The following is a 139210-nucleotide window of genomic DNA, read 5'->3' on the forward strand; positions in this document are numbered from 1 at the left end:
AGGTGGCTGCAGGTCCGGTTACCATAACCATTAACATCTCAGAGGAAAAACAAAAACAAACCCTCTTTGAAAGGTTTTTTTTCGTGTAAAATCAAAAGACATTTGCGCTCAGTTTGATGGTCTGAAAGGTGAAAGTTCCCCCACAGCTTGTTTAAAGTCAGAATAATAATAAAAAGATTACTCACATATGAAACTCCTGCGTTGATCACATAAAGTGTCGCTGTGCGTCACAACATCACTGCGCACCGCTGCCACATCCAACCGGAGAGGAGGCGCCAAACGGCCGATCCATGAGCGGAAAAACTCCGCAAAGGGGAGCCACAGCCCCTCAGAGGAGGAGGAGGAGGAGGAGGGGGAGGCTTTCTTTTAGTCCAGAGACTGGAGCGATGATGATGATGGAGATAAAGGAAGAAACGAGCAGGAGTCCGGAGGTGTCCTCCAGGAGCGGACCGTGGCGCGTCTGTCCTGCCGGGGAAGGGAGGGGCGCACCGGGCAGCCTCACTCCGTCTGCTCCGCTTCCTCCTCCGACATCTCCCAAAACTTCCTCCTGCGCCGTGCGCGTTAATCCCGAGAAGTGCGCTCCTCCTCCCGCGCCTTCAGCCTCTCCTCATCCTCCTCAGGTGCGACAATGACACCCTCCAAACAAGAATTAATAAAGATTAAAATTATCAAAATGAAAACAATAAAAAGTCCTCTTCGGGAGTGTGTGTGTGTGTGTGTGTGTGTGTGTGTGTGTGTGTGTGTGTGTGTGTGTGTGTGTGTGTGTGTGTGTGTGTGTGTGTGTGTGCGCACGCGCCGGAGAGAGAAAGTTGGACACTGGGGAAAAGCACGCGCTTGTGCCAAATTTTAGCTACATTTTAGACATGCGTTTGCTGAATTTCAGACGAATTCTCAATTTTTCTGTCATTTTAGGTAAATTTTACATTATTTTTACACAAATTTCAACAACGTTTTTGATGGTTTCATTCAAAATTTCAGTCAAATTTTAAAAATGAAACCAGTAACATTCAGGGGCGGGGCTTCAGGGGGGTTGGGAGGGCAGCAGAGGCAGACTTAAAGGAGCCCTGTCATGAAAAATGGACTTCAATCATGCATATTTGAGTATATATATGAATATTCAGTCAAAACTCGAGCTCCCCTCAATCTACTGGCTGGTAGATCTACATAGGTCAGTGGCACCAATCATGAAGCGCCAAATCCATGTGCCCAGCATCATAGTTTACTTTAGGATGAAGGAGAACCTCTTGCCTCCACAGACATTCATGCACTGTTGCTTCTCAAGGAACCTCCAGAAGATCGCGGTATGGGAGGGCAGGGAGTTTATGTATAATATGTCTCTGGTCATCATGGACATGCTGTTTTTCCAGTTCATCACATGACAACTTGAGAGTTACCAATATGTGGAGAGGCGTGGTTAAGAGAAGTCCAGTTGTTTGGACTTCAGTGTTGAAAACACGGCAGTTGGGATTACTAATGTTTTCTAATATAAACAAACTCCAAACTGCCACAGGTGTTAAAATACGCTATAATTGCCTGTAACTGTCTTTGGCAGGCTCAGAAAAGTATGATACGGCTCCTTGAAGGTAGCCGGGCGTCCACCATGGCTCAGGGGAGCTGGAGACGGCGGGGCCTCACATGATGTGAGAATGACAGAGCAAAGAAAATGGACATATGGGCAACGTCGAGTTGACGGAGCGCAAGGCTCGTCGTATGACCTTGAAATAGTGGTGAGCAGGACGATAGTTCTTCATATTGAAGCTGTTTGTAACCATGTGGGCCGCTGTGGCAGTTTCACTAAACTCCAGTTACGGATACAGGCTCTCAGTCGAAATAGTTAAAGTGGGAGTCAGAATGATTTGGTCGCTGTCCGTGGTGCTGAACTGTTTTGAATTTTTGTTGTTTCATTATTAGTGACCATGTGGCCTCATGTTTTTGTTGTCTTGGTTTTTTATACTTCATGTCCATTTGATGGACTTCAAAATGACATGGTCGCTCTCCATGGTGCTAAAGTTCGTAAGCCCTGCTGTTGCGGTCATGTGTATGCTGTAAAATGCTCGTTATCAAGAGCTTTATTGTTTGTGTTAAAGGACTCAGCCACTCGCCCTGCCCCCAGCACGGCTCTGATTTGTTCTGCTCGAGGTTCTATTGACTCTGAATGTTTCAAATCAGAACTTCATTCCAATTTAAAATCACAGAGATTCTTCCTCCTACTCCACCCCTCCTTCAGAGAGTGTTGCTCTGGTTGCCAGTGTAGAAGAGAACAGAGAACGTAGCTCCAGCTAAACTCATCTCACTTCACTCAATCGAGTGAAGATGTTTTGCACAACCAGTTGTTATTCAAATACCTTTTTTGTTTCGCCATTGATTGTTGCCATTGAAGGAGTATCTGGAATTTGCTCAGGAGCTGAACTTGTCGGTGACATAAAATACTAAACGCTGCTTCTTGTTGGCCGACCATGGGAACTCACATCTGATTGGCTCAGGAACCAGGAAGTAGTGATGACTGAGCCCACCCACGAGACTTGTTCTGTTCCTTTACTCTATTTGAAAGGAGAAAAACTACCTAAAGAAAAAAAAACTGACATTTATTTAGTGACTTTAACTTAATTTTCACAAATTCTAAGTTATTTTTATGACTTTTAAATTACTTACAAATACATTTTTTTTGCTTTATTTTCCCCAAATTTCAGATGAATGCTCAGGCTAATATCTTGATTTTTGTCACATTTAATCTTCTTATAGGTTTAATATGAAGAGCTTCTCAGCAAATATTTGATAACTTCACAACAAATATTTACTTATATTTGAGATCATATTAATGGTTAAATTAAAATCAATTTTAATAAATATTAAACCAATTCCAAGCTCATAATCAGAAGAATTTAGCTGAAAAAGAGAGGGAAAGGGACAGACAGACAGACAGACAGACAGACAGACAGACAGACAGACAGACAGACAGACAGACAGATAGATAGATAGATAGATAGATAGATAGATAGATAGATAGATGAACATTTTCGCTGTCCATTTAATTGAAAATAGTTACATTAATACATAAACGTAGAATTGGGACCAACAATTCTCCTTCAGTGGATTAATGTGAGAACTTTTCAGTTCCTCCCACAGCTGAGGCTACAGTCACTCATCATATCTACATTTATCCAGCTGTTGATGAGACTGAGATGAAAAAGGTGAATTTGGACTCAAGTCCAACGACTGCTGCATGACTTGACTTTTGCTGGATTACAACTAAATTCAGAGTTTCTCTGAAGTCAAGTATTAAAGTACTTCAATCAAAGTATCAGTTACTTTTTGGGGTTTTACTACGATGTAAGTTTCAGCATTTCAGTAGAAACTAGAAAAATACAACAATATCAATTGTCAGCTGTGAATTCTGAAAACAACATCAAACAGCTGGGATCCATTTTTCATGAACCACTGCACCACAGAGCTTCTACTTCACTGTATCTCTGTCTTCACAGTCAACATTCATAGAAATTGTTTTGTTTTCTCACTGATTTGTTTGAAGGATTTATCTAAATATTTTCAAAGGTCGATTATTTATCCATCCATCCTCTGTGGTTTCCCATCATGCTGCTGGTTGCAGTATACTGAGGGCGCCCCCTGTGGGTCACTGTCAGACTCCATGTTTAAAACAATAACTCACACAGTTCAGTAGCTCTCAGTCAGTGTGGAGTGCTGCTGCCCTCTGCAGGACATCTCTGGTTCTGCAGCCTCCTGAAAAAGTTTCATGTCGATGAAGCCTTGGAGGAGCTGAAGGTTCCTCAGTGTTCCTCAATGTTCCTGTCATGAGAGTTTCTCAATGTTCCATTATCCAGTTGTTGCCATGACTACACATGTGGAGCAGCAGTGAACCAGTGCAGACCTAAAACCAGAACTTCCAGTCAGTCTACTTGCAGTTTAGTTGATGGTTTATTTGATGAAAGCAGATGATGATCATACCGGGATTTTCCTGGAGACAGTTGGAAATCTTTGTCCTGGTCGTCTGAAATTCACTTTTTGCATGTTTTAACCTTGTTATATAGTTTTGTACTCACCAAAAACACCCCCAAAGCGTTATTTTTTTCATGCCTGCGTGTTTGAGCTTTCCTCGTGTTTCTGCTGCTCAGAGATGCACCCCCTCCCATACCCCTCCCACAGACCCTCGGCAATCAGCATTGCCACTTTTTGTAACTCCGATTATGGAGATAAACTTTAACCAAATTTTACTTGAGCGCTACAGAAAGAACAAGGAAGGAGTTGCCCTCTTCCATGCACGCAAGCCACTGGCACGAGTTTTTCACTAAGCTGCATTACGCCCAAGGCCTGCAGAGGGCGCTGTTTTGCATAAAACGTGCAAACTCCTTAATGCACCTTTAACTTAGCACCAAAAATAAACTATTACCATGTTAATGCCATTTCTAGGGTTTGTACTAGCTAAAAAAGCATGATACAGCCCCTTGAAAAGCTCCTATAAACAGATATGATGAAAGATATGGAGTCATGTTTTCTTTCTTTTTACAACATAAAACCAACCGACTCCTGACAAAATAATTCACACAGCAGACATCAGTTTCTCTCAGTTCTGACCAGAGATGAAACTAAGGCTCACAGCAGCAGCTTAGCTGTGTTTGCATGTGGAGCAAAGTGAAGTTGGACTATTGTTGGAAGGTTTGGGGTCATGGAGTGTTTCAGACATTTTCGAAACCAAACATTCTGATATCTGATGCAGCCGTTTTGGTCCATGTTGGATCTGATACTGAGCCACAATTTCAGATCAGACCATCTCTACTAGAAATATGACGAGAGCAAAAATAGTTGTGTGTGAAATTTTTCTTTTGAGATGTTTCTGGAAGCGACACCAGGAAGAGGAAAATCAGGATCAACAGTAACATGAGAAAATGTTTTGTTGTATTTGTTCACAGGCTGTTTATGTAGATCCCCGAAGCAAAGGGAGACATTTAAAAATGAAAAATGCTTTTTTATTTTAAATTCAATGTTATCAAAATTTTTCTCCATTGTTATCGTCTTTAATCATTAAACTATTGACACATTCATCTGACATCATTCTCGCATAAATAATATGACAATTCAGGTAGTCCTGAAAAAAAAAAAGATGTTTGGCTTAATTTGACTTTCAAAGATTTGAGATTCTACAAACATTAGTTCACAGAGACCAGAAGGCTGGAAATTGGTTTTAAAGGCTGAGTTGTCAAACTTTTCACAGTGTGGACCACCTCAGAACATGTTGAGCAGCAGCAGGAGCAACCTGATCCTCCCTGATCAGCTGTGGACGGTTCTCAGAGGAGACATGTTGAGTCCTGATGGGACCAGTCGGCCACAGCCACACTGTACAAAGCAGCTGCAGCAGCCTGCTGACCGGTGTGTGACGGTGCAGATCACTCAGTGTGACCGACACACAGCGGAGGATTCAGGTTCAGTCCACACAGTGATGGTTCTGTGTCACACCCATAGGAACCCTGGTTCGATGCTGGACTCTCACAGCTCTTCACACTGCTCCACTGACACTCAGCAGATCTTCTGGTGGTTCCTCTGTCACTCAGTCTGGATGAAGCTCTACTCTCCTCAGTAGATCTTCAGGACTCACAGCTTCCTCTCTGCTCTCAGTTCCACCAGCTGCAGAGAGATGAGAGATGATGATCAGAGTCTCTGTGAAGCAGCGAGGACTTCAGTCCTGTTCAGAGCAGCAGTCAGCAGCTCAGAGCTCATGAAGGACCACCACTGTCAGACCAACACAACAAGCCTGTGGCTCCTCTGATTGGCTGACTGTGTGTCCTCTGCTGTCCAATCCTGAAGCTGCTCAGCGTTCTCCTCTCACAGCCTCACTGAGAGTCAAACACTGGATCTTTGTTCTCACACTGACTGTGTTTAGTACAAACCTGCTGAAAGCAGCATGGACTCACTCCAACCATCTACTGACCTCAGAGTCTGCAGGCTGCAGTCTGGACTCTTCTGAAGATCAACAAGCTGCTTCACATCTGGATCCTGTAGGTCGTTCATATTCAGCTCGAGCTTCTTCAGGTGGGAGGGGTTGGACTTCAGAGCTGAGGCCAGAGAAGAACAGCTGATCTTTGACAAATGGCAGAGCTCCAACCTGATTAAAGAGAGAAAGCAGCAGAATAAGTGAGGAACCAACCAGATGTGTTGATGGAGAAATGAGCATCTCCAGTGGGAATTCATTTTATTTTGAATATTCCGATTCTAATGCTTTCTTTCTTACATGTGATATTCAAGGGTAAAAGTGCTATAACATGAATGCATATAACCTTGCTTGAACAAATGCTTGTGCAGCTTTTGACAAACTGTAAACATAACTCTGAGAAGAGCACACAAAGTCCCAGTAAGTGTTCTTGTCTGAGCTCTTGCAGATAACACCTGAGGGAACGAAGGAAAGAAAGCCAGAGTCTGCCGGGGATAAGCAGAGATGAGAACCTCGGACTGACTGACCTACGAGTCTGGGAGTGAAGATGGCATGACTGTTCAAACCATGGAAAACTACTGCAAGCCACAGCTTAAGATCCCCGTCTGCGAGCGAGGGATGATTAATAACACAGATATACACACATATATAGTTGCTGACTCCACAATTACGAGGGCCTACGAACAAGCTCCGTCTGGACCGGGAGGACACTCCTGTCGGTCCTGCCCGCGGACTGGCTTCGGTCCTACTTCTGGGATCCGTGGTTCTTGTGCTGGACCGTCCAACGGACTGTACTCAACATTGTCCTAGGCTTTACTTCTTATTGTCTCATGCTAGCTGTTGCCAAAGCTGTCTGTCCCTGGGAGAGGGATCCCTCCATATTGTGGTTCTCCCCAAGATTTCTTCTTTTCCCACTGGGTTTTTGGAGTTTTTTCTTGCCGGATGTGAGGGTCGAAGGCGGTGGTTGCTTCGTTTTGTCTCGTTACTGTGAATTTGACATATTATCATTATGCTTATTCACTGTTTTTATTTTTAACCAACCAATGTAACATCTTGAAGCCCTCTGAGGCAACTGTTGTTGTGATACTGGGCTATACAAAAATAAATGGATTGATTGACATATACACACAGACATAGCCTTTTGCCAACTGGACATTAAACTCCTGTAGACCAGGAACTCAAGGACCAGAATTCTGTCAGGGAAACAACATGTTGCTGTAATAAATGCACACATTAAAAGCCAGAATTCATAAGGTCCTTGTACACCTTGGTTTTGGGATCCAACAAGGCTCTGTGGGATCGAGGCATAATTGGAGGGGAAGCCTGGGGTAGAGCGGCACCATGGAGATGGACTGAAGATCTTTACCTCCACACTCCACATTACTGTGTCCTGATCAATGAGCTGTTCTGTTGTTGTGGATCTTCATCACTCACATCATCCTCATGCAAAACTCAGCCACACCTGCTGATGAGGACCAGAGGGCGGGTCCACATGACACCAGCTTTAAAGTCGTTGCATTGGCTCCCTGTCTGCTTCAGGGTGGATTTTAAGCTTCTCATACTAGTTTTTAATTGTACTAACAGCCTTGCTCCATCTTATTGATCTGATCAGCTTTGACCACCCTCGTGCATCCTGAGCTCCTCCAGCAGCTCCACTTGTCTTCATCAGAATAAGAACAAAAACTCACAGTGAGGCAGCTTTTAGCCACGATGGCCTCCATCTGTGGAACAGCCTGCTGGAGAAGCTCAAGACTGCAGAGTCTGCTGAGATTTTTAAAAGAAGGTTTAAGACTCACCTTTTAAACAGGCCTTTAATTGTCCTTTTAAATTCTCCCTATTTTACATTATTTCTGTTTATTTCGCTGTGTTTTTGATGTCAATTTAAGGTCATTTCATTATTTCAGGTTTTGCATTAGGTTATTTTATTCATGGATTTGTACTCTTTTAAAGGCTAGCTTTATTTTATTTATCCTAATTTAGACCTTTCATCCTGTTCTTTTCTTTTTTCGGGTCCTCCACACTGGTGGCTGTATCAGCTCAGCTGCTGGGGGTTCTGTCCATGGGGCCCTTTGGCCCGGCTGGTTGGGGAGCTCCCCACCTCGGGTGCAGACGCCCCCGGCAGTCATGGCCTGTGACCCCTCCCAGTGTGGACGACCCCAAACCGTGGCGTTTTCCACTATCCTCAGTGCCATGCCATATCTCCCTACTGTGTTACTGGGTTTGTGTGTGTGTGTGTGTATGTGTGTGTTTTGTTTATTTTTTTATCCTTGTCATGATTTTAACTTGTTTTCAGCACTTAGTACTGCTTAAAGTATGAAAAGTGTTTTATAAATAAAGCTTGATTGATCGACAGTAACACAACATTTACACACCTCCCCATGTCCACACACACATCAGTAACCTGCTGCTGAGCTCAGTCCACTCTCTCACTACAGGATCAGAGTCTCAGATCACAGCTGCTGACAAACATTTCTCCTTCTACAACAGTAACAGACAGTCAACTGACTCCAGAATCTCCAGACTGCAGAGTGGACTCTCCAGAAAACCACACAGCTGCTCAACTCCTGAATCCTGCAGCTGGTTCCAACTCAGGTCCAGATGTTTCAGGAGGGAGGGGTTGGACTTCAGAGCTGAGGCCAGAGAAGAACAGCTGATCTCTGACAACCCGCAGCTGCACAACCTGAATAAAGAGAGAAAGAAGTGAGATAAGAGGACAAACTTTGATGTTGAAGTCATTGGCCCAGTTTACGTGTGTATTTTTTCAAGCCAATTGAAAACAATCATATTAAACGTGCGTGTATACATGAACAGCATACAAAGCGATCCATGATGAATCCTCGTTTACAAGGACCCCGGGTGAAGCGGATTACACGTGTCCTTTGACATGCGCACAAAGTCTCTTGTGGAACTTTAAGGTCTTTAGCTCTGCAGCAGCAGTCCTCAACACTGAGCAGAGTATTTTTATCTGCTGGATATCTGCTCAAAAACTGTTCCAACATCTCCATGATACGCTGCTCAAGGAGCGGGCGCTCCCCGGGCCGGAGTCCCGGCCCGCCCAGCGGGACATCTCGGTGTAACAGGGCTCTGCTCCGCAAGCCGATGTTTCAAATTACCTGGTTCCCATGTTAACTTTTGACCAACACATGTTGAAATGACGACTGAAACTTGTAGTCACTCTAACGAATGTCAGTTATCTACAGTTACAGTAAATTTATAAGTTTACAGTCTTTTGTGAGTCTTACTTTAACATCTGCTGTTACCAGCATGTGTCTACACAGCTGCCGTCACTCGTTAACATGGGAACCAGTTAATCCATAACATCGGCCGTTTGGTCGCTCATCGTCTGCTAAGGGGATCTTTGAACGGCTCGCTGTTGCGCAATTTGCTGTCATCTCGCCTCTCCAGTGTTTGTTCTCTCAGGATTTTTATTTAAAAAGTGTTTTTCAACCACCGTCGAGTTCTGCTTGTTTTTACTGTCCTGCTTCCCGTTTACTGCACACGTCATCATGTCACTACGCACGAGGTAACGCATGTGCGAAACAAATAATGCCCCGTTTAATCCACTCTTCTGTCAGGCAGCGTTTATAGAGTATTTGTAGCTGATGTCACACATCTGGCCTCGCAATGCATGCCGGGCAGTCGACGCCATTTTGGAGTGAAAACAAACCCGGACCAGCACAGTGTGTCTGGCGCATCAAAGTAGTGAAAACATGGTTCTCAGCTGTGTAGCAGCTGGGTGTAGCAACTACAGAGGGAAAAAGGCAGGACTGTCATTTCACAGGTTTCCGGCTGATGTAGAACGGAGAGAGGAGTGGATCGCTGCACTTCAGCGTATTGATGTGGAACACAAAAAGAAGGAGAAGCGACCAGCAAGAACCAGTCGAACGTTGGAGGTGTGTGTGCTTTTATATACTTGCCCTCTTCCTCTGTTTAACTGATGATTGATACAATTAGGTGTCTCTTCCTCTAGTACTGTTTTGTAAACCTCGCACAGGCGGTAGAACCACTTACGGCTGCACTCTGAGACCAAAAATAGATCCGCAAACAATATGCAGTCTTGAAAACTACTTTGTCCATCTAAAAATTCCTTTTAACGCATTCCAAATTGTTTCCGAATTGTCTGTCCTGTGTTTTAGTCGATGCTGATCAGAGCCTTAACCTGTCACTTCACTCTCTTCATCAAGGCTCTTGCTCGCTTCTCTCCCCCTCCCCTCAGGTCTCCTCTGCACCCAGACAAAATGAATACCGCACGTTTAATGTCCTCATGTTAATCACAAAATGTCCCAGTTAAAAGCAGTTGTGTTTCGTGTTATTTCGTTCAATTTGAACTGAATGTAGAGTTCACTCAGCAGAACATGAGTCCGCGTGCGCGTCTACTTCCAAAACACAGCAGTTGCTATGGAGATGGGTGCGTTTTACAGACTGGTTCGTGATCCATCCAATCATCCATTTTCTACCGCTTATCCGGGGCAGGGTCGCGGGGGCAGCAGTGTCAGCAGAGATGCCCAGCCTTCCTTGTCTCCAGACACTTCCTCCAGCTCTTCTGGGAGGATCCCAAGGTGTTTCCAGGCCAGCCTCAGGACATAGTCTCTCCAGCACCGGAACACCTCCCCAGGGCGGCGTCCAGGAGGCATCCTAAACAGATGCCCCAGCCTCCTCAGCTGGTTCCTCTTGATGTGGACGAGTAGCGGCTCTACTCCGAGCTCCTCCCTGGTGACTGAGCTCCTCAACCTATCTAAGGAAGCCCCCAGCCACCCTACGGAGGAAGCTCATTTCAGTCGCTTGTATCCGGGATCTTGTCCTTTCGGTCATGACCCAAAGCTCATGACCATAGGTGAGGGCGGGAACCTAGATTGACCGGTAAATCGAGAGCTTCACGTATCGGCTCAGCTTCTTCTTCACATACAATGCACCAATACAAAGACCGCATCACTGCAGACGCTGCATTGATCCGACTGTCAATTTCATGCTCCATCCGTCCCCCACTCGTGAACAAGACCCCAAGATACTTAAACTCCTCCACCTGGGCCAGAGTCTCTCCACCAACAAGCAAAGACGATATCCTGTGGCTACCAAACCGGACCCCCTCCAGCCCCTGGCTGCGCCGAGAAATTCTTTCCATAAAAATGATGAACAGAACCGGTGACAAAGGGCAGCCCTGCCAGAGTTCAACATGCATCAGGAACAAGTCCAGCTTACTGCCAGCAATGCGGATCCAGCTCCTGTTTTGGTCATACAGAGACCGGACAGGGGCCCTGGACTCAGCAAGCACACCCCAACCCCTCCCCTCCCAAGCGCCTGCGATTCAAGTGCCCAAACAAAAATTGGCCCGTCGCCAGTGGTGGATGAAGTACTCATTTATTTTACTTAAGTAAAAGTACAGATAGTGGGGCAGAAAAATTCTTAAATAAAGGTTAAAGAATCTGAGGAAATATTTACTTCAGTAAAATTACAAAAGTACTTGCTTTAAAATTTACTTTGAAAGTAAAAAGTAAAACTATTTATTTCCGATGAAAAAATGCAAACACTTAAAATATTGAACATGAATTGTGAATGTAGTAAATATTGAAAATAAGAACCAGACAAAACACTGCCTGCTCAAATTTATTTAGAACAGAGCATTGTAAACAAAAGCTTAACAAGCTCAAAAATTGTGAATTATTTACAATTCTGGCATAATATCTAACAAGAAAGACATTTCACTTGCCAAGTATTTTACAGGTGTTTGTGGTTCAACTTCAAAAGAAGCTGATTGTCAAAGTCTTTCGAATGGAGACGTGCTCTTTTAGGGGAGAAGATCAATCCAGCTGTACTGAACAGTCTCTCGCATGCTTCAGATGCAGGTAAAGGTGTGTTTAACTCGAGAGACAGAATGCACACAATGGGAAACGACTTCAAAATGTTGAATGCTGTGTGTTTTGTGCTGGTTCGGAAGGCATCTCGCTGCTTTGTACTTTCCTGGACGTTGGCCTTCATGGAGCCAGAGAAGTCCTCATCATCTGATAATGAGGCCAACCCCAGCTTTAATGAGGACATGTGCCGAGCACATCCCTCTGATCTGCCATTTTAACTGTAGTCTTTGGTTGCCCGCCATTTTGATCTGTAGTTCCATCCCCCAGTCCTCCATTCCATCTCACCGCATAAACCATCTCTCTCCCTCACACACACACACGCACGTACAAACACGACTTGTATAGACACCTAGATAGAATTGTGTATTTGGTTTTGCTTTCTTGTTAATAAACATAATTTTTGGAAACATTTGTGTCGTTAATGTTTCGCAGTTATGAATGGAATGTCGATCTCTTCTGTCCAAGAACTCCAGAATCCTTCAGGTTTTACTGTTAAAATTTGGTAATCGTTAATAATCTAATTATGAATCTAAATTCCAAATTAATAGTCTAACCAAGTTTATGAAACTGATTACAACAAATTGGCTATCTTCTCCTACTAAACGCAGGTGGTGCCCCGAGGTTATCTGATGAAAAGCAGATCTAAAATTATCTTATTGTTATATTTGATAATCAATTATTACTGATAGCTGTTATGACCCGAGGAGTCAAACATATTCTTCAGGGACACAGGACAAAACAAAGATCAGGGTTCAATTATTTATTGAATATCCTCCACAGAGTCGGCGTCTTCGTGTGGTGAATTGACGAAGCTCTGGGGGAAAAGGAACCCTCATCACCCGTGCCCCAAAAGTTACATCACAATGAAAAAGTATCAAACAAAAGGAGGCCCAGATGCACCAGCCAACTTAAGGAATAGACGAGGTCACAGCACAGCCCAACTAAACCCGATCAAAAGAAAGGCGAAAACGGGACGGCTGGTCACACCTGGACGGAAAAAGACAGCGATCCAAAAGAAGGGAAAAAACGCAAAAGGAACACAAAGCCGGCTAGTGGGCTAGCGTGCCCTGGCCAGCAACATGCCTGCCCGTCGGAGCCGGAGTCCAAGGCGCGCCGGCGAGCGCACCTGGCGACAGGTGTAACGAGGTGGGTGGGCGAGCGAGAGAGAGACCGGACGACGACCGACCGAGAGCGCTGCCTCCACGCTGCTATTTATAGCGCGGCGGCGCGACTCGCTCCAATCAAAACCGAACAAAAAAGGAAGAAGATAATTACTTCAAAAAAGTAACAAACACAAAACAGGATAAATATTCCCTAAATATCTGAAGGGGGAAAAAACGTGAAACTGTCCGTAAAAAAAAACCACGATGTGCCCGCAGCACATCACACCCCCACCCAGAGACACTGAATAGGATCGAGCAAGGCAAAAAAAACCCCCATAATGATCGACCTATTCAGTGCAAAACAAACATCTACAGGCGCGACAGAGCATCAGCCACCACATTATCCTTCCCGCGAATATGCTTGATAACGATGTGAAATGACTGCAGCCGCAAAGACCAGTTCATGAGGCGCCGATTTTTGTTCCTCATGCGGTCCAGAAACACCAGCGGGTTGTGGTCCGTGAAGACGACTGTGGGAGCACTGGAACTACCGACATAAACTTCTGTCAATAACTTCAACTGTTATTGTCTTTACTCATTAAACTATTTACACATTCATCTGACATCATTCTCGCATAAATAATATGACAATTCAGGTAGTCCTGAAAAAAAAAAAAAAAGATGTTTGGCTTAATTTGACTTTCAAAGATTTGAAATTCTACAAACATTAGTTCACAGAGACCAGAAGGACAGAAACTGGTTTTAAAGGCTGAGTTGTCAAACTTTTCACAGTGTGGACCACCTCAGAACATGTTGAGCAGCAGCAGGAGCAACCTGATCCTCCCCGATCAGCTGTGGACGGTTCTCAGAGGAGACATGTTGAGTCCTGATGGGACCAGTCGGCCACAGACACACTGTACAAAGCAGCTGCAGCAGCCTGCTGACCGGTGTGTGACGGTGCAGATCACTCAGTGTGACCGACACACAGCGGAGGATTCAGGTTCAGTCCACACAGTGATGGTTCTGAGTCACATCCAGAGGAACCCTGGTTCGATGCTGGACTCTCACAGCTCTTCACACTGCTCCACTGACACTCAGCAGATCTTCTGGTGGTTCCTCTGTCACTCAGTCTGGATGAAGCTCTGCTCTCCTCAGTAGATCTTCAGGACACTCAGCTTCCTCTCTGCTCTCAGTCCTTCCAGCTGCAGAGAGATGAGAGATGATGATCAGAGTCTCTGTGAAGCAGCGAGGACTTCAGTCCTGTTCAGAGCAGCAGTCAGCAGCTCAGAGCTCATGAAGGACCACCACTGTCAGACCAGCACAACAAGCCTGTGGCTCCTCTGATTGGCTGACTGTGTGTCCTCTGCTGTCCAATCCTGAAGCTGCTCAGCGTTCTCCTCTCACAGCCTCACTGAGAGTCAAACACTGGATCTTTGTTCTCACACTGACTGTGTTTAGTACAAACCTGCTGAAAGCAGCATGGACTCACTCCAACCATCTACTGACCTCAGATCCTGCAGGCTGCAGTCTGGACTCTTCTGAAGATCAACAAGCTGCTTCACATCTGGATCCTGTAGGTCGTTCATAGTCAGCTCGAGCCTCTTCAGGTGGGAGGGGTTGGACTTCAGAGCTGAGGCCAGAGAAGAACAGCTGATCTTTGACAAACGGCAGAGCTCCAACCTGATTAAAGAGAGAAAGCAGCAGAATAAGTGAAGAACCAACCAGATGTGTTGATGGAGAAATGAGCATCTCCAGTGGGAATTCATTTTATTTTGAATATTCCGATTCTAATGCTTTCTTTCTTACATGTGATATTCAAGGGTAAAAGTGCTATAACATGAATGCATATAACCTTGCTTGAACAAATGCTTGTGCAGCTTTTGACAAACTGTAAACATAACTCTGAGAAGAGCACACAAAGTCCCAGTAAGTGTTCTTGTCTGAGCTCTTGCAGATAACACCTGAGGGAACGAAGGAAAGAAAGCCAGAGTCTGCCGGGGATAAGCAGAGATGAGAACCTCGGACTGACTGACCTACGAGTCTGGGAGTGAAGATGGCATGACTGTTCGAACCATGGAAAACTACTGCAAGCCACAGCTTAAGATCCCCGTCTGCGAGCGAGGGATGATTAATAACACAGATATACACACATATATAGTTGCTGACTCCACTATTACGAGGGCCTACGAACAAGCTCCGTCTGGACCGGGAGGACACTCCTGTCGGTCCTGCCCGCGGACTGGCTTCGGTTCTACTGCTGGGATCTGTGGTTCTTGTGCTGGACCGTCCAACGGACTGTACTCAACATTGTCCTAGGCTTTACTTCTTATTGTCTCATGCTAGCTGTTGCCAAAGCTGTCTGTCCCTGGGAGAGGGATTCCTCCATATTGTGGTTCTCCCCAAGATTTCTTCTTTTCCCACTGGGTTTTTGGAGTTTTTTTCTTGCCGGATGTGAGGGTCGAAGGCGGTGGTTGCTTCGTTTTGTCTCGTTACTGTGAATTTGACATATTATCATTATGCTTATTCACTGTTTTTATTTTTAACCAACCAATGTAACATCTTGAAGCCCTCTGAGGCAACTGTTGTTGTGATACTGGGCTATACAAAAATAAATGGATTGATTGACATATACACACAGACATAGCCTTTTGCCTACTGGACATTAAACTCCTGTAGACCAGGAACTCAAGGACCAGAATTCTGTCAGGGAAACAACATGTTGCTGTAATAAATGCACACATTAAAAGCCAGAATTCATAAGGTCCTTGTACACCTTGGTTTTGGGATCCAACAAGGCTCTGTGGGATCGAGGCATAATTGGAGGGGAAGCCTGGGGTAGAGCGGCACCATGGAGATGGACTGAAGATCTTTACCTCCACACTCCACATTACTGTGTCCTGATCAATGAGCTGTTCTGTTGTTGTGGATCTTCATCACTCACATCATCCTCATGCAAAACTCAGCCACACCTGCTGATGAGGACCAGAGGGCGGGTCCACATGACACCAGCTTTAAAGTCGTTGCATTGGCTCCCTGTCTGCTTCAGGGTGGATTTTAAGCTTCTCATACTAGTTTTTAATTGTACTAACAGCCTTGCTCCATCTTATTGATCTGATCAGCTTTGACCACCCTCGTGCATCCTGAGCTCCTCCAGCAGCTCCACTTGTCTTCATCAGAATAAGAACAAAAACTCACAGTGAGGCAGCTTTTAGCCACGATGGCCTCCATCTGTGGAACAGCCTGCTGGAGAAGCTCAAGACTGCAGAGTCTGCTGAGATTTTTAAAAGAAGGTTTAAGACTCACCTTTTAAACAGGCCTTTAATTGTCCTTTTAAATTCTCCCTATTTTACATTATTTCTGTTTATTTCGCTGTGTTTTTGATGTCAATTTAAGGTCATTTCATTATTTCAGGTTTTGCATTAGGTTATTTTATTCATGGATTTGTACTCTTTTAAAGGCTAGCTTTATTTTATTTATCCTAATTTAGACCTTTCATCCTGTTCTTTTCTTTTTTCGGGTCCTCCACACTGGTGGCTGTATCAGCTCAGCTGCTGGGGGTTCTGTCCATGGGGCCCTTTGGCCCGGCTGGTTGGGGGGCTCCCCACCTCGGGTGCAGACGCCCCCGGCAGTCATGGCCTGTGACCCCTCCCAGTGTGGACGACCCCAAACCGTGGCGTTTTCCACTATCCTCAGTGCCATGCCATATCTCCCTACTGTGTTACTGGGTTTGTGTGTGTGTGTGTGTATGTGTGTGTTTTGTTTATTTTTTTATCCTTGTCATGATTTTAACTTGTTTTCAGCACTTAGTACTGCTTAAAGTATGAAAAGTGTTTTATAAATAAAGCTTGATTGATCGACAGTAACACAACATTTACACACCTCCCCATGTCCACACACACATCAGTAACCTGCTGCTGAGCTCAGTCCACTCTCTCACTACAGGATCAGAGTCTCAGATCACAGCTGCTGACAAACATTTCTCCTTCTACAACAGTAACAGACAGTCAACTGACTCCAGAATCTCCAGACTGCAGAGTGGACTCTCCAGAAAACCACACAGCTGCTCAACTCCTGAATCCTGCAGCTGGTTCCAACTCAGGTCCAGATGTTTCAGGAGGGAGGGGTTGGACTTCAGAGCTGAGGCCAGAGAAGAACAGCTGATCTCTGACAACCCGCAGCTGCACAACCTGAATAAAGAGAGAAAGAAGTGAGATAAGAGGACAAACTTTGATGTTGAAGTCATTGGCCCAGTTTACGTGTGTATTTTTTCAAGCCAATTGAAAACAATCATATTAAACGTGCGTGTATACATGAACAGCATACAAAGCGATCCATGATGAATCCTCGTTTACAAGGACCCCGGGTGAAGCGGATTACACGTGTCCTTTGACATGCGCACAAAGTCTCTTGTGGAACTTTAAGGTCTTTAGCTCTGCAGCAGCAGTCCTCAGCACTGAGCAGAGTATTTTTATCTGCTGGATATCTGCTCAAAAACTGTTCCAACATCTCCATGATACGCTGCTCAAGGAGCGGGCGCTCCCCTGGCCGGAGTCCCGGCCCGCCCAGCGGGACATCTCGGTGTAACGGGGCTCTGCTCCGCAAGCCGATGTTTTGAATTACCTGGTTCCCATGTTAACTTTTGACCAACACATGATGAAATGACGACTGAAACTTGTAGTCACTCTGGCGAATGTCAGTTATCTACAGTTACAGCAAATTTATAAGTTTACAGTCTTTTGTGAGTCTTACTTTAACATCTGCAGTTACCAGCATGTGTCGACACAGCTGCCGTCACTCGTTAACATGGGAACCAGTTAATCCATAACATCGGCCGTTCGGTCGCTCGTAGTCTGCTACGGGGATCTTTGAACGGCTCGCTGTTGCGCAATTTGCTGTCATCTCGCCTCTCCAGTGTTTGTTCTCTCAGGATTTTTATTTAAAAAGTGTTTTTCAACCACCGTCGAGTTCTGCTTGTTTTTACTGTCCTGCTTCCCGTTTACTGCACACGTCATCATGTCACTACGCACGAGGTAACGCATGTGCGAAACAAATAATGCCCCGTTTAATCCACTCTTCTGTCAGGCGGCGTTTATAGAGTATTTGTAACTGATGTCACACATCTGGCCTCGCAATGCATGCCGGGCAGTCGACGCCATTTTGGAGTGAAAACAAACCCGGACCAGCACAGTGTGTCTGGCGCATCAAAGTAGTGAAAACATGGTTCTCAGCTGTGTAGCAGCTGGGTGTAGCAACTACAGAGGGAAAAAGGCAGGACTGTCATTTCACAGGTTTCCGGCTGATGTAGAACGGAGAGAGGAGTGGATCGCTGCACTTCAGCGTATTGATGTGGAACACAAAAAGAAGGAGAAGCGACCAGCAAGAACCAGTCGAACGTTGGAGGTGTGTGTGCTTTTATATACTTGCCCTCTTCCTCTGTTTAACTGATGATTGATACAATTAGGTGTCTCTTCCTCTAGTACTGTTTTGTAAACCTCGCACAGGCGGTAGAACCACTTACGGCCGCACTCTGAGACCAAAAATAGATCCGCAAACAATATGCAGTCTTGAAAACTACTTTGTCCATCTAAAAATTCCTTTTAACGCATTCCAAATTGTTTCTGAATTGTCTGTCCTGTGTTTTAGTCGATGCTGATCAGAGCCTTAACCTGTCACTTCACTCTCTTCATCAAGGCTCTTGCTCGCTTCTCTCCCCCTCCCCTCAGGTCTCCTCTGCACCCAGACAAAATGAATACCGCACGTTTAATGTCCTCATGTTAATCACAAAATGTCCCAGTTAAAAGCAGTTGTGTTTCGTGTTATTTCGTTCAATTTGAACTGAATGTAGAGTTCACTCAGCAGAACATGAGTCCGCGTGCGCGTCTACTTCCAAAACACAGCAGTTGCTATGGAGATGGGTGCGTTTTGCAGACTGGTTCGTGATCCATCCATCCATCCATTTTCTACCGCTTATCCGGGGCAGGGTCGCGGGGGCAGCAGTGTCAGCAGAGATGCCCAGACTTCCTTGTCTCCAGACACTTCCTCCAGCTCTTCTGGGAGGATCCCAAGGTGTTTCCAGGCCAGCCTCAAGACATAGTCTCTCCAGCACCGGAACACCTCCCCAGGGCGGCGTCCAGGAGGCATCCTAAACAGATGCCCCAGCCTCCTCAGCTGGTTCCTCTTGATGTGGACGAGTAGCGGCTCTACTCCGAGCTCCTCCCTGGTGACTGAGCTCCTCAACCTATCTAAGGAAGCCCCCAGCCACCCTACGGAGGAAGCTCATTTCAGTCGCTTGTATCCGGGATCTTGTCCTTTCGGTCATGACCCAAAGCTCATCACCATAGGTGAGGGTGGGAACCTAGATTGACCGGTAAATCGAGAGCTTCACGTATTGGCTCAGCTTCTTCTTCACATACAATGCACCAATACAAAGACCGCATCACTGCAGACGCTGCATTGATCCGACTGTCAATTTCATGCTCCATCCGTCCCCCACTCGTGAACAAGACCCCAAGATACCTAAACTCCTCCACCTGGGCCAGAGTCTCTCCACCAACAAGCAAAGACGATATCCTGTGGCTACCAAACCGGACCCCCTCCGGCCCCTGGCTGCGCCGAGAAATTCTTTCCATAAAAATGATGAACAGAACTGGTGACAAAGGGCAGCCCTGCCAGAGTTCAACATGCATCAGGAACAAGTCCAGCTTACTGCCAGCAATGCGGATCCAGCTCCTGTTTTGGTCATACAGAGACCGGACAGGGGCCCCGGACTCTGTATTCCGCACACGCACAAGCAAGCACACCCCACCCCCTCCCCTCCCAAGCGCCTGCGATTCAAGTGCCCAAACAAAAATTGGCCCGTCGCCAGTGGTGGATGAAGTACTCATTTATTTTACTTAAGTAAAAGTCCAGATAGTGGGGCAGAAAAATTCTTAAATAAAGGTTAAAGAATCTGAGGAAATATTTACTTCAGTAAAATTACAAAAGTACTTGCTTTAAAATTTACTTTGAAAGTAAAAAGTAAAACTATTTATTTCCGATGAAAAAATGCAAACACTTAAAATATTGAACATGAATTGTGAATGTAGTAAATATTGAAAATAAGAACCAGACAAAACACTGCCTGCTCAAATTTATTTAGAACAGAGCATTGTAAACAAAAGCTTAATAAGCTCAAAAATTGTGAATTATTTACAATTTTGGCATAATATCTAACAAAACAGACATTTCACTTGCCAAGTATTTTACAGGTGTTTGTGGTTCAACTTCAAAAGAAGCTGTTTGTCAAAGTCTTTCGAATGGAGACGTGCTCTTTTAGGAGAGAAGATCAATCCAGCTGTACTGAACAGTCTCTCGCATGCTGCAGATGCAGGTAAAGGTGTGTTTAACTCGAGAGACAGAATACACACAATGGGAAACGACTTCAAAATGTTGAATGCTGTGTGTTTTGTGCTGGTTCGGTAGGCATCTCGCTGCTTTGTACTTTCCTGGACGTTGGCCTTCATGGAGCCAGAGAAGTCCTCATCATCTGATAATGAGGCCAACCCCAGCTTTAATGAGGACATGTGCCGAGCACATCCCTCTGATCTGCCATTTTAACTGTAGTCTTTGGTTGCCCGCCATTTTGATCTGTAGTTCCATCCCCCAGTCCTCCATTCCATCTCACCGCATAAACCATCTCTCTCCCTCACACACGTACGTTCAAACAAACACGACTTGTATAGACACCTAGATAGAATTGTGTATTTGGTTTTGCTTTCTTGTTAATAAACGTAATTTTTGGAAACATTTGTGTCGTTAATGTTTCGCAGTTATGAATGGAATGTCGATCTCTTCTGTCCAAGAACTCCAGAATCCTTCAGGTTTTACTGTTAAAATTTGGTAATCGTTAATAATGTAATTATGAATCTAAATTCCAAATTAATAGTCTAACCAAGTTTATGAAACTGATTACAACAAATTGGCTATCTTCTCCTACTAAACGCAGGTGGTGCCCCGAGGTTATCTGATGAAAAGCAGATCTAAAATTATCTTATTGTTATATTTGATAATCATTAATTATTACTGATAGCGAAATTCATTAAGTTGAAATCACAACATTATTGGTGCAGCCCATGTGAACCAGAAGAATATTAATGCTGTTAATCCCAACACATTGATACAATTGACGGTTGTATTTAGATGTCATTATTCCAAAACTGGCTTTGCTCAGATGTCTCCTAAAAAAGTCGACATCTGTGACAGATGTTCTGGTTCACCCTGTAACCTCACTCATGTTTTTCTCCTTCCAGACTCTTGTGAATTTTTGGCCGTCTTACTTTGACATTAGGTCTCAGATACTTTCAGAACTGACATTTCTTCTCATACAGCTGTCTTTGGGTTTCCTGAAAAACATTCTCACTTCTCATCTGTGCATTTAGAGGTTTTAGCAATCACTTCTCTGATAGTGAGACACCGTCTCTTCTTTCACGCAAAATCCCAAAATCCTCCTTCCAATAAACTTTGGACTAAAGAGGTTACGTTTTTTAAAAAGTAGAAAAAAATGAGATTCTCCAGGCAGGGCGAGCTGAACAAATTTATCAAAAAATGGCATTCAATGAACTTTTTCTTATATTTAGGCTTAATTCCCCTACTCTCGTGCAATTGTTTATTCTTGTATGTTACATATTTTACAGATTTTTTTGCGATGGTCATGTACACGTTGACATTTTTTATTGCACATTTTATTGTGTTTGTTTTATTTTGAGTTTATTCAAGCTTAATTTGCTCGATACATAAAACTTGAAAAAAGGAAAGGTCCAGATGTGATTTCATGTCAGTGCCATAATGCACTGCACCGGATGATGGAAGAGCTGATCAGCTCCTTCAGTGGCCGACTGAGACACCCTCAGTGCAGGAAAGAGCAGGTCCTTCATCCCCACCACTGTCAGACTGTACAACTCCACTCTGTAGAATATGTGCAACAATCCTGTACATTATAATATCTTTATAACCCCCACAATAAACCATTGACACTTTATTATACCACTCATTCTGCTGCAATAAAAACATACTTGTAGGTATTGTATATTTTATAGTTCCTATTATAGTTTACAATTTTTGTTGTACATAAAGTTAGAGCTTTTCTTTTTTTAAAATGTGCTATTATTCTGACTATATTTGCACAAATAGTTATTCTTTATTTGTACGCTTCATCACTTGTTGCCTACGAGCCTCTGCACCTAAACATTTTTCTGCTTTGTGCTAAATAAATACTATTCTATTCTATTTTTTTGTGTGCTTACCAATAAAAAATACATTAAATAAATAGATTCTGACTGATTTGATCTCTGTTCTTTTGGAGAGCTGAACTGATGTGAACACCAAACAGAAGCAGAGTCTAGTGGAGGACATGTCAACAGCCAAGGTGACAAAAGTCCAGAGTTTGCAGAGTTTGTGACAGTTTGGATCTCCACCTGGGAGATCAGTGACAGCTTGATCCAGGAGAGATCAGCCTGCTTTGAAAGCTGAAGGTCAACATGGAGCGTGTCAGAGGTTCAGTCAGTGATCCACTGCAGCACCTTTCCTCTTCTACCAAGCTTTGAAATGTGGAGCTGCACACAGCTCTGCCACAGTCACAGGACTGAAGCACTGAGAAGAAGTCTCAATTTCTCATGGAGACCCTAAGAGTGGATCACTCTCACATCAGCCTGATGTCTGACCTTCAGTGTCAACACAACTTTCACACAACACAAACTCAAACATGGAGTCTGACCTCAGATCCTCCAGACTGCAGAGTGGACTCCCCAGAAAACCACACAGCTGCTCAACTCCTGAATCCTGCAGCTGGTTCCCACTCAGGTCCAGATGTTTCAGATGTTTCAGGAGGGAGGGGTTGGACTTCAGAGCTGAGACCAGAGAAGAACAGCTGATCTTTGACAAACTGCAGCTCCACAACCTGAATAAAGAGAGAAAGAAGTGAGATCAGAGGACAAAGTTTGATGTTGAAGTCATTGAGAGCTGAAGAAGGTTCAGACTGGAAGAGTTTAGAAATGTAAAGTCCAAACAGCTGAAGCCACCAGGAGGAGAAGAGCTCTCATCAACATGCTGATCACTAACATGCTGCAGAGCTCAGTCCACTCTCTGTCCCTCCAACATCTGGAATCCTCCTAAACTCCTCTCAGTCATTTGACTTCAACAGATTCTAACTTCAGACAGTGAACTGACATCAGAGTCTCCAGGTTACAGTTTGGACTCTCCAGTCCAGAACACAGAATCTTCACTGATGAATCCTGCAGCTTGTTGCGACTCAGGTCCAGATGTTTCAGATGGGAAGGGTCAGACTTCAGAGCTGAGGAGATCACTTCACAGTGAGAATCAGAGAGGCCATAGAGAGAAAGTCTGAAATGAGACACAGAGAGAACAGGACGTTATGAGAGAGGACACTTTGTTGGACTGTTTGACATCAGAGCTTCAGATCTTCTTCTCTGGTTTGACTTTGGCTTCATGAAGGAGAGAACATGGAGTTCTGGAGTCATGGAGCAGTGAAGACTGACGGGCCGCAGGTGGAGCAGAGGTTAGTGCCTCAGAGCAGGACGGTTGCGAGTTTGAATCCAATACTCTGTGTGTGTGTGTGTGTGTGTGTGTGTGTGTGTGTGTGTGTGTGTGTGTGTGTGTGTGTGTGTGTGTGTGTGTGTGTGTAATCGTCTAACTGAATTGACCTTTGCTCACACTGTTCTGAGTTTATTCCTCTGGTTTAAAAATGTTCAGATCAAAGTCTTCAATCAAAAAGATCATCTGAGGTCATTTTCTGGATTCTTCTAATAATCAGACCTCATGAAGAGATAAAAACCGTCACTGAGCTCTGATCTTCATCACAAGTATGATCAGTGCATCCAGAGCCTGACACACAGTGCTGAGCCACATGTTTCTTCATGACAGATCATTGACAGGACTTTACATAATCATTTTCAACTTTTTGTCCTTCAGACAAGTGGCTGCTGACTTGAACTTGGCAGAAGAATAAATTTACTCACCCAAAATTTGCATTCTTTGTTACTTTAGCTGTTGACCTGTATTTTGTCTTGTTGAAATTTGAATCTTTGTCTGTTTGTCGGCTCTGCTGGTGGATGTTTGCTCTCTTGTAGACCTATTAGTCAAGATGTATCTTATCGTCCAATTAAACTATGAATTTAGTATAAAAAATTTAGTATAAAAAATCACTCTTTTGTTGTTTTACTTTCATCGACAATTCTGACAGTTTATTGCTCCCCAGGTGGCACTGGTGGGGCAGAAGTCATTTTCATACTTTAATTTCTCATCATGTGAGGTCAGTTTTCTTGAAATGTCATTAGATTTAACAAGGTAAAGGTGTACAACATATTCATATGTCTTAATTTTCACAGAAACAGGAACGGAAGTCCAATAGAGCTTTGCTGTTAATGGAAATGCCTTTTAATGGGAGATAATGAAGGAAAACTCCACTGACAATCATTTAGTGAAGACTTTCAGAACTCCTGAATGTTCACCTGGTTCAAGATGTTTCCAGTGCAATGTGGTGTTCTGATCAGCTGAGAATGCAGTAGAGCTGGATGTGTACCTGTCCGTGAGCCACACATGGACCTCACTGATTTGTTTTATTCATTGAGAACAGTTGTTTTAATCAACTCAACACATGAAGAACAGCAGCTCTTTGCAGTTGGTTTGTGGACAGTCATCACTCAGACCAAGGAGCTCACTGAAGCCAGTTTAAATGTAAGTGAAAGCTGAGAATTTTTTTCTTTTTCCACATTGGTGCTTCTTGTACATCATTTTAATAACTTTTGGAAGATACCTGTGTCATTTCTGGTAAGGAAAAAAATCACTTGCTGGTTGAAAAAATGTAACTTGAAGCCAAAATGTACTTGGAGAACAAATAATGTCAGGATTACGCGTATCGGCATCCTCAGGATATCATGAAAGCTGAAAACAATGTAGTACACGCACCAGGCCTTTAGGTGATGCTGTAACTCTGCCACAGAAATACACTAAGAAGACATGGCAGCACGTTCAGCTTTTCTTCTGGTCTTATAAAACCAAACAGCATCAGGAGCTTCTGTAGCATGATCAACATCTATGGTTGAACAAGCTGATCGACATATTGTCATGTCCGGGACGATTGGACAGGCGTTAATATGTCTGCCCTGATTGAGGAACATCTCCACAGAGGAACTACAGAAACTACTTTCTACAAACATCACTGACACATTGATCATGATGACGTGGACTCACACAGCCTTCCTGCAGTTCCTCACAGCTGGCATCAGTCTCCGCCGTCCCTCATCTGATGTGTTGTAGTGATTCAGGTGAAACTCCTCCAGGACTTCATCTGACATCTGCAGCATGTAGGCCAGAGCTGAGCAGTGGATCTCAGAGAGTTTGTCGAATCTTTTCTTTGAATTCAGGAAGTCCTGGATGTCCTGATATACTGAGAGGTCCTTCATCTCCATCAGACAGTGGAAGATGTTGATGCTTCTGTCAGGAGACATTTTATCACTGTTGATCTCCTTCAGGTTCTGGATGACTCTCTGGATGGTTTCTGGACTGATCTCTGTCCGACCCAGCAGACCTTCTAAGAGTCTCTGGTTGGATTCCAGAGAGAGGCCATGAAGGAAGCGGACAAACAGGTCCAGGTGGCCGTTCTGACTTCTGAGGGATTTCTGCAGGACTTTCTTCAGGAACTTATTCAGAGATGGGAAAGAATAATTAAATTCAAATAACTTTAACACTTTATCATGTAAACTCTTTTTTTTTCTCAGAAAGGTCTTCAGTTGGTCTGTCTTCCTGTTGGTGAAACAGTGGAACATGAAGACTGCAGCCAGAAACTCCTGAACACTCAGATGGACGAAGCTGTAGACGGCTTTCTGGAAGATCACAGACTCTCTCTTGAAGACCTGATTACAAACTCCAGAGAACAGCGAGGCCTCAGTCACATCCAGACCACACTGCTCCAGGTCTTCTTGGTAGAACAGGATGTTTCCTTTCTCCAGATGTTCCAAGGCCATCCTGCCCAGCTTCAGAAGAAGCTCCCTGTCAGCCTCCGTCAGCTCCTGTGGACCCGTCTCAGGTCCTTCATGGTACTTGAGCTTCTTCCTGTGTGTCTGAACCAGCACAAAGTGGGAGTACATGTCAGTCAGGGTCTGGGGCAGCTCTCCTCTCTGCTCGCTGCTCAACATGTGCTCCAGAACTGTAGCAGTGATCCAGCAGAAGACTGGGATTCCACACATGATGTGGAGGCTCCTGGAGGTCTGGATGTGGGAGATGATTCTGCTGCTCAGCTCCTCGTCACTCAGCCTCCTCCTGAAGTACTCCTCCTTCTGGGCGTCAGTGAAGCCTCGCACTTCTGTCAGTCTGTCCACACATGATGGAGGGATCTGATTGGTTGCTGCAGGTCTGGAAGTGATCCAGACCCGAGCCGAGGGCAGCAGATCCCCCCGGATGAGGTTAGTGAGCAGCAGGCTGACTGAAGACTGCTGGGAGACGTCAACCAGCCGCCGTTTGCTGCTGAAGTCCAGAGAAAGTCTGCTTTCATCCAGACCGTCAAAGATGAACAGCAGCTTGCAGACAGACAGCTCCTCTGCCGTCAGCTTCTGGAGCGCCGGATGGAAAACATGGAGCAGCGTGAGAAGACTGTACGGCCGCTCTCTGATCAGGTTCAGCTCCCTGAAGGAGAGAACAACCAGCACACTGACATCCTGGTTCTCCAGGCCCTCGGCCCAGTCCAGAGTGAACTTGTGCACCGAGAAGGTTTTTCCGCTGCCGGCCACGCCGCTGGTCACAACCACTCGGATGTGTCTGAGCTGCTGGGCCGAGGCTTTGAAGATGTCCTGAACCCTGATGGCAGTGTGATGGAGGCTCTCCTTCCTGGAAGCTGTCTCCAGCTGCTTCAGCTCAGGTTCCCTCTGAAGCTCCTCACTGAGTCCCTCTGTGATGTGGAGCTCAGTGTAGATCCTGTTGAGGAGGCTTCCTCCTCCTGGTTCATCACTTCCTTCAGTCACACGTTCACATCTCCTCCTCAGACTCTTCTTATGTTCTTCTAGAAGCTGCTGCAGTCCTGATGAAGAACCCTGGTCCTGCTGCTCCTCACAGACATCACTGCTCTTCTTCTCTCTGTGGACACCAAGAAACATTTACTCTGAGCAACACGACACACAGCAGAGACACAAAGATCCAGCTTCAACTCTTACACTGATTTAAAATATTGGAACTGAATCTCAAAGTGAACAAAACATCTCTCAGTCTGGTTTGGAAGAAACAACAGGATACAAAGAATTTCTTACTTTGTGTCTGAAGGTCCAGGTTCAACACTGAATTTTGGTGGATCATCTTTGGACCAGTCACTCTTCAGAGACAATTTGCCGAATCCTGAAGACTCTGTTTTGTATCTCCTCCTGTAAACACACACGCACGCACACACAAGCACATGCACACACATATAAGACCTGTAATTATTAGGGCTGTCCGTCGATTAAAATATTTCATTGCAATTATTCGCATGATTGTCCTTAGTGTTTACTCTCGATCAATCGCAAGTTGTTCACACTTTTTCAGTCTCCTCTCAGTGTCCATTAAAGGGAAAATGTACGCATATATCCTTCTGCAGAGCACTGCGCATGTGCAGGTCTGTGTGTATCAAAATGTTATTTTCACGGATTGAAAAGAAAACGCGTCTTTTAAAATGTTTGAAACCATTTGGATTTACTTCACGTGCTAATCCGCCATCCCCTGGACCACTGTAATGAGTATTTTGTCCACTTTCGTCAGTTCGGCTCTGACTCCTATTTACCTCCAGCAATTGAGCTAAGCTAACTACGATGCTAACAGCTGGGAACAAGCCACTGGACGCAGAGACACAAGAAAAGTAATTTATGAGCTTATCTCGCTTTGTCAATGATATGGAGCAGCACACCTTGTGAGCAGAGCAGCACACCTTGTGAGCAGAGCACACCTGAGGCTAGCAGTATACCTGAAGGCAAAGCCAGGGGCGGCGGACGGCAAGATCAGCGGGTCCCCGCTACTACCCGCTGCGACCAAAAGCTAGCAGCGGATGACGGGATCAGCGGCTAACTGCAAGATCAACAGGCCTGCTACTACCCGCTAGCGGTGGCGAAGCCTGGTGCGGCTGACGGCTGGACCTGCGGGCTCCGGCGGCGTACGGCAAGATCAGCGCCATCTCCCGCTAGCGAAGGCGTAGCGACCAGCGGCTAACGGCAAGATCAACTGGCCCGCTTCTTCCCGCTACCAGTTGCGGAGCTAGTGGTGGCCTACGGCAAGATCTGAGGACCTAGACGGCAGACGGCAAGATCGGCACTTCCATCTGCTCGCGAAGTCAAACTAGCAGTGACTGTCGGAAGATCCGCGGGTCCAGGTAACCACCTACTAGCCGAGGCTAAGCTAACGCTGGTTAAGCTACGGCGGCTAAGCTATCGCCAGCTAAGCTAGCGCGAGCCAGCGTCTCAATTGCCAGTATAAGAGGGACGATGTGCCCAAGCCTCTGAGGCTAGCAGCTCTGTGCTTCAATCCAACTTGCCTATTGCGATTAGTACCAGCTCCAGCATGCCACCTAAGTCTAAACTTGATACAAAACAGAATGAAGACTATGTGTCTCTTTCTCACGTTACGGATCTTCTTCAACAACAAAGAGACATGTTTAATTCATTAATGCAGCAACAACACAACAATTTCAAAGGATTTGTGAAATTAATTCTGGAAACCTCCAACGCAAGACTGGATGGACTGTCTAGAGAGCTGCAAGAGATTAAAACGAGTCTCCAGTTTACCCAGAAAGATGTGGATGACATTAAAATTGCCGTAGCGAAGTCATCAGAAAACCACAAGTCCTTACAGAGTGACTTTATGAAAATATGTGATAGTCTGTTAACAGTCACGAACAAGATGGAATACCTGGAGGGTCTGTCAAAACAAAACAATTTGTTGTTTGATGGGATTGAGGAAACACTTGGCGAATCTTGGGCTGATTCGGAAAGGAAGTATTATAGCTGAAAAGCTGCACTTCCAGAGGATCCCTGAGATTGAGCGTGTGTTCAGGACTGGGAAGCTGAGGGATGGGAAGGACAGACCTAGATCAATCTTGGTGAAGTTCTAGAAATACAAGAACAAGGCAGATATTCTTCAAAAAGCCAAGAATCTTAAAGGAACTAAAATCTTCATCAACGAGGACTTCACGGAGGCTGTTCGGCAGAGAAGGAAAGAGCTGCTGCCAAAAATGCGTGCTGCACGTGAGCGTGGTGACATTGCATTCCTGAGATTTGATCAACTTATCATTCATCCTCGTGCCAGCACTCCGAAGCTCCCCAGTGACACCTGACCTGAGGACCTATGTAAATAGATTGGCTGTTACTCAAGTTTTATCTTCGTTTTTATTTTTGCTATTTTAAGATCTCATGGTTTTACCTAAAAAAGGGTTATTAATCGCTCATTTAAACATATGCAGTTTGACATCTAAGGTATTTGAGCTGTCCCGTTTAATTCATTTACATCATTTTAACATTATTGCCGTTTCTGAGATGCACCTTGATGGCACTATTGATGACTCTGAGATAGCAATATCTGGGTACAGTATTTTTAGGAAAGATAGAAATAGGAGAGGATGCGGAGAAGCCATCTATGTCCAAAATAACATAGCTGTCAAAATTAGACATGATTTGATGTCTTCATCTCTCGAAGTACTGTGGCTGCAAGTTCAGCTTCTTCATTGTAAACCAATATTGAATGGCTGTTGTTATCGACCTCCGAGTGCTACTGTTCAGTATACTGATGACATTTGTCAAGGGCTTATGAATGTTACCAACAGACCGGGCGAAATATATTTACTTGGGGATTTCAATATAGACTGGTTCACTCCCTCTCCTCTAAAAGATAGACTGGTCACAACCCGATAACCTGTAATCTGTCTCAAATTATCAATGTGCCAACCAGAATTTTTGTTAGTTCATCTGGTGGACGTCCAAACGTCCAACTCTTGTATTGATCATATACAGTATATACCAACGTGGGTGAACTTTGTACAGATGTCTCTTCTTTCCCGATTGGATTCAGCGATCATAATCTCATTGCCTTTTGTAGGAAAGTTAAGGTACCAAAGGGAGGTCCCCGGGTTTCACTGCAAAGGTCATATAAATCTTTTATTTCAGAAAGTTTTATCTCAGATATAAAGGCACTAAATTGGCATGCTATATACTGAGAAAATAATATTAATGTTGCGCTTGAAATTTTTGATGGAATGATCCAGGAAGTTGCTAATAAACATGCACCGCTTAGGAAAATAAATATTAAAAAGACAATGCCTCCACGGCTATATCGGATCAAAAGAAAACATACAATTTTTGCCTTTCATTATTACATTTTTGATCACTTCAATGGATTTGTTGCCACTTAGATTACTGGATGAGTTAAGGTTCTTAAGCCGTATTTGTTTTACTTTATTGATGAAAAAATTATTAAAGTAATTTGCAATCTCAATTGGTTTAGTTACATACTTCCCTTCAGTTTCTATAATAGCAGAGTCCACGTTTTTGGTTCTACCCAGTAAATTGTTAAGAACATTCCAGAGTTGCTTCCCATCATGTTTTGCATTATTAATTTTGCAGACATAATAAGCTTTTTTCAGTTGTTTATTCTTTTTAGTTATGGAATTTCTAATTTTACGATATTTATTCCATATGCTGGGATCTTTACTTTCCGCAGCTGCTCGTTTTAATTCATCTCTTTGGGCCATGCAGGTTTTTAAATCTTTATTTAAGTCATCCCTCTACCTAAAGATAATAAGTTGGCTCTGAATGGTAATAGCAGACCTATTAGCATATTGCCTGTTCTGAGTAAGATAATGGAAAAGCTTATATTTGCACAAATTTCACAATATTTTATGAACTGTAATCTCATCTCGGATTCTCAGCATGCCTTTAAAGATTGCCATTCTACCTCCACTGCACTTGTCCATATGACTGATGACTGGCTGTATAAACTTGATGCAAACAACTATGTAGGTACGGTCTTCTTAGATTTCAGTGCTGCCTTTGATATGATAGACCACAACTTGCTGTTAGACAAACTGTCTGCATATGGATTTTCTGTTTGCTCCCTTAAGTGGGTTAAGAGCTATTTAACGAATCGATCTCAGTCTGTTTACTTTAATGGTAGCTTTTCTTCAGTCCTAGGGCTAGACTGTGGAGTTCCACAGGGTAGCTGCCTTGGTCCTCTGTGTTTTTCGATTTTTACAAATGATCTTCTGCTTATTTTAAAAGAATCCTCTGTATGCTGATGATTCAACTATATACTACGGGACGGAGAACCTGCACATCTTAAATAATACGCTTCAATGTGATTTAGACCAGGTATTTGAATGGGTGGAATCTAATAAATTAGCTCTAAACATAAGTAAAACAAAGTGCATGATCCTATCTTCTGGAAAGTAATCAATGAATAGAAACCTCTTGTCACTCGTTGTAAATAATATCCCCTGGAGCAGGTGCAAAAGTTTGATCTCTTGGGCTTATCCATTGATGAAAACTTGAGCAGGACTTGTCACGTTGATAAGATTGTGAGGAAAATGGGTATAGCACTTTCTAATATTAGATGTTGTGCCTACTTCATGACAGATGCATCTGTCAAATATGTCACCCAGTTCTTAGTCGCATTTGGATTATTGCTCAGTCGTATGGTCGGGTACCACAAAAAAAGATATTCAGAAGCTACAAGTTATGCAAAACAAAGCTGCACGTATGGTTCTCCGGTGCCCATTTCGAACACACATAAACTATATGCATCATAGTCTCTCTTGGCTATATGTGGAGAAGAGGTTACAGAAGAATCTTGTTAATTTTCTCCAGAATGTACGGATAAAAATAAAACCAAGGCCTCTCTTTGATAAAATTACATATGTTCATCAATGCCATAACCATCTGACCAGGCGCCATATGGCAAAACTTACATGGCTCCCTAAGGCTCAAACAGGGGCAATGCTGAGAACAGTGATTTATAGGGCAGCTAATTTGTGGAACAATCTACCTTCTGCCATAAGAAATAAGAACATAAAAAGGTTTAAAATCATGGTGGCTAAAATTTTTAAAACGTGATTTAATTGTTGGTGCATTTTTAGTGTTGTTTGATGTTTTAATTGTTATTGTCTTTTCCATTCTACTTTAATTATGTATATGCAATTGCTTACTTATTTATCTGTATTCTACTGACTAATGTTTTTAGGCATTGCTTTTTATGATTGTTTACTCTATGTATTCTATTCACTATCTGTGACTCTGATTTTTGTGTACTATTACAATTTATGACTGTTTAAGTAGGTATGGACCCCAGGAAGATTAGATGTCACCCTGGTGGCAACTAATGGGGATCCATTCACATATAAATAAATAAATAAATATGGAAAGGGTGTGGGTCCAAAATCTTCAGAGTATTCCTTTAAAATTAATATGAATTTTCAGCCCTGTTGCATCAAATTTAGCAAATAACAAAACATGCATGAAATTCATGGCATTGAATGGAGCTAAAAAAACAGACCAGCCTATCCATGAACGCCTGCTCCATGTGCTTGGTTATCATGCAGTGTGGAGACATTTTAACAATGAGTGAAGGTCACTTTGAGCCAACAGAAATGCTGAGAGCTGCATCTCTTCTTTTGTTTGGTGTCTTTGTGGATTCTGTACCTGGACTCTGCAGGAGCAGCTGACGTCTTGTCCCTGTCCACAGGCTCTGCTCTGTCCTCCTCTTCACCCACATCAATCATCTTCAGTCAGGCTGAGAGAGAATCAGGACAAACCTGTTGAAGAGTCACAGATCATTTCTTTTGACGTCCACGGAGAAAAAACTCAGTCACTCTTTGACATTAGAAGACAAAAACTGGACAAACACTCACCTGGTTCCTGCTCTGACACCACTGACTGGAAGTCGTCCTCTGGACTTCTTGGTTTCCTGGTTGGACTCTTGAACTCAGAGACATAACTGTACCTGAATCACCTGAACACAGCTGCCCCTCCTCTTTTATGTTGGCAGGAAATCTGAGACGTGTCCTCCAGTTCTCTGACTGAGGCTGGACTTTAAGGCTAAAGATTAACTTTATGAAAACTTCCTGAGTCCAACTCCATCAATGAGGACTCTGCTCCTGTTTTATTGTTGCCACTGTTTTCTTTTTTTTATTGTTTTGTTTTCAATAAAGACAATAAATGAAGTCAAGTTGAGACTGTGTCTCCTGTCTGTGCAGCTCTGCCTCTGTTAAGAATTCTTCAAGCTGCAGTTGACTGTGTGTGTGTGCTCTTATTTTGAAGTGAGCGCTCTTATTGTTTAAACCGCCTGCACTTCCTTCCTCCTCCTGCGTTCAGCTACTGCAGCGTTTATGATGATGTAGCAGTCACTGATGATGTGAGTTATGTTTAAAGTGATGATAAATGAATGTGTATATTTCATATGCATCTTCTGCTGGCGTTGTGTGACTCCTGAGCTGTGTTTATGCCACCTAAAATGTTCGTTTTTAGAGAGACAGCGAGATCCCAAAGTGGCTTGTGGCCGGCCACTAGGCGGCAATGCCATATGGCCGTTCTGTTGTGCCACAAGCCATTCAGGAGTGGCTTATGGCTGACCCAGCACTGGCGTATGGCACGACCACTAGAGGGAGCAGTGTGTGAACACCGGTCGTCCTGACAACCACAAATTCGCTTTACGGTACAGGGTATTTGCGACGTGTTTTTTTTTCTTTATTGTCAAAACGACTGGAACATTGTAAACATATGAGGAAATGTCATCATGCAATGTGCTTTTAAATTAAGTGGAAGTGCGATTAAGGTTTGTTGTATTTTTTATATCTCACACCGACATCTGTAGACTATGGTCGCCGATGATTGAACAATTAAAGTCAAGTGACCGTCTGTGTTATAGAGGCTACGGTGGCTAGGCTAACCGTTGCCGCTAAGGTGTGTGTGTGTGTGTGTGTGTGTGTGTGTGTGTGTGTGTGTGTGTGTGTGTGTGTGTGTTCTTGTATTTCTATCCTTGTTGGGGCCAAATGTCCCCACAAGGATAGCAAAACGTGGAACGACGTGCCTTGTGGGGACCTTTTTCCGGTCCTAAGTAGGAGAAACAGTGTTTTCTTGACCATGTTGTTGTTACTGAAAAAAGTAAAAGTGCAAAAACATTTCTTTAGGGTTAGGCTTTGTTGTGGTGTGGGTTAGGGTTAGGGTTAGGGTTAGGGGCTAGACATGAATGGGAGTCAATGGACGGTCCCCACAAGGATAGAAATACAAGACTGTGCGTGTGTGTGTGTGTGTGTGTGTGTGTGTGTGTGTGTGTTGCAAGACTTACATATGTTTTTATGATGGACTGTGCATTATTTATCGTGTCATATCGTAACTATTATAGTTGATTACCTCTTAAAAGGGTCATAAAGTCATTATTTTACTTTTGAAAGCATCCGGGGGGCGTTGGCATAAGGCAGCGGACCGGGTGGATAGAGCAATGCACCGGGGACCGGTGGGGGGTGTGGTGGGGGGTGTGGCGGTGGCGGCTGTGTAGGGCAGTGCACCGGGGACCAAGGAGGTCGGGGGATGTGGCAGCAGCGGCACTGGCACAACCGGGGTGGTGCATATGGCAGGATGATATCTGGCCTCAGGGCGGAGCGGGCAATGTGCTGGGGAAACCGTAACTGCTTCTCCAGGTCTGCAGAGAGCTGCCAGTCCTGAGCTGTTGCCAGGATCCCGGCTGGTGGTTTGTTACGACCTGCCTTTGGCTGGTCTCCTGCTTTTACAAAGGTGATTGCACAGGTGTTATTGTGACCTCGGCCAGAGCTGCTGATCCGTTTGCTGATGGCTTTCACAATCGGCTTCAGCACTTGGTTGTGACGCCAGGTATAACGGCCCTGGCTGAGCGCTTTTGGGCAGCAGTTCAGAATGTGTTCCAGAGTCCCTCTTTCTGAACACAGTTGGCAGTTCGGGATCTCCACTTTACCCCAGGTGAAGAGGTTTGCTGGGCTGGGTAGGACGTCATAAACTGCCCGGACCAGGAAGCAACAAGTGGCTAAACTTTCTGCTGAACTTAGAGATGGAACCTTCAGGTATGTTGAAGCAGGGAGACATGGAAAACATGCAGGACTGCGACCATCCGAGACCTGAGTCTGACACCCTGAGGAGGAAAGAACCACTTCTGACTTCAACTGGAGGATTTGTTTTAAAGGCTATGGATTATCCCTGGGTAAAATCAACCTGACAGTGACAGATGGTGCACCTGCCATGACTGGCAAAAACAAGGGTCTGGTGAGCAGAATAAAGACTGTCCCTCCTAAAACTAACACAAGTCACTGTATTATCCATCAAAGTGTGCTGTGCACAAAGTTAAGCAGGGAGCTCAGAGACAATGAAAATTATGAACCACATCAGATGAAATTCAAGCAAACAGTACTGCCTGTTTATGCTCAAATCCCATCCTTCTCACGATGCCCTTTTACTCCATGACGTGTGCCGGCTCATTAAGGGCAAAACACTGCAGCACTTGGTTGAACTCCATGCACAAGTAGTGTATTTCTTGAAACACAGTAAATCAAAAGGAGCAGACCATCTCTGCATCATGCAAGACAGAGAATACATCTGTAACATTGCTTGTTTTTCATACATTTTCTCACATTTGAATACACTTCATCTCCACCTGCAAGGAAAGGACAAATCAGTGGTGGATTTAGTGGGAAAACCTGATGCATTTGATCTGTTTCATACGGATTTGCTGTCGGGGAGGCTGCTGGACTTCAATACACTGAAGACAGTGGGAAAAAGCAACCTAACAGATGAGATGAAGACATTCATCATTTAATAAAAAGACAAAGTCTCTGCTAGATACAATGACGTTTTCCTTTCCAGGGATGTCATTGGATTTGTAAATGACCCATTCACAATCTGCTGAAGCAGAGAATTCTCTGCCAATGCGGTAAATTCAGAGCAAACTGGCTGAAATCCAGGCCATAGGCAACATGAAGAGTGCTGTCCATGGTGCTGAAAGCCTGAGCACATGCTGTGTGTCTTGTTGTGAGGACTATGTCACATTGGTAGACGCTGGTTATGTATGTGTTCATTCTTTTCGGTTCTATTGACACTTACGTACAAGGCTGCGTTCTCCAAGATGAACTCAGTTAAAACACACGCGAGGAACCGACTGCCAAAAAGTGGTCAAGCCTAATGCAAAAAGTTGTCAGATTAGAAATTCCACTTCAGCCAGGAGGCAGTGTCAATAGCCCATTTCAACCGTGTGATTTGATTCATATGGTAAATGGAATACACTTATATCGTGCTTTCTACACTGCTACAGCAGAGCCCGAAGCGATTGACACTGCATTAGCACGTTCACACTCACACACCAGTGGAGGCGGCTGCCATGCAAGGCATCAACCCATCCATTGGGAGCAGGTAGAAGTTCAGTATCTTGCCCACGGACACTTTGGCATATGGATAGGGATGGAAAATCAAACCAACAACCTTCCAATTGCAAGATGACTGCTCTACCAACAGAGCCACAGCAACCCCGATTTAATGTTTTATTTGATATGCGAACATTATTTGTGACCCGTTTTGTTCTGGTACCAGGTTAGCATTGATTTGTTTTTTTCTGTTTTTATCCTGAGAAGTGTCCTTGTTTGAAGTTTGGTGTTGAGACTTTGAAATGAAAACTAAATGTTAAGTAAGAGCACGAGGAAAAGTTAAAAAATAAAATAGTTGACAAATCAGAAAAGAGGAAAATACAATTATAAATTCTATTAAAAATAACTGGGGTGAAATTATCCCTGATCCCATAGGCATTAATAAATGATTTGAAAAATTTTTATAACAACTGTTACAAATCACAGGGTGATACAGACCCCCCACTGTGTAGGAGATTCTTTTACAGCCCTGTCTCGAAGCTGAGTGAAAAAAAGAAGGGAACTAGATGCAGAAATTACAAAGTAGTGGTATAGATAAGCAATCCGTTGGCACTGAATCTTCCAGGATGTTGTTTTGAAGTCCAGGCAGGGGACCCAATATCAGTCAGTTGGTGTCTGTCTTGTCGTGGGAAGGAGCCCTTTTCGCCTTATCTTTGCTTGATTCTCAACTCTTCAGACTTCAGCTGTGTTAACCCTCTCAGTGGTGACATCCAGCTTGCGTCTCAAATAGGGCTGTCCATCGTTTAAAATATTTAATCGTATCCAGGGATGGCTGGCATAAATGGGCTAGCAGGGCTAAGCCCTCCCAGCACAAAATGACAGCTCATACAAAAAAGATGAGAATTTTTTTTTTCTGCCCGGGGTGGGCAGACCCAAGAGCCCAAGGCCCAAGAGCCCAAGAGCCCAAGAGCCCAAGAGCCGACCCCCCACACAGGCGGAGGGCCATGACCCACCCGGGAGAACCGGCCCACACAGGCAGCTACCCACCCCAGGCCAGTACACCCCCCAGCGCTCCGGCCACGCACCCTGAGATCCAGGGTATCACAGCCCCCCCCCCCCCCCAGATACAGTCATTTCGTTCTTGTAAGCGATTGACGGGTGTCATGTCCCGCCCCCCTGTGGTTTACTGAGCATTTTGGGCTAGCTTCAGTCAGCCCACAGGCCAGCGACTTCTGACCAATAAAGCAGCGGTGCTGCTATTTGGGCCAGAGTTGGGAAGGAGGGAGAAAAACTTAAGCGATGGCGGCATCAGCATGAACGAGGTGGACTATTTGCTTTGGATTATCCAATTATTTGGACCGATTGAATGCACTTACCACGCTGTCTATCGAGAGAGACCTCATCCAAAAATTACCAGACTTCAACGACATGGTGATAACCTGTTTGCCTCCCAGAAAGGTGTCAATGTGAGCTTCTTTTCAAATAAGGTCGGCCCATGTTGATCTGTTAAAGGACTGTGACGCCTTGTTTTTGCTGAGGTTATCTGTTGTTGAAGGCGTGTTTGGCTACATGTCACCAAGCAGTTGTAGCAGGCTATCTGTGGGCAGTCGTTGAAGTTAGGTTGGAACACGTCTGCAGTGCGTAAATGTGTGCGTGTAAGAGAGAGAGAGAGAGAGAGAGAGAGTCTTGATGTGGAGCACTAAAAAGGTACAGTGTACCTGTAATTGATGTAACTGTGTATCATAGGTGATGTTGCTTTTGCAGCTCTGTTAACTATTTAATCGGTATTATGCAAGCATTTGTTAGCCCACCCAACAAATTTCACCACCAGCCGCCACTGATCGTATCATTCACATGACAGGTAACTCTCGATTAATCGCAAATTGACTACACATTTTTTTGTCGACTCTAAATGTACAGTACATGAAAGGGAAAATGTTGAAGTTCTTAATACTCTCATCAACATAGGAGTGGACAAGTACGCTTGTTTTATGTAAATACATGTTTATTGTTGTTGCCTCAATCCAGAACAATATCAAATACTGTCCAGAATAATCTCAACATAACCTCAAACATTCTGCATGCTCAGAAAATAGGCTGCAAGGACATATTGACCTGAACGGAAGATCATCTATTCATAATCTGACTATGCAGTATCTGACCAGCTAAATTTACAGTATTTCAAACATTTTCCAATGCAGACTGATTGAGCTCCTGCATCACAATAACAGACTCCTGAACCAGAAAGTCCTGTTGGTCAGTAATGGAGAATTACCTGAAGCCTTCATAAAAGAAAAGAATGACACAGCCTCCTCGTTCCTCTCTGCTCCTCAGCCAACCTGTTGTCACCACAGACATCATATACAGTGACGCTGCTTCCACGCTGCTGAAGATTGGACTTGACGGGCCTACATGGCGGCCATCTTGTGGAGGTCCTTCTTCTCCTTTTGTTTTCATCAGTCAAACGGCTTTAAGATGTATTACTGCCACCAACTGTACAAGAGTGTGCAGTATCACATCACGTACCTCTCAGTTTCTGAAACTACGGTGCGAGACGAGGGCCACGAAATGTGCGCGACTAAATCGCGCGTGAAATAAATTAGTGCTGTCAATGGGAATTTGAAGTACCTTGTTATTATCATGATAATTTTGACAGTCCTAGTACCAATTTATCTGTTCTTGTCATTCTGATGGTTCCTCTGTCACTCAGTCTGGATGAAGCTCTGCTCTCCTCAGTAGATCTTCAGGACACACAGCTTCCTCTCTGCTCTCAGTCCTTCCAGCTGCAGAGAGATGAGAGGAGATGATCAGAGTCTCTGTGAAGCAGTGAGGACTTCAGTCCTGTTCAGAGCAGCAGTCAGCAGCTCAGAGCTCATGAAGGACCACCACTGTCAGACCAACACAACAAGCCTGCGACTCCTCTGATTGGCTGACTGTGTGTCCTCTGCTGTCCAATCCTGAAGCTGCTCAGCGTTCTCCTCTCTCAGCCTCACTGAGAGTCAAACACTGGATCTTTGTTCTCACACTGACTGTGTTTAGTACAAACCTATGGACTCAGTATAATGCCATGCATATTTTGCATCTGTCAGTCACCGATTGCCCGTGCTCCATTACTGACCTCAGAGTCTGCAGGCTCCAGTCTGGACTCTCCTGAAGCTCAAGAAGCTGCTTCAAATCTGAATACTGGAGCTGGTTCAAACTCAGGTCAAGATCCTTCAGGTGGGAGGGGTTGGACTTCAGAGCTGAGGCCAGAGAAGAACAGCTGATCTTTGACAAACTGCATTTCTCCAACCTGAATAAAGAGAGAAAGCAGCAGAATCAATGAGGAGGAACCAACCAGATGTGTTGATGGAGAAATGAGCAGCTCCACATTACTGTGTCCTGATCAGTGAACTGTTCTGTTGTGGATCTTTATCACACATCCAGTAGTGTGCAGTCACGGGCAGCTTGTCCCGTCTTTCTGTCCTGAAAGGTCTTTCTGAAATGTTCCTGGAGTCAATTACGTGTGCAGTGTGCAAGTTTATCCAGAAAGCAAATGGTAATATTTTGAAGAGCTCAAATCTCCTATGTACTATCAATGTATCCGTTATGTCTATGTACATAAGGTGTTGATGTGCTGTTGCTGTGTTAGTTCCACACCAGAGGTGTCACTGTGTGTGAGTTAAACAGAGGAAGAGAAGAACAATGGGAGCTGTAAGAAGATAAAGAAATTAAAGTTGTAAAAGAAATTATGTCTCCTCGTTGACCTGTACACTTGGGGCGTGGCCAGCTTGGTGAGGTGAGATGACCGCCAACAGCACAGCCGTAGTTGCAACCTGCGTCACCGACTGCACCCCTGATAACAGGGAATTACAACAGTCTCATCTGCGTGGATTAATTTCTCAGCGTTGTTTTGGCTCAACATGTTTTTAAGTCATATTGTACAGGTAATAAAAGGAGGTCCTGCAGACCTGTTTAATGTGGGAGTTGAATGACGGGTCCTGGTCAAAGGTGACTCCCAGGTTCCTTACAGTGTTACTGAAGGTTCAAGCAACACTATCCACAGTCACTATCAGTTCAGATAATGTTTCTCTCTGGTGTTTTGGGCCGAATTTAATCACTTCTGTTTTTTTTCAATTTAGGAGGAGAAAATTAAGACTCATCCAGGTTTTTATGTCTTTAAGACAGGTTTCTAGTTTGACAAGTTGATCTGTGTCATCTGGTTTCATAAATAAGTAATTAATGTGTCATCTGCATAACAATGGAACTTAATGGAGAGCTCTAATGATATTCCTGACAGGAAGCATATATAATGTGAAGAGCTTTGATTTTGATTAAGTTTCTCAGATTAACTCCTCTGTTGTGGAATTCTTTTTGTCTTAAATAAAGTGGTTGAGGCACAGACACAGTCTCAACGGGATCAATAAATGTTTGGTTGTTAGAGGGTGACATGCATGAGGAAGCAGCACAGAAGCCTGCCAGATTAGACTCTCCCTTTGGTTCCTGGTCTCAATAGCCAGAGTCTTTTCTTCAGCAGGTGTGTCGCTGAGTGGGGAAAAGTGGTTTGAATCATGAATGGGTTGAAGGTGAGAAGATCCGGGGGGCTGCTTATGCTTCATGTGGACTTTCACCCAGCTGGTCTGTTGTCCCAGCTGCTTGGAACCTGCTGGAGGACTGTGAACAGAACCACCTGCACTCAGTCGGCCCACACTGCACACTACATTAGCACTAGCCGCGAGCTGGGATGTTTGAACAGTGCAGAGTTGGGTCTCTAATTCAGTACGCCTCGCTTACTGAGGGAGAAAAACTGCTGCACCTAATACAGATACTGTTATTATTGAAATTCGAGGTGTAAGGGAACATCAAACACACTGAGCAGGACAGAGGAGAAAAGAGAGGAGGAGAAGAGGAAAGAAAAGTCTTTACCGATGCTAATGCTAAGCTAGCAAGCAAAATCAGACAGTGACTGACGCCACTGCATGATACTGCTCACATCGTCCACATGTCAGCACAACATTCACACACCTCATGTCCACACACACATCAGTAACCTGCTGCTGAGCTCAGTCCACTCTCTCACTGCAGGATCAGAGTCTCAGATCACAGCTGCTGACAAACATTTCTCCTTCTACAACAGTAACAGACAGTCAGCTGACCTCAGAGTCTGCAGACCACAGAGTGGACTCTGCAGAAAACCACACAGCTGAGAAACTCCTGAATCCTGCAGCTGGTTCCAACTCAGGTCCAGAAGTTTCAGATGTTTCAGGAGGGAGGGGTTGGACTTCAGAGCTGAGGCCAGAGAATCACAGCTGATCTCTGACAACCTGCAGTCCTTCAACCTGAATAAAGAAAGAGAGCGGAAGAATAAATGAGGCACCAACCAAAGCTCCACACTCCTGTGTCCTATTTAATGAATTACTCTGTTGATGTGGGTCTTCATCACTCACATCATCCACATGCAGATCTCAGTCACACACAGGCTGATGAGGACCAGAGGACAGGTCCACATTCCAACAGTTATAAAGTTGTTGCATTGGCTGTCTGCTTCAGAATGGTTTTAATTCCTAGCATTCCTTTCGATGTGTCACTATAATACATCATCAAGTAGCCTGCCCTGCCACGTGGCACCACACACCTCCGCTCATACGACGATCCTGAAATTGGAACCGACACTACAGACGACCGGCTACTACACCTGCACAGAGATATAACAGAGGGCATCCTTCGGACTTTTGCTATGTACAGAGAAAATAGCGAGTAGTGATCTGGGACGGGCAAGCTGAGGATCCAGGCATCAAATTACAAACCAGGGCATCAGGTAAGATCTGACAGATAGCCACTAGTCTAACCCACCACAAGAAAACAAAGTAATCTAGTCCACATGCAGAGTATGAAGAGTGATTAAAGATCAGCATGATCATGAAAACTTGGCAGTAATCATGCAAATATGACCTTTGACCTCTGAGAAGACCAGAAGTTGGAAAGAAAAAGGCCCTCAGGGCAGAGACAAATGACGGCAATCACAGAGCCCAGACCCCAGCCACCACCCCAGGCAGATGTCCACACACCGGTCCAGACGGGGGCAGAAGGAGGCCCAGGTTGGGACCCACTACCCGCCCCACCCCCTGCCTTCTGAGAGAGAGAGACCTGCCCTATGGAGATGATGGTGTTACAATAACAATCCAAAATGCTCCACCTGTCTAATCTATCTGACAAACAGAGAAGGACATTTTGGACATTCCGATCACTCCAGATGGCATCATTGGCTCAACTCTCATCTCAGTGCAGCAGCACTGTGAGGTGAACAATAAGGAGGACAAAGACCTCCAACTCTGCCTCCCTCGCAAAATCGAGCAGCCACCTGCCCCAGCCCCATGGCAGAGCACCACGCAGGCTACAGCATGACCTCCATTGCCTCTGTTTAGAATCATGAAACAGCCCGAAGACCGCCCTGCAGTTTCTCTCAATTCATGTTCGTCAGGAAAAAATTCACTTGCTATTGACAAAGAGAGCAATATCCACATCGTCTCCTGAACAATTTAAGAGCTGTTTTTAATCTCGGTATTTCCTGGTCCCCAAACAAGGAGGTACTGGGATTCGTCCAATCCTGGATGTCCAGGCTCTGAACAAATACCTCTGAACAAACACCTCCAAACATACAAGTCCAGGATGCTCACACATGCATCCTTGTTGTGTATGTTGCATCAGAATTACTTTATATCTATTAGTTTATATCTTTTATTTAATTATATCTGTCTTAAATTTATATTTAAATTATATTTATTTTTTTCTATGTATGGTTGAGCTTTGTAAATTTTCACAATTCACATTTCTATTCTATTTATATTTCTTTTCTCTGTGATGCTAGAACATTGCAATTTCCCCCTTTGGGACAAATAAAGGACTTTCAATTCATTTTAATTCATGTCCACAGACTTCAGCAACAGCTCAGATCAAAGCTGCTGACAAACATTTCTCCTTCTAAAGCAGCATCAGACGGTCAACTGACCACAAAATCTGCAGATTGCAGAGTGGGCTCTCCAGGAAACCACACAGCTGCTCAACTCCTGAATCATGCAGTTGGTTGAAATTCAGGTTCAGATGTTTCAGATGTTTCAGGAGGGAGGGATTGGACTTCAGAGCTGCGATCAGAGAAGAACAGATGCTCTGTGACAAACTGCAGTACATCAACCTGAAGACAGAGAGAAAGAAGTGAGATTAGAGGACAAAGTTTGATGTTGAAGTGATTGAGAGCTGAAGAAGGTTCAGACTGGAAGAGTTTAGAAATGTAAAGTCCAAACAGCTGAAGCCACCAGGAGGAGAAGAACTCTCATCAACATGCTGATCACTAACATGCTGCAGAGCTCAGTCCACTCTCTGTCCCTCCAACATCTGGAATCCTCCTAAACTCCTCTCAGTCATTTGACTTCAACAGATTCTAACTTCAGACAGTGAACTGACCTCAGAGTCTCCAGGTTACAGTTTGGACTCTCCAGTCCAGAACACAGAATCTTCACTGATGAATCCTTCAGGTTGTTCTGACTCAGGTCCAGATGTTTCAGATGGGAGGGGTCGGACTTCAGAGCTGAGGAGATCACTTCACAGTGAGAATCAGAGAGTCCACAGCCAGAAAGTCTGTAATGAGACACAGAGAGGACTCTTTCAGATATGATGGGTTAAAAGTATTTTAAATTCTCTTCTTGGTTAACAGGATTTGACAGAAAGCCAGTGAAGACAAGCTAACATTGGGGTTGAACCGTAGTCCCCTTGACCAGAGAGTCTCTCTTCAGCGGTTGAATTTGCAATAACGGACCTCAGTCCAGCCTTCACAGTCAGTGTCCATGAAAATAGCGGCGGGTGTAAAAGAGCTTCACCAAGCTTGAGTCCTCTAGAGGAAAAACATGGTTGTGCTCTCAGGTCCAGGACATGAACCTCGCTTTAACTTTGTCACTGTGCAGGTTGAAGAACCCACATGCAGGCCGCACGAGATGCATTGCAACTCTTAATTTTCGCGGACACAAGGTAAAAGTCGAGCTGATTCAGGCATGGTCACAAGAGACGGAACAAGCTGACAGACCCACAAGGAGCCGACAAAGGCGCATGAGGAGAGCAGGGCAGAAATGGGGAGGACACAGGTGTAACACATGAAGGTGATGAGTACACAATTAAGGTGATTGGCCAGGAGAACGTGAGGAGAGGCAGCCAGACAAAAGGTGAAGCACATCGGACTAACGACACTGGGAACCAGGGAGGGACATGGATAGCAGGAGGATGGGAGACACAGACAGGGTGGAAAACCAAACACAGGCAACAGGAGGGGCTAATTCACACATACGGACACATGCGCAGACACACAAGCATATCGAGGCAGACACACAGAGGGACACAGAGCGCACAGCAGGACAGACATGGACACGGGGGAGAAGGGAGCTACAGTCAAAGGGGCACGACCCAGAGGGTCCTGACAAACTTGGGCTTGGACTTTCCTCACAGTTTTCCTTAACAAGGTCCAACACCCCATCTGGTTTCCTGCCAAACAGTAGCTCAAAGGGAGAAAATCCCTTGGGGATGTGGGGAACCTCTCGTGCTGCAAACAACAGAGAGTCAAGCCACTTACCCCAATTGTGTTCATCCTCATGAATGAACTTATAGATCATGGATTTCAAAATCTTATTCAACCGTTCCACGAGATCGTTGGTCTGTGGATGATATACACGGGTCCAAATAGACTTGATGATCAGTAAAACATATAGTTCTTTAAGTGTGTGAGATACAAACTAGGTACCACGGGGGGTATTGCACAAAAGTAGGATAAATACATGCAGGATAAATGAAAATGCGGTTTGAGTAAGCCGAGTCGGTGTTTTCTCGGATCAATCAGTTGCACGTTCGCCGAGCCAGGATGAAAAGACGCGGCTTACTCAAGCCCGGTGTGGAGCATCAGGATAAGTGCGCGTTCACGGCGTTCTTCAGAAGACCACGAGATCGATCACAGAATCACAGATTGAAAATGGAACAAGGACGAGCATCTTACTTCACACGGGATGAGCAGCAGTGTGCGGACTATACCGCGGCTGTCGGGGGGGCTCTCTTATAAAGGGGGGTGCCCCAGAGCGAGAACTTTAAATAAAACACATCCATTATTACAGCCTGTACGTCTGCTTTAAGTGATGTTTAAGGCATAGCGCCCCCACGCTTCAATGGTGAGGAGAAGTACTGCATGCAGGCCGGCAGCTTTATTAAAGTGAAATAGTGATGCACAAATCATCCACTACAAATGGCCTAATTCTGCATATGATCCATGATTATGATCATACAAAAATAATAAGAATAAAATACAGGAAATACACAGGGGAAACAGCATTTTGCCAATATTTAGGATATTTATTTAAGAAAAAATCAACTCTGTGTCCGTGTTATCTATTGAATCAATTGTTCTCATGCTGTGTTCTGTTTCATCCCTCATCTGTCATGAAAAACAAACCTGTCCGGCCAGAAAAGAACCTGCAGCAGGTGAAAACCAAACATTAAAATATTTTGCATTCTGGTCAGTTACTGAAGTGTCGCCCAAAGAGCAGTTATCAAATGAAGTGATACATTTGTTGCCTTCTGAGAATGAATTTCTGTCTGATTTTAGCCGTTAAAAGAGTGGAGTCAGAATGATGTGGGACCCTTTCATTCCTAAAGGTGGAGTCCTGAAATAGGACCATTTTCCTATTTTCAGGAGACAGTTAAGACAAAATGATATGCTGTCTGTTATATTGTAGTCCATTTCAGTGGTGTGATACATTTATTTTTCTTTTGTTTCTCATTTTACTCATTGTGTAGCTTCAGGGTTGTGGTATTTTATTTCTCATTCTTTATTTTTTACATCAGTGTGGTTTAGTACCAATGTCATTAAGTTTTTTTTCCATTGTCTTTACAATAATTGTGAACCTGTTATTGTAGGACTTGTATTAACAAAGAAAGGATTCTGAAATGTCTGTGTTGAAAGTTATTTTGATCTTCATATAATCTGTGCAACAAAATACCGTAATACTAAAGTCAACCAGACCCTGCAAATGCAATGACTACAGTTGTAAGATTTGGCTGCAGGATGATTAAATGGTGTAATGTGTAGAAAAATCAAGGAAATGCTGTAAACCACGCCCATTTCTCACATTGTTGACAGCAATTCAATCTTATCCTGGGTAGTTAGCCTGCTGTGGAGCAGGTTAGCTGCAGAGAATAAATCACCATGGTGACTTGTCCGGGATAAACTTGGCCAGCTTTTGTGCAATCGACTTGAGGCTAACTTCGTCCAGGATAACCACAGGATCGCCACAGGATAACAACAGTTTGCCGTCTTAATCCCTTATCCTGGTTTTGTGCAATACCCCCCTGGTCAGTGGGGATTTCTTTTGGGATTCAAACTCAGGAGATGACCTGAAACAGTGCATGTGTGACATTCCTCATGGAGATGGCAATGCTCCTGTGTATCCACAAGGACTTATACAAAGTCATAGCCATGCAGTCTGAGAAATGGCCTGATGAGGTCCTTACTAATGCATTCAAATGGGACCTCTATTAATGGTAGAGGGCGCAAAGGCACTTTTGGATTGGCTGGCTGGTTAACCAGTTGGCCAACCGGACAGGATGCACACCAGGGGCAGACATTCTCCCAAATTCCCGGCCAGTAAAATCGGGCCATTATTCAGTGCAGAGTGTTTTGGTACCTCATGTGATCAGTGAGCAGTGAGTGGTAGTGAGCTCCCTGGGAAATCATTTCCCGATGGCTTTTGGGCACCAGGAACCAGGTGCTCTCTATTCAACCAACTGACCATCAATATAGAGTATACGACTTGGTCGAAGGCTGAGCATAACGTGTCGTCACAAGACTGTGAGAGTGGAAAATATTCCTTTGAGTGAATGACAAGACGCTGCAGCGTCTCCTGCGGAGGCGTTTCTGGCTCCTCCTCCCTCTCTACAGTGTTGGAAAAACTTGCCTCACCGCTGAGTACAGCTCAAACCCAGCAATCGCATGATGACAGTACCTGGGGTGACCATACGTCCTCTTTTACCCAAACATGTCCACTTTTTACGTCCTGTCCGGGGCGTCCGGGCGGGTTTTTTAAATTCAAGGAATTTAAAACTACCAAAGGAATTAACTATTCAAGGAATTTAAGACTACCAAAACCTGACCAATCAGAACACAGTTTCAGGAGGTGTGACAGCTGGGAGCTAAAAGCAGCTTTTTTCCTCTGGTAGCGGTGAATATCCCCATGCAAACGCTTTATCTCCACCAAAGCCTCGGGTCGAACCAGGTTCTTGTGAATCAGGGCGAGCATGCAGCCAGAATCCACCATTGTCTGGTGTACCCCCACTTAGATCCTTGGTGGAAATGCTGTATGACGCTCCCGGATCGGGGAGGGTGCCGAGGGGCTGACGACCTGGATCACCCAAACCCATAGTGGTGGTGGATAAAGGGTCTGAAAAATGCTTGTAAGAAAAAAATAAAAATAAAAATCTTTGTAGATTGGCTCTCAAAATGAGAACACGAGAAACTGAGGTTTGATATAAAAAAATATAAAAATAAAGTTGTACCAATCACCATCAATCATGCGAAAGGATTACGGGAAGTTATTCGATGAAAATAAAAACAGCACAAAAAAACACACTGGATGTAATAAACGATGTCTTGCAAAAAGGCAAGACGAAGTCAAATATATCAAACTATATCACAAAGAAGGACATGGACATTTATGGAAAAGAGGAAATCGAATATGAATTCAATAATTACTTGTGAATATTGGTCCAATTTTATTGCAAAATATACCAAATCAAAATATTAATAACAGAATTAAATCAGAAAATGTAAAAGTATTTTTCTTGACCGCGTGGAAGCCAATCAAATTTTTATGGAGCCCCCTAGGGGACATATTGCATATATGTTGGTTTTTTCCTCTGTGTTTCACTTTCTCTTCTTCGTGTTTCTCCGTGTTTGTATTTTTTCCTCCGTTTTTGATTTTTTTTCCTCAGTGTTTGTATTTTTTTCCTCCTTGTTTGTATTTTATTCCTACATGTTTATTTTTTTAAGGAACACTTGTCTTTTTCTCCTCCGAGTTGTTTTTCAAACACGGACTGCGTGTTTGGTCCAAGCAGTCGGTCAGTCTGTTGGGCGTGCAGCAGGGGAGTCAGAGGGCGGACCCCAGTACTACTTCCTGTCCAAAGTTAGTTTGGAAGTGTGTTTTTCCTGGCAGACCGGCTGATCATCACCCTGCAGTATGGAATGAAATCCCTATCAAAATTCAAGAGCATTTTAAATATATTTGAGGGCAGTATTTATCGATTTCATTTTTGGATTTCGTGATATTGTCTCTCAGAACTCTGCTCTCGCACTCAAATTTGCTCTGTGCGTGCTCAAACTGTGTCCTCGCGCTCGGTTACGATGCTGCTCACGCAGATTTCCTGCACTCAAACTCAAACTCAAACTCTTCGTCTTGCTCTCAAAGAACTTGTGCTCACGGATCTCTGCTCTGCTCTCGGATTTTTCATGTATCAACGCTGTCAACCAATATAAAGCCGGCTCGCTTTGACCAATGAGATTATCCCTGTTTGTATACGGGTGCGTTTGCTGTTTTCTGGAGGAGAGAAAGATCAGAGGGATGGAAAGACTCTCCAACCTGACAGAGTTGGATCTCACTGCTGAAAATGAATGGGAAAAAAAAAACAGTGGGGACATGCAACAAACACCACAGCAACTAGAGAAATAGTTTGCTGTAATAATAATTGTAATTGCTAATAAAGGATTTTATAATGATAACTGAGGAAGATATGGAACATTTTTGGACATGCCACTTTATGTTCAAATGTAAATAAATATTTTTTTTCCCCACAATGGTGCATCTTAAAAGTGTGTCATTTTGGGAGGGGTTCGATATAAATAACTTTATGCTAAATTTGGCTGGAGCATGCGTAATTTCAGGAACCATCCTGCACTGCTGCTACCTATTCTGCTTGGAGTTTTACTGCCTGCTTGATCTCAGAAGCTGTCATCGGGGGTGTCATGTGTTCTTAGGTGGCACTCAGCAGCTTCTGCAACACAATCAACTTGTCTGGTCACACAAGACACATCTTACTTGTCCGGGACGATGGGACAGGCATTAATATCGAGCCCTGATTGAGGAACATCTCCACAGAAGAACTACAGGAACTACTTTCAACAAACATCACTGAGACATTGATCATGATGACATGTGGACTCACTCAGCCTTCCTGCAGTTCCTCACAGCTGGGATCAGTCTCCGTCGTCCCTCCTCTGATGTCTTGTACTTCTTCAGGTTCAGCTCCTCCAGGACCTGGTCTGACATCTGCAGCATGTAGGCCAGAGCTGAGCAGTGGATCTCAGAGAGTTTCTCTGATCTGTTCTCTGACTTCAGGAACTTCTGGATGTCCTGATGTACTGAGAGGTCCTTCATCTCCATCAGACAGTGGAAGATGTTGATGCTTCTGTCAGGAGACATTTCATCACTGTTGATCTCCTTCAGGTTCTGGATGACTCTCTGGATGGTTTCTGGACTGATCTCTGGCCGACCCAGCAGACCTTCTAAGAGTCTCTGGTTGGACTTCAGAGAGAGGCCATGAAGGAAGCGGACAAACAGGTCCAGGTGGCCGTTCTGACTTCTGAGGGATTTCTGCAGGACAAGCTTCAGGAACTCATCCAGAGACGGGAATGCATCAATTCCAAAGAACTTGAACACTCTTCCACAGAAAGTCTCTGGTTCCCAGTCCTCTCCGAAGAAGGTTGTCAGTCCGTCTGTCTTCCTGTTGGTGAAACAGTGGATCATGAAGACTGCAGCCAGAAACTCCTGAACACTCAGATGGACGAAGCTGTAGACGGCTTTCTGGAAGATCACAGACTCTCTTTTGAAGATCTGAGTACAAACTCCAGAGAACAGCGAGGCCTCAGTCACATCCAGACCACACTGCTCCAGGTCTTCTTGGTAGAACAGGATGTTTCCTTTCTCCAGATGTTCAAAGGCCATCCTGCCCAGCTTCAGAAGAAGCTCCCTGTCAGCCTCTGTCAGCTCCTGTGGACCCGTCTCAGGTCCTTCATGGTACTTGAGCTTCTTCCTGTGTGTCTGAACCAGCACAAAGTGGGAGTACATGTCAGTCAGGGTCTGGGGCAGCTCTCCTCTCTGCTCGCTGCTCAACATGTGCTCCAGAACTGTAGCAGTGATCCAGCAGAAGACTGGGATTCCACACATGATGTGGAAGCTCCTGGAGGTCTGGATGTGGGAGATGATTCTGCTGCTCAGCTCCTCATCACTCAGCCTCCTCCTGAAGTACTCCTCCTTCTGGGCGTCAGTGAAGCCTCGCACTTCTGTCAGTCTGTCCACACATGATGGAGGGATCTGATTGGCCGCTGCAGGTCTGGAAGTGATCCAGACCCGAGCCGAGGGCAGCAGATTCCCCCGGATGAGGTTAGTGAGCAGCAGGCTGACTGAAGACTGCTGGGAGACGTCAACCAGCCGCTGTTTGCTGCCGAAGTCCAGAGAAAGTCTGCTTTCATCCAGACCGTCAAAGATGAACAGCAGCTTGCAGACAGCCAGCTCCTCTGCCGTCACCTTCTGGAGCGCCGGATGGAAAACATGGAGCAGCGTGAGAAGACTGTACAGCCGCTCTCTGATCAGGTTCAGCTCCCTGAAGGAGAGAACAACCAGCACGCTGACATCCTGGTTCTCCAGGCCCTCGGCCCAGTCCAGAGTGAATCTGTGTACCGAGAAGGTTTTTCCGCTGCCGGCCACGCCGCTGGTCACAACCACTCGGATGTGTCTGAGCTGCTGGGCCGAGGCTTTGAAGATGTCCTGAACCCTGATGGCAGTGTGATGGAGGCTCTCCTTCCTGGAAGCTGTCTCCAGCTGCTTCAGCTCAGGTTCCCTCTGAAGCTCCTCACTGAGTCCCTCTGTGATGTGGAGCTCAGTGTAGATCCTGTTGAGGAGGCTTCCTCCTCCTGGTTCATCACTTCCTTCAGTCACACGTTCACATCTCCTCCTCAGACTCTTCTTATGTTCTTCTAGAAGCTGCTGCAGTCCTGATGAAGAACCCTGGTCCTGCTGCTCCTCACAGACATCACTGCTCTTCTTCTCTCTGTGGACACCAAGAAACATTTACTCTGAGCAACACGACACACAGCAGAGACACAAAGATCCAGCTTCAACTCTCACACTGATTCAAAACGAAGGAACTGAATCTGAATATGAGCAAAACATCTCTCCATCTGGTTTGGAGGAAATAAAATGTAGGAACAACAAACTACCTTTCTCTGTGCGTTCTGCTGAGTCCCTTTCTACTTTTAAGAGACAATTGAAGACTCAGTTGTTCAGGGAACACCGAGGCACTTCATCCAACTCCACCCTAGGGGTAGAATAAGTCAGGTGGTCCAAAACCCAGCACTTATTTAGCACTGACAAAGTTGAAAAAAATGGGGGTGGTTGACACTTCTTCTGCAACTTGATGGCAACACCTTTGACCAATCGCACTTGAAGCACTTTTTGCATTTACAAAAGGTTTTTCCTTATGTCTGAATTCTTGCTTGTGTTGTACGTCGCTTTGGACAAAAGTGTCTGCTAAATGAAATTGTCGAATTGTAGAATATATATATTTGTGTATGTGTGTTTGATGCATGTGCAATTATGCACAATGTTTCCTTGAAACGTGACATCCTTGAAATAAAAACATGAAAAAAATAAACTAAGAGTTTCTTACTTTGTGTCTGAAGATCCGAGTTCACTATTGAAGCTCAGTAGAAAATGTTTGGACCGCTCACTCCTCAGAGACAAACTGCTGGATCCTGAAGACTGTGTGTGTCTGAGGTTTTGGCTTCTGTGACACACACACACACACACACACACACACACACACACACACACACACACACACACACACACACACACACACACACGCACACACACACACACACACACACACACACACACACACACACACACACACACACACACACACAATTCCACAGACTTTCAATTGAACAACCCTTTATGTATTTTCTGACTTTTATCTTTATGAAGCTCTTACGTTATTCATTGTCCATTTTTTTAATCCCTTTGTTCTAATGTATTCCATCCTCTTAATTAAGTTTAAGATTCTTAATCGCTTTGTTTTGTTGTATTTCTGCGTGAAGTACTATGAGTTGCTTTTCATCTGACCTGATGCAAAACAAATAACTTTACCTTGGCTTGTCTTCTCATATATTCTGGACACAGATGTTTTTGGACTCTATCCCAGCTACTTGGTTGTGTCTCTCCGTGTCCACAGATCCTGCTCATATCTTAAAAAAAAAGGAACAAAAACAAAACTCTACTATGTTCCAGACTGTCTGTGGAGCATCTTTTCACAGCTGCTCCTTGGATCTGATCTGCTCTGGTCGACTCTTTCCTCTGTGGCTCTTGAGCTCAGTGTTTGTTGTTGTGTTGCTGTGATCAGAGCTGAGATGTTGACTGTCTGTCCAATATTTTCTAGACATTCCTGGATCTTCTTGATATCATCCACTTCGGTCCAATTAATGAAGCTCACTTTGAGCCAACAGAAACACTGAGAGCTGCATCTCTTCTTGTGTCTGGTGTCTTTGTGGATTCTGTACCTGGACTCTGCAGGAGCAGCTGGCGTCTCTTCCCTGTCCACAGACTCTGCTCTGTCCTCCTCTTCACCCACATCACTCATCTTCAGTCAGGCTGAGAGAGAAACCAGCAACAAGAACAAAGCTGTGAAACCTGTTGAAGACTCACTGTCAGCGATCAGACTCCTCACATGTGGAACCAGCTCCCAGTTTCAGTGATGGAGGTTCACACAGTCTCTACTTTGAAGGTTAAGACTTTTCTAATGAGTAAAAACTGACAGTTAGAGCTGGTTCAGGTCACCTTGGATCATTTTCTAATGAAGCATCTATAGGTTTAAACTGGTGGGAGACGTGTTGCGAACACACACAAACACACACACAGTTTCTTTTGTTCAAAACACTTTGACATTAGAAGACAAAAGTTGGACAAACACTCACCTGCTCCTCCTTCTCTGACAGTCGACTGAAAGTTGAGAATCTGAACTCAGTTCTTCACTTCATGGTTTGCTGGTTGGACTGTTGAACAGCTGCTCCTCCTCCTCAGTGTTTGTATGAAATCACAGCCTCACAGAGCAGGAAGTGTGAGACAAGGATCAGCCTATCAAAATAAGATCATGTGTTTTGGATGCAGTGTGAAGCAGAGACAGAGGAGATGAACTTCACTTCAAGATGTTAATCTATCCAGCTGGCAGGTCAAACAGTCAACACACCAGAGTCACAACTGAGTCATTGTTTCAGAAGGAGGACATGCTGAGCAACTCAGGAATGCAGTTCAACATGAAGATCGGGACCAGGGACGAACAACAGAGGCTCCCTGACAGCAGTAACTTTCCAAAGTTGAAAAATAATCTTTCAGTCCTAATTTGAACTCTTGCCACAGTCGGCTCTGCTTGCTCATGTGGATCTGTTGGGCTTTCTCTGTAAAACGGCCTAGAAATAACTGTTGTATTTGGTGCTATTTAAATAAAGCTGAATTAAATTGAATCCTTGCATTAGTGTTTTGGTGGTTTGAGATAATTTTCTTCAGGTTTTAAATCTGTTACTGTGAATTGTGAATATTGAAGTTTGACTCAAAGAAATTTCAAATCAAATCAAAATTAGATCTTTACCTGAAATCATTCAATCATTCAGCCTCTTTCCTTTCTCATTCACCACGTGCTGGATTTAAAATGAATTTTCAATTTTCAATCATTTTAGGAAAATTTTACATTATTTCAGCCATTGGAAATTTTAAAGGTGAAATAAGTAACATTCAATGGCGGGGCTTCAGGGGGGCTTAGGGGGGCTTGGGAGGGCGGCATGGCCCGGGCTGAGGAAAGACCTGCAAGAGCCCTATTATTAAAAAATGGACATTTATGAGCTTTTAACATTGTTTTTGTGTGATTACCTCATAAAAACTTCATTTAAGTTGTTATTTATCCTCATTCATGCATCTTTGAGTAATCTATATGAATGTTCAGTCCGTGCTCCCCTCAAAACACTGGCTCACATCATGGCACCAATGCTGGCACCAATCATGAAGCGCCAAATCCATGTGCCCAGCATCATAGTTTACTTCAGGATGAAGAAGAACCTCTTACGTCCAGAGACTTCATGCACTGTTGCTTCTCCAACAACCTCCATAAGATGGTGGCACATAGGCACATCCCTCCACCGTCAGCACGGGATCTATGTATAATATGTCTATGGTCGTCATTGCCATGCTTTTTCCCGGTTCCGGGGTGACATGATGACATGAGAGTTACCAGTATGGGGAGAGACGTGGTTTAGGGAAGTTGAGTTGTGTGAACATTACCAATATTTTGTCAGATAAAAGTATTCCATCGTGCCACAGGTGTTAAAATAGGCTATAATTGCCTGTGGCTGACTTTGGAAGGCTCAGAAAAGCATGATACGGCTATTCAAGCAAGCCGGGCGTCCACCATGGCTCAAGGGAGCTGGAGACGGCGGGCCATCCCATGACGTGAGAATGAGAGAGCAAAGAAATGGACATATGAGCAACGTGGATGAGTTCACGGAGCGTAAGGCTCGTCGTATGACCTTCAAATAGTGGTGAGCAGGACGATAGTTCTTCATATTGAAACTGTGTCTGTGACCATGTGAGCCGCTGTGCCAGTTTCACTGAACTTTATAGGCTCTGAGTTGAAATACAGACCTGCCAACCTTGGTGAAATTTTTTGAGTACCACTTGCCGGAGCAGGTGTCGACCCCGGGGGGGGGGGGGGGGGGGGGCGGGGGGGGTGGCTGTCAGTTTTAAGTTCTCATGTGGATCTTTAATTTGTTTATTGGCAAAGATTAAACAGATGTTTTTCTGATACACATTACATTGCGGCTGACCGTGCACGTTGTCCCCAGAAAAGAGCTTCAAAATGCTGCTACATGTCCTTTAACTAAGCATTTTTTTGCTGTGCGTGTGCGCATGCGTGCGCGTGTGTTCCATTACTAAAACCTTTATAAAGCCGTGAATACGGTGTTTCAAATTAACTGGTGTCCTTGTTACCTGGTGACTGACTTCCTTTAGCATTTCCTGCTGCTGCTGCTAGTAGCCGTAGATGTTGAAATCAGACTCATAAAAGGTCTGACACGACTTTTTGTCTGGTTTTTAATATCTATCAGCAACAAGGGACGTGAAAGAAACCCAGTCGCCAGTTAAAAGGGACTCAGTTATTCCAAAACACCGGCTCCGCTCCGGTTTCGCGACACTCCTCCTCCGCTAGTTAGCTGCTGCGTTCAGGTGACTGGAGCTGCTGCGGAAAAGTGAAACTCGGTCGTTAACAGGAAAGCAGCGGTGACAGCTGGACTCAGGAGACACTCAGGAGACACGTGAAGGAAGCGAGGACAATTTGCACAAAGGAACGACTCTCAGACAGCTGTGAACCGGCTCTCGTCGTTCACTTGAAAGAGCCGTTCAAACGTTCATTGAACGTCGCAGCACTACGAGGGTAGCACATGTGTTTCCTCCCAGTTCCATAGCTGCGGCGCACCAGCCTAATTTACCGGTATTTTTTTTCAGCGTGACAAATACAATGTGTGCCGTGAATGTGTGACAACACACCGAAATGCGTGACACTTCAGAGCCCTGCTGCTGCATCGTGTTGTCAGACATGAGAACGTCCACGGTCCGCATTTATAACAGCGCTCACAGACGTCTGCAGCTTTTTGCGTAGTTTAATGAGGCGGAGCGTACCAGCGTATTTTGATGTCAAATTGCGTACCTGCTACGCAAAATGCGTACAGGTTGGCAGGTCTGGAAATAGCTAAAGTGGGTGTCAGAATGATATGGTCGCTGTCCGTGGTGCTAAAGTTCATAAGCCCCTCTGCTGAGGTAATGTGTATGCTGTAAAATGATTCTTATAGTGACCTTTATATTATTTGTTAAAGGGCTCGGTTATTTGCCCCGCCCCGGCTCTGATTTGTTCTGCTCGTGGTTCTATTGACTCTGAATGTTTCAAATCAGAACTTCAGTCCAGTCTGAAACCACAGAGATTCTTCTTCCTACTCCACCCCTCCTTCAGAGAGAGTTGCTCAGGTTGCCAGTTTAGGAGAGAACGGAGAACGTAGCTCCAGCTAAACTCATCTCATTCCACTCAGTTGAGTGAAGACAATTTGCACAGCCAGTTGTTATTCAAATACCTTTTCTGTTTTATTGTTGCCATTGAAAAAATATCTGGAATTAGTTTTGGAGCTGAAGATGTCAGTGACATAAAATACCAAACTCTGCTCCTTGTTGGCCGACCTTGGGAATTCACATCTGATTGGCTCAGGAACAAGGAAGTAGCGATGGGCTAGCTCCGCCCTCCAAACTTGTTCTGCTCCTTTACTGTATTTAAAAGGAGAAAAACTACATAATGAAAAAAAACCCAGACATTTATTGACTTTAACTTAATTTTCACAAATTCTGAGTTATTTTATGACTTTTAAAGGGGCTGTATCATGCTTTTTTAGCTAGTCCAAACCCTAGAAATGGCATTAACATGGTAATAGTTTATTTTTGGCGCTAAGGAAAAGTCATTTTGTGTGAAATAAAAGATTTTCTGGGGCTAATTCTGAAACCCGGAAGAGAAAACACTACGTTTCACTGAAAATCCCACCTCTCCCCCTGTGGACTTTGACTGACATCGTACTTCAACCAATCAGCGCTTCAAAACAAATACGCTAGCTAGCTTTAGCTCTTTAGCTCTAGCTTCTCCACACACAAAGACACACGAAAATGTCTTTTCCTGTTAGAAACTCACCAAGCGCAGACCCTTCAGACACTTCAGACCCTTCAGACCCTTCAGACCCTTCAGACTCTTGCTCTTGCTTGACTGTTGCTTTCAGAAGATAGTTAAAGTCAGGGGCGGACTGGGGGGTAAAAGTGGCCCGGGAGACATGGACAGACTGGCCCACTTCATGCGTAGTGTGGCAACCAACCAGCCAGCAACACAAGTTTCATGTTCCTGAGTTCCTCGCTGAAAAAAGAACCAATTTGGACCACAATCGTATAATAATAATTAACCTTAAGCTTTAAGTAGCTTACTGTAAAATAATTGCAGGTATATTATGATTTTATAGCATGTTGGTACAATAGAATTTAGCTTACCTATTTGCCAGTCTGTTAGTGACACCACCTGTCTATACCATGAGTCAACCACTAGAGGGCAACTTAATTACAACAATAAGTTCATTTCACAAAGTTTGTTTTATTTAAAAATAGATGAACAATATAGATGTAAATATTATTTCTATATATATTATAGATAAATAAACTACACAGCAAGCAACTATACAAACAACTACATACAACCATGTGATAACTTATCCTTTATATAAAATAAAAACTGTGCAGCTACTATACAAACAACTATACACAATAATACAATATAAAAACTTATAGTTATTTATACCTTAACCTTTGTCAGCCAATTGTGTTAAAATGTTCACGACCATCCACAATGTGGATCACAGTCCTCTCCGGGTCCCCTCTGGAACACATGCAGGCCTATATGGGTGAGAGACAAAACATGACATTAGCTATAATAACACATCATCCCGTCCTGAAACCTGGGTTAAAACTAATAGGTCACATTGTAAATGTTAGTTCAAGAGTCTGTAACAATAAGTCATTCACTAATTTAAAGATTGGTAAGTAGCTAAGTCACACGCTAAAAGCAATGTGAATAGAAATATTCCCGGATGTCGGTGGCGTTGGTGACCTTCATATAGTGTTGGATAGTGGTGATGATGTAGTTGATGGTTGTTTGATAGGAAAGTGACAAGGGAACCTCTACCTCCTCTTGATCCAGAGTCAGACTGATGGATTTGTTTGGTTTTTTCTATATTGAGAGTGAGGTGTTCCTTGAGACAGACATCATATTTTCCAAGTAAAAGAATGATCTCTAAAAAACAGCCATGATCAATAGTCTCATCATCTAAGGTGTGTGCTGCTTCTGCCTGCTTTCCTCTGAGACTCAAACCCCTTCTGCTGATGAGCTTGATCACATCTATGATGCGCTCCAACACTTGTCGCCTCGTGTGGACTTGCTGTCTGTGAAGTGACATCTGAGGTCCCATGACAAGGTCCGTAATGGTCTTTTTAGGAGGACCTGAGAAAATATGCCTCGGCACAATTTCTGTGACTGTCACTTCTCTCATGCTCATCGACTCTCAGGTGTTCATGGGTGAAGGTGGTCACGTCAGTGATAAAGGAGCTGCTATCTCAACATTACCATAAGCCATGCAAAGAAAGCAGAAGAGTGTTTTGGTTTGTTCATTATATGTCCGCCATTTCTGGTTTGTTCCATCAAACAAAATGGCCTCTGCACTACAGGGCTGTCTGCCTTCTGCTTGTGGTGAAAATGGAGGAAGACGTCTAAGTCTCTGGCTTTGGCCTTGTGAAATAATAAACTGATGGGGGGAACCTGACTTCTTGGCCTTGGCCTTCTGTGTCAGCAGCAGGGATATCAGACTACAAAAATGATTGGCAATGTGAATTGTTAGAGCAGTTTTAGTGGTTTACTATCAACAGCATTTGATTTTAGTGCATGTGGGTCATGGTTGGGCAAACAAGCATTATTGTCATCAGCGTTACCGTAACAAGTCTGGGATTCACTTCTCTGTCCACATGTGGGTTATATTTAATCTAGATAACAGATTAATATTATTAATTATGCTAGTTTACCAGTAATCATCATCATCACGCATCATCCTCGGTAGGTATTTTACATAAAAAAGAAAAAAAATTAATAAATTCTGGGATGGTATCATGGAATTATTCTGATAGCGAACTTGTACAGACAAGTAAACAATTCATTAATTTATGGTCATTAAGTATTAGAGTCAATTAATTGATAAGAACAGGTTAATTTCAACCAGATGGCAACGTGGCTGCAAAGGTGAAAGACCCCATCCCATCATAATTAGCAACAGCACAGCCAGGTTCACATCTACAGGAAATGTCGCTGTGCTGAATTATCTCACTTTAAAGCTATAGTGCGTAACTTCGGTCGCCCTCTAGCGGAACTCTGCGTTATTACAACAATAAAGCCGGCGCTTCCATATGACGTACGCTCGGGTGTCCCCAGTGCCCCCCCCCTCCCCCCTCCCCCCAATCTGCCACGGTGATTCCCGTTTCCACAGTGCAAATCACAGTTGGAAACGGTTTTTATTCTGCGTGAATAAGGACAGCTGGTGAAAAAAAAGATGGGATTCTTTCGAAGAGGTAATTATTGTTTTCTTTTTTTTGCCACAGAAATGTAAATAGCTTATTAAAACGGGAGACAAGGTGCCTGCTAATTTGTAACTGACAGGTTAGTGGATGAAAAGACCCAGTGGTAGTCAGCAGAAATCATTTGTTGTCCGTTGGTCTCCAGTAGCTTCTTGATGAAAAACGAAGTGTTACACACAAAGTACAGTGTTTCCTACAGGAAAACAGTTTGGCGGCGTGGGGAAGGGGGGTAGCGTGTGGTGTTGCTGCTAACGCTGCTGGCTGCTAACGCCGCTAATGCTGCTAATGCTGCCGGTGTTCGCCATCTGAGAGGTTTTTTTTTTTTTTCCCCTCTCCGTTGTCCGGGTGCTGCAAAACTTAGCGCGGGCGGGGCGCCCGGACTGAACCCTGAAGTCGCATGTGGCTTCCTCGGTCTGCCTGACACTGTGAGCTGAGCCTGTTGCTATGAGACCCTCCACTCGTCCTCCTCCTCCCTTCTTGTTGTGACGTAAAATGCGTAATTTCCTGCGCGCCAGCGCGGGAATGTCGCCGGTCGACTCGCAAAGCAATAATTATATATACTGAAAAATCCCGCGACATGTTAGAGGAGCCAATTGGCTTAATCTGCATTTTGTCATCTCCACTAGTAGTGGCTTGGCTAAAACTGACATTCATAGACATTTAAAAGTTACGCACTATAGCTTTAACCAAATTGACATTTTCATCAAAGCATCAACAAGTACCAAACATAACTTACTTGCCGGTCATGAAGGGATTTTCTCTTTTTGTCCCTGAGCTTCTCAGCGCCACCTTTTCGTTTTGTTTTGTTTTGTTTTTCTCCATATTTTGCGCATTCTTGCATCCATCCAAAGTTGCCGTCAGATGTCCGTCTCGGCTGTGTGTGATTGACAGGTGACAGCAGCTGTAGAGTGAGGGAGTGGGTGGGACTTAACCACCGCAGGGATGAAATGTGATTGGCTATCAGCAGCAATCCCAGGAAAACCAGCCTATGGCATCAGGAGCTGTCCAGCTGACAGCCCAGCCTCCTTGTGGAGCGGACCATAGCGCTGTTGGCGGTGTCGCGTCTGACTTTTTTTTTTTCTTCTCGTGGTCCGACCGGCCCACTGAGGCAGCGGCCCACCGGGAAACCTCCCGGTGCTCCCGATGGCCAGTCCGCCCTTGGTTAAAGTTCATCTCCGTAATCAGAGATACAAAACTCAGCAACGCTGATTGCCGAGGGCCTGCGGGAGGGAGGGGGGCTCAGGGGAGCCATCTTCTCCGTGAGACGTCAACGTGGGAAACAGAGCGTTTTCTCGGTGCGGGAGGGGCTGCCTCTCTGAGCAGCAGAAACACGAGAAAAGCTCAAACACACAAGAGCGAAGGAAAAAAAACGCTTTGGGGGTGTTTTTGGTGAGTACATAACTATATAACAAGGTTAAAACATACTAAAAGTGAATTTTGCATGATACAGCCCCTTCAAATTACTCAAAAATACATATTTTGCTGAATTTTCCCTAAATTTCAGATGAATGTTCAGGCAAATATCTTGATTTTTGTCACATTTAATCTTCCTTTAGGCCTAATATGATGAACTCAGCAAATATTTGACAGCTTGACAACAGCATTTTACTTATATTCGATATAATATTAATGGTTCAATTAAAATCAGTTTTAATAAATATTAAACCAATTTCATGTTCATTTCAGTAGAATACAGGGTCACTGAATTTAGGGTCTGTTCTGTGGGTCACTGTCAGACTGCATGTATAAAAAGACTGAAAAACTAGTGTTGTGTCCATACCATTTTTTGGTCCCAGATCCTGATGCTGATACCCGGCTGTGTGGTACCAGCCAATGCTGATACCGTACAGATACCATGCCGTTTGAAAAGACAAAATATAAGAGCATTTTTTTCTTCTTATTCTCAAGGACTGTCACGTCCTCCACCTCAGCCACCACATGAGGGCAGTGTTGCCATTTTTCCTCCTTTCCCCTTCCTTTCCTGTTCTCCTCAGGTGGTGTTGAGGTGGTGTTTACTGGCTGCTGCACTGCCAGATGATTTTCTCCCCATTTTCTCCCCATTTATTGCAATAACATAATTTTGGGGGGAAACAAGACAATTTAAAAACAAAGAGATTTACATTTTCTTTTTTCATTATTTCTATGCTTATTACAATCAATGCAAAGCTCATAAAACCAGCATTTAAAAAGAAAAAAATACAATGACTCAAGAATAAAATTAGTTTAAATGGATACAGAAAATAAAAAGCTTCAATACATGGCAATTTATCCTCAGAATGGAAACAGACATCAGCTCTGTTTAATACTCGACATGAATATAAATGTGATAATTGTCTGCAGAGCTGCACCACTTCGTATATACAGGCCTGGCTGATGCTGAGATCCACCAAAACAACAGATTTCATGACAAAAATTACAATCATGCAGGTAGAAACGATCTGAAATAATAAAGCAGGTCACTGATGATGCTTTAACGCCTTGGTCTTCTCCATTTATGCCGGATTTACATTCACTGTGTTGACGTAGTCTGCTTCTGGCGAGTCCTGTGTGGAAATGAAACAACACAGCAAAAAAGTGTTATCCCCCATCTGGAGGGAGGGAGACTCTCAAGTCAATTACTACGTTGTTAGTTACTTCTTGACATGAGTAGAAGAGTGACTTTAATGGTTATTGAAAGGGAGATTTCAACTTATTAAAACAACTTGTTTACCTTCACTTGTTTGCGGCTCCATCTGAACCAGCTAAAATGAAGCAAAAATAAACTTGTGAACAAGCTGAACTGTAACTTTAAACAATGATTAAACTGTCAACAAATGTCAAATTTATTTGTATAGCACAATTACAACTTAAAAAAGCAGATGGAAAAGCTTTTCTCACCACTCAAAGATCACGACTGTACAGTAGAGAGCGACAACTTGAAGGATCATCAGTGTTTTGAAGACGAGTCCAAAACTCAGTTCATCTGCAGAGAGACACGTGATCTTAGTACTGAGAGTTTTCTTTAACTTGCATAATAGTTTTGAGTCTTTGCAGGATCCAAAAGTAACGTAAAAACAATCTGAGGACAAACTGCTTCAACATCACCGACAATCCAGCCAGAGACACTCAGTTTAATCTGTTAGTGCTGGAGCCAAAAACACAGATGATTTTCACTGTTTAATCCTGAAAATCATCTTAATTCTCAGACATTAAAAATATCACCTTGCAGTTCTATGAAGAGAATTCTGAAGAGGTATTTTGTGTCTTTAAAATGTGAGATGATGCTGTTTTTTTCTTCTCAGGTTTCCAGTGATGGTGATATAATAGCTGTCAAATGGGTTTGTAAATGGAAAAAAAAAAAAAAAAAAACAAGTGTTGACAGGACTGAGTTAAGACTGTGTATAAAATAGGCATTCTGATGTCCACTCATCGATGAAAAAACCTCTTGCTCTTGCTCTTTAATGGAATCCAGCATCACTTCCTGACAATCGCACCGTTTTCAACTTCAATGATAAAAGCCTTTCACTGTAATGTTAAGATACAGTAAAAAAATAAAAATAAAAAAAAGCAAAAACAGTAAAAATTTTGAAATCATTAAATGACAAAACATTTTTTTTTTTTTTTACAATTGCTGCATTGGATCCCTGTCCACTTCAGTATCGATTCTAAGGTCCTCCTATTATTAGTTTTTAAAAGTCTTGATGGCCTTCCTCCTCAGCTGATTTGTTTTTAACATATTGACTCTTGCGGGTCCTGAGGTCCTCTGGCAGCGGCCTACTGTGCATCCCAAAGGTGAGGCTTCCTTTAGCCACTACGACAGCCCCACCCCCCCACCCCCGCGGAACAGCCGGCCAGAGAACCTCAGCACCACAGAGAGTGTCGATATGGATATCGATATTGGCTCTGCTGGAGTAAGTCAGGTTGACCAACCGACCAGATTTACTGGAGTCTGTCATGTCTTTAGGAGCATCTGAGGGAAAAATAAGACTCAGATTAACTTGATTCATCAGAAACATCTGGACTGTGATGAGCTGACAGGATCACTCACATGAAACACTGAGAGTTAACTCTGTCTCAGGTGTTTTCACAGCTTCTCCTCCATCAGCAGGATACACAGCAGAGCAGCTGATCTTCAATACATCATGTGTGTCTGACAGAGTGGTGGTCTTCTGGATCTTAGTGCTGAAGGTTCCGTCTGTGTTTTCCTCAGTTTGGCTGTGAGCGTCTTGTTGGAGGCTCCAGGTGAGTTGAGGAGGGGAGTGTGGACAGGGAGTGAGAGCTGAGCAGGTTATCGTGACAGACTCCTTCTCCTTCAGGTCCTTCAGACCACCTGAGTATTCTAATCTGGGCCTCGGAGGAGAACCTGCAGTTTCACATTAAACACACATTTTTACATGTAAACTAATCCTTTGAGACTTGAACTTCCGACAAATATATCATTCAAAAACAACTTTTCACATTGAATTAATCCAGAGAAAGCTGTGAACTGAGTTTTCAGTCAATGACTACAATAATTTCCAGGTTGTTTTAAGCTGAATACTGAGTTTTATGTTAGATACAGCAGTGCAGACAATTTCCTGTCTTTGCAGGACACCCCTCCACAAGAAAACCACCGTCTTCAGTTCATAAATGCATCAGTCTTACCTTTCAGTTGAATTTCAACAGGATCAAAAGCAGCTGTAGCTTTGAATGATTCATTCTCAATTCTAAAGTAAAACGTTGTGTCTTTTAAAGGTAATCTATTAAACTTGGTGGTGCAGTTTCTTTCTTTCAGGTCTCCGATGATGCTGATATAAGGGTAGTTAACTGCATCACTGCTGTTAAAAACTACTCTTTCTGGATGATCCTCAAAATTTGATTCATCTTTAATCCACAATGCAACTATTTTTCTTGAGTTGTTAAACTTTTCCTTATCAAGAGCTTCAAAGCGACACGGGATAATCAAACAGGATCCATTCACTGCTTCCAGACTCCTCGGTGCAGTGATGAGGAGATGTTCTTCTGGATCGGCACAAAGAACCAAAACAGCTGGAAACCAAACAATTTGTGAGCTCGATATACAATATGAATAATCGATTTAAACCCTTTAAATTACTGAAGAAACATTTTTAATAATATCAACAGAGAGCTCACCTGGGAGGAAGAAAACACTCAGAAGAAGAAACATGTTGACTGGAACCTGCACATTCACACAGTGGACATGTTCAACACAGAGGAAAAAATAAAACTTTCAGTCTTGTTCTTTGAATGAATAATCCTCTTTACTTAAAAAAAAAATCATGTTATGTTTTCCTTCTTTAGGATTTGATTGCATTTGACAAAAGAAAGCTGTTCATATCTGACACTCTGTGACTCAAACATGTAAATTCAGACCTGAAGCATTGCTTTGCTCATGTTCTTTATTCAAAATAACATTGGATTCATTTCTCTGTTGAATCTTATGAATATTCTGACACTAGATTTAAGAGCAAAATGTTGATGATACAGCATTAATTCATCGTTCAAAATCCACATGATACATTTCAACAAACATCTCAAGTCAAAGTGTCGACTGTTAGAAAGTTTCTCACCAACTGTGTTTATTCCAGCTGATCCTCTGCAGTTAAAGTCTCAAATCGCTCCAGGAACTCGTTACAATGTGAACAGAAACAGAGTTCCTGCTTCTAGAAGTCTCGCTTCTTCCTGATTGGTGTCAAAAGAGGAAGTTGGCTTTCTGTGGCATCTTCACCTCAATGAGGTGTGAGTGACTCATTTATGCAGCTCAGTGCTTCACATCTCTTTGACTTTAGCCAACAAACACTGGAATACAGCCTGTAATGATATGTCCCATAATGCATTGGGTGGTGCTGAGTTATTGTAAAGTCCAGTGTGACTTTATTGTCAGATGAAGATGTTGGAGGGCTGTCATGACAGTTCAATCATCACAATTCAGCTCCACAGGGTGAAAAACAGTCACTTCAGAAAACCGTGAGACTTCAGTCACTGTGAAACAAACTGACCAACTTCCTCTGTTTGTTTTTAGCAGCCCGACTGCCGCCTCTCACACACTGGGCATGAGACTCACGCATTTGATCAGATAAACTCTCTCACACAGCTCACAATTTCTCACTCTGAAACGTCCAATAAATGATCTGAGTTGACTTTATCTGTGATCTATCAGCTGAGCCCAATAAAAGTCACTCGCACACCTTTAATCATCAGTATTCCCCATGAGTAAGGGCATCTTTAGACATTCTGCTCTGTTCATATTCTGCATGTGGAATCAGTCAATCTAAAAGGAGAGCAGTCAGTGAAGGACAATGTGCTGAAGAGTTTCTGGAGTATGACAGGAAATTATGGTTTGGAATGATGTGAACTCTTCAGGTGTCAACAATTCAGGGACTATTACAATAACATGTTTCTTCTTCTGAGTGTTTTCCTCCTCCCAGGTGAGCTCTCTGTTGATATTATTTAACATGTTTCTTCAATAATTTGAAGGTTTTAAATAAATGTTTCAGCACTGTTCATTGACCTCACCAATTGTTTGGTATTCCAGCTGTTTTGCTGGTGTGTCTTGCAGCCACAAGAGGCCAGAGCAGGGAAGACTTTCACCTCTGGCTCTGATGTCCTTTGAGAAGACAGATCCATCAAACTGAAGGTCAAAACAGAGGAGTTTTACAATGTTGTGATCAAGAACATTGTCAATAAAAACAGGTGAATGGCTTTATTCTTCAATTAAAGTAAGTCTGAACTCTCTCCTGATGGCAGTTTTTATTGTGTGAGCCATATGGTGATTATGGTCAAACGTGTTGCTGTTTTATGGATTTGAAATGTGTGTTGTTAACAGCAGATGCCAACTAGATAACCGTGTGAATGGCATGAATTCAGGGCACACTGATGAAGTAAGGCATCAGGAATAGGCCTGCTTTTTTTTGGTTGTTGCTTTGACATATTATTTCATCTATTTCATGAAATATGGATCTCGGTTGTGGACGAGAGAGAGAGAGAGAGAGAGAGAGACGTTTCAGCACCACAGACGGCTCCGAGTCCGAGGTTCATGATGGTGAAGGACTGGCCAGAACCATGAAAACACTTTATTCGTTAACTTCACCTCTGATCCTGAGAATAAGAGTTTAGCCTTTAAAATAAAATTTGAAAAAAAAAAAAAGAAAAAAAAAAAACCTACATGAGATGAGTTTTAATGACTGATCTCACCTCGTCAAGTCCAGGACTCTGACGCCCTCTAGTGGTCTGAGGTTTCCTGCTGAGAAAAACAAAAGTAAAGAAAGAATCATGAACATGAACCTTTTTAGGGTGAAGTGAAGAGCAGAACCAGAGCATCCCCAGACCAAGACTTTCCACAGTTTTGATCAAACTTCCAGTCTGAGGAACTTCCTGTGTCTCCTCCAGCTTGACGCTCCAGACTTTCGATATAAACCAAACTGTGGATCAAAGTTCCTGCAGCCGCTTCTAAAGAGGCTCATTTCCGGTCTGTGTAGAAAGTTTCACGGATCCATTCTCAGTCCCAGGCTGTCAGCAGCTGGTTCCATTTGTATCTGTCTGCAGCCTGCAAGACGGAGGCGTGTCGTGTAGTGACGTCACGACACGCCACGCCACGCCTCCGTCTTGCAGGCTGCAGACAGACCCGTCTCGGACGGAGGGCTCCGACCGCAGGTTGAATCACTCTGAGAGACGCCGACATGTTGAACCTGCAGCCGTCAAGTCTGAAAAAAAAAACACAACGACACAGCAGAGGAAGGATCTTCAGCATAATAGATCGTGAAAACCACACGGAGTTTATTAGTGTGGAGCTGATTGAACGAAATTGAACTGAAAAAAAAAAACTGAAAAATCACAATTGTATTTCTGTTGCAATTTTATTTTGTTTGCTCTGTTACATAAAAGTCAACTTCTTTCATGTTGATTCAGCTCAGACTAAATGGAGTTCTGCAGGGTTCTGTGTTTGGGTCCATACTTTTCACATTATGCATGCTTCCTGTGCAGCAGGAGTTCACACCCTTTTTCTTGACAGACCGAAAGCAAAGCAGTTGTTCCATTTAATGTTTCACTTTCATCACTTCACAGATTCTCATGACTTCATGTCAAAAAAAAAAAAAAAAAAACACACACAAACACAAACATTGTTTCTGAAAAGCATCAAAACAATTTTGTGGAAAAACAAGACAATTTAAAAACAGATTAAAAAATTTTCCCATTATTTCGATGCTTATTACAATCAATGCAAGGCTCATAAATCCAGTATTTAAATGGAAAAAAATAAAATAAATCAAGAATAAAATTAGTTTAAATGTATACAGAAAATAAAAAGCTTCAATACATGGCAATTTATCCTCAGAATGGAAACAGACATCAGCTCTGTTCAATACTCTACATGAATATAAATGTGACAATTGTCTGCAGAGCTGCACCACTTTGTATATACAGGCCTGGTTGATGCTGAGATCCACCAAAACAACAGATTTCATGACAAAAATGAAAAACATGCAGACAGAAATGATCTGAAATGATAAAGCAGGTCATTGATGAAGGCTTTACAATCTTGTTCTTCTCCTTGTGGCCCATTACGCTGGACTTTCACTCACTGTGTTGACGTAGTCTGCTTCTGGGGAGTCCTGTGTGGAAATGAAACGACACAGCAATGAAGTGTTATCCCCCATCTGGAGGGAGGGAGACTCTCTCAAGTCAATTACTACGTTGTTAGTTACTTCTTTACATTAGTAGTGGAGTAACTTTTAGAGTAATTGAAAATTAGATTTTCTTCTTCTATATTTGACTGTTAAACGTATTAAAACAACTTGTTTACCTTTACTTGTTTGCAGTAAAGGCTCCATCTGAACCAGCTAAAAGAAAGAAAGAAGAAACCTGTGAATATGGTGAACTGTAACTTTAGATAATGATCAAATTGTCTACAGACGGAAAAGTTTATCTCACCACTCAAAGATGATGATTGTACAGTAGAGAGTCAGAGTCATCAGTGTTTTGAAGACCAGTCCAAACCTCTGTTCATCTGCAGAGAGACATGTGATTTTAGTACTGAGAGTTAACTTAGACAATAGTTTTCAGTCTTTGCAGGATCCCACAGTCACATAAAGTGAAAACAATCTGATGACAAACTGCTTCAGCATCACTGATAATCCAGCCACAGACACTCGTTTAACCTGTTTGTGATGAAGCCACCAAAACAGATGATTTTCACTGTTTAACCCTGAAAGTCATTTTGATTCTCAAACAATGTTAATATAAAAATGTCCCCTTGAAGTTTTATGAAGAGAGAATCAGCAGAACCTGTTAACCTGAAGCATTTATTCAATACTGAAGAAGTATTTTGTGTTTTTAAAAGGTAAGATGACACCAGAAGACAGAAAGAGGACTTTTTTTTCTTGGGTTTCCAGTGATGGTGACATAATAGCCGTCAGATGGGTTTGTAAAAACAAATTAAACAAACATGGACTGGACTGAGTTAAGATTCTTTAGAAAGTAGAAACACTGAATAGGAACAAGAGGGACGAGACAGATCATCAACACACACACGAATATAAATATATATAAAGCCATGTACTTTGTATGAAAAAAATAAAAAGATTAATTTTACCTGCTTTGATCACATGAATCCACGATGACGTCTGATTACCCAGAGCATTTTCAGCCAAACAGTAAAAATTTGTTGGATCTGTTAAGTCGGCCACATTAAAGGTGTAAAAGTCTCCTTCAGACACTCTGATGGCTCCATGGTCACTGTTCTTGAACCAGGTGAAGCTGCTGACGGCAGGTTTGGCTCTGCTGGAGCAGGTCAGGGTCACCCAGCTCCCTGATGGACTGATGGAGGCTGTCGTGTCTTTAGGAGCATCTGAGGGAAAAATAAGACTCAGATTAACTTGATTCATCAGAAACATCTGGACTGTGATGAGCTGACAGGATCACTCACATGAAACATTGAGAGTTAACTCTGTCTCAGGTGTTTTCACAGCTTTTCCTCCATCAACAGGATACACAGCAGAGCAGCGGATCTTCAATCCATCATGTGTGTCTGACAGAGTGAGGTTCTTCTGGATCTGAGTGCTGAAGGTTCCGTCTGTGTTTTGCTCAGTTTGGCTGTGAGCGTCTTGTTGGAGGCTCCAGGTGAGTTGAGGAGGGGAGTGTGGACAGGGAGTGAGAGCTGAGCAGGTTATGGTGACAGACTCCTTCTCCTTCAGGTCCTTCAGATCACCTGAGACTTCTAATCTGGGCCTCGGAGGAGAACCTGCAGTTTCACATTAAACACACATTTTACACAGGAAACTACAACACATGACTGTTTGGACAAGTTCTTCTGACAGCTAAACTAATCCCTTGAGACTTCAGATTAATATGTCAGTCAGAAAAACACCTTTAAACATCGATTAAATCCAGAAAAGGCTGTGAACTGAGTTTTCAGTCAATAACTACAATCATATGCAAGTCGTTTTACACTGAATACAGACAGCTTTATGTTAGAGATAGCAGTGCAGACATCAGTGTCTTGTCTTTAAAGGGCACAAAGGGAAATAAAAACACAAACGACCTTAATAGAGATAAGACTGATATATTGAAAACTTCAAGTCAAACTTGCATCTTAAATGATACATTTTTTCCTTGGGAAGTAAATGAATCAGTCTTACCTTTCAGTTTAATTTCAACAGGATCAAAAGCAGCTGTAACTTTGAATGATTCATTCTCAATTCTAAAGAAGAACATTGTGTATTTTAAAGGTTGGATGAATCTATTAAACTTGGTGGTGCAGTTTCTTTCTTTCAGGTCTCCAATGATGCTGATGTCAGGGTAGTTAACTGCATCACTGCTGTTAAAAACTATTCTTTCTGGATGATCCTTAAAATGTGGATCATCTTTGAGCCACACTGCAACTATTTTTCTCTTGTTTTGAAACTCTTCCTCTGAAGCAGGTCCGAAGCTGCACGGGATCATCAAACAGGATCCATTCATTGCTACCATTTTCTTTGGTGCAGTGATGACGAGATGAGCTTCGTTATCGGCACAATGAACCAAAGCAGCTGGAAAAAGAAACAAGTTGTTAGCTCAATTTACAATCTGTATCACTGATTCGAAAACTTTAAATTATTCAACAAACATATAAGTTATATCAGCAGAGAGCTCACCTGGGAGGAAGAAAACACTCAGAAGAAGAAACATGTTGACTGTAACCTGCACATTCACACAGTGAACATGTTAAAGACACGGGAGAAGAGAATAAGACATCCAGTCCTGTTTCAAAGACAATCATGTTTTATTTTTCTAAATTTAACAACAGAGAACAGTTCACATCTGAGACTCTGGGACTCAAACACGTAAATTCAGACCTGAAAGATGAAAAATGTTCTTCACATGTATTGAAAATAACACTGAATCTATTTCTCTTTTGAACCACATAAACATTCTGACACTTGCTTTAAGAACAAAATGTTGGTGATACAGCCTTAAAAGTTCATATAATAGTTCAAAGTCCACATGATACAATTCAACAAACATCTGAAGTCAATATGTCAACTGTTATAAAATTTCTCACCAGATGTGTTTATTCCAGCTGATCCGCTGCAGTTAAAGTCTCAAATCTCTCCAGAAACCCGTTACAATGTGAACTGAAACAGAGTTGCTGTTTCTCAAAGTCTTCTACCTTCTTGATCTGTCACCAAAAGAGGAAGTTGCTTCAAGAAGTCTCCCACCTTCCTGATTTGGTGTCAAAAGGACAATTTCTCAAAATGTGTCTGTGGCATCTCCAGCTCATTGAGGTGTGAGAGGCTCATTTATGCAGCTCAGTGCTTCACAACTCTTTGACTTTAGCCAACAAACACTGGAATACAGCCTGAAATGTAATATCCCATAATGCATTGGGTGATGCTGAGTTATTGTAAAGTCCAGTCTGACTTTATTGTCAGATGAAGATGTTGGAGGGCTGTCATGGCAGTTCAGTAATCATAATTCAGATCCACAGGGTGAGAAAACAGTCACTTCAGAAAACCGTGAGACTTCAGTCACTGTGAAACAAACTAACCAACTTCCTCTTTTAGCTTTTAACAGCCTGACTGCCACTGCTCACACATGGGCCATGAGACCAACGCAATTCGTCGAATTCACACACTCTCATGCGATTTCCGATTTCTCACACTGAAATGTCCAACAAATGACTTTGTTTTAGTTTTCAGGTTAAAAGCAGTTGTAGATACCTGAGTCGACGTTATCTGTGATCTATCAGTTGAGCCCATGAAAAGTCACTCTCAGACCTTAAATCACTAATATTCCTCATGAGGAATTTCCATTGGATATTTCACAACTTTGCCCATTTTCACTAAACAATTTCTTCCCTACTATTTTTAAAGGTGTGGAATGAGATATTCAAAAATGTTGAAAATTGGGAAACCCTGAGAAAACCAGTTCAAGTTGGGTCCCCATAAATGATTGTTGAAAAATCAAATTTTTATTTACTTATTTTTGTTGTTGTTGTTGTTGTTGTTGTTAACTGGGCCTGATGTAACTTATGAGGGGTGAAATCATGTTTTTTGTTTTTTTTTTTTTTTTTCCCATGATTCTGAGTTGATTGTTGATGGGACCCTCTCGTTGCCAATCTTGGTCCTCTGGGGCGCGGGCCTCCTGAAGGCTGGGGGACCCAGGCAGGGCCTTCCTCTGACCCCTTCTGGACATTTGTGGTCATCTCCTTGGTGTGGTGGCTGGGATCTGTGCTGTGGGATGGTGCCATGCGCCTGGCTCTGGGGGGCCTCTCTGGCCTCCGGCCTGCCTCTGACCTTCACAGAGGCACAGTAATATTTGCATGATCACAGTCATCTTTCAACACTTTGAACTGCACTCTTCATATTCTGCATGTGGAATCATTCACTGTGTTGTCTTATTGGGTTTTATACTAATGGTTGTCTGTGTGTGTGTGTGTGTGTGTGTGTGTGTGGGGGGGGGGGGGGGGGGGGTTTAAAGCCTGATGACGAAGCAATATGGCTCATCGATTGGTCCAGAAAGCGGAAACCCCACCCTCGTGGGTAGCCACAGGACACCGTGATATATTGATATATTGTCATGTGACTGGACAGAAATCAGCACCTGCACTTCCTCGCCACTCCATATCTTCCTGAAGAGACATTTTCCAACTGTTTGTGCGTCTATTTCTTTTGATTTGTGCCATTGGCTTTGTTTGCTTATGACCTGCAGTGTTTGTCACTTCCAGTCTTTTACAGGTCATGCTGTGATTGTCAAGGAAGTGTTAAGGTGTAATTATGGGTAAATAAATAAATAATAAAAGGAAAGGAATAAAGTCATCAACCAGTCACGTGTGTCTGTTGTGGTTATTTTTTTATTGAGAATTAAGAGCACTACACTACCCAAAATGCATTGCATTCCATGCAGGTCCTTTCCTGGCTTGTTTCACATCCTCCAGAAGCATCCAGGGCATTGTAGACGGGGGAGCAGGCAAGTGATCGCACTGCACACCGTGTCCTATATTACATTTCACTCCCCGCGCTGTGATTCAGAAACAGAAAAAAAAAGAGCAAAATTAACTCTAATATTAAATGATGATATACTAATAATGTATGTGCTTCATTTTCTATACATAATCTGCAATAAAAGAGAAGATAAACAGCTTGGAGGCGGGTCTAATTAGAGATTCCACCAGTCACTGATGAACAACATTCATGGATGACATGAAACTAGAATTTGGCACTCAGAGAGCGCAGACCTCCGCCACAGCTCAAATCAGTCACCAACAACAATAAGAACAACATATATGATAAAAACCGGCGCGGCGCGCGGAGCAGCACAGTGCCTGCATGCTGCTTCGGGAGCCGTGAGTGGGGTGCTGGATGGGCCCCCCCATCTTTAATTCTGGGCCCGGGACAACAGAGCCGTTTGCCCCCCCCCCCTGTCGGCGGGCCTGCCCAACTATGTCAAAGACTGCCCTATCTCTCAATGATGAAGAATCCTTTAAAAAATTCCTGGATCCAGACAGTGATCCAGATCATCACCAAAACTTAATGGATTCTAAGTTAGCCCAAGACCCACCTTTCCACAAAGTTTCATTGCAATTCGTCCATAACTTTTTCCGTAATGTTGCTGACAGACCAACCAACCAACAAACCGACGTGATTACATAACCTCCTTGGTGGAGGTAAATAAACCAACCAGCCCCATTTAATGACTGTGGCTTGGTTCACGTTGAAGGTGGCCTATCATAACCTTGCCGGCAAGCTGAATTCTTGCTGTATTTGTTCTCACACACCACGAGAATCCATCTTGTACCGCTCGCGCCTATGTGCTCGGGATCGGACTTTTTTCGGTCGGACCAATCACGCGTCGTTTAGGGCGGGACATGAAGCTTTGACGGAAAGCAGGAAGCGACGGACTGCTAATAGTATTAGCATGGCTAGCGAAAACAATGGATGTCCAGACAGCGATTAAATCTGTTTTGGATGAATCCTCTGTTGCGTCTTTGATAAACGATCAGCAGGAGGCTTTTTCTTTGCAGTGATTGGTTAAAACCAAACATGGTTAGGCGGGTGCACTGTGTCCTTCCGTCCAAGGAACGCAAAGAGTTTCACAGCAAGTCCCTCCTTCCCCGAACAGATTTGTAGAGTGAAATCCCAGATTGACATGTGAAGCAATTCGTTGCTGCACATGTCAATATGGCTTTTGCCAGGTTAGGCCTGTCATGATCTGGTCTATAAATGCACTGAAACTAAAGAATGATAAAACAGCCCACCTAAAACATTTTCACCATTTCTGACTGCTGTGCTTCCACGCACTCCTGAGGGGGCACAGTACAGTCTGTCATAAAAAAGTCAGCCGAGGTTGCCGATGCTCAGAGCCGGCCCTGATTCCATATCACATCCCCTTGCTGCAGCTGCTCAGAAGTCCACTTGCAAGGGAATGGAGACCCACATTTTGAAGTTGGGCAGAGTTCCTAGAGGGATTTGAATCAGAGTTACAGGGAGGGTTGACACATGCTCAAACGAGGCAGAATTTCCCAAAAAGCCCCTGAAGTGAACTCTGGTCTGGATCAAATGGTGCTGCTATGAAAGAACCCTTAGTCAGGTCAAGATCAGTTAACAACTTCAAACTGGTCTTTGAAAAGTCTACCTTGTTTGCCTTGTTCATCTTCTGATCTTTGTTGCTGAACAGAGATAGTGGGAATTCAGTCAGCTCACATTGTAAGCTTGTCTCAACATCCATGGTCGATGCCATTGCCTGTCCATCCAGGTCCCATCCTGTCTGTAACGCTGAGAAAGACACAACTCCTTGTCCCGACCATTGTGAAAAGTCATGTTCTCTTCAAACCATTGTCAGGCAGTTCAACCGCCACTGCATCTCGCTTCACCTGTGTCTTGGCAAGGTCTCTGTGGAGTGGAGCATCTGCTGGTTGACATCAGAGAAGTGACTGAGCACCTCAGTCACTCAACAGTTTCTCATTCTCCCTCTGTTCAGTTCACCTTCTGAATGCCTTCACTGACATTTTGCCAAGGCAGATGCATCCTTAGCATATTGATAGAGTTACTGGTGCCTGCGGGTCTGCAGGATCAGTGAATTCTAAAATTTACATCAAAATGACAGATGCAAATGGCTGTTGCTTTTCACCTCTAACCAGCGTGTCCTGGAGGGATTCTGTACCCATGAAGGTGGGATTACCAACATAGACCTGAGCCCAGGTCCAGGGGTGATCGGGACACTTAGATCAGTGACAGCCGAAGACACAAAGACCCCATGACGTGACACCCAGAGATCCGAAGGGTCACCAAGACAGGCCACTGACCTGGTGACCAGGAGGCCCATGGGGCGCCAGCCCCAGAGCCCCCGGCACCGAGGGAGCAGCCCACCTCCATCTTTTGACATTCATTCTTTGTGTTAATTCTTCGATGTTCTTTAAACGTAGAATTTCATATTAACCTTACTTTTTCATGGACTTCAATACTATAGTTCCTCTCAGAACAGCTTCACCAGTTTCCTGGAGGGGTGGAGATATGCTGAGATATACTACTGGGGAGGAAAAAGTGTGTTCTCTTTTTTGGGGATTTTTGAGTCTCCAAACCATTGCTAAATCCAAATTCCTCCATGAAATCCTGTGTAATTTTGCCTGATTCGGACTGTTTCTGATTGAATAATGTGACCTTAATTTTAATCAGAAATACCATACCAAGGATTTAAAATCAGAGTAGTTTCAGCTTTGTGTAAGAAATTGATGATAAACAAACATTCAACTGAATGTATAAAAGAAAAATGGGAATACGAGTTCAACACGAAAATCTCAGATGAAGACTGGTTGGACATGCGGAAAATGCACCAGTCATCCAAAAATTCACAGACATGGAGGGAATTCTCTTGGAAGAATGTAGTTTGTTTTCACACCCAAGATAAAAATCAGATGATTGAATAAGAACGTACCTTGCTGGAGAGACTGGAACAGCTGAAGCAAATCACTCACATATATTTTGGAAATGTTGCAAAACAACTCTATATTCTGGGAATATATCCACGATAGCACACAAAAGCTGATAGGCTTTGACATGCCCAGGAGTCAAACGGGATTATAATTGTGTGATTTCATCATGGTAGACAGTTGGAGCAGGCGAGCTCCCACATACGTCCCCCACATGCCGAACAAACACGGTCAAAAGGCTATTTGCTGTCTCTTTTACACACATGAAGATAATCGCCTGCAAGCTTCAATATGTCTTCCATGACCTTCATGCCCCTTCCCCCCCGCCAGTGGTTAGATTAAAGAAAGGATCAATGGCTCCTACACATTGAATTGGTGAAGAAATTGCTAGGTAACAATTTAGTTGTCCGATATGTGAAATATTTCATAAAATGCCCTGACTGATGGGGAACGCCAATGATGAACATCTTATTTGTGTCTGGAGTTCAGCCCCTCAGTGGATTTTCACATTCTCAACAGGTGGATCACAGCTCAGGTATCCAGAACCGCTTTGAACCCAAAACCTAAAACAAAGTCCCTTGTTGGACATTTCAGCGTGAGAAATTGTGAGCTGTGTGAGAGAGTTTATCTGATCAAATGCGTGAGTGTCATGGCCAGTGTGTGAGAGGCGGCAGTCAGGCTGCTAAAAACAAACAGAGGAAGTTGGTTAGTTTGTTTCACAGTGACTGAAGTCTCATGGTTTTCTGAAGTGACTGTTTTTCAACCTGTGGAGCTGAATTGTGATGATTGAACTGTCATGACAGCCCTCCAACATCTTCATCTGACAGTGAAGTCAGACGAGACTTTACAATAACTCAGCAACACCCAATGCATTATGGGACGTTACATTTGAGGTTGATTTCCAATGTTTTCATGCTAAAGTCAAAGAGATGTGAAGCACTGAGCTGCATAAATGAGTCACTCACACCCCAATGAGCTGGAGATGCCACAGAAAGCTAACTTCCCCTTTTGACACCAAATCAGGAAGAAGTGAGACTTCTAGAAGCAGGAACTCTGTTTCTGTTCACATTGTAACGAGTTCCTGGAGAGATTTGAGACTTTAACTGCAGCGGATCAGCTGGAATACACACAGTTGGTGAGAAACCTTTTAACAGTCGACACTTTGACTTGAGATGTTTGTTGAAATGTATCATGTGGATTTTGAATGATTATGTGAAGAATTTAGGCTGTATTGTCAGCATTTTGCTCTTGAAGTTGGCGTAAGAATGTCTATAAGATTCAACATAGAAATGAATCCAATGTTATTTTGAATAAAGAAGATGAGCAAAGCAATGCTTCAGATCTGAATTTACAGTAGATGTTTGAGCTCCGGAGTCTCAGATATGAACAGTTTGAAGCAAAGACAATTGTTTATTGAAAGAACAGTACTGGACGTCTTACTTTTTCCTCTGTCTTTAACATGTCCACTGTGTGAATGTGCAGCTTACAGTCAACATGTTTCTTCTTCTGAGTGTTTTCTTCCTCCCAGGTGAGCTCTCTGTTGATATTATGCTTCTTTAATATATTTGAAGGTTTAAAATAAATGATTCAGATTGTAAATTGAGTTCACCAATTGTTTGGTTTCCAGCTGTTTTGGTTCATTGTGCCGATCCAGAAGAATATCTCCTCATCACTGCACCAAAGAGTCTGGAAGCAGTGAATGGATCCTGTTTGATTATCCCGTGCAGCTTTGAAGCTCTTGATAAAGAAAAGTTTAATAACTCAAGAAAAATAGTTGCACTGTGGATTAAAGATGAATCAAATTTTGAGGATCATCCAGAAAGAATAGTTTTTAACAGCAGTGATGCAGTTAACTACCCTAATATCAGCATCATCGGAGACCTGAAAGAAAGAAACTGCACCACCAAGTTTAATAGATTACCTTTAAATGACACAACGTTTTACTTTAGAATTGAGAATGAATCATTCAAGGCCACAGCTGCTTTTGATCCTGTTGAAATTAAACTGAAAGGTAAGACTGATGCATTTATGAACTTTTCAATGATAAAATGTCACATTTAAGATGTAAATTTGACTCCATGATGTTTTGAATCAGTTGATTTTATCATTGCTGAAGACGGTGGTTTTGTTGTGGAAGGGGTGTCCTGCAAAGACAGGAAACTGTCTGCACTGCTGTATTTAACATAAAACTCAGTATTCAGCCTAAAACAACCTGGAAACTATTGTAGTTATTGACTGAAAACTCAGTTCACAGCTTTCTCTAAATTTATTTAAAGTTAAAAGTTGTTTTTATGATTGATATATTAATCTGGAGTCTCATACAATTTCATCAGTTACTAGAAGAACTTGTCCAACCTGTCATATGTTGTATTTTTACGTGTAAAAATGTGTGTTTAATGTGAAACTGCAGGTTCTCCTCCGAGGCCCAGATTAGAAGACTCAGGTGGTCTGAAGGACCTGAAGGAGAAGGAGTCTGTCACGATAACCTGCTCAGCTCTCACTCCCTGTCCACACTCCCCTCCTCAACTCACCTGGAGTCTCCAACAAGACGCTCACAGCCAAACTGAGCAAAACACAGACGGAACCTTCAGCACTACAATCCAGAAGACCATCACTCTGTCAGACACACATGATGGATTGAAGATCAGCTGCTCTGCTGTGTATCCTGTTGATGGAGGAGAAGCTGTGAAAACACCTGTGGCAGAGTTAACTCTCAGTGTTTCATGTGAGTGATCCTGTCAGCTCATCACAGTTCAGATGTTTCTGATGAATCAAGTTAATCTGAGTCTTGATTTTTCCCTCAGATGCTCCTAAAGACACGACAGCCCCATCAGGTAGGTGGGTCAACCTGTGGTTCCTTCCTCTGGTTCCTCCTGGACTGAGGGTTTGGTCATCTCTGAGTTGATACTCTGTGGCTCCCTCAGGTTTAGCAGAGTACCAGGTGCCTGCGTTTCCTGGTTCAGAGCCTGTTTGCCTCATTTACCAGCAGTGGTTTTGCTACAAGTCGCTTCACATCACGTACCAGTCGAACCCAGAAGAGAAACCCTTCTGATAATTTTAATAGGGAACTGTTTCTGGTTCAGGAAGAGGTTTCGATCTCTCTTTTTCAGAACTATGACTAAAAGGAAAATCTCCTCCTCACCCCCCTCAGTCTTTTCCTGCTGATAGAGCAGAATCGATTTCAACACGAGAAGACAATCAGTCATGTAATAATGTTCATCTTAGTATGATTTTCTTTTTGCTCCAAACAGGAAGCCTTGGTCCTTTGGTGATCTCCATTTCAGTGAGCATCGGCTTTGTGTTCATCTGCCTGGTTTTCTCTGTCTGGTCAGTACCTTGAACTAAAACATCTGACAGCAGCAGCTGTTATTAATACTGGTTTGACCTCAGTCTGGATTCTTCTCACTTCATGGAGATTTTCACTTTCCTGATTCTTTCAGGTGGTTTAAGAGGCGTCGACGCCCACAACAGACTCAGGTCGGTACATTTCACCATGCGTGGTTCGACTGTACTCTTTACTGGACAAAGATTATATGAAGCAGATCAGTCAGCCAAAACATTATTACCAGTTGGATAATATCCCTGTTTTGCTGCTAAAGCTGCTCTGACCTGTTGAGTGATGATCTCCAACAGATCATCTTAGGCTGTGATGTGTCGTCTGGCTCTAAGGCCCTGTTTACATGATGTATTTCTATTTTTCACCCTACTTTACAAGAAGCATCTCCCACTGTTTATGTATATCAAGCAATTGGAGTATAATTCAATTCATTCTTTTCCAATTCATTCTGCTTCATTATTCCTCATCAGACTGGTTGACAGTGAACAGAAGCTGTTATTCAGCACTGACCTGGACGATCTCGTTCACCCCAGTTTCCATTCATTCACTGTTTCAACAGGCTCAAACAGCAGAGGAGTTTTCCAGCTACTTGGCGGCAGACGAAGCAGAGAGGGACGTCAGCGGCGACGAAGGCCTTCAATACGAACACGTCAGCTTCTCAAAGCGGAGAGATGAAGCTGTGACCGTGTCAGCTCAGGACACCAGACAGCAGGAAGAGACCGTGTACACACAGGTCAAAGTTCACAAGCCAGAAAGCCACTCAAGTCAGGTTGCTGATGTGCCCGAGGATCTCTACGCTAAAGTCAAGAAAAAATGAGTTTCTTCAACCTCCACATCCTGCAGATCAAATCCAAAAGAGCTAACCACTGCTCCACCGTGCCTCAACACACTTTAGTTATATCTGTCAAGTTCTTATTTTTATCATTTTTTTCCCCGTTTGTAAATCGTGTTTGCTTTTCTGCATAATTTGATCTTCTATTTGTGTTGAGAAACACTGTAAAACAAATAAGTATTGCTATTCTTTATATTTGCAACATATGCACTGGAAAATCTGTAACATTAAATTGCAGTGATGGCAAATTTTAAGAATCAGATCCTAACATTTTCCAATGATTGTAAATTAAATAGAACAAAATAAAAATGAAATATTTCACTTAAAGTCTGATAAACATGAAGAATGTGGAACATTTACGAATGATGTTCAATTATGGGGAAGAAGTGAAACATCTGACTAACTGGTTGTCCATTTGTTTTTGTAAAGTTTCTGTAAAAATGAAAAAGTCAAAAAAAGTTTCTGCAATTGAATCCATTTATTCATTGCACCATAATAAAAACCTTTGGCAAACACCTTCTAAAAAATACCTAATAATCTCAGTCGCATTTCATTATTGGTCCAGAATCTCACATAGTGTGCGTGTAAACATCACTGGGAATCATACAGTTTAATCACAAACATTACAAAAGTGGCTGAATTAAATCTGCATAGTCGTCCACAAACTTCTCGGTCACCGACTGACCTTCTGCTAAAAGTCTTCATGTGGTAAAATAAAAAAAAAAAAAAGAAGCTTGGATTGAAACAAAAACGGGGTGTTTGTGAATTGAAAATAAGATAAAATGTATTTACTCAGTGAGATTAAGTCTTCGGCCTGTAAACACAAGCAGCTTGAACACTGTTTTGTTAAAAGGCACCACGAGGTAGCCGTGTTGGCCCCCACCCCCTCCCTCCACCCGTCTTAGTGTCAAGTAATGAAGATGTGCACTTGTTTTTTTTTTTCTTTCAAGAGTTTTCTCCTCAAACAGAGAAAAAAGGCACAAGAGGACATGAACTGGTGTTTAAATAAAGCTGATTAAAGCACCGTGCGGCGTGTTTCTGTAGCTGCTGTCGTGTTTTAGTCCCTCAACGTGAAAACTAAAGATGAGAGTTAGACGTTTCTCTGCACGGTGAAGCTTCCGGACGCTTCTCTGACGTAGTTACACCCGACCCAGACCAGCAGCGGCTCAGTTCGTCCCCCTCCGTCGCTGCGGGGTTCTACTGGTGCACTCTGTCCTCCAGCGCCTTCAGCTCCGCCTCGATCTGCGCCGGCAGGTCGGCGCCGACCTGCTGGGTGAAGTAGGCCCTCAGCTCCTTGGTTTCGTTCTGCCAGAAGGCCGTGGGCACGTCGAACAGGGCGCCCATGTCCACCTTGCCCCCCAGGCCCTCGGTGTTGATGGCGCCGTCCACCGGCAGCCAGCCGATCACGCTCTTGGCGGCGGCCTCGTCGTCCCGCTCCCGGCCGCAGCGCCTGAAGATCCACTCCAGCACGCGGGCGTTCTCCCCGAAGCCGGGCCACAGGAAGGAGCCGCTCGCCGGGTCCTTCCGGAACCAGTTGACGTGGAAGATCTTGGGGAGCTGGGTCGGGGCCTTCCGGCTCTGCATGCTGAGCCAGTGGGCCAGGTAGTCGCCGAAGTTGTAACCGAAGAAGGGCCGCATGGCGAAGGGGTCGTGCATGATGGTCTTCCCTGCAGGGACCAGGCGTCAGCGCTGGAGTTACCGACTGAGATCTAAAACTGCCTTCTCAAAGGCTCACTCTCGGGTACAGACCTTTGTGCTCTGCAGCTGCTGTGGCTTCGGATCTCATGGCGGCTCCCACGAACACTCCGTGCTGCCAGCTGAAAGACTCGTAGACCAGCGGGACTCCTGAAACATCAACGAAAGTTCCCCGTTTTAACTGTTCACTTCGAGTTATCCGAGTACAAACCTCACTATTTGTCATTATCATCATCCCAAAAATCTAATACTTAAAAACCTTTAAACCATTGAACTCGGACGCCTCTCTGAGCAGACGAGGCCGTGACACTGACCTTCGGGTCTCCTGCCTCCGAAGATGATGGCGTCGATGGGAACGCCCTGCTCGCTCTCCCACAGCGGGTCGATGATGGGGCACTGGGCGGCCGGGGCGCAGAAGCGGGAGTTGGGGTGGGCGCAGGGGGTGGAGCTGCCTGTGAGCACAGAGGGAACCTGATGTAATAGGAGGCGGACGCCACCGGGTGGCAGCAGAAACACTGGAACTGCAAACTCAGGCCGCCGTCAAACATTTTCCACTGCTGTGGAGTTTATTTGATCTTTTCATCCTTAAGTCAAAACATGCGAAGAAACTGTATTAATCAACTTTTATAAACTCTACATGTCACGGAAAATCCACTCAGAATGATGTGAAAGCTGGAGCTGTGCGTATCGCTGCTCCCTTCATTTATTCCTGTGTAAATATATCTGTCAATACCTCCTACAATATTCTCATTAGTCTTGTTTGAACAGTGGATTTTTTTATATACCTTTATTTGATGAATAATATGAAGACACTGCAGATTCCAATTATACTTTATATCAAAAAATGATTCAATATTTCAGCCACGTTAAACTGTATATAAAGTTACTTGTGCATTTCTACATATATATGTATGCATTTCTAGATAGGTGTGTACATGAGATACTTATTTACTTGCTGTATATTATGTAAATTCATATAAAGCTAGATTTATGTATTTTCAGACAGATCTGAGATTACATCTGTTTGTTCCTTCATTTTCTTGGAGTATTGCACAGTAATTACTGTTATTACGACTAAATATTGTATATTTGAATGGATATATATTGCACTATTTCCCGCATGGGATCAATAGAGTCTATCGTTTTATGTGAGGATATCAAACATGTGAAGTGACGTTTCCGCCTCTTCACTGAATCTCCACCAGGCGGCAGCAGCAGGGACTGGGACTGGAACCAGACCCAGAGACGTACCAGGCTGCCAGGTCTTCCCGTGCCAGTCGGTGAGCGTGACGCCGGCGGGCGGGGGGTCCAGTCCCTCCCACCACACGCCCCCGTCGCTGGTCTCCCCCACGTTGGTGAAGACGGTGTTCCTGGCGATGGTGGACATGGCGTAGGGGTTGGTCTTGTCGGAGGTGCCCGGCGCCACGCCGAAGAAGCCGTTCTCTGGGTTGATGGCCCGGAGTTTCCCTGCAGGGAGAGAGACGGACTGCGCTCGGAATCGTTCTCCTCTCCGCAAGATCGACTCCGACCTCTGACCTCCGCCTGCCCCTCTGCTCACCCTGACTGTCGAACTTCATCCAGGCGATGTCGTCGCCAACACACTCCACCTTCCAGCCGGGCAGCGCCGGCTTCATCATGGCCAGGTTGGTTTTCCCGCAGGCGCTGGGGAAGGCAGCCGCCACGTACCGCTTCACCCCCTGAGGGTTGGTGATCCCCAGGATCTGAGAGGCGGAGAGGGAACGAGAGCAGACGCCTGAAACGCTACGAAGACCTGGGCCTCAATTCTGGACTTTAAATTTTTCACGCTTTGAAACAACAGGAAGTGATAGATCACGTGTTGGACCTGTCAATACTACGAAGTACTCTAAAAATATTTATCTTTCATGTAAATTTAACCGCAATATTTGTGCAGGTTTGCAATTTCACTATTTCTCCAAAGTCTGAATTTCTTCCCTGAGTTCCAGTTTTCATCAATTCCTGCAATATTTTGGAAAGAAAATCACCTTAAAATGTATCACAATATTTGAGGAAATGAGTCATTAAATCATGTTTTGTTTTTTTTTACCAATGGAATAAATTACAAATATGTTATTAGAAATTACAACATGTAGTTTGAATCCCTGATCATTTAGCATTAACAATGTTTCTACTTTTGTTAAATGTTGGGAATAAATGTCATTTAAAGGCATTTTGTCCTGCTGAAAGTTATTAACGTAGACTGAACCTAAAGTGAAGGAAAATGTGGAAATAGCCTGTATATGATTGACGCCGGTCAGCACTGAGAACTTGGTTCTGAGCTGGATTTTTAACCCGTTTATTCCCAGGAGCTCACCAGCATGTGCTCGGCCAGCCAGCCCTCATCCTTGGCGATGCGGGAGGCGATGCGCAGGGCGAAGCACTTCTTCCCCAGCAGAGAGTTTCCTCCGTAGCCGCTGCCGAAGGACAGGATCTGCCTGGAGTCCGGCAGGTGAGTGATCAGGACCTTTTCCGGGTTGCAGGGCCACGAGTTGACCAGAGGACCTGAAGGGTGAAAGAAAACCAACTTAAACCAACAAGAGCACAGAATGTGAACACAGGCTGACTCGGGATTTCTTTTTTTAAGGTACTTTTTAGAGGTAAAGGTCGTCCTAAAGTGTGCTGGCAGCGGACAAACTCCTCTCCTTCGGCCAGTTTGTTCAGAACCGGGGTTCCCATCCGGGTCATGATGCCCATGCTGGCCACGACGTACGGCGAGTCCGTCACCTGCAAGAGGAGGACGGGCAACAACCTTCATCATGGACAATCAGCCAACAACAGAAAACAGCAATGAACAAAACTTTGTTTCCAAGAATACATTCCTTCATTTATGTATTATTGCAATAATCTTACTTTAAATGGCACTTAAGGTCATAATTTATTACATTATTGTCAAATGCTGTTAGGATAATGAATTTATTGCATTTAAAAAGGCTAAAAATACTGTATAATTAGCTTTATTAAGCATGATATGGTTAAAATTATTGCATTACAGCCTCAATGACTATTAAAATAGCCTCAATCATTAAATTATTGACTTTGATCACAATTAAAATTACCCTAATTATGATAGTATAAGTTTTATTGCAGATAACATGATTAAAATTGTTACATTATTGGCTTTACTGCCATCGAAATGTAATAAATTACTACATTAGCTTTCTTGGATTTCAAATTGCCAAAAATATTACATTGTTGTTTTCAAAACATAAAATACTTGAAATTATTACATTAATTTCTTTATTACATAACATGTTATTTATTCCTGAACATACATCAGTTACAATCATGAAAATGCTCCATAATGTAGATTCTATTGGGTATAAAACTGCTGTAAACCTGGTAATCGTCGACAGTTTATTCAGATAAATGACCAATCATGTAGTCGTGTTGGATCGAGGAGAAGAAACGCTACCTGGACGCCGTATTTAGACAGCGTTGATCCGACTGGACCCATACTGAAGGGGATCACATACATGGTCCGGCCTGCGGAGACGACACGGGGCGGAGGCCGTTAAACACTGAGGAACCGCTCAAAAAACAGGAATGAAACACCTGCGGGTTCAACACTTCTGGTGAAGTGAAAGAAAAAGAAATGCTGGGGTCGAGGATGTTTGACCTTCAGAAGGAAAACATGTTTGACAGTTCTGTGAACTCAACTCAACTTCATTCAGGAATTCAGAACATGCTGCAGCTCATACATTAATAAACTCAATCCAGAAATGTTGGCGTAATTATTAATTCTAAGCGTTCTCGTAGCAAAACACACCACTGTATGATGGTTGTGAGGATGAAGAAAAAAATGAATAAATGTGAGAGACTGTGTGTCTTTAAGGGGTTTATCTTCTGTAATGTTGCTGAAAGGGTGCAGGTGAAGTAGGACCTCTTTAGAGTGAAAGCTGTAAAACATTAAATATCCACTGACATGGACAAACTGTGTCGCTACCTGTTTTCCATGAAAGCACAGACCTGCCATGGAGCCGGGGAATCGCTCCCGTCGGGCCTCCTGCCAGTCCGACTCACTCATCCAGTTCCCCAGCTGGCTCTTGGCCCCCCCGGCGGGGATGGGGATGGTGTCTCTCTGTTTCTTGGTCACGATCACGGTCTTGCTCTCCACCCGGGCCACGTCCTTCGGGTCCGTCCGAGCCAACCAGCTTCCGAGCAAAAAGACATCGAGGCCCCGTTTCGGTTTCACTCGGATTAAAAACGGTGATTTGATTTGGGGAAAGCGGTGAATCCTCACCAGTTGTCATATTTGGGGAGTCTCTTCACCATGCCGTCCTTCTCCAGGCCGGCCAGGATGTTGGCCGTCTCCTCCGGCGTGCCCGTCACCACGTGCACCTTGCTGGGTTTGCACTCGTCCGCCGCTCCCTTCACGAAGTCTGCCACCGCCGGGGGCAGCGAGGGGATGGAGGCCAGCGAGCGGACGCCAGCGGCTGCCCCGACGCCCCCCTGCCTGAAACAGACGAGGAAAGAAGGCATTCAAAAAAATATCGGCTTTGTTTGAGTCGTCGCCATGCATCTCCGGCATTCCTCCTACGAGCTGTTTGGAAGTGACGCGATGAACGTCAGACCAACAAACAAACCAGATGCACCTCCGTTCATTCCTGCACAGAGAATATTTGTTCTGGACAGACCTGCCATGCAAGGTCGATCGCAGGCATGCAATATGTACCCGACGGTAAAGAACACGCGGCGGAGCGTTCCTCAATCAGTGGAGGGATTTAAACTGGCAAAACCCACAAGACTGAATTCTGAATAACTCACCTGAGATCAGAGTTTTATCAAATAGAAAAATGTATACATTTTGTGGGGTTTAGACGTCGGGTGCTCGCTCCTGGGTGACAGTCAGCGCCTCAAACTGACTCCTAAATGCATAAAGGGGGGCCTGCCGGGGGGGTCCCGGCTATTCTTTGTTGGCTGTACAATATTCACAAACACAAGCCAGCTGCATGTGTGTATGCATGTGCATCTGCTGCATGCGCTCAACAATGGCACATACAAAGTGGGGGCAGGGGGGGGGGGGGGGGGGGGGCTTTGTGTTCTGCATGTGGGGACCGTGCATGACCTCGGGTTTACCTCCAAACAGACAACAAATTGTACGGATTTCTTTCAGAAGCAGGAAAATGCATGCATGCACACACACACACACACACACACACTGCAACTGCAGCGTGCAGACACACACGAACGCAGCGCCGCCGTGCAAAGGGCGCGAGCAGCGAGCATGTTAAGGAGTTCAAAACGAGAGGGCGAGATAACATGTAACCGGACGGCGAGGGGGCAAAGAGCTGGGAGCAGAGTTCAAACTCCCCATGCGGCGTACCTGCTCCCAGTTTAACTATTAATGACGGAGCAAACAGCCAGAAGACGAGAGCCTCGCATGCTGCGAGTTCTGCACGTCGCACCTGCAGCATGGGATTTTCTGTGCAGTTTCCATGTTCTTCAGTATTTCTGATGTGGTGACTTGAACTTGCTTGTCGGTCTGAAGATGAGTGTTTCTTTGGACTGTCCTTCACTCACACTCAGCTTGGATCCAAGGCCTCATTTTCATGATGTTTCATGTGAAAATGCATCGTTTCAGCATTTTCTTTTCAGAAAAGTTGTGCGTTCAAGCGAAAGCGCTTTAAAAACGATGTCTGTTTGCAGGGACATGTCAAACACTGAAAGCGATGTAGTGAGCATGCCGGGCCACAGGGCGGTGCTGTCGGCTGTTCTTAGAACCGTTATTGTCTGCAGAAGAACTAATTTCAACAGTCGAGCAGCAGCTTTTCAGACAAGTTGTAATTTCCTCGGTTTCCATGGAAACGGAGTCGGCACGTTTTCGTTGGCTCTGAGCATCATCGTCACGCAAACAGACAAAACTCAACATTCGTTAAGGTTGAGGTTGTTGGAGCGAGCAATACGAAAGAAAGTGTTTCAACCAATTCCAGTGGATCATGACTCGGCAATGAACTGAAAGAGGTCAACACAGCCCCGTCAGAATGACCTTTGGCCCCTCAAAACACCCGCAAACTGGAGAAACACCATGATATTAGACCTGGGGCGTCAAACTCATTTTAGCTCAGGGGCCACGTCTATGTAAAAGTTTGTTTTCGCAAAATGTTTCATAATTCCTCCAAAAATGTCAACCATCTCGACATAAAGCTCAGTTTACAGAAACGTTCAGCTGCCAAATTCAGTGAAATGTCCAGAAAGTTTGTCCTATAGCGGCTGGATGATGCATGTTTTTAACAATGGAGCTAACGCTATGCGTTCAAAGTCGATGATTTTGTTGCAATTCTGACAATGTTGGAGGTAATTTCCTGGATCAGGCTGGAGCTCGTCACGGGCCTCGTGCTTTATACACACACACTTTAAATCAAGGGCCTGGTGTCGGGCATGCCTCTAATTACATAATCGCTGGTGTGCTGCTGCACATCGTCTCCATCGTGACCGGGATTAGCAGAGAAGATGAGCAGGACTGGATCAGATAATTAATTAACAGGCACAGGGGAGCTTGTTAAACGTTGCTTTCCTTCTGCAGAACGAGTGAGAGATTAGCAGCTCTGTTGTTTCTTATCGGCGCTGGAGAAGCCGAGGCGTTTGATGACCTTTGCTCTTAATTTTTCCCCTGCAGTCATCCATCCCTTCACAGCGTTATCTCTGCCTCCTGACGCCCCCACCCCCCCATTCGCCGCCAGCAGGCTGCGACTTGTTCCATGCGGCAGGAGCCAGAAGAGGGGACGAGTCCACGAAATGGGTCGAAGCTGGACGGCTTTTCCCCCCAAACACACCTCCGGACCGGCGAGCCAATCCTCGGCCACCACAGGCCGACACGCCTACACCTTCCCCTCACCCCCAAACCCCCCCACCCAAGGGATCCTGGTCCACAGCCCCTTCGGGGGCAGTCTGCTCATGGAACGAGCTGCAGAAAACATGCACACATGCTTCATACATGATCCAGGCTCAAGGAACACAAAGTTCTCTGAGGAAATCCAAAAAAAGAAAAACGCACACTCTCTGGACATCCTGTGAAACTCTCAGCCATCAAGCGTCAAATACAAACAGAATGAACTGTGAGTCTCAAACACAGCATGATCCTCACACACACACACACACACACACACACACACACACACTCACACACACTCACACACACTCACACACACTCACATGCATCCTTAATGCCTGAAAGAAAAGCACAAACGCACACATAATAGTGGTGCTCACTTTGGCTGCAGTCATGTGGCCTCGGCTCAAAGCCTGGAGGGTGAGAGCAGAAACGGAGAGCAGGAAGATGACCCCCCCCTTTAAAAATACTATCACTCTGATGACGAAGTTAATTCATAAAGATATGAAGAAATTCTTGCAGTGTGACTCCAGACAGGAGCCGGAGATCAAGTCCAACGGGTTTCCGCTGACAGACCGGGAAGCTTCCACAATTTCAGCAAACAGCGATTAAACACCAGCAAACAGTCAACGTGTCAGCTGTCAAACAAAACCTTTAATGTGAGCTTACATCACTTTGAAAGTGTTGGCAGTGCTGTAAGAGACAAAGGGCGTTCTGAAAGTCGAGAGAATCCCTTTTATGAGCATTTATAGGCATTGTCCTGAAGTAAAATCACTTTATAATGAGCCTATTTCATCCTAAACACATGTTTAAAGCACACTAAGAGTAAAATTATATAAAAAAAGAAGCAACTGATCTGCATCTGCACAAACTTTTATGGAACTTTGTGTAAAAAATAAAGCTGTTTTCTTGACCAAAAGGTCAAACATGAGGAGCATGTTCACTGTCAATGTAACGTGGATCACTGTCATCATCCCTGTGTTTAATATATAAATAAAATGCACTGCGTATTTTTTGGACTTGTTTTATGTCTGTGATCCATGAAATCATCTGGTTCCAGAATAAAAAGGAAAGTAATATGAATAGATACCCATTCAAATACATTCATGCTTCTCTACACTAAACCCAATGAAAGATGCTTTATAGGATTATTCTTTGTCCTTCAAAGTTGTTTTTAACTTTAGACTATAAAATCAGCTTCTAAATGAATAGATATTTTATTTTCTCCTTAATTCAGGTAGAAATAAAAACCTAAAGTATTGTTAAAAATGATAAATATCCCTGCTGTGAGCATTTAAAATGAAAGAAAACGCCACCGTCACTCACCTTCGGATGACTCCCAGTAAAAGGCACGACATGTTGGGAGGAAAATAAGTTAAAAGTAGTTAAAAAAAAAAAAAAGTGGGTTTAAATAAAAAGAGTCAGCTGAAGGAAGGGTGAAGGCTGCGGAGGGGAAGAGAAGAGCCGCTGCTACAGCTGATCCGGGCTCATATCTGTGAGGGGACCTTGCACTTTGCTCGGAGAGGACATCCACACAGGAACAGAGGAAAAAAAAAAGGAAAAGAAAGTAAAGACCGGTGGCCGGTAGACCTGGATGATAAAGAACCTCCCGCAGGTCACCTCTCGGTGCGCGCTGGGTCCATGCTGTCTGCTTTTCGCCGCTGGATGATGCAAGTTTTTCAGCGTTTCCTGCGGCGCGCGCCCGGCGCGCACAGCCGCTCCCGGAACTGGAAGAGACGCACGGAAACTGAGGCGCAGGGGCAGAAAGCAGAGGTTTCAGATTACACGAGCGGAGGGACACGCTTAATTTGCATCAATTCTATTTCTTTCTTTCTTTCTTTTACTGTTTTAAACTTTAAATTCCATGTTTTTCGTTTGGAACTGGAAAAGACGCACGGAAACAGGAGAGCAGAAAGCAAAGTTTCACCTTACATAACAAGAAGAAAAGACTCATAACTGCCTTTAATCTGCATTAATCCAACTCCTTTCTTTCTTTTGGTACTGTTTCAAACTTTGAAATCCATTTATTGTTCTATTGGAACTGTCAGAGACGCACGGGAACAGAGTGTGAGGCGGAAAGGAAAACTTTCAGATTTTTCAGATTACATAACGACAATAAAAGTCAATCTGCTGTTAATCTGCATGAATCCACCTTCTGCTTTATTGTCTTATTTAAAACTTGAAATTCCACCTACTATTCTGTCAGAAATTAAAAAGATGCTTGGAAAAAAGAGTGAAGAGAGACGGAGGGGCATAAATCAAACACTTCAGATTACATAACAGGAAATAAGCACTTAAAGTGCTTTAATTCTCTAAAGGCTCTAAATATGATCAACAGAGAGGGAGTGAAAATGAGGCAATCCAAATCAAACGCACCTGTTTACCTTCTGGGTTTCCACGTGACCCGAAGCAGCCAATGGCTGAGTTGCAGGAAGGGGTCAACAGGGTCTTCTTTTCTTTTCTTTTTTTCAGTTGGGGTCAACAGGGTCAGGCCCAGGGACATGTGGAGCAGATAGATGAAGGGTAAAGTCTGGGTGTTCCCCATAGGGTTTTTTTTTTTTTTTTTTTTTTTAAACAAATAAGATAAAAGAGATCTCCTTTAAAATGACCCACTGATTTTAATCTCTTTCTGAAAAGACTGAAGGTAGAAATAAATGTAATCTGTACATTTTGTGGCGTTCTCAGGGAAAAAACACTGACTCACTTTTATTTTTGATCATATGAACTTTAAGGAATAGACTGTCAAGTTAAATTACTGATCACGTACATCCTGGTTTTGCTTTACGTTAAAGAGATGTTTTATTTGGATTCCGAGATTGTTTGTTCAGATTTAGCAATTTAGTCTGCGAGTTAATTTAACCAGATGTCATTTTCATCCATCTAAATGTTCTCAACACTTTATGGACCTGAGGGCATGTATCAGGCTATATATCGCTTCAAAATCTGAAAATACTCACCAGAGTACCCCCAAATACACACACACACACACACACACACACACACACGCACACAGCCAGCAGGTGCAGAAGAGAAAGTCCCTCCCCTGCAGAATGCTTTGTGAACGTCACACAAATGCGTCTACAGTTTGTTGTCTTCACACAAAAAAACTTTGTCTGAATCAACAAAAACAAAATGAGAACAACTGAAGCACAAAAACTGTAGAGAAATGTTATTTTTATATATAGTGATTAAATACTTCGAGTAATTGTAGACTATATTATGAGGACGAATAACTGAATTTTATACATTTACATTCACGATATACGAGAACATGACTTTACACACATGTGGAGGATTAGACAAGAGTAGGATTAATAAAAAAATATATTTGATAGGAATTAGGGTTTATTTTCAATTCAAAAGTGGCCTGAAATGAGCCAGAATCAACTAAAGTCAGTTTTTTTCTCAATGAGGGAGTGACCCAGACATATCCAACAGCTAACACAGTTAAATTCACATTTTAAGACATTAGATAATTAACGATTCACTCCTAACTGCAATCAAGCACTAAGTTTCACTGTTTCTTACCAGACCTGTTTATAATCTTTTGAAAATTAGATGGAAATTTTCCGTTTCTACAGCGCATGAGGACTGCCCATCATTACATTCTGACTTTAAGTGTACATTTTCCATGTTGTCCCAGCAAGTTTTGAAGCTGGATCTTTTGATTGCGGAGACTCCGCCCGAGGTTTTATGGGATTACTCGAAGCAGAATGCTGAAATGATCGCTTTTATAATCCTGACGATAAGCCTGTTTGTGAACGACGTCATTCTGCAACATTACAGTCCGGTCACATGGCTCCCTCTTAATGAGTGTTTCCTGTCTGGGATCTCACAGCCGCGTGTGCGTGCGTGTGTGTGTGTGTGTGTGTGTGTGTGTGTGTGTGTGTGTGTGTGTGTGGTGTGTGTGGTGTGTGAGAGAGAGAGGAGGAGTGGGCTGCGCACAAGAATGCACTGATATAGGAGTTCTGGTTAAACTTCAGCCTTTACTGTGTCATGTTCTCTGCAGACTCAGCAGGCCTACACACACACACACACACACACACACACACACACACACACACACACACACACACACACACACACACACACACACACACACACACACACGAATGAATACATGCATGCCCTACATGCACAACTTCAGGCTCATGAAAAGAAACATTCAGAAATGTTGCAAATATTTATAAAATTAAGTAAAAACACAAACTAGAGGACTCCGTTAAAGCTGAGCTGTGTCATATTTACACATTTAGCAGCCTGGGATGTCTGAGGTCTTTGTTCTGCTGCCTCCGTGATAGATTTAAAGTGTACACAGGTGTAATGAGGCCTGTTATTTACCTACTAAAGGTCACTATAGCAGATCAATCGTTTGTTATGTGACGTTAAGTCTCATCCTGGTGTGAAGGTTTTCATTTGAGAGAAAATAGAACCTGAATATACCAAGAAACAGATCAAATGTCCACATACACTTTGTGAAAACTCTTTTAAGACAGATTTCATGTTGATTTTACCCTTAATGCAACAAAATATGCATAAAACGGTGCATTAATACAGAAGATATCACATATTTTCTTATTTATCACAAATATTCTGCACCACAGCAAAGAGAAACTCTTTAAAGTTTAAATTTAAAGGTTATAAAGACACTGCTTTACTGGTTCAGCCATTCACGATGAAATTGGACAGCATGTAGAACCAGAACTTAAAACAGTTTCAAACAGTTTCAAATTGTGGAACTGAAAAGTGTAAAACACTGGATGAATGGAGTCTCTGAGCCAGCTTGATGCAGAACGCTGTCCAGACTGCAGCGCTCAGCATGTACATCCTGTTAATGCGCCGCTTGTATAACAGTGATGAAACCCTGTTATGCATTAAACACTGTACGATGCGAACAAATCCCTAAACGTCTCCCCCTCGACCTTTGCTCCGAGTGTTTCTCAACTTCAAAAACACACAGCAGAGATCTAATCACTCGCCCAATCAAATAAAACAGTCAATAACTAATGGTGTCCTCATAGTAAACAAGCGCAGTCGTTGCCCTTTGCCCAGCCTTGATGAGTGATTATCACCGTGATGTGGCTCCGCATGCAGGCTCCAAAGATGATTTATACGGCAGTGATTAAGAGGAAACTCTATCAGTAGACAAAAAAAAAAAGAAATGCAAATCCGAGCAAATAAATGCAGTGAAAGTGAGAGTGTGGTGTGAGACCAAGGCTTAACACAGAGTGTGCTGGCCTCATGACACACTGCACAGGAGCAGATCTCTGTTGACAATGGGAGGCTCTGACGTCCTTTCTGTCCACACAAGATCCTGTATTTGTTTTACGCTCTGTCAACTCCCGAACCCCCCCCCCCCCCCCCCCCCCCCCCCCCAACACCACCACCACCACCGCCCCAACTCCCATCCAGTCCCCGACAGCCTGCAGGAGGTCGCCAGAGTGAAGCGATCCATAAGGGAAGCCCTTTGGAAACGTAACGGTCTGGTCAAACATCACGCAGGAGCACCCAGAATCACCAATATCTCAGCTACTAAACCTACTCTGATTAAATTCGTTCAAAAAAAAAAACAACGTTTTGGGCCAGATTGGAGCCTCTGGGTGGCCACTTTTGGCTCACGGGCCTTATGTTCGACACCACTGGACAAAGGTTGTAAAGCAGCAAATATAATAAATGTATAAACCTTCCAAGTGTATTGTACAAGTGATGTGTTGTACAGGATATTAACACAATACATCGTCTGTGAAATGAACTCATTTCAAGCTTTTAACTGACTTTTAAATCATTTTAAGACACTTAATTAATGTCGATGTTAATGATCTCGTTTCACAGTTTGATAAGATTCAGAGGAGTAAATAAGCCTCCCGCTGGATATCACATCCTGGGTCACGCAGGATCTGCGTTTGTTCAGCCTGTTAATTATTATCTCTAATTTGACACTGAGCTCCGCTGTAGTGAGAGCAGCAGCACCACCCAGCGGCGAAAACCAGAACTGATCCTGGTGGGAGGAGAGCGCAGAGTTTAAAATAAACCTCCATAATTGACAGACCATCATCACTGATGGTAGAATTCAGATTTGCGTGGGGAGACTTCATATTTAATTAAAAAGGTATCATTAATACTGGAAGGTAAGGAGAAGCTTTAGAGCAACAGAATATAATCAATATATTCTGCAAAAGAAAACCAACAAACTCCAGCAAGTTATTGGTTTCATCTTGTGGTTTTGGTCACTATTTTATTGTTTGTGATGATGATTGTATTTTAAATGTTTTAAGTTCACAGTGATGGCACGGTGGAGCAGTGGTTCATACTTTTTCCTCAAAGCAAGACTTTTCTCAGATCAGTTCTGTGGCGATATTCAGAAATTTGAAATAAATAAAAAATATATAAAATAGAATAAATTATATATTAAAATTACCAATACATTTAGAAATTACAAACTGAAATTTATATGCAAGATTAATTAGAAAAAATACTATTTTATATTAAAAAAAATTAATTGAAAATTACATAAAAATAAATTTCAATTAAATTATCGATAAAAACGAATAAAAACGAAGTCACAATAAAAAAAACTGTTGGATAAGAAATTAAAATTCTGAATTATCGTTACAATAAATGCAAAAACTACATCTCCCAGAATGCACCGCGGCCAGTGGAAAGTCCGGAACTCTCGTAAAATTTTACTTTCATTTTCATTTTTTCTGCTGAGTAACCGTGAGTATTTGTGCGTGTCGACTTCGGGATTGAATTACACGCTTATAAAGCTTCTTTTTCTGTTCCCTTCTGGTTCTGAAGGTTTTTCTAAGTCTCGTTAAATAACTTTTCGCCCCTCAGAGAGTCATGGCTGCGCTGGATCTGCGTCTGGACACCAAGAAACAGGTGAGAGCCGCACGTTTCCTCTCTGCGCGCATCAAACGTTGTATAATCACTTTTTTTACACTTATTCCACGGTCAGACACACAATTTTGTTATTTATCCACGATCAGTTTATATTACCAGATGAGCTAGTGTCAGATTATAATTTATTATAAGAAGGAAGTGCTATGCGGCCTGTTGCATTGTGGACATGGACTCTACCAATCACTGTTTCATCATTGCATGTTCAGTTTCAACTATTTAACTTATTCTTTCTTTGTTCCAGGTGGATGCCTTCTGCCAGCAGGTCACAAAGGAGGTAAATCCTCATATATATCTGATTATATTCTTGTGAATAGAGTTTATTCTGTATTATTGTGCATGATTCCAGACCAGACACATGCACAAACTTTTATCCTTTTACAACTTTCTGTCAGCAAAGCACCCTTCAACAAACACATTTCAGCATTTTAGCACATTTTGGGGGGTTTCTTCAAATGATCCTCCTCATTGGTTTGCTCAGAGTAGTAATTTTTCCGGATTTATTAATTTTTTTCACACTGTTAGATATTATTTAACAGCTGTATGGGTTCTTCGTCTTTATATATGGTTTGTAATTGTTTTGCACTTATTATGCAATTTCAGTTTTGCATCTATTACACATCCAATCAATTGTAGGTCCATCTAAAGTAGTTTGTAGTGTTATCCATCACAAATTTCCTGTTGAAACTGAAAGGAAATAGTTCATTTGAATAGCACTGACACATATCTTTAACGTGTGTTTTTATTAATTCTGCAGTTTTTAACTACTCGTGTGTTACCTCCCACATTTAATTCGTCTAGCAGCTTAAAGGGTTACATTTCAGTTTAAAATCACAGCATTCTTCTATGAATTTCACAGAAATTTGTTTGCAAATCCACATGAGCAGCTTAATTCTTTATTTTAAGGGGGGAAAACTAAAGTATTTTCACAGTTAGTGTAGTTTCAAACAGGATATTTTGTATTTAAAACTCATTGAGTGAAACTGAGGTTCAACAAGTCTGCAGAATTCATGATTTATGACTTTATGCAACTCAGTTTCATTAAAAATGTCATTGAATTTGCCTATTTTAGAAAAAATTGAAGGAAATAGCTCACTTTCTACAGATTTCTACACAAAATTATAGTTTTAAATGAACATCACAACAAACTTCAGTGTGTTTCTTTTTAACACGTTATTGGATTTGCTTGATTTGAACCATTTCAGTGAACACTGAAAATCCACCAAGTTGCACAGAGCTGTCTTTTATGAATGTTTATATGCAGTTTAGATCTGTACCTTGAAATTTATCTTCTAAAATAACTCAACCAAACTACATGTAGTTGAGGTTTGACATTAGATTGTAATGTGGGATTAATTGTCGGGCTTTCAGATTTGTTGACCTATTTTGGAGAAGTGCTGAGAGTACATTGGGTAGTGCTTAAAAAAAACTGAATTATGAGCCATAAACACAGAATCTGCTCGTTCGTGTGACAGGCGGAGGAACTGCTCTCCGTATTTTTCCCTCAGAAGATGGAGGAGCTGGAGATGCTGCTGAAGGTTTGTCCTGTCTCCGGTCACTTAACCATCTTTATGAAGAAATCAGATCATATTTATAGATGTGTTTTTCTGTCAGTCCTCCTTCAGCTTAGATGATCTAGCGTCTCTGAAGGCTCCGCTGGACATCCCCATCCCAGATCCGGCTAAAGAGGAGGCCAAGCGCAAGAAGAAGGAGGAGGTGGGTCCAGATTTACTGCTGAGAAGCAAGCAGTGGGCGAGCACTAGGGAACTGCATAAAGCTGGACTCTGTTTACATATCCGGAAATAGTGCACGTATGGCTGGATGGTGCCCATGCAGATGGAAGTAGTGCATGCAGACTGGATAAGTGCATGCGTCTGATATTAGTGCACGTGGCTGGATTTAGTGCACGCAGCTGCAGTTGGTGCATGCACTTACAATTAGTATAAACAGCTTCAATTAGTCAATGCAATTAAAATTAGTGCATGCAAGTAGAATTAGTGCACAGTGCTGGAATTAGTGCACGCAATCAGAAATCATGCACGCAGCTGGAATTAGTGCACGCGTGTAGAAACGGTGCACACAGCTGAAATTTGGGGCCCTCAATTGGAATGGGTGGATACAGCTGGAAGCCGTGCACGAAGCCGGACAGGATGCATGCTGCAAATAGTGCACACAGCTGGAATTAGTGCACGTCATTTAAAATTAGTGCACGTAGCTTCAGTTATTACATGCAGCTGTACACAATGCACGCACGGAGAAAGAATCCTTGCAGCTGGATGTAGTGCATGATGGCGGTGGACGTACTGCCAGACGAACTGCATGCAGTTTGAGTCCGTGCACGCTGCAGGACCGTGCACGCAGTGATTGAGAAGACGACACTGTCTGGACTGCAGGGGAATAATGAACCGTGCCAGTCCTCCTCTGCATGCTGCCGTCATGTGGGGGGGAAGGGGGGCAGATTAAATCTGGATTATTAAAGTAGTCGCTTATTTTATTTGCAGTCCAGACTCTGTTTTTTTTTTTTATTCCACTGCAACACTGAGCCTCACCGCCGGGGTCCTCCCTCTCCGGGTTTATATTTAGTGTTTCATTATACGAGGACACACCAGTGAAACCGTGAGTCTATGGTCACCATGGCAACCAATCACTGCAATTTGCAAAAGAGCTGTTTTGGAAGCCGGCGATGAGTTGGCGTTACATTATTGTGTGATCTTAAAGTCTGAAAATGGAGGCTTCATGTTGGCATCGTGAAATTACTTAGAGGAGAGTAAATAGTGATTTTTGACAGTTTCACTTCCTTTATGAAGGGAAGAATCTGTATTGTAAGCATTTTCTGGCATATTGAAGTCTGGGGAGAAGATGATCAGAAATCAAATGGTGTTCCACTTTTTATTAAACCACAAAAAAAAAAAAAAAAAATCCAAGCTGTGACATTGGCGTGACGCCCACCGGGGGGCAGAGGAGAAAATAAAAGAACACGGTGACGACCTGTCTGGGAGATTAATGTATAAAGATCCTAATATTTTCTGGTCTTCTGCTGCAGAAGGAGGCTAAAGAGGGGAAGAAAGACGACAAGGACAGCGATAAAGAGGACGAAGATTCAGGTAAATAGCAATTACTGTTGAACAGGGGGGGGGGGGCTGATAAATAATGTAACACACAGGTGCTTTAGTCCTTCAGTCAAGGTCAGTTTAGAATGAAGGTTTGGTTTTCTTGTGGGTAACTAGCATGCATGCACGATAGAATTTACAGCTGGTCTCCCTCTGCAGGACCTCCCTGCGGTCCGATCTGCTCCAACGAGCGGGTGGAGAGCCTCCTGCAGGAGGTCAGACGCGAGATCCAGACGCTGAAAGAGAAGCTCAACACGGTCAGTGAGACTGAAGACCTCCCGTCTGTGGACTGAACACACCCCATCTCACGTTTCCGCCTGCATTTAAACCCTTCAGCACGCTGCAGAGAGTTCCGTTTAAAGCTCCTCCAGCACATCGACACTGACAGATCCACACACCATCCTGAAATGAGCTTTTCCTTCCTGGCAGGTGGCGATGTGGGTGCAACTCCAGATCCCCAGAATTGAGGACGGGAACAACTTTGGAGTGGCGGTCCAGGTCCGAACCCGCCTCAGACCCGCTTTATTAACTCTGCTCATCCAAGAGGATGGAACCCAGTCCAGATGTTTCTATAATTCAGTTTTCCACGCATAACTCACACATTCAGACGGATTGCTCTTTTGCGTGCACAGCAGGTAGAGACGGGCACAAAGTGCACGTCCATGAATTAATAATGGAGGATGAATTTTTAACGGAAAGAATGGAAACTCCAACTTTTGATTTGCACTGAAGTGGCAGAACAACTCACGTCACTCTGGAGACCCTTCGTTCGTTAAGTTTAAAGATTCATTATGCAGCTGTAAAAAGGAGGTGTGATATCTGTGAAAGCTAAATCCACAGCAGGGGTGTCAAACATAAGGCCTGTGGGCCAAAACCGGCCCGCCTGAGGCCAAGAAATGCTTTAAGGTTTTCAAATTTTCAGGATAATGTGGCCCGACCTGCTCGAGATGAAACTGAGCCGAATGTGGAACCTGAACTGAAAGGAGTTTAATGTCGAAAGTAACAAAACTGATTCTTCTCTCCTCTCATCTCTTCTTCTCAGGAGAAAGTGTTCGAGTTGCTGACAAACACGCGCACCAAGATCGAAGCTTTCCAGACTCAGATTTCCAAGTAAGACGCCGCAGCAGTGCAGCAGCAGACTGGCATCTTTCAGATAACTTCTAAATCGGCACGTTTTCCTCGGGCTGATTTTTGAAACGAGTCTGCAATGTGTTTGATGAATTTTCACATTAGACGGACTGCATGCACACGCCGTCACCTTGGTTACTTCATCGAATCCGGGTCTCTGTAGCTCTGCAGACTCAGAGGAGGAGGTTTCCTCCGACTCTGTGCTGCATGTGAAGCAGGCTTTAAATCCTCCATCAGCAGAGCGTGAGCCGCTGGGTGCAGCCTGCGCAGACAGACCCGGAGGAGCAGAGCGGCGGCGGCGGCAGCAGCAGCTCTAGTGTTGTAGATCTGCAGCGGGAGCATTCGAGGACAGCAGCGAGCTGAAGTGATTTAGAAGCTCTCGCTGGAAAATGGGCCGGAGGCATCGGGGCTGCTCCTCGACAAATGAAAATCCCCTTCTTAATCAGTCACGGACGCACCTACGCAGCGTTCAGACATCAGCACACACACACAAACAGGAAAACCTCTTCCTTTTAAAGGAGTCACACTCGAATCGGACATGAATTAACGATGAGCTCCTGCTGTCTCTTCAGATACTACAACGAGAGAGGCGACGCCGTGGCCAAAGCCTCGAAACTAACCCACGTGGTCAGTAGTCTGTTCGTCTGCGCTGAATTTACAATCACGCCCCAACTGTTTTCCCCGTGCATTGACGTCCTCTGAACGGCCCGCGGGCCCGGTTCTGTCTGCAGGGGGACTACCGGCAGCTGGTCCACGAGCTGGACCAGGCCCAGTACTGCGAGCTCCGCCTGGCGCTGATGGAGATCCGCAACATTTATGTGAGCTCCTCCGTCTCTTTAACGCAAACCTCTCTTGTTCCCCGGCTTTGTGTTTTGCACGTGGAGTATTCCGGCAGCTAAATGGAATCCGCTCCTTCCTAATAGGAGGGTAATTAAACTAATTGCAGCTCTCGTGTTGGATGGATCGGCGCCGCAGCTCCCGTCCATTAATCACTCTGTCTGTCCTCTCTGGACGTCGTCCTCCTGCGTTTGATGCCGTTAATGAACGAGGCGTCGCAGGTGACGATGAAAGGAGCGCGTCACGCCTCCGTGTCCGGGTGTCTCTCTCTCTCTCTCTCCCTTTTGCAGCTCGCCGTAACCTTTCGCTCGCTCACCGTCTTTATTTCTCCCCGCAGGCCGTGCTGTTTGACATCATTAACAAGAATTATGACAAGATTAAGAAGCCCAGAGGAGACGGGAAAGCTCTCATCTACTGAGGCGGAGTGGAGCCCATCCAGCAGCTCGACCCCCGCCCTGACAGAAACCTCCTCACGTTCTCGCTCTGTGTGCATTTCGAGTTCAAATTACAGAATTAAACAAAACACAAGTCCTGCTTTTTCTGGCGTTAAGTTTCACCGTCACAAATAAAGAACAGATACATTCACGTGTCTCGGTGTGGGTTTTTCACAGCATCCTTCTCAAAACGTGACTTATTTTAAGTGTTTCATGCTATTGAGCTGGTTTTCGAGCGTCTGCGGAGGCTGGAAGCCCGTCTTCTGGTAATCCCGGGCAGGTCCAGCCGGGGCCGCGGCGGTACCAGCCCTGGTAGAGCCCCCTCCAGCCCAGGTAGCCCAGAGCGCCGCCCAGCTGCTGCGACGGGAACTTGGGGAAGTAGGTGAGCAGACAGAGCAGCAGGGACATCCAGGCGAGCAGCAGGACGACGCACAGGAGGAAGACGAGTCTGAGGGGCGCGCCGGGGGCCTTCTGCAGGGACCCGGACCGGGACCGGTGACGCCCGAAGACGGAGAGCTCCTCCACGAGCAGGAGGCAGCAGAAGCAGAGGACCAGGACGTCCTGGGAGACCTCGTAGCCTCGCCACTGCAGCCGCGCTCGCAGGCAGGACGCCTTGGTTTGGTCTTCATGGAGGAGCAGCAGAGGGGAGGAGCTTTGGGGGTCGGAGGTCACCGGCTCGAAGCACGTCCCCGCGGCGTCCTCCAGCACGGTCAGGACGCCCCGGCAGCCCCACAGGAGCAAACCCGCCAGGCCCACCCGGGAGAGGTGGCGGAGGGAGACCGAGGGGGGGCGGCGGGCCGAGAGGGAGAGGAGGAGGACGAAGGAGCCCGACAGGAGGCAGGTCCAGCCCCACGTGGACCGCAGGAACTTCCTGAGAAGGACAAGGAGACGTCTCTAATCAAGGAGGAGAGAGCAGGGCTGTCTGGAACATTTTAGTTCAGCGGCAACATTCGACCCAAAGAACCAAATCAAACATTCCTATCAGCCGTGTTGACGTGAGAACGCAGTGAAACAGGAATGTGGTCCTCGAGGACCAGGAGGGCCACCCCGGTGTAGGTCTAACAGTTTTTTCATTTATTTTCTTATTCTAAACAATATATGAACAGTACCTGAACATATACACCCTCTCAGATGAAAACAACAAAAATCTCCCCCATCATTTACTTAATGAAGCATCCAATACTCTGTTCCATTGCCTCTTTCCATTCAGTGTGATTAATCTCTTTGCTTACAATAAACTTGTGTCGATAAATAACTGTTCACACTTTGTCTTACATTTTGAGAGTTTGACAATGAGGAGACCAGGATGCAGTGCTCCCTCTTTATGTATGATTTAGAGTTTGTCTTCCTCCAAATAACTTTTGAAATCATTTATTATTGCTGCTAAAAAAGCAATCGCCTGCAAATGGGTGAAAAATTGACTCGAAATAGTTCTAAAGAACCATTCCCGTCGGAATGAATGGTTTGTTTCTCAGCATCAATTCCCACTTTTTCATCAACACATCCTTTCTTAAAGCATTTTTCCATACATTCAACTCTTCTGGAGTCCACAGCATGCCCGGCATCTGGCCATACTGTCTGATAATGGACCAGCAGGCTCAGATTTTGGCTTTAGATCACAAACTGACCAGAACCTGACAGTGATCAACACCCCCACCCAAACACTCTCACCTGTACAGGTAGTTGTTGCTGTTTGCGAAGACGCTGTACTTGGACCCCCACAGACTGAGCGCGGGTCCAAAGAGGACCAGGCCGGACAGCAGGAGGTGGAAGTGCCTCCTGACCGCGCCGCTGCCCACGGCCCTCCCCAGCAGGTCTGTGACGGAGTCCAGGACCACGTTCAGGAGTCCGAGGGTGAATCTGACCGGCTGCAGCACCTCCAGAGCCAGCTTCTCCAGCTTCTCCAGGCTGATCTCTGACCCCAGGCCACCTCCGTTCTTCAGATCCGCGCTGATGTCCTCCATCTTTCTCCTTCTTCTCGTGTGTGTGTGTGAAAGTCACACCAGCTCCACTCCGGGCCGTTCAGCTGGTGCAGGGGAGCACATGTTTTATAAAAATACTCCTTCTCTGTCCCTTTTACCCTGGAAGGCCCTCCCCCGCCCCCTCCTCCCCCTCCCCGGGCTGAAAGAGGAGACTTTCTGATGCCTGCTGTTGCAACTGACCCCATTATTTCCAAACTTCATGCAGCATTTGGATCTCCTCCAGAAAACAGTTTCTTCTGGTTAAAAAAAAAAAAAAGGAACGATTCCCACCTAAAATGGACCGTTTGGCTGCTTCTGCTGCTCTCTCTTCTGAGCCTCTCCATTCTTCGAGCGGGCCGCCGCAGCCAAGACTAATTTAAGTCAGAAACTGTTGCCAGGCTGCGTTTGGCGCCACGAACAGCTGCGTTTCTCACAGCCTTTATTTGCAGGCCCCGCTCCTCCGGGCCGGAGCCTCCGGAGCCTCCGCGGCCCTCCCGGCCAGACGGCACTAAATTTAGTCTTTCCAGGGGGGGGGGGATTCGTGCTCGACAAGGCCGACCGGAGCCGTTTTCACAGATACTTTGGGTGCTTCTCACACGCCAAACGTGGACGTGAGACACGGCGGCGTCCCGGGGAAGCTGTCTTCGCCGGGGAAGCTAATCTGTATTAAGTGGGAACAGTAGGTGCAAATGAAACGGGGCATGCCAGAGAGTCTAATTTTAGAGCGGCCGCTGCATTGCTGTCATTACAGCGACCTTCAGACAGCTTCCACCGGGCTCCCGTCGCAGCTAATTGTCAGTTCTCCCTGCATGTGTGTGTGTGTGAGTGTGTGTCTCACTCAGAGGGGCCTCAAAACAGGGAGAGAATATCCGTTGAGAATTGTTGGGCGACTCCATTAAAAGCGATTATTTGTGAGGTTTGACACCCCTGATCGAGGAAACCGAGCGCTAATCCATCAACGTTCCACAATAACAACTCGTTTCTTTCCTCTGTACATTTAAAGAAAAGATTTATTTACTGTAAAAGAACAATCAGAGAGTGAAACGTGGGCTTTAGTTAGAAACACCTGAAAATTGCATAAACAGATGAGCGTCGGATCTTCGTCTCGTTTTGTAATCATGTACTCATCCCATGTCCGTGCACCACTTCACACGCACACACACACACGCATACACACACACTTTTGTTGGTGAGCCGGGGTGATTTCCACCACGGCTGCTCCTGATGGAAAGGCGGACCGCCGGGAGAAAAGTACACGATCGTGGTTGTGGGGAGATAAAAACAGCTCTAACGTGTGGATCTTCGGCCCGTGAACAGAACAAAGCCGAGTCGAAACCGATCCCGAATCAGCGGCTATCTAAACGCACTCCCTGAAGGAACAAACCATTAAAATACTATACATTTATACAAAATCAGAATCGCTCCCTCCTCCTGCCGCATCCGTTATCGTTTCAATCTTTTCATGTTTATGGTGGCTAACTTATCAAGTATCATTGCCTCTTGAGGTGCGGTGCGGTTTGAGTGATGCGCTTCAGGCCTGTACTGCACGAAACTGTGAGCTGAAAACAAAATAATTAAAACAAAAACAAAACAAAACCCAGGCGGCGTGCACCGATCTGCACGATTTAAGGCTGCAGCGCTTATTTTCCCAATGAGCTCAGCCGCGGTAGAATCGTAATCATGAATATCCAGCATTGAATTAAAAGATAGCAAAGTTTCTTGGAGTCCTCGCCGCCGTCCTCCGGTGAGGCCGGCCTCGCCCCGTCCGCGACGTCGCTTCCCGCTCTCCCTCCGCCTCTGCTCCGTCTGCGCTCCCTTCGTCAGTCTTTGTCTCGCTCCCTCTCCTCCTCCAGAGGATGGGTTTGTCTGTGCTCCCACATTCGCACTGCGCCGTCCCACTGCGGAGGGAGGAAACATTTCTCAACCAGGATTTCACAATGCTTGCACCGTTTCTGCATTTGTTGCTCCTTTAAAACTCTTTTAAGTTGTATTTCATGTTAAAATGCAGGTACGATCTCCGTTTGGGTCTGTGCTGCCTCAGAATGTATCACTGAAGATGATGCCTGTCTTTAACTGGTGTCTCATTAAATAAATAATGATACAGAACTATTGTATCATTTGACGGCCTTTCCCTCTTAAAACAAAGATTCATCCGTGCTGTATTCTGCTTCCTGCAGCCGCTCCGTATTTAAAAACTGAACAGAACTGTGTTGTTTTTGTTGGCCTTTTACTGCACCTAATTAAAACTCGGCTATAATTGTCTTGCCTTGCGTTGACTTTTGCCAGCGGCTAATTGAAAGGTAACTGTCCGGCCTTTTGGCTGCATCTGAATCAAACGGGGGCCTCGGGCGTCGGGAGGCGACGCGGCAGTTTAACGGCGGCCAATCGAGAGCTTCGCTTTGGATTTTAATATCCGATCGGCGGCTCCTCACCGAGCTGCTGATGATGTTGTCCTCGTACGGGTGCCAGCTGACGTCCCTCACACAGGCGTCGTGCCCCGTCAGCCTGGACACCACCCTGCCTGTCAGCACGTCGTAGACTGGAGCAAACAGGGGGGGCAGTTGAGCTTCCGAAGAGACGCAGTCCTCACACACACACACACACACACACAGTGAGACTTACTGATGATTTTCCCGGTGGAACAGCCCGAGTAGATGAACCTCTGCCCGGTGCTGAACTCGGGGGAGAAGCGGCAGCGGATGAGGGTGTGCAGCACGCCGTGACCCCGGTACGTCATCACCGAGGTGTCGCCGGTCAGCTTGTGTTTCTTTAGAGCTGTGGCGGACGGAAAAACACAGAATAACGCGAGGAAAAATGTGGTGAGACGCGTCCTCCTCCCGACTCCTTCACCGTCAGAGCGCCCCTCCTCCCCACCTCCTTCCCCCTCCCCACCTCTCTGGGGAACCTGCTGCCAGCGGTAATCCCAGTTCTGCTGGGTGACGGCCAGGCGGGACGCTGCCAGCCCCTCTTTGGGTGAGAACTTCCTGACGTCCCAGAGCTTGATGGACTGGTCCTTCGAGTTGCTGATCAGATAGCGTGCGTCGCCCTGCCACGCAGAAACGACCGATACAAACGGCATCGGAACGTGAACATACACAGGACGCACAAACTCCCGGCAGAGCGGGGGAAACGTTCCACCGCCAGATTGGCGTGTGACCCCGCCCCCCCACCTTGCTGTGGATGAAGGTGATGCCGTCTCGGTGGCCGGCCAGCTGTCCGACGGGCTGCGGTCTGTCCTCCCGCAGCGTCCGTCTGTCCCACACCTTGCACAGCGCGTCGTCGCTGCCAGAGAAGAGCAGCTGGGACGAGCTGTCGGCGAACGCCACCGCGTTCACGTCGTCCTCGTGCGCATCAATCTGAAGCAGACAACCACAAACACTGCTGTTTTTTTGTTGTTGTTGTTGTTTTTTTGGGATGAGCCGGGGAAGAAGCACAAGTGTGTGAGAGATCGCTTGATTTCCTTTGTTAAGAGAGAGGAAGGCGGCGAAATGTAAATGTTCCCTTGTGTGCTCGGGCAAGTTGCGGCAGAAACAAACTCGAATTACCACCTCGTGGTCGTGTGTCTCCCCCGAGCAGTGACAGCTGACGTAACGATTTCCAGACAGGATTCCCTTTGTGCAACTGAACATTTGAACTAAATAAAAAATAAATAAATAAATAAATAAATCCCACTAATAAGATACGGGGTCGATGAAAAAAAATGTGAATTCAGTTCACGAAGATGCAGGAGAACTGAGGAAGCCCAAAGGTCCACAGCTCCACAGTAAACACACATATATAACAACACGGAAAGTAATCAGATTACACTTCTGCACTACTTTGACGAAAATCTCGTACTACTGTGGAGCAACGTGCTACGAGTTTGACTGAAGTCTGTTCAATATAAATATATCTTATATTAATAAAACCATACAGTGCATGGGTCTGATGAACTACTGCTCCTGATAAACTTTGATCCTGTAATCTGATACTTGATATGTAATAAAAGCAAAACAGTAGCAATGCATACATTATGTTCATTACTTGAAAGGTTTTCTTAACTTTGCAATATCATCTGCTGTAAATAACAAAAACTATTTATTTTAACACTATTCACCAAGAATGAAAGGCATTAAGCCTCAGTTTTTTAATTGGTGCAGTCCTCTGACCGCACTCTTTCTCATACCTCCAGTGTGTATTTTCTTTTTTTTTCTGATTCTATTTTATAAATCTTGTCTATATTCTGTATTTTTTTATTCTGGGTGATATACGGCGACACTGTAAGAGGGAAAGGGACAAAATCCCGATTCCAGTGTGTCTTGTATGTTCAGCAGATTTGACCATGAGGCTCACGGAGGCCTAATTTTCAGGAAGTTGAGAGATGAATCAGAGAGGACGGAGGGAAAGGGAGGAACCGAGTGAGAGACGGTGCTGAGGCAGATGGTAGAGGTCAACCAGCGATGCCCACGCAGAGGACAGTCGTCGGAGGAAGGGGGGGGTTTAACCCCCGCCGTCCCGCGGAGCCGGACTGCATTAAACAGCAGGACGGTGCAAAACTTTTACGTAAGCTGACACACTTTTAACTCGGCTCACCTTGACCACGGGGGGAAGGGAAAAAGAAAAAAAAGGTAGACGTGATGCTGGAACAAGGTATGCAAGCTTAAAGAGGAAAGGCGCTCTAACCTTCAGCGTTCGCTTATTCTGCTCCAAATCGAACACGTAAAGGCAGCCGTCGTTCGCTCTGCGGAGGAGGAGGAAGAGGAAGAGGAGAGGCTCAACACCACCGTACTCGCTTCAACCGGCTTCGGATTTTACGCTCTCAAATCTCGGCTCCGTGTGTGTTTAGCTTCCGCGCAGCACAAACACGGAGAGATGCGTGAATTTGCATTTGTAAAAGAGCCTTCAGTGCCGGTTTCAACTCTGTCAGTCACTGCCTGGAAACATAAAAGCAAAATTGTACTCACCCCCCCAGGATCTCTTTGCCATCTGTGGACGCAGCCAGCGAGAACACACTGAACCTCCTCTCATCTGGACTACAAAGCGCACACACACACACACACACACACACACACACATTGTGACAATGCAGCGACGGCACAACACCACCAGCTTTATGAAGATGACAGCCTCTTTGAATCAGGCGCTCGGGGTGGAAATGGCAGCACTTTGCCGGGATTAATGATCTGGGAGCGTAACAAAGGGGAACACGGGGAGTGAGAGGATGGATGTCGGGGTGACGCGCGCCGACAGCATCATTCATCCAGGTGGTAATGTGGGGGGGGGGGGGTGTGATGGATCGCCCGCTCTGTAATGTGATCAGTTACCGTGAGGGAAACACTCACTTCAGGTCCAGGGCGGTGTGGTTTTCACTGTCTCCGTCGACACTGCACAGGTGAACTGAAGCCAAGGAGAGGGAGAAAGGACGTGAATGAGACGACGCTCAAGTCTCCTCCTCGTTCATAGTTTTATTTCAACACTTTCACATCTTCCCCTCTCAGGGATTTAAACATCACAGCCTGTCTGAGTGTGTTTAGCTGAGCACGTCCGTCTCTTAGCGGCCAGACTGCACGTATCCGCGACTCTCCAGTCAACCCGGACTGCTCGCTCAAAGCAACCTGCAGCCAGCAGACGTGTGACGCAACGTCCCAAATCTCCGCGGCACCTCCTTGAATCAGAGCTATTAAGTCTGAGCGTTGTTTAAGGAGCTGCTCTGCAAAGCCGCCGAAAACAAGTCTCTCCAGTTTCAGCAAACATCGCTAAGCAACAGCGCGGCGGCTGGAAATCGCTCCCTCGCTCGCTGCTTTCAGCCGAGGGAAGTGAATCAGCAGTTTACTTTACAGTAACAAGTCACTCGTGAGCCCAGACACTTTGTGAATCATCAGCGTTTTCAGTGTCATCACTTGCAGGCCACTTGCCAGCGTGCTATATGTGTCTACAAGAGAAGAGGGAGGGGAGAAAAAAAAACCTGCACCGGGCGGCAGTTATTAGCAAACAGGGTTTGACTCAGAGGCTCTAATTTATCAGAGGTGTTGCAGCAGCAAAGAAAAACTCACAACTCAACACTCAGCTAAAGGAAATCAACCCGAAACCGTCTACTAGATTTATAGAGGTCCGAGACGGAGATAAAATAAACAAAATGGACAATATTATCACATATACTCTGCGCCAAAAAGCTTAAAGTTTAAATTTAAAAGTCATCGTGGCATTATTTAACCGGTTGGGTTCACAAAAGATGAAACTGGGCTGAATGTGGCCCCGGAACTCTGATGTGTTGGACCCCCCCTGTTCCCCAGCCTTACTGTAGTCAGACCAGCTGGAGTAGAGCACGTGCTGCGTGTCCGGGGTGAAGCAGACGTCCAGAACGCTCCAGCCCACGTCCCGGGCCTTCACGGTGCGTCGCAGGTGGAAACGCCCCCGGGTGGTGTCGTACAGACGGATGTTCTGATCTGCAGCAAAAGAGAGATTTAACAGACGTGATGTTTGGACGGTTTAAAGCGTGTTTATACATCAGGACTCGTGATCAGCTCTGATTGAGCTCGGCTGGGCTCTCATGTTGCGCTTCATGGTATTTACCTTGGCAGGCGGAGAGGAACATGTTGCCGTTCTCGCTGTACACTCCGCAGAAGGCCTTCTGCTGGTACGTATCCTTGTGGGACACGTAGTTTGGCAGGAAGCTGCAGAGCACCACACGGGTCAACACCTTGATATAAAACCATCTGCATGTTTTGTGCATTGCCCGTGAGCCATTATATCCAAAAGAAGAGTTAAAGGACGCTCACTGCGTGCGGATGCGACTGCACTCTCCGTGGGAAAAGCTGGAGCCCTGACACCGGCCTTGTTCCCTCTGCACAAAAAGAGACAGGCGACAGATTACTGCCAGCCACACCAACTGTTGCAGATGATGATTGAAACCAAACTAAACTTAAAGATCAAAGTGATGGGAAACAATTTTTTTTGCAGCCGGACCTCTGTCAGCATGTGGGTGAAACTGTGACGGCCCTTCATGGCGGAGGAGGCGGTGGCCAACAGGATCTGAGTCCGGATCTCACTGCGGTCCACTTCATGTGTGTCGGGCTGGATGTCCACTGCAGAAACATTGAGGGAGGGAAAAAAACAAAACGAGATGTTGTCAAGGCTGACAAAAAAATTTACAACTACTTGTATTTGCTCAGCTGAATTTCTGTCATCAAATAATTGGAATACAGTTATTATTTTCCCCATTACTTTAATTCACAGTTGAAACAGTTTGAACCCTTTTCCTGTCATGAAGTGCACAATTATCACAGTTCAAATTTTAAAAAATGGTTGAAAATTAAGGATTAAAAACAAGGAAATTAAACATCTGGTGAAATTTTCAATCATTATAAAGACACAAACAAGCTCGCTGTGTGTTTAAAAACCTGTGTTAAATTAATGCCAATAGAGTTTGTTGAACAGGAAACAAATACTGTATTCAAATGGCATCTTTACAATTTCTAAATATTTAACTGACATTCATGATAAACCTCTCCAGTGCACGTTTGAGTCTTGATAAAAAAAAAAAAATCACAAATAAAAACAAAAAAGTAGCCCTTAAAAATTAATATTTCCCTCAGAAGGGATGTGACTGTAAGTGTATTTGAGACTGATTACTTTTTTTTTTTTAATTGACTATGGTGAACGACCACAGCGGTGCTGTTCAACATTTTTGGCACCACAGACTGGTTGTAAACAACATTCTTCTTCTGCAGACCGACAGGATGGAGTGCAAAAACGCCTTAACGATGCATAAAAAAACCCAAAAACAAAGGGAGTTAAGTTAATGAAGGACATGCTGACAGAACTGAAGCCTTGTTTTTCCTAAATAGAACTCAATGCACAATAATGGAAACTTAAATGCACACTTTCAAAATAAAACTGGGGCTTGCATGTTCTCCCTAATGAGGCAGTTAGCTTTCAACTTAACATTTTCTTGGACTGGACTGGAGCCTGTTGTAGGCCCGTTTTGGACCACGGGCCTTATGTTTGTCTCTGTACCCAGCAGGGTGTGTGTGTGCGTGCGTGCTTGTGTGCGGTTGCCTCACCTGGTGGGTCGTAGCGGTCTCCCAGCCGTCCCTCCCAGGCTCCGTCGCTGTCCTCATCGGAGTCGGAGTAGGACTGGACCAGCTGCAGGCCGGTGGCCCCGCTGCCGTGGACCAGTCGGACCTGGCCCCTGCAACGTGCACAACACATGCACCGGTCAGCCCGAGCCTCCACGCCGTAGTTTCAAGTGGAAACCAGAATATAGCGACATGTATGAGCTTTCCAGCCTTTCTAGCTGCATACACGTCAAAGTGGAAAAGCAGTTGGTTTTAGATGTATCTGTCCTGAAAGCTTAAAAAAAAAAAACAAAAAAAAAAAACAAATCTGCCAAAAACAACAAAACAGAGTCCAAGAGTTCATTTTTAGTCACGCTGCTGTAGGTTTAGGGCCAATCCCAATTCTACCCCTTACCCCTACCCCTTACCCCTACCCCTATGATATGCGCGTTCACGAGGCTTAAGGGCTATCCCAATTCTCCTTTTTGAATAGGGGTAGGGGAAAGGGGAAGGGCTATTTCACCCCTTTCAGCGAAGTCTGCATCGATGCTCCCTATTCTCAATAGGGGTAGGCGGAGTTTCACATTGGCCAGAAAAAAACAACATGGCGCCCACCACGGAGTCGCACAAATGTAAGATTGCTTTCTGTATACTATTTAAAAAGCTATAAAAAGTGTATTTGCTTCACTGAATTTATAGATAAACTAGCGTGACAGTGTCCCAGTCATGGATTAACGTTTTAGCGCTGCGCAGCACCGTTTCCAATCGTGAATTTGTAACTTCTTTAGAGCACTAATCACTGAATTAACGTCATCCTTTATCATGTTTTTAACGTAATATGTTAGACACAGGGACCCCCGATGAAACCCGACTGCTGATTCAGTTTAGAGCCGGGTTCCTCAATTAGCGGACCGCGGTCCACGACCGGACCGCGGCACACCTCGCTGCGGCCCCAGGGCAAATGTATGGAAAAAAAAAAAGAAAAAAAATCTTTCTTTAAACGCTCCATGTTCCGTGTGAGCACCGTTCTGCACCGCGCCGCTCTGTGCGTGTCCAGCGCACTCCCTCGCACCGCACTGCTCGGCAGTCCTCGGTATTCCCCCCCCCCCACAGGGCGCTGAAGTCCGGACCCATGCTTGTATATAAAAAGCAAATGTGGACCTTCAAGATTTGTATTTCAGGACCCCTGGTGTAGAGGTTAAAAAGGAAGAAAAGTTTTTGAAATCAAAATCCAGCGCCAAAACACATTGGGAGTAAATTATATTATTCGTCTAAGCTATAATATGTCAGTAATAAAACGTGTTTATATAAATATATCTGTATTACTTTAGGAAATTCATAAAAGAAAATGGCTTGGAAGGGGAAGTTACAACCCAGCAAGCTTCAAAAAAGTGGGAGAACCTCAAAAAGAAATATAAGGTAAATAATAATACCATTTTTAAAAAAATAAAAGTAATTTCTAATGTAATTTCTATCATTTCTAATATCCATAATTTTTTGTTGTTATAGGAGCGCGGCGGGGCTTAAAGGGCCAAGGGGTATCCCAATTCATAGTGCTGCAAAGATAGCCCTAGCCCTCAGCCCTATTCTAAAAGGGGTAGGAGAGTGATAGGGGTAGGGCTAAGGGCTAAGGGGTAGGGGTAAGGGGTAGAATTGGGATTGGCCCTAAATCTGCTGGGGAATTGCTTTACACTGTAATAATGTCGTTTCGCAGACATATTGAGCGGTAATTAATCATTACTTCTAACATTTCAGGCATCTCATTGACAAAAAGTTCAGATTCAGCATCAATTTCACTACATCTTTCAGTAAATACACCATTTTCATGGATATTCTACCTCATGTAATCTGTTTTGACCCATCAGCTGCGTCTATACTCATTTTTTCCCCATATTTCTCCTCATGATTCATGCAGGATTGAACATACTGTCAAATGACTGCAATGTAAATATATGTACATATAATTTTAAATGAAAATGTCAATGGTATAATCCAGGAGTGTCAAACATTTTAGTTCAGGGGCCACAAACAGTCCAATGTCATCTCCTCAGTGTTGTGCTCAACTCGAAACAAAATGGTCTTCCAAAAAATCAATGATTACTTTGAAATTCTTACAATTTGCTTGGTGGTTTAGCAGGCCGGATTGGAGCCTCTTGCGGGCTTAATGTGGTCCACGGGCCTTATGTTTGACACTCTGTTGTCACCCTCTATGAACCCGTTGACCGTCACAGCCAGTGGCGTTTCACCTCCTCAGTAGGTAAGCCAGCACTTCAGCTAAGTCGACGTCCTCCTCTGAAGCGGACTGTCGGTCTCCTTGTTGCCTGTCCGCCGACCTGCGGCTCCGGCCGCTGCCGCTACTGCTGCTGCTGCTGCTGCTGTTCTGGTTGGGTTCTGTCGCTTCAGGCTGCTCAGCTGGGTTGCCACTGGAAGATCCCCGTCCTCCAGACATCCCAGAACTGGACTGAGAGCCCATAGACTGAAGAGGGCCTTGGCAGGAGGGGGAGGGGGGGGAGAACGTTGAGACATAACAGTCCTTACATTTGCACAGACTTAGGTAATAATCACTGATAAGTTTTTAGAGCACTGTGTGAAAGTTTATGGAGGAAGATTTCCAATGTGGAGAGTTAATAGTTTATTGTTTTATCACTGCAGGCTAGTAGGAGAGAGATCAGCATTGGTGTAAGCACCGTTTCTCTTCAAAGCTTAGAGAAGGTTTTTGAAGGAGCTCTTTTTGAGTTCTATTAAAACTTTTGTTTATATTTAGATCTGGTATCTGTTGGGGCCAAACCATCACTTCCAGAACTATAACTTGAATACAGTGCGCAATGAAACACTGGTTACATTTTTTTAGAATAACTGCAGCCTGACACACATCACGGTAGTAGATGATAGATTACATTAGCAGTACATGCCTACGCTCTTGCTACCATTCTTCATTCCTATAAATATATTCTTTATTTACATAAGAGCCAGGAATGATTAGAAAATAAGATTATTGAATACTGCAGAAGGAACAAAATTAAATAAGTTTAACTTCCTACTTCCCCTTTTCAGGCATGTTATGTGTATTTCTGTGGGGGTGTAAAACACTTATTTTAAAATGTCTCTATTTTTGCAGAATGTTTCACAATTACAACCAAAACTGAATAAAATTTCAACATGAAGCCAATTGTAATGATGCTTTCTGGTGCAAAATACAGAGAAATGTCCCCCTTCAAAAAACACCGTTGCATTCTTTATGTTTTACAAACTCACCATGACAGCATGGCTTTGAGGTTTGCGGTTTTGCGATGTACTTATCTTTCATGGCAACATCAGAGATCTCTTAGCAAGAGTCTTAGTGTTGTGTCTCTTCAGAAATACTGTAAAGAAAATCTACATTTCCTTTGATTTTTTTTTTTTTTTTTTTGTACAATTTTCTTGGTTTGCTTGACAAGTCGAATTCGAGTCTCCTCTGCTCCAGTTTTGGCCCACGAGCCTTATATTTGAGACGCCTGCTGTATTAGCAGCAGGGTGTCCTGTGTGAGTATGTATTGATAAATGGAAATAAACCAGGTGGCCTCTCTTGTTAGCATTAGTAAGTAGGATGATATAAAACCAGGCGAAAACCTTTGCACAGTGTTGAATGAGATCACGCACTTCCTGTATTCTGCACTGCATGCTTTCTCACCATAAGCGCCATGCACGCAGCGTGCTTAAATCAAAATAGTACAAAAATAGAGCTACATTATCATTAAATTAGCAGGAAACACCTTGCGATTTACACACAATGTTAGAAACAATATTGAAAGAATTAAAAAAAAAATACAGTTCTGCAGAAATTAATGTTGAAGCTTCAGAAATGTAACCTTAACACCAGCTGTCTTCTTCCAAATAGAATCAATTTAAGCGAAACCATCATTCAGGTTGAGTTTTTCTTTATCTGTTAGCCTTTGATGCTAACCCCCTTATCGATAACACTTATCTACCGTTTAGCCGTCCAGAAGTCCGTCCTGACAGCTCCTCGTTCCGGTTCGGTGCAGCTTCGGATTCGACGGGGGGGACTTTCTGCTGCTTCCGGAGCGGGTTTATGGTGTATTTTCCCCCGAAAAGTGGCAGGTTTAAGCGCTGTTTGCTCAGTGTGCTAGCAGGGCCAGTCCGAGGATCGCCATGTTGTTTACAAAACCCTGCGCGTGCCCCTCCTGGCCTCTCCGCTGTCACGTGACCCTATCGTCACCGCTGACCACAAAAAAAGAAAAAAAATTAGTCGCTTTTCGCCTATGAAAGTGTTTCTGTGAATTTATCAGGCACTATTTTTAACAAATTCAACTTAAACAATTTTATTTTGAGGAGACCCGTGCCACTGCTAGGTAAATATGACGTATGCGGAAGTAACAGGTGCAGGACAGGTAGGTCAGGAGGACGTTTTGCCGGAAAATAACAGGGTCAGGAATCCGTTTTCCCTCCACAGCCACAGTAATAACTGCAAATATCTTGAGATATTTCAAACGCCGATGGATTAAAAGCATTTTTACGGAGCAATTCAGAAACATTTAGTTATGAGTGGGCCATCAAATGGTGTTAAACCAGATATATGTTGTATTTATGCATCTATTTGACTGTGTATGTCTACATAGATGTGTGCATGAAATGGTATTATTTGCAAGTTTTGTATGTGTATGTCTGTTTCTGGATGTTTGTGTGGGTGTGTGGATAAATTGACAAATAATTTTAGTGCAAATACATTTTTTTGTGTGTTGTAGTTTGTTTGTTTTTTCATGGGTTTGAGGTGTAACAAATTAATATTCTACATACAATTAAGGAAAATTACAAATTTAACCATTTAAAAAAACATAGAAAAATAGTAAACCATTTATATGTCCATATCCATACAAATGCTATATTTACAAATAAGCCACAATCGGTCATACTGTATGATCGGAGTTAATTTGTCTTCCATGTAGCCTCTGGGATTCTCATGTGTTCTTTTCTTATTTTTTTTAATGTGTTTTTGTTAATTCTGAACAAAATGTGTTTATGTGCAGAAAAGTTATTTTTTAAAATAGAAGTAATCTTTTATATTTAAAAATATTTGTATTAACATTAACTGCAAAGAAATGACAGAAATAACATACAGGAAATATCACTTGTTTTGCTCCACTGTTTTATATTAGATTACGCACAAAAGCATTATTCTCTTAAGGGAAAAACATTTAAAAACAGTAAAATACAAGCAGAAAGTAAAGGACAGTAGCAGCTTAGAGAGATACATATTGATAAATTAATATACTTTATCTTGAATATACAGTGTCCCATTGTAGTCATGCCATGGATTTTTCTTATTTTTTGGTGGTAAATATATTGAATGAAACCCTGGACTTTTGGCAGCCACATTTTTGAAAAAAAAAAAAACAAGACATAAAATGTGTTGTATTTTGATCACAGTTTTTTTTTTAATATATCATCATTTCTCTGACAGATTTCCATTGAAGAGAAGACAGGAAGTGAACTACTTCCTCCTGTAATTACTTTAATACCTCTCTATGATGATGAGCTTTATGTAACGTCAAAATAAGTCCTTTCATAAAACACGTTCGTAAAATTACCATCAATGATGCAAAACCTCATAGTTTTCATTTGATTTGCTTTTCTTTGTTATTTTTGTCTATTGAGATGTATTTCTCTGGATATTTGTGTGTGTCAATGCACACATACAAATATATACACGCTTGTGTATGTTTGATGTCTGTTTTTGATGAGTTTAAGTTGCATTTTCTTTTGCTTGATAGTTTCTTTCTAAGTAGAGAGTGATTGATGCGTTGATGTTTTTGCTTCATGGTGTTTTTACACATGTTTGTGTTTTGTATGATCCTGATCCTCAGTTTGCATCTCTTACATATTGCACTCCATCCATCGTAAATCAGTGAGAGCTAACTGAAGCCTTAACATAGTTTTCATAAACTTACATAAGTTTGGTTGTGTATTTTGGTATATTCATGTGACTGTTTCATATAAAAAGAACTAAAAACATAATTTATGAAGATAGCTGATAATAAATACTTGTATTGAATATTATTTATCTTTGACAAAACACGTCAAAAATAGAATTTACTCAACATATCGAAATGGAAAGGATAGCGGTTGCACAGCAAAAAATATTCCCATTTTGAACCTTTTTTTGTGGAGTTTGTTTGTATATTCTTCTCTGGGTGATCATTTTTTTCCCTCCACAGTCCCAAAATATCCCCTTACTGCCACCTGGGATTTACTGCAGCACCATAAACTACAAATTTGAATGTCAAGAAAACAAGAGATTATAGTGTGCTTCTCAACATCAACCTGTTTTCTTTTTTTTTTTCTTTTTTTTCGGTTAAGTCATGACACGGAGGTTGTGGTTGGTAAAACAAGAAAAGAGAACAAACCATGACAACAAAGAAAGAAAAAAGGGGGATAGCTTTTTTCATCATATTCGTTAGACATTTTCATCATGTACACACTGCACCACAACAAAGAAAAACTTTACAGTTTAAATGTAAAGGTCATTCGACCAGTCTAACCCTCTTACACAAGATAAAACAAGCTGCATGTGGCCTCTGAACTAAAACGTATTTGACACGCCTCTCACAGACACAGCCCACTAACAATATACATGATTCCCTTTCTACTTTTTGATTGCTGTGACCTTACAAAATAGGCACAATTACCAGCATTGTTATCCGTGGGTGGATGCTAACAGAGGCAGATTCCTTGTGTTGTAAGTTTGAGGGAGGAGGAGTTTACCACAAAGCCTTTTTCAGAGTGGGGGTGTGTCATTATGAAAGGCTGCCAAGAAACATGATCCATATATTCTAGTAGCTTTACAAATAGATAATTACATGTTTGTTATGGGCGCATATGCTTTTAGGTTTTATTGATTCTTATGGAGAAGCTATAATGTTTTGATATATTTGACAGTTACTGTCGGTTACTGATGCTAAACTGTGCATGAGAGACATCCAAAAGCCATGAAGCCATGAAGTTCGGTAAAGATCCAGTGCACGGTCAAGGTGCACGGAGTGAGAAGGGCTTGGAGTGAAACTTGGGAAGGAGCTGTAAATATGTCAGACTGCGCTGTTCCTGGACGCAAACCAGAACCAGGAGCCTCCATCCACTGTGTGCCAAAGAATCCCGAGCCGGGGCAGAAATGGATGGACTTCATTTGCAGCAGCAGGCTCAGCAGGCCGCAGCAGCACGGCGGCGGCGCACATGCTTCAACAATCTCGATCAAACGTCAGAAAAGTTTGATCCTCAAACCCAGAGCTGTAAAAACTTCAGGCCACTTCTGAACCAAGCGCTGAGTTTGATGACAGATGTTTCATGCTAACGTCACGGTTTGTGAGGAGCTGTCCAGAACCTTTTGCACAGTGAACAAGAAAAACACCCATAATTGCATCTTATGTATACTGACATTATTTCCTCCACTCCCCAAAAGAGAAGTCATGTGACCTCTTCAAATGAATACACTGCCAGATCTTCACCTGTCAGATGGCCTCCGTGCTTCTCATTTATTTACTGTGTGTTTGGTGCATTTTTGGATGCATTTTAAGCATTTAGTGCATGAATTATAGTTTTGGATTAAATCCTAGAGGTTGAGATTTTTCTCGGATTGTGGAAGTTGTTACAATTCAAAAAATTTCCTTTAAACCAGGTCATTTATAAAGATAAAATCAAAAGGCCCCTTTATTGATAATCTTTTCTTGTTTTCTATTTGTGCTACTGGAGGAGATCGAATTAAACAAATGCACAAAATCACCAAAAAGAGAACTACAACTCAAACCTGAAAGTATTTTCAGCAGAAGTGTACATTCTGTCCTTGAGAATATCCCTGTGTTTTTTCACAGTGAAAATTCAAATCGGCGTCGGTCTATGTGTTGTGTGACATTGCTGAAATATTGGCTGCGTCGTGTTGAACAGCTTACTGAACACTGCGGAGAAGCAGATGTTAAAGAGAACAATGTAACAAAGAGGAAATCTGATATTAATGATGAGGGTGGAACATGGAGAAGTCACATGTCGCCTCTTCACAAAGACAAAGAAATCTCTTCACTAGCAAACAAAAGGAAAGCGATGAAATTAAAACCAGAAAATGTTTATTTCCACTTATTCCTCTAATATCAAAGACAGACATCGGCAGTGGCATTGATTTTTATCACTGTTGGAAGACTGTATTTGATCAAGCACTGCGCATTTATAGTCTTTCCTTTTTCAATCAGTGTGTCTCATAAGTCACATTTTTGCAAATGCTCCATCATATTAAAAGACAGAAGTAGCTACTCAATAGTCTGTAGTATGTGAGCACCGCAGTGTCCTTTCAGTGACAAACCCAGTAAATTCTCTTATATGTGGTGAATAATCAGACGTTATGGTTTCCACAGGTCAGACAAACCTAAAAAATATATATATTTCCACCCTAGATTAGGTATAAACACATAAAAGTATTTAATATAATTTAAAGCACTTAAATATTCATAAATACTTTAAATTACAGGGACATTCAAAATGTTAGACAGTTATAAAAGTGTCAGCTGTTATATACATACACATAAATAGTTGAAATTGATCATAAAACTGTCAAATAATCCTGTGTTTCCTCATTAAATGCCTTCAGATCTGCCTGAGAGCGTTCCTGGGAGTGTTTGTGGTGCAGTCTGGCTTCAGATGTGAGTAATCGATGGGTGTGACTCATTAAAGACACAATGCATTGTACTCCAGTAGATAACACTGATAAATACTGTGAATGTATATGACTGACTGATGGAGGGCGTGCCTTTAAGGAGTGCTGAAGAACACATCTGCTGACTTCCTTTACTGCTGTGATCCTGATTTTCCCTTGTCAGCCGTCACAGCGACGTGATTTGATTGGGGCTGTTCGTGTGTGGAGTTTGCATGATCTCCCTGCAAAGGAAGGTGAACGACACCGCCTTGTGCAAATTACGCTAAATGTCCGTGGGAGGGTCGGTTTCTGTTTGACACCCCTGATCTAGATCATCAAAAGGATTCCGTTACTTCAGAGTACATGACCCGTTTGTTTATGTGTGGACGTCTTTGTGTTTTTCGGGAGATTTATTGCGTGGCACGTCACAGTAAAAACAAAGTTTAGGTTTAATAACAGCGTTCGCCGAGTAAAAACACGCAGGTTTCAGTGGAATCATTTGTAATTACTGTGTGCCAATTTAACTCCAACAATGTTTAGTTTATGCCTTTTATGAAGGGAGCAGCTGCATTATGTTCAAAAGGAACGGATGTGGGCCTGGAACTCTGCGGTCTGCAGTGCAGCCTGCCTGCTGTAAACATGGCGGAGACTTCGGGCACCCGGCTATTGGTGCAAAATGTGTGTGTGTGTGTGTGTGTGTGTGTGTGTGTGTGTGTGTGTGTGTGTAATGATTTCACAGATTTTAGATGAAAATGTATAGTATAGTAATGTAATATGTGTATAGTGCATATAATGTAAAATGGTATGAGTGTATGTGGATGTTCTGTGTCCATATATATGTATATATATATATATATATATATATATATATATATATATATATATATATATATGCAAGCACACACCCACATCGCTATCGCGTAACCATGATAACGTGACGTTTACTCCATATTTTAATCACCCATCCTCCGCTGCAGCAACAGAAATGGATACATATGAGCACTAAAACAAGCCAAGCAAGTCTTTCTTTAGAGCCGAAATGACACAATGAGAAGTTCTGTTGCTGTTAATCAGCATGCATGGGATTGTCATTAAGCAGGGACCACAGAGGAGGCTGCCTGCTTGATTGTATCATTAAAAGAAAAAAAAAAAACCCTTTCTGAGTGAGAATTTAAAGATGTTGCATTCTTTCCCGGGAACAGTTTGTCCCGTCAGCCTTTGTTCTCCCTCCCTCATCTGGAACTATCGCTCTGTTATTGCTACGTAGCATGATAAAGAGTTTTATTTGTACTCAAATTGAGCTTGTGATGAGGGTCAAACTGCATAATGAGATACTGTGGACATGTTTCTGGCTGTGATGTTCAAAGCATTGTTGGCTGTGATATATCAGCAGAGGAGACTGACTCCTGCAGTGTCGGCATACTAATTACCACAAGCGCAAACAACACGTCAAACTGTACTCGGATGAAGTGAAAAAAGCAATTCAAAGCACTCTTGTCACAAACTTCTCAAATCTTCATCAATTACATTGTTAAAAGAAGGAATTCAATTCACTGAACAGGAATAAATGATTGACATTTACAGTTTATTTTTATCCACATACAATAATGTTAAATGTATTGATCATTTTTACGTTTTAAGTTTTTTATGGAAGAATATTCTGTAAAAGGATGCTGATGTGGAAAATATACATATAAAATGTATATTTAAGAATCTTATAATTAATGACATTACAATAATAGACGGTTTCCCCACATTAGATGAGTTATAAAGACATAAATATTTAATATATGATGAACATTGGTGAACAAAAGCAAATCAAAAGGTTTGGATATTAGGCGGGATCAGTGGAGACTTTAATAATCCCAAATGAGGACGTTCAATCATCCCAGCAGCTACTCAAAGATTACACAATAAGAATATTAAAGGATTACAAATGTCTTTATCTATTATAAATATTAAAGAATGACAATGAAAACTTGAAATTAAGAGACACAGACACCAGTATTTAGAGCTTAATGAAGTGGAAAATGTAAATATTAACGGTATTGGCGTTGGATTATTTATGTCATCCAATCACATGAAACAGTTGTGCTGAAGCAGAAGACCTCTGGTTGTAAAAGTGGTGTAAAGTTATGATTTACACTAATGTATTTAAACATAAAATACACCTGTAAAGGTGCAAACTCCTATGAAAACATTTACAGGAATGTATTTGGTTTTTTTTCACTCTAATTTATGTGTTGATAATCTTTAATAGTTATCTCTGCAAATCATAATGCAGTGCATAGAAATCTGTACACGTTCAAGTAAAAAAATGCTTGAGTGATCTGCATGTATATCACTTTACAAGAACATAAAGAAGAATGAAAGAGTTGGATTAACATTCAGCTCCTCTTATCCCACTCTTCTGGGGTTCATAGATGGCTTTTTTTTTTTTTTACTGAATGTGGCTTTTTCAATAGTAACGATATTGACTGCACTTTATGAGGAGATTGCATGTTCTCCCTGAGCCTGTATGCGCTTTACGGGTGCTCTTTCATGCATTTGAGTCAATTCCGGTTGAATCTGTTGGTGCCTGACATCTTGAGTTGAGTCTTTTTTACCAGTGCCAAAGGTTTGACCTTTTCCTGAGGCTCCCAGTCTGGCAAAGCCATTTTTTTTTTTTTTTTGCACTTTTAGCTTTTAATGATCGATGGTTTTTCATCTTTTTCTGCTTCCAACAGCAGATTTTCTTCTTCCAATCTCCTCTGTCTCTTCCTTCCTCACACCAGTCGCCTACATACCGTCCATCAGTGCGTCCATGGAGCTCCAGACTGGCCTTTTCCATCATCAGCACCTTTCTTATTTCTCCTCCAAACAGGATCAATGTCAACCTCGTCTGTCTCAATCCTGAATCTTTAAACCTCCGGTGAAAAAACCCCAGAAGGCTTCTCATAATTAAAACCGTTTAATGTCTTTTCTTAATCGAATCTTCTTATTTAATACAATTTTTCAGACATGTTGAGATTTATGTGTTATATATAAGTATAGTTGTGTGGATTCTTGAATATATTATTTTGTGTATATGAATTTTCATAAGATACATTTATTTACATATTACTTACATGGGGTTGAAATATGTGTGTATGTGTAGTGTGTGCACGTATATATGGGCAATTATTATTTAATAGGCTTTGGCAGATGCTCGTTAACTGAAAAGGCTCTGAATTGGCCGTAGGTGTGTGTGTGGATTATTAACCTGTACACGCCTCCCGCCCTGGGTCGGCAGGTGTGTACACGTCCTGCTTGAAGTTGGTAAAAAAAAAAAAAAAAAAGATAATTATGAATACAGTTGAGATAATTGGACAGACATGAAAGCAGAGACCGAACAGAAGCACATTAAAGCTCATTATGCTGTAATTGAAATGGAGCGTAAAGATGAGGGGAAAGGTTGACGGCTGCAGCAGCGGCTCGCCCTCTTGACCCGGTTTACGGTACCCGGTTCCAGTCCCAGCTCAGGGGTCTTGCTGGGTGGGGTTTTCGTGTGTGGTTTCTCCTCTCACAGGTACATAATCGGGGATATTTGGCGACACTGAGTTTCCTGTGATGGCCTGTCCAGACCTGTCCCCTTTCTCCGCCCACTGTGACTGAGTCCTGAATAAACAGGTATAAAAGATGAGCACATGTCTAGTCATTTGTTTTATAGCTTTATATTAAATAAAGTTACGCTAACACAGTTAAGACTAAGGTAAAGGTACGCTCTGCATGGGTCAACGGTTTGTCAACAAGGCAGAGAGACAGATTACACACACACACACACACACACCTTCAGCCTATTGAGAGTCAACAATTAACTTAACAAGCAAGTCTCTGGAATGTGAAGAGGAAGATGGAGAAAAACCCAAACGGGCACGTTTAGGGGGGGGAACATGCCAACTGTGAACCCGATACGTCAGTCTGCTGCCAAATGATGTGAAATAATCTGAGAAGAACTCGCTGTCGAAGGCATTTCATGGCAGGCTGAAGGTAAACTGCGTTTCAATTGGTTATTATTCTTACCATTAACAGTGAAGACACGAAAGCATGCGTGCAATTAGAGCTGAGTGATTTCAGCACCAGGAAATGTGCACAAGATGGAGCCTCATTAACTCATCACAACCAGAGTGACCAGTTTTGTTTTTTTATTTTTTTATTTCTTTATTTCCAGGTGGGAGTGTCTTTGTAGCAACATGTCATAACAGCAGCACGAGACAGCCGAAACCGCTGGAAACTGGATGGCCCGACAAGCCGCTCATTACCTGCACTCGTTTACTCTTCACGATTAAATTTTAACCCTTGGAGTGCAATCAGTTAAAGAAGCAGAACCCGACGGTTTGTTAAGATTTCTGGTGACAGACATCATTTCTATACCTGCACAGCGCTGGATTTTGGAAATATTTAAACACAGGGAGACACAGTGGTGCAGTGGCAAGCACAGGAGGAGTCCACAGTTTAAGTTGCGGCTGGTCAAAGAAAGGACAACAGGTAAAAGTAGCTTCACACACACACACACACACACACACACACACACACAGTTCAAAACATGATTTCAGTATATGAGAGTAAACAGGAGGCCCGACACTCTGGAAAGAACATGCAAACTCTGCACAGAGAGGACTTTAAGTGTAATATCCGAGGTAGGGTTTATGCAATGTTTTCAAGTGAAAAGGCAAAATCTTTGTTGCATTTTGGGGGTCCATTTTGGGGGGTCCAAAATTTTCTGAAAAAACAAAAACGCAAAAAAGGATGTTTTTTCACGTCGTTGTCGGGTCGAGAGAGGCTCAGATGAGTTTGACACTGCTGTTTTAAATGATGCCACGTTTGCCAATACTGTGCATGCGTGGGATGAACCGCAGTGCATTTGTTCCCAAGACTCACAGTTAAATCCATCCATCAGTCCATCTACACTAACTCCAAAAGTGCACCTTCTCACGATGAGTGCTGTCCACTGTACCACTGTGTCGCCTTACAGCAGTAAAATAACCAACAGGAACTCACATTTTCTTACTTTTTGTCCAGTGTTTAGTTTGCTTTTCTAATAAATAACATTTTAAATCAAACAGACTGAGACACGGAGCGTGATATCTCTCTACAGAATTTGTTCCTTCAGTAGTCTCGCGTAGTGCTCAGGACGATTTGTTTTCAGGTAAACAGTCATTTTCCCTTCGATTCTCTTGTCTCCTGAAAGGCCTGTGAAGAAGAAGGCGAAGAGAAAACCACATCACAAACTAGCAAATTGTATTAATCACCATATATCTATGAGTGTGGGAGCCGTGAGCTCACCCAGCTGCTGAGCCGTCCTGCTGATCTTCTCCATCGCTCGCTGCACGTCGCCCCCTTCTGGTACGAGGACCTCGATCTCGCCCACGTGATACCCGAAGTCGGCCTGGTCCAGATCGACCTGCACGCCCTCCTCCTGCAGCGTGAACGACCGGCGCACCGTTGTGAACTCTGCGAAGCACGCCAGCTTCCACCTCCTCAGCCAGGACTCGTCCTCCAGTGAGGGACACGTCTCCATGTCCTCGTCTCCCACGGCCTCTCGGACCCGCAGGTGGATCTCCGGCAGGTCGGTGATCTCCTTGTAGCGTGTGCAGAGCGCCGCGTCCCGCTGCTCCTCCGAGCCGTCGAGCTTCGCCGTGGGACACTTCAGCTCCCAGCATCCTTTGCGCTTCCGCAGCCACATGTCCCTCAGAGTGAGGTGGAACTCGGCGGTGTCGAAATACTCGTCGTGGAACTGCCGCTGGCCGACGCAGACAGCTGAAAGAGACGAGTGGGATGAAACAAATCATTTTCCTAAAGAGAGGATAAATAAATAAAATACTAACAAGGCTGAGACAATTAATTAAATCCAAATATTAAGAACACACAGAAGGCCTGTGTCACTAATCATTACGCAACAATAACAGCAGTTAAGAGTTATTAAGTGTTAGAAAAAGCTTTTTAGTGACCCTCCATAAGCATCAGCTAAATAAGATAAAAGACATACCACCGATCTCCTCCAGAGTTTTCAGAGTGTCAGCATTACAGAGGAATTTTCTTTCCACTTCCACACTCATCTGAAACGGCAGACGGAGATCAACTCAGAATATGTGGTCTGACTGCAAATAAAATGCAGTTTATTTCAAACCGCCGACGGAATCCGTTGATATAAATACGCAACTGTCCACACACACACACAATATATATATATATATATATATATATATATATATATATATATATATATATATATATATATACACACATCAGGGCTGTGAAACATAAGACATGTGCGCCAAAACCGGCCCACACAAGGCTTCAATCTTGGCCGCAAAGCAGAGTCTCTGCTGCCTGAACGACGTCAGAGTGGAATCGTTTCCAAAGAGTTCCACCTTGGGAGCCGTTCTCAGTAAGTTTTCAGTGACTCCGAACGTCCTTGTCAAAGAAATGGAAACCCAAAATGCAACAATATTTTTCCGCTTTACTTATTGTGAAGGTAGAGTGCTGATGTCTGCACCACCATGTGGCCTGTGTGCATTACACATGTAAAATAGTATAATCGGAATGTAAATTTGAAAAAAAAAAAGTGATATTGTGAATAATATTGTTTCAATAATGCCCTCTAATTCTGAGAGCAACTCAAGCTTGTATTGCAGTAATTATTTTAGTAATTAACGGCCTATTAAAGACATATGTGTCTGTTTTTAGCTTTAGTGTTTTTCTTGTACTCAGAGGAGGACTTTATGGCACACCTGTGTTGGACTGGAGCTGCAATGCATGCAGGGTAGGAGGAGCTAACAACTTTTTAATTATATCCTTTGACACCATCATTTAATAGAGCAGTATTATTGATGCAAAACAAAAGCTGATCTATAGTTTATAACACATCTTTATCATAATTAGGCTACAAACCATAAAGAGTTGGAGAAGCTGACAATTTCTCAAAGAAAATAAAAAATGTCAATGCAATTATTTAATAGAGATTATTTGTGCAGCACGAAAGCGGATCTGTGGACTGTCGCTGATGACACACCTGTAACAGAATGGAGCTGCTGCCCATGCAGCTCAGGAGGAACTGAGAACTTTTAAATAACTTTTTTTTTTTTTTTTAGATGGTGCAAAACACGCCTGTCAGATTTGAGCTGCAAACCACGCAGGGTAGGAGGAGCACATAACTTTCCCATGCAAATAAATCCACTTTTAGATGCAATCATTTTAAGAGGTCGTTGGTACAAAAACAATAAATAAATCATGTTCTGTAGTTTATAACACACCTGCATCAAGACAGCCGCACGCTACAAGCGGGCTACAAGAAGCTGAACTGCACCGCACTGCGAAGCGCTACAAACAAAACAAAACCCACGACAAAACGTGTCGGTCTGCACACCGCACACACACCTTGACGGGTCACGGCTCTCAATCCAAACGGCTCCCCACCGAAACGAGGTCCGCGCGCGCGGCGACAACACGTCAGCACGGTGTATTTCGCACAGGCGCAATTAGGGACAGCTATTAGAGCATCACTTCCTGTCCCGGTGTAGCAGGGGCCTGCAGATGGGTGCAGATTAAATCCACACACACAGAGAGAGAGAGAGAGAGAGAGAGAGAGAGAGAGAGAGAGAGAGAGAGAGAGAGAGAGAGAGAGAGAGAGAGAGAGAGAGAGAGAGAGAGAGAGAGAGAGAGAGAGCCTGCGCCACACCTATCGTGAGTGCTCATTAATTCATCTTTAATTAACTCGTCTCGCTCTTTGTGCGAGTTTTTTATTTATTTATTTTTTTTGTTATGATGAATGAGTAAATGCAGTGTGGATTATTAATCTCTAATATCTGCGGGGTTACATAAGGGATTGTGTCCCCTCTGAATGTCAGCAATCAGCCGAGGGGGGAGCTGTGGTGTGTTTACTAGAGGGAAGGAGAGAGGGAATGAAGGGAGGGGGAGAGAAAGAGAGAGAGAGGGGAGAGAGAGAGAGAGAGAGAGAGAGGGAGGGAGGGCACGCAAGAAAACTTTTCACTTCTGAGGAGCCACAGAAGAAGCGTGTGTGTGTATGTGTGTGCGTGCGTGCGTGCTGGAGCGGCGACCATGCAGGTAAGGAAAAGAAATCAGCTAATTGCTCCGAACTTAATTAAACGCGATCGGTTAATTTAATCCGGGGAGAGAGAGGAGGAGGAGGGGAACGGGGGGCAGAGGTGGCCTGCGACCGACACGGGATCGAGCGGACGACCGATCGTTCTCCGTCCTAATCCGAAATCCAACATTAAATCCCAAACTTTTTCTTCTCCCTCCCTCCCCTCTCTCTCTCTCTCCGTCTCTCCGCTCTCCTTCACCGGGCTCTCTTTCCTTACACCACCCCCCCATCGACGAGGCGACCGCGGCGCACGTACTCCGCTCCAAGTCGCTCTTTATTCCTCCGTCCAATTACAGTTAAAATGAGAGTTTAAATGGCCATGTGTTGCACCGCGGCTGGTTTAAGGTCCAGATCCGAGGACGCGTCTAGAACGGAGAGATCTGCCTGCTTTACTGGGCGGCGGAGGACGGGAGGAGGGGGTGCGAGTTTCTAACACATCTGTAAACGGAGCCCACGTTCATTAATTAAATGGCTTTAGTCCGGGTAGGCCTCAATTTGCGCTGTTGAGCAGCCGGCGGCGGGCGGTGCAACACTACATGCCCGACTGGCAGAGCACAATCACGGGGGTAAGCGAACAACTCGAGGCCGGGGATTTGTTTTTTTATTTTTTTTCTTCCTCGTTATTTTTCCATCCCTTCTGAAGTGGCTCGGTGTTACCGGAGCTGCACTCCCCGCCCGGCCCGGGAGGAGTTTGTAGGGAGCGGAGAGGAGCCAGTTGGAGACAGTTTGAGGAGCGGGTAATTATCTCTGCCTGCTAACAGGCTAGCTAGCGGAGTGACACGACTGGTAACAGCTCCCCCCTCGTTTTTTCCCCCCTATTTAATGTGTTTATTAATATAATCGTCGCTTCCCGCTTTGACTGAGAGCTGGCGGGGAGATATTATGCTGACGTCTGTCCCGTCTTGTTGCAGTTTTGGGGGAGAAGTGCGGGATTATTTTCCAGTAAACTCACTGTAATGCGACGTTATCGGAGGGGGGCTTCTCAACCTAGCCTGCTAGCTAATTGATCCGGTCGGCATAGCTAATTAGGCTGCTCGTTAATTAGCCAACTCTGTTACGTCGTTCTAGTTTTAATCTGGGTTTCAATCTGGGGCGAGTTGAAGATGTTATCTGCAGATGTGGACTCGTCGAAATGTTATGTGGTCGTATAACCCTGCTAGCTGGCTAATTGGCATGACGAGGAAGTGAGGTTGGTCGCTGTGGTGGTATTTCTCCTCATGGGCATGAAATGTCTTGTTTTTCTATAAATTTATTCTCGGTTTTTGGACGTCTGCGGCCCAAATACATCTGGTTTTGGAAAGCAACAGTCAGTATTTTGATCCTTCATTATTGAGCTAATGCAGCAGAGTGTGTGTGCAGCCTGCTCCTGGTGGGGGGAGAGCTGTAGGTTTTTGACTTGACAATATCCTGATTGTAGTTTGCTTGTATTGATTTACATTGTGAGTTACTCAGTGTGTTGTGAGCTCGATGGGTGTTGGGGATTGTAAAAGGAAAAGAGTGACACAATCAGTTAATTGTTTGACAAGCAGCAGTGCAACGCAAAAAAACCTGCTGCAAACACAACAAAGTGTTCATCACATCAACAAGGTGTCACCTGAACAGCTGCATTATTGTGTTCTGAATAAAAAGAACCACCCTACAAAGTCTGAAATGTGTCTATCAACCTGTGTGATTAGGATTTTTTAAAAATAATTCTTTTATTATTTTAAGTAATTGATGACACCTAATGGAAATAATTAGATTGATTGCATAATTAAGTCCAAATATTTGGCTTTTGTTTAGTATGATTGCACAAACTGACCTTATGTTGCTGTTTTGTTTACCTTGTGCGAGCAGGATTGTTTGAGGCCCCGTCAATGTTTGAAGTAATAATGTTTTGTTTGCATTGTTGTGACAGAAAAGTTTTGCATTTACATTGCAGCGTTTTGAAAACGATGTCCGTTTTCATGGTAGATATGCTGAAAATGAGGTAATTGGCGTGGCAGGGCACGAGTTGGCTCTTTTGGTTGATTTTTGTAACAAAACAAAATGCACATGTGTACGGAGAACAAATACATTATAGACATTAAATATTGCGAGTATGCGGACATTCTTCACAACACTCTGGAGACCGCCATTGTTGTTGTTGTCATCTACTCACGCATAGGCAGAAGAAGTATTTACCGCAGATGTGGCCCACATGCACAGTAGCAGAGTTTCTGCTCTGCCTTGCATTTTCTGGAGCTTTTTTAAAAAAAAAATTCCAGTGATTCCGACCAGTGTTGTCGTGTGAACACACCTCTAAAATCCAATAAGTTTGTTTTCATCTGAAAATCTTGTGTAAAAAAAAAAGGCCTCAGTCGTGACCTTGTGTTTGGAGAACCCTGGGCTAGATTTCAGGTTGACAGTATTGCAGTGGCTCCATGTCATGCTAACTTTCGTGCATTGTGTCGTTGTCAGGAGGAGTCTGGAGAGACAGTATGCAGTGAAAGGAATGGGGAGGCAGAGTGGTTGTGCCCTCTGTGCCAAAAAGGCCAACCAGACCGATCTTCCTTGTCGCTTCATCTCACCGAGCAGCACAGCGTTCTTCCATCGTGTGTCGACAGACTGCTGGACATCGTAAGTGACAGCCGGAATATGTCATGTGATTGTTATCAATTAGAACTGGTTTTTGAGGGGTTTTCCCTACAGTTACAACCTGATTACTTGGCGCATACATCAATTATAACCATGCTTTTTAATTAGCCCACTTGTTGTTGCATGATAAATGAGTTTGACAAGATTTAATTGAAGTCACAAGTTAGTTGAATCTTATTTTTGAGGCTCTTTGTCCAGCCTGGTAGTTACTTTGGATGCAGTGCAGGTATGAAAGGCTGCGAGCTGACACCTGAGCTGCAGGGGATTTAACAATGTGCAATTATGTGACTAAGCAGTAGGAGATGATAAATGTATGGTAATGACACTTTAAAAAAAAAGAAAACACACACACACACATTAGTGAAGAGGAAGTCCGTCCCTTTAGTTTTATTATTGCCATTGTTTGAGGTTCACTCTTATTGTCTGTGATCCAGTAATGATTTCTAGTTTCATGAAGCCTTTTTCAGCTTTTAGTGGATATGTGCTGCTATTCTACTGAATGTTTTTTTTTCTAAGGTTGTAGTGAGATTTGGTGTTACTGATAATCTGACTCCTGAAAATATTGAAGTTTCAAAGTGTATTTAACAAAGTGGCTAAAGTGACCATCGTATTTTTTTCAGCATTTTTGATCATCTGTGAACAATGAAAAAAATAAACTTGAATAATGACAGAATTCATGCCCATGTTGTACCTCATGATTACAAGGTAATGACACAAGTAATTGCTCATAAAAATGTATATCTGGGCAGACTTATCCTTCCTTTCTTTTATCCGAAGAATGCTAACATAAGAAGGTATTATTTTCCAGATAAGTCACTGAAGAAAAGTAGGTTTATTTATGCGTGCTGTGTCATTGCATTAGTAATCAAAAGTTTGAGTTTGTGACTGAGGGTGTTGTTTTCCGTTGCATTGCTTATGCAAATCCCCCTTCCTGCAGTCAGTGCTCTGTTTTAATAAGTTTGAATGTCTCATTGTTTGGATTTGCCACTAAACCAAGTATGTCACGTTGAAAATATTTGTTGAGTAGACATCAAGTTTTAATAAAAACAAATCTTAAGCACCTGAGTGAACAGGCGGTTTCAAAAGAGCTACAAGCGTTATTGATGTTCAGTGTAAAGCTGTGCGAGGAACGTCAGCGGTGGATAAATTGATCAAAGATGCTCTAATTTATGCCTGTAGGGTAAATGGCAAATTAAAGACTTGGCAGAGTGGCTGTGTGTAATATAACCACACATCAACAGAGTCACGCCCAAATCTCGAGCCGCTCAAAAGTTTCATTATAACGTCAACTGAAAGGAGCATTTGCACAGTGCGGTAATTCTGCTCGCTCTCTCTTTGCTTCTAACAGGCCGTTCTGAAACAGGCCGCCAGCGCTGCAGCAGAGGATAAAGGCGCCCCCAAACCGACAGGTGAGATGATGCTTTTCCAACAAAATAACTTCAGTTAGTAGGAAGTGTCGGGAAATCAATACTGTATTAACACGCACCCCCTTTCTTTATACGTGTGGTATTAATTAGTTGTGTAATTATGGGCGTCTAAGTCTTGATTTAAGTTTTAAATTCAACATAACTTTAGGTTATTTTAGAAATGCCACCTGGTTTTCGCAATTTTCATTGCATTGAAGACTTTTCCATTAGACCAGAGGTCGTCATGCATCATTTAGCACATTAGTACAGTGTGCTTAATGTTTTACAGTCTGGTAAACCACCAACAACAAATTATTACATGATACAGTAGTGATTAAAGTTTTTTTTTTTCCATTTCCAAAGTTTATATAAAAACAGGATCTCTTGTTTTTACTAAAAACTGAAGTACAGAAAAACAGATTTTCCTTGAAATGTATTAATATTGTTGTGATGTTCTGATTGCTGAAATTAGATATGTTAATTGTGGCGATTATAATAAGCATAATGTGTATGAAAGTTTCTCTTATTGGATTCAATAACAATACTTGGATATCAAACATGGATATCTTTTGCTTTGACAGGATTCAAGTAAGTTATGTTCTTCAGTGTAAAATGGCTAGAATGAAATTTAAAATAATTTTGCATGCACAACTTCTGGCTAGTCAGAACAGTTGGGATTTTGAAGAATCACATTCAAATATTCCATTTTGGTCAAATGAGAGAATGTTTGTTGTTGGGACTGAAAAATGCTAAATGAAGTCAGTTTTTGGAAAATAGGCAACAAAATTGAGAATATTTTGATGTACACATTGTATTTTTACAATGTGCATTTGGTTGTCAGATTGCCACAATGTAATTATTTTATGGTGCAATTATGTAATTACTTTATATTTATGGAATTAATCTTTTTATTATATCATGTTTTTGTTGTTTTTTTTATACACCATACACTCCAAAAAAAATCCTAGTTTTGTAAAATGTTTCTTTTGAAGGTACTTGGCAATAAAGTGTTTGATTCTGGGTGTAGCAGTACAGTGGTGTAATTAGGAGCGCTGTTTAGCTACTGCTGGATCAAAGAAATGATACTATCATCTTTACAGTTGACATGAGGTCCGTCAGTGTTATTTACTTGTACCCTCACAGAAAAGTTAAATGTGTAATTCGTTCCATCAGACGCTGATTCTTCACAATCGAAGCACGCAGAAGACATCAGCGCCGAGCCCTGCCAATCTAGCGAGAGTGCAGACGCTACCCAGACGCTCGGAGACAAGAGATGGAGGAAGAGAGAATAATGGAACAGGAGGGAGGTGAAGCTGAGCCGGAGCCAGAAGAGGAGGGAAATCCACTGGCAGGAGCCAAACAGCAAAATGCAACTGAAAACACAGAAATCCCAGACGCTGGTGAGAAGTCAGTTGGTAAAAACGGCGTGCCGGCTGAAAATAACACCCGGTCCTTCAATGCAACGCCTGCCTGGAAAGTTTTCCCAACAGAACTGCCTTGAGTGTTCATTACAACTCTGCATCTCACATTCAGAGGATGACTACAGGCGCTGCAAAGCAGAGTGTAGAAAGTAATCCCCCAAATTCCTCGGTTCCAGTCCTGACTCGGCCGTATATATCAAACAAGCCCTACCAGTGTGCGATATGTCGAGTCTCTTACAATCACGCCATCACCCTCGAGAGCCATATGAAATCTGTCTTGCACCAGACTCGAAGCAGAAATGCTGGATTAGCAGCAAACAACACAGCGGCATCGTCTAGTCTGAGAGGTAGCGCCGCCGGTGCGTCCAACCCTGCGGTGACCACGTCTGGAAGCGGAACCAGTCAGCTGGTCACCTCCACTAACTCTGCCGCTCCGGGGACTCTGGTGGTGAGTGCTGCACAGGAAGGAGAGCAGATCTCAACGTCACAAGTGGCCCCCTCCCTCCTCACCTCCCCCGTGGCGTCCACTCAGGCAGTCTCGGCCATTCTCACCCTGCTCACATCGAGTCCCAACGCCCTCTCGCACTCTCTCCTGCCCTCCCTGTTCGCGGCCGGCGCCGCTCCCGGTGCCGCTGCGCCCCAGCTTGTGCCTCAGCCTCAAATGGTCATGCCCTTGATCTTAAATGGGCTGCAAGCCCAAACACAGCAGCACCAAGAGAACCAGCAAGGCCAGCTCCTCACCCAGTGTGTGCCATTCGTAGGTCTCAGCACAGCCCAGCAAGCCCTCCTAACCCAAAGACTAAACAGTTTGCAGAGTCAGTGGCCCTCCGCAGGAGTTCAAACAAATACACAAGCCTGTGTAGAGGAGCAAAAGCAAACTGTAACAACTGAGGCAGAGCAAGACAAAAAGCAGAGCGACGTGACAGTTGAAGAGAAAGCCTCAGATCAGCTCAAAGATGGACAGAACCTGACTACAGAAACTGATCAAGAGGAGAAACCTAGGGAGCAGAACAGTAAAAACATTGCACAGTGCTCCAGTATAGAAAGCAAAGGGAAGATTGAGAATAACGGAGACAATGGGAAGGCACATGGAGATAGCACAACAGATGGAGACAGTGCAACTAATCAGTTGGACCTGGAAGGTGATAAGTAGCAAGCCTGAATCTTTCCCCAGTGGGCACAGAGAAGAGCCTCGGCAATAACAACCTATCGCCTTCTGCATCTGTGCCCAGCAACTCCAGTCTCAGTCCTGTAAATCTAAACTTAACACTCAGCCCCGATTCAACTCCTCAGAAGTCACAGTCGGGCACGAGCCCCAGTGGCTCCTTGGGCACCCCGAAAACCAGCCAGAGTACTAATGCCTTAACTAACAACCAAGCCCGTCTCAATTATAACACATCCATATATCCAGACCTTCCTGTGCTTTCAGAGTTCCAGTCAGAGGTTCTCTGGGCCTTCTTCGAATCGCGCAGTGAGGCTGACGCTGCAAGTCCTCCCCATGAGGACTGCGAGGCGCTCGGCAGAGAGGTCGGTCTGTCTGAAGAGGAAGTACGGAGGTGGCTGACTCAAGCATGCCTCGCCAAACAGAGATGGAGGGCGACAGAGTCGGAACACCTGGCTGGGTTTACAAAGCACGGCCATGGCTCCGATGTCGACTACGATGATGAGGAAAGCTCACTGGTTATAGCCGAAGGAGACGACTATGCTGAAGCTTCAAGTAGCCAAGCAATGGATTTGTCTCAGACGAGAGGCAAACGCAAGCTAAGAGATTTAGGCAGGGAGAGTCGAGGAGAGTCCTGTCTCACCTCCGACTCGGAAAATGAGGTCTACACCTCTGTGATTGTTTCCGATGAGGAAAGCCACAACGGTTCCTTCAAAGAATGCCCTGAAAGCCCCACGAAAGACAACACTCAGCGGGAGGTCTACAGTGACAGGGGATCGGTCGGAGGGAAGGTTTTACGCTCTACAACTGTGTTCCTTTCTGATGCAGAGGATGAATATGAGGAAGAGGAGGGGTCAGGGGGACAGAGGGCCAAGAGGAAAAAAAGGGGGGAGTTTGAACGTGATGAAGTGGAGGTGAAAAAGGAGAGGCAGGACCCTGATGTGGATCTGGAGTTGGAAGCCCAAGGGGATCCTCCGTATTCACAGTCCCACATCATGGACCACCCAGAGATCCCAGCCAGTGCTCTTCACTCACTCCCCTTGTCCCTCACTCCCTTCTCAGCACAGTTTCTCAGCCCTTATGTTGTCTCTCTGGCGCCACCGATAATCGGGGACGGGAGCAAAGTACCCGTTTTCAACAACCCGCCAACCATCACTCGTTTCGCCAGCTCTCTCCTGTCACAGTACAGTCTCTCCCATCCAAACCAAATTATTCCTCACTTGTCCAATGGCGATGACTGCGAGGCTGCGCTGGATCTCAGCATGGGCAAAAACAGCTCGAAATCTGCTTCCTCCTCATCTCTGGCTGATAAAATTGCCATACAAAAGGGACAGTTGCTTGATGGCCTGGGCTTGAAGCCAACATCCAAAGGTCTTGTCGTGGTCCAGGTTAAGCCGGAGCCGGTAAGCGGCGTGCCGTCTTCCAACAGTGGCATGAGTCTGGTCAACTGCAGCAATCTGACCAAGTCCAGCATTTACATGAGGGCAGCTGAGAAAATGAATGCCACGCTATTGGAAAGGGAGCGAGAGAAGGAGCAGGAAAAGCAAAAGGAGAGGGATCAAGAGCAGCCGCAGCAGAGAAAGGCCAAAGGAAAAAGGTTTCGAGACATGCGGCGTTCCAGGACCATCATTCAAGCTGAACAACTTGACATCCTGTATGGGTGCTATTTCAAAGATCCGAATCCTGGGAAACATGAATTCGAACAAATTTCCGAGTGGGTTCATCTTCCAAAGAAGGTTGTTCAGATTTGGTTCCAGAACATGAGGGCAAGGGAGAGGAAAGGCGAGGTCCGATTTATCAGTGACGGCACGCTGGCAGCGGTCGGCAAACCTCTCATCAAATTCACCTGGCCTCTGTCCAAACCCATATTCTCCAACAAGCCTGCTACAAACAATGCTGGATGTATGACAGCTACACCAATTGTGCGGACCCTCATCAAGACGGAGCGAGAGCCTGTGAAGGAGCCAAGCAAGCCAGTCTTGATAAAAAGATAATCCCCGTCCCATCAAGCCCAAGGAGGTTATTTCTTCCACCACTGCGTCTTCTGCGAGCAGCGTTCCTTCAGCGGTGCCAAAGATCAAGCTCGAAACCACCAGCAACGTCACCATGGTTAAAGTTGCACCAAAAGTCAATGCGCCTGTCCTACTCGCCCCACCCAAGGATCCGGTCCCGATAGCCCCGCGACCTTCCCAGAAACGGAGGCTGGAGGAGGAGAGCGAGGAGGAAAAAACCGATGAGGAGAAAGACGTTGAAAGCGAGATGGGTCCCGGAACCACCAACCGCATGGTGCCGAAGGTCTCCACCACTCCCATCAACAACAGGCCTTCCTCAACCATGGTGTCGCAGAAACAGAACGGGCTGAACTACTGGACCTCCAAAGTCCCCATCAAGATCAACACCGTATCCAGAGAACAGCTGGCTCTCCCCGCGCACACCCCGCCTCGTCCCATCCCCCCTCCTCCCACCCCGAGCATTGCCCCGGTCAGCCCAAACACCCCGAGCTCCGCCAAAGCGGCCAGCCTCTCCACCCCGCCCGCAGCCAAGTCCAGCCCCACGGAAAGCAGCTTCCTGCCCCACTCGTCCAGCCGCAGGCCGCGGACGCACCTGTCCTGCCTGCAGCTGTCCATCCTGCAGTCCTGTTACGAGACCTGCGCCCATCCCAACGCCATGGAGTGCGAGGCGATCGGCACGGAGCTCAACCTGCCGCTCAAGGTGGTGCAGATCTGGTTCCAGAACACCAGAGCCAAGGAGAAGCGCTGGAGACTGCAGCAGGAGAAAATGGTACGCTGGCAACCACACAAATCACATATTTTCCGTTTATGCAATGCAGGCCTGACAAAACGGATTCAGCTGAAGTCTTGCAAGACACATTTTAGTTCTGTCTGTAATGTGCAGAAGGGAAGCAGACAATTGTTCTAAAACTTGGGTAATTACATTTTATTTAAGATAATTATTTATTTTACCCCCAATGGGTGCATTTGCATTGTTGCAGCAGAAAGTCCAAGCAGTAAAAAAGTGTTGTGAAAGAATACAAACAATGTTGAAATCAATTACTGTAATATGACTGACAATATTTTATGTTCTTGCGTGATGATGTTTGTAGTGATTGGAAATATACCAGAGATTAATATTGAGCAGATTGAATGAGATCTCATTCTAGTCCAAATGTGCCGAAATGCAGTCAGTCAGTTTAGATGTCCTGCTTTTCAGTCTAAAACAGTAAAATGCATCTACTGAGCTTGTTTCTTGTTCCATCTTTCTCTGTCTTAGTCTCCTGTGTCGGGCGGGAAGGTGGACATGAGCTCAGGAAGCTACCTGCAGTACAGCGCTCTCAAAGCCAACCGGCCCATCCTGCCCAAGCCGGTCCAGCTCACGGTCACAGAACCCGCCGGGTCCCGGTGGCCGGTCAGCCGGTGCCCAAAGAGACCCTGACCGGACGCTGCGACGCCTGCAACGTCTCCTTCGAATCCCGGGCCGCGGCGAGAGCCCACGTCTTCTCGCCGGTGTCACCTGGCCACCCTGAGAACCACTAACTTTGGCCAGCCGATGGCGCTCGTCAACAAGAACGCGAGCGGGAACGGCACGTCCGGCAGCGCCGTGTCGGGCTCGCAGGTCTCTCTTTCCACTACTGTAACCAGCTCCGGCGCCGCTTCCGGGGCAGACGCGGTTATCGAAATGCCTCCAGCGACGGCCACCAGCAAAAGTTAAAACTCAGATCAGGATTGGTCTGCACACTGACTCGTCGGGCCCGTTTGGGCTCCTTCACACTTTAATAAATTTTGAGCACTAATCCTCAAAAACTAATTGAGTTTTTGACGTCGGCTCCCTTCCTGCATCTGCTTCCCTCTTGCTCAACCCTCACTGACTCGATGTCCGTTAATCCATAGAGCTCACCTGGAAATCGGGTCCCTCAGCAGACTCTTTCCATGCTGCTTGTCGCCGCCCGATTCCCACACACTTCTCCTCCATGCAGTTTTGGTCCTAACCCTGTGGTCACATATTAACTTACTACAACCTTCCTAAAATTTGTAAAGACACTCAACGTGCCGTGCTTGAGCTGTTCTGCCCTGAAGACTGATGCAAGCGTTTCCTTTTTTGGGGGCCCGGAAACACTTTTTGGGATTAATACTATAAAATATATATTAACATCTCCCAGTTGGCTCCTGTGGATTCCCTCTCTCTATATATATTTTTTTCCTTTTCTTTCCCCCTCTTGCCTAAACTTTTCACTTTGTTGCTTGGAGATGAACTGTGGGAGAGCAGGAATCTTTATGAACTGTCACCTTTTCATTCGCTACAGGAGTGATCTGAACAGCATTGCATCTCCTCATTTTTGGGATACAAAAGAGGTACTGAAGAGAGAGACGGTGCTGTCGGTTCGTCCCCGTTTCACACACTCATAGTTTCATGACAATCCAAATAGACGGCGCAAAAAGAGAGGCTGAGGAAAGTCTAATCTTTGGCATACCGCACTTTGACACATTTTGCATTGTTTTTGAGATGTTTTTTGAGCATTCTGATGCAGGTGTCTTTTTATGAAAAGATACAATAATGCATGTTGGATGCCTTAATATAAACCATGTTTAATACGATTTATTGATTTTGCTAATCAAATAGAGTAATGCTTTAGGAGTGCATAATGTGCAAAAGTTTGATCTGGTTGTAGAAACGCTGAAGAGCCTCGTTCCAATTTGCTTTCATTTTGGGAGGGAACATGTGAATGTGATCTTTAACG

General features: G+C 44.0%; 14 protein-coding genes and 1 long non-coding RNA gene across 19 annotated transcripts; 5 read left to right on the top strand and 10 right to left on the bottom strand.

Annotated features, from left to right (window-relative positions):
• Positions 1–5248: 5248 nt before the first annotated feature.
• On the bottom strand, positions 5249–22835 carry LOC115393984 (ribonuclease inhibitor-like; the record flags this gene model as incomplete). The annotated part of the gene is made up of 6 exons (XM_030099107.1): positions 5249–5637; positions 5942–6115; positions 8448–8621; positions 14403–14576; positions 16910–17083; positions 22648–22835. Coding segments are annotated over 6 exons (897 nt in total), but the record flags the coding sequence as incomplete, so codon positions are not given.
• A 2303-nt stretch (positions 22836–25138) lies between these two features.
• Positions 25139–32851, bottom strand: LOC115393919 (NLR family CARD domain-containing protein 3-like). The gene is made up of 4 exons (XM_030099027.1): positions 32800–32851; positions 32591–32703; positions 27191–27301; positions 25139–27029 (listed from the first exon to the last, which is right to left on the bottom strand). The coding sequence occupies exons 2-4, from the start codon at positions 32668–32670 to the stop codon at positions 25139–25141; spliced, it is 2082 nt and encodes a 693-aa protein (XP_029954887.1). The 5' UTR covers positions 32671–32703; positions 32800–32851.
• Positions 32852–38261: 5410 nt separating this feature from the next.
• Positions 38262–51320, bottom strand: LOC115393925 (NLR family CARD domain-containing protein 3-like; the record flags this gene model as incomplete). Its single annotated transcript, XM_030099033.1, has 6 exons — positions 38262–39056; positions 39392–39565; positions 41409–41591; positions 43262–43444; positions 43714–43887; positions 49498–51320. Coding segments are annotated over 6 exons (2550 nt in total), but the record flags the coding sequence as incomplete, so codon positions are not given.
• A 2-nt stretch (positions 51321–51322) lies between these two features.
• On the bottom strand, positions 51323–53389 carry LOC115393989 (uncharacterized). The gene is made up of 4 exons (XR_003931985.1): positions 53306–53389; positions 52892–52982; positions 52000–52116; positions 51323–51381 (listed from the first exon to the last, which is right to left on the bottom strand). It is a non-coding gene; the product is annotated as an uncharacterized LOC115393989 (long non-coding RNA).
• A 7748-nt stretch (positions 53390–61137) lies between these two features.
• Positions 61138–65215, bottom strand: LOC115393953 (uncharacterized). Its single transcript, XM_030099066.1, has 7 exons — positions 65123–65215; positions 64686–64731; positions 64197–64580; positions 63601–63915; positions 62451–62535; positions 62284–62314; positions 61138–62116 (listed from the first exon to the last, which is right to left on the bottom strand). Exons 2-7 carry the CDS (start codon positions 64717–64719, stop codon positions 62066–62068), a joined length of 900 nt encoding a protein of 299 aa, XP_029954926.1. The 5' UTR covers positions 64720–64731; positions 65123–65215; the 3' UTR covers positions 61138–62065.
• An 871-nt stretch (positions 65216–66086) lies between these two features.
• Positions 66087–71188, bottom strand: LOC115393942 (sialoadhesin-like). Its single transcript, XM_030099055.1, has 10 exons — positions 71092–71188; positions 70685–70730; positions 70190–70579; positions 69478–69792; positions 69145–69399; positions 68484–68559; positions 68356–68392; positions 68135–68164; positions 66747–66795; positions 66087–66183 (listed from the first exon to the last, which is right to left on the bottom strand). The coding sequence occupies exons 2-9, from the start codon at positions 70716–70718 to the stop codon at positions 66775–66777; spliced, it is 1158 nt and encodes a 385-aa protein (XP_029954915.1). The 5' UTR covers positions 70719–70730; positions 71092–71188; the 3' UTR covers positions 66087–66183; positions 66747–66774.
• Positions 71189–77000: 5812 nt separating this feature from the next.
• LOC115393945 (B-cell receptor CD22-like) lies at positions 77001–80610 on the top strand. The gene is made up of 8 exons (XM_030099056.1): positions 77001–77092; positions 77440–77485; positions 77585–77968; positions 78368–78682; positions 78762–78791; positions 79209–79284; positions 79398–79434; positions 79854–80610. Exons 2-8 carry the CDS (start codon positions 77452–77454, stop codon positions 80109–80111), a joined length of 1134 nt encoding a protein of 377 aa, XP_029954916.1. The 5' UTR covers positions 77001–77092; positions 77440–77451; the 3' UTR covers positions 80112–80610.
• Positions 80611–80668: 58 nt separating this feature from the next.
• pck2 (phosphoenolpyruvate carboxykinase 2 (mitochondrial)) lies at positions 80669–90367 on the bottom strand. The gene is made up of 11 exons (XM_030099034.1): positions 89995–90367; positions 86080–86292; positions 85806–85990; positions 85252–85322; positions 84428–84563; positions 84154–84341; positions 83380–83542; positions 83073–83288; positions 82136–82273; positions 81876–81971; positions 80669–81793 (listed from the first exon to the last, which is right to left on the bottom strand). The coding sequence occupies exons 1-11, from the start codon at positions 90024–90026 to the stop codon at positions 81324–81326; spliced, it is 1908 nt and encodes a 635-aa protein (XP_029954894.1). The 5' UTR covers positions 90027–90367; the 3' UTR covers positions 80669–81323.
• A 4968-nt stretch (positions 90368–95335) lies between these two features.
• On the top strand, positions 95336–101228 carry psme1 (proteasome activator subunit 1). 2 transcript variants are annotated; one of them, XM_030099077.1, is made up of 12 exons: positions 95336–95385; positions 95506–95550; positions 95813–95845; positions 97044–97106; positions 97183–97284; positions 98612–98672; positions 98838–98935; positions 99108–99176; positions 99721–99788; positions 100379–100433; positions 100538–100624; positions 100981–101228. In XM_030099077.1, exons 2-12 carry the CDS (start codon positions 95512–95514, stop codon positions 101059–101061), a joined length of 756 nt encoding a protein of 251 aa, XP_029954937.1. In that variant the 5' UTR covers positions 95336–95385; positions 95506–95511; the 3' UTR covers positions 101062–101228. The 2 variants fall into 2 exon arrangements, with proteins under 2 accessions (XP_029954937.1, XP_029954936.1); XM_030099076.1 differs by lacking the exon at positions 95336–95385 and having other exon boundaries at positions 95392–95550.
• Positions 101083–103141, bottom strand: LOC115393951 (fat storage-inducing transmembrane protein 1-like). The gene is made up of 2 exons (XM_030099065.1): positions 102749–103141; positions 101083–101948 (listed from the first exon to the last, which is right to left on the bottom strand). The coding sequence occupies exons 1-2, from the start codon at positions 103039–103041 to the stop codon at positions 101294–101296; spliced, it is 948 nt and encodes a 315-aa protein (XP_029954925.1). The 5' UTR covers positions 103042–103141; the 3' UTR covers positions 101083–101293.
• An 889-nt stretch (positions 103142–104030) lies between these two features.
• Positions 104031–115244, bottom strand: dcaf11 (ddb1 and cul4 associated factor 11). 2 transcript variants are annotated; one of them, XM_030099039.1, is made up of 15 exons: positions 115043–115244; positions 113321–113561; positions 111081–111208; positions 109984–110102; positions 109797–109861; positions 109591–109691; positions 109317–109463; positions 108360–108414; positions 107982–108050; positions 107701–107758; positions 106209–106394; positions 105931–106084; positions 105661–105813; positions 105471–105577; positions 104031–104936 (listed from the first exon to the last, which is right to left on the bottom strand). In XM_030099039.1, exons 2-15 carry the CDS (start codon positions 113545–113547, stop codon positions 104859–104861), a joined length of 1647 nt encoding a protein of 548 aa, XP_029954899.1. In that variant the 5' UTR covers positions 113548–113561; positions 115043–115244; the 3' UTR covers positions 104031–104858. The 2 variants fall into 2 exon arrangements, with proteins under 2 accessions (XP_029954899.1, XP_029954898.1); XM_030099038.1 differs by having other exon boundaries at positions 105913–106084.
• An 8696-nt stretch (positions 115245–123940) lies between these two features.
• Positions 123941–127229, bottom strand: LOC115393966 (thiamine-triphosphatase-like). 3 transcript variants are annotated; one of them, XM_030099089.1, is made up of 4 exons: positions 127144–127229; positions 125753–125822; positions 125050–125523; positions 123941–124956 (listed from the first exon to the last, which is right to left on the bottom strand). In XM_030099089.1, exons 2-4 carry the CDS (start codon positions 125820–125822, stop codon positions 124856–124858), a joined length of 645 nt encoding a protein of 214 aa, XP_029954949.1. In that variant the 5' UTR covers positions 127144–127229; the 3' UTR covers positions 123941–124855. The 3 variants fall into 3 exon arrangements, with proteins under 3 accessions (XP_029954949.1, XP_029954948.1, XP_029954947.1); XM_030099088.1 differs by lacking the exon at positions 127144–127229 and adding an exon at positions 127020–127074 and having other exon boundaries at positions 125756–125822; XM_030099087.1 differs by lacking the exon at positions 127144–127229 and adding an exon at positions 127020–127074.
• A 505-nt stretch (positions 127230–127734) lies between these two features.
• On the top strand, positions 127735–133184 carry LOC115394697 (zinc finger homeobox protein 2-like). Its single transcript, XM_030100051.1, has 4 exons — positions 127735–127830; positions 130310–130468; positions 131835–131895; positions 133066–133184. Exons 1-4 carry the CDS (start codon positions 127825–127827, stop codon positions 133182–133184), a joined length of 345 nt encoding a protein of 114 aa, XP_029955911.1. The 5' UTR covers positions 127735–127824.
• A 1828-nt stretch (positions 133185–135012) lies between these two features.
• Positions 135013–136469, top strand: LOC115393934 (zinc finger protein 2-like). Its single transcript, XM_030099044.1, has one exon. It carries the CDS (start codon positions 135042–135044, stop codon positions 136467–136469), a length of 1428 nt encoding a protein of 475 aa, XP_029954904.1. The 5' UTR covers positions 135013–135041.
• Positions 136470–136479: 10 nt separating this feature from the next.
• On the top strand, positions 136480–138183 carry LOC115394698 (homeobox protein MSX-2-like). The gene is made up of 3 exons (XM_030100052.1): positions 136480–137256; positions 137746–137880; positions 138019–138183. The coding sequence occupies exons 1-3, from the start codon at positions 136582–136584 to the stop codon at positions 138181–138183; spliced, it is 975 nt and encodes a 324-aa protein (XP_029955912.1). The 5' UTR covers positions 136480–136581.
• The last annotated feature ends 1027 nt before the right edge of the window (positions 138184–139210 follow it).

Source organism: Salarias fasciatus, chromosome 9 (assembly GCF_902148845.1).
Source record: "Salarias fasciatus chromosome 9, fSalaFa1.1, whole genome shotgun sequence".
Lineage (NCBI taxonomy): Eukaryota > Metazoa > Chordata > Actinopteri > Blenniiformes > Blenniidae > Salarias > Salarias fasciatus.

Bases quoted from the DNA above. Each gene is read 5' to 3' on its own strand.
- LOC115393942 (XM_030099055.1), bottom strand. From the start codon at position 70,718: ATGTTTCTTCTTCTGAGTGTTTTCTTCCTCCCAG. The intron at 69,400-69,477 runs GTGAGTGATCCT...TTTTTCCCTCAG, and splicing joins GTTAACTCTCAATGTTTCAT to ATGCTCCTAAAGACACGACA. The intron at 68,560-69,144 runs GTAAAATTAATC...GTCTCTCTGCAG, and splicing joins GATTCATGTGATCAAAGCAG to ATGAACAGAGGTTTGGACTG.
- LOC115394697 (XM_030100051.1), top strand. The intron at 130,469-131,834 runs GTAAGTGACAGC...TGCTTCTAACAG, and splicing joins TCGACAGACTGCTGGACATC to GCCGTTCTGAAACAGGCCGC. The intron at 131,896-133,065 runs GTGAGATGATGC...TCGTTCCATCAG, and splicing joins AGGCGCCCCCAAACCGACAG to ACGCTGATTCTTCACAATCG.
- pck2 (XM_030099034.1), bottom strand. From the start codon at position 90,026: ATGTCGTGCCTTTTACTGGGAGTCATCCGAAG. The intron at 84,564-85,251 runs GTAGCGTTTCTT...CTCCTCTTGCAG, and splicing joins TGTCTAAATACGGCGTCCAG to GTGACGGACTCGCCGTACGT. The intron at 83,289-83,379 runs GTGAGCAGAGGG...CTCTCCCTGCAG, and splicing joins GATGAAGTTCGACAGTCAGG to GGAAACTCCGGGCCATCAAC.
- LOC115393945 (XM_030099056.1), top strand. From the start codon at position 77,452: ATGTTTCTTCTTCTGAGTGTTTTCTTCCTCCCAG. The intron at 78,792-79,208 runs GTAGGTGGGTCA...TGCTCCAAACAG, and splicing joins AGACACGACAGCCCCATCAG to GAAGCCTTGGTCCTTTGGTG. The intron at 79,435-79,853 runs GTCGGTACATTT...CTGTTTCAACAG, and splicing joins GACGCCCACAACAGACTCAG to GCTCAAACAGCAGAGGAGTT.
- psme1 (XM_030099077.1), top strand. From the start codon at position 95,512: ATGGCTGCGCTGGATCTGCGTCTGGACACCAAGAAACAG. The intron at 100,434-100,537 runs GTCAGTAGTCTG...TTCTGTCTGCAG, and splicing joins CCTCGAAACTAACCCACGTG to GGGGACTACCGGCAGCTGGT. The intron at 100,625-100,980 runs GTGAGCTCCTCC...TTCTCCCCGCAG, and splicing joins TGGAGATCCGCAACATTTAT to GCCGTGCTGTTTGACATCAT.
- LOC115393934 (XM_030099044.1), top strand. From the start codon at position 135,042: ATGGATTTGTCTCAGACGAGAGGCAAACGCAAGCTAAGAGATTTAGGC.
- LOC115393953 (XM_030099066.1), bottom strand. From the start codon at position 64,719: ATGTTTCTTCTTCTGAGTGTTTTCTTCCTCCCAG. The intron at 63,916-64,196 runs GTAAGACTGATG...GTGAAACTGCAG, and splicing joins TGTTGAAATTCAACTGAAAG to GTTCTCCTCCGAGGCCCAGA. The intron at 62,315-62,450 runs GTGAGAAAAGCT...GCTTCATTTTAG, and splicing joins ACAGTCGTGATCTTTGAGTG to CTGGTTCAGATGGAGCCGCA.
- LOC115393951 (XM_030099065.1), bottom strand. From the start codon at position 103,041: ATGGAGGACATCAGCGCGGATCTGAAGAACGGAGGTGGCCTGGGGTCA. The intron at 101,949-102,748 runs GTGAGAGTGTTT...TGTCCTTCTCAG, and splicing joins AGCAACAACTACCTGTACAG to GAAGTTCCTGCGGTCCACGT.
- LOC115394698 (XM_030100052.1), top strand. From the start codon at position 136,582: ATGGTTAAAGTTGCACCAAAAGTCAATGCGCCTGTCCTACTCGCCCCA. The intron at 137,257-137,745 runs GTACGCTGGCAA...TCTCTGTCTTAG, and splicing joins GACTGCAGCAGGAGAAAATG to TCTCCTGTGTCGGGCGGGAA. The intron at 137,881-138,018 runs GTCAGCCGGTGC...AACTTTGGCCAG, and splicing joins CCGCCGGGTCCCGGTGGCCG to CCGATGGCGCTCGTCAACAA.
- LOC115393966 (XM_030099087.1), bottom strand. The intron at 125,524-125,752 runs GTATGTCTTTTA...CGTCTCTTTCAG, and splicing joins AACTCTGGAGGAGATCGGTG to CTGTCTGCGTCGGCCAGCGG. The intron at 124,957-125,049 runs GTGAGCTCACGG...TCTTCTTCACAG, and splicing joins CAGGACGGCTCAGCAGCTGG to GCCTTTCAGGAGACAAGAGA.
- LOC115393919 (XM_030099027.1), bottom strand. From the start codon at position 32,670: ATGATTGATGTGGGTGAAGAGGAGGACAGAGCAGAGCCTGTGGACAGG. The intron at 27,302-32,590 runs GTACAGAATCCA...GTGTGTTTACAG, and splicing joins GCTGCTCCTGCAGAGTCCAG to GAGGAGATACAAAACAGAGT. The intron at 27,030-27,190 runs GTAAGAAATTCT...AATGTTTCTTGG, and splicing joins CCTGGACCTTCAGACACAAA to TGTCCACAGAGAGAAGAAGA.
- dcaf11 (XM_030099038.1), bottom strand. From the start codon at position 113,547: ATGGGCTCTCAGTCCAGTTCTGGGATGTCTGGAGGACGGGGATCTTCC. The intron at 109,464-109,590 runs GTAAATACCATG...CTTTTGCTGCAG, and splicing joins GTTCCTCTCCGCCTGCCAAG to ATCAGAACATCCGTCTGTAC. The intron at 108,415-109,316 runs GTAAGGCTGGGG...CCTTGGCTTCAG, and splicing joins CTCCAGCTGGTCTGACTACA to TTCACCTGTGCAGTGTCGAC.